Source organism: Hypanus sabinus, chromosome X1 (assembly GCF_030144855.1).
Source record: "Hypanus sabinus isolate sHypSab1 chromosome X1, sHypSab1.hap1, whole genome shotgun sequence".
In the NCBI taxonomy this organism is placed as follows: domain Eukaryota; kingdom Metazoa; phylum Chordata; class Chondrichthyes; order Myliobatiformes; family Dasyatidae; genus Hypanus; species Hypanus sabinus.
In genome coordinates, this window is record NC_082738.1 from 11218980 (window position 1) to 11351295 (window position 132316).

At 42.0% G+C, this 132316-nt stretch overlaps 2 protein-coding genes across 3 annotated transcripts; one reads left to right on the forward strand and one right to left on the reverse strand.

Annotated features, from left to right (window-relative positions):
* Positions 1 to 8547: 8547 nt before the first annotated feature.
* LOC132384578 (glycylpeptide N-tetradecanoyltransferase 1-like) lies at positions 8548 to 99488 on the reverse strand. The gene is made up of 12 exons (XM_059955779.1): positions 99344 to 99488; positions 62626 to 62725; positions 49436 to 49580; positions 37945 to 38063; positions 35742 to 35833; positions 32319 to 32435; positions 29278 to 29448; positions 25746 to 25854; positions 23656 to 23826; positions 15268 to 15435; positions 10700 to 10837; positions 8548 to 9719 (listed from the first exon to the last, which is right to left on the reverse strand). The coding sequence occupies exons 1-12, from the start codon at positions 99439 to 99441 to the stop codon at positions 9699 to 9701; spliced, it is 1449 nt and encodes a 482-aa protein (XP_059811762.1). The 5' UTR covers positions 99442 to 99488; the 3' UTR covers positions 8548 to 9698.
* A 90-nt stretch (positions 99489 to 99578) lies between these two features.
* dcakd (dephospho-CoA kinase domain containing) lies at positions 99579 to 121601 on the forward strand. 2 transcript variants are annotated; one of them, XM_059955782.1, is made up of 5 exons: positions 99579 to 99634; positions 108865 to 108980; positions 113955 to 114158; positions 115637 to 115724; positions 117890 to 121601. In XM_059955782.1, exons 2-5 carry the CDS (start codon positions 108869 to 108871, stop codon positions 118173 to 118175), a joined length of 690 nt encoding a protein of 229 aa, XP_059811765.1. In that variant the 5' UTR covers positions 99579 to 99634; positions 108865 to 108868; the 3' UTR covers positions 118176 to 121601. The 2 variants fall into 2 exon arrangements, with proteins under 2 accessions (XP_059811765.1, XP_059811764.1); XM_059955781.1 differs by lacking the exon at positions 99579 to 99634 and adding an exon at positions 99674 to 99906.
* Positions 121602 to 132316: the final 10715 nt, after the last annotated feature.

The window sequence follows — 132316 nt, forward strand, 5'->3', positions numbered from 1 at the left end:
ATCTCATCAGACTTAGGCCATGAGGTAGAGTAATCAGGATAACCCCTTCAGTGTTGGAGCTGGCCTTTGATCAGAGGGAGTGGGAAGTTAAAATGTCAAGAAGTTATTGTGTCAATGCAGTGGGGAACCAAGAAGCTGTGCAAGAGTGAAAACAAAGATTTTTTTTTTCATCTGGAATTTATCAAAAGCTTTGAGATCATTTCAGCAAAAAACACCGATGCCAGGGCTAAATAGAGATTGATATTGGTTTCTCAGGGCAGCTCCCTCTAACTCTTCCCTTCTGTATCTGGGGAGCTCCCCTCTAACTATCTCTTTCATTTCTGGGAAACTCCCTCTAATGCTCTCTCTCTCTCTCGTTTCTCCCTCCAAACTCTTACCCCTGAATCTAGGAAGCTCCCTCTATGCGGGGAGTTCCCACTAACCCCTCCATCATGTACCATAAAACATCAGATTAAATATCACTGTTTAGTATCAGTTTTAATATCATTGACATGTGTTATGAAATTTGTTGTTTTGTGGCAGCAGAACAGTGAAAGGCATGACAAAATTACTATAAGTCACAATAAGTAACTAAATAGTGCACACAGGAGCAGAATTAGGCCATTCAGTCTATCAAGTCTGCTATTCCATTCAATCATGGCTGATTTATTATTCCTTTTCAACCTTAGTCTGCCTTTTGCTCCATAACCTTTGATACCCTTCCTAATCAATAACCTCTCAATCTGCACTTTAAATATCCCAGTGCATTGGCCTCCAAAGCCACTTGCAGCATTGAATCCCACAGATTCTCCACCCTCTGGCTGAAGAAATTCCCCCTCATTTCTGTATCTAGGGAGCTCCCTTGAACACTTCAGGAAATACGGATAAAAGTGAGCTCATCAATGATTTAACTGCATAAATCCCTGGAACTGTCCTGCTCGCAAGATTATAGAATTTGTTAGTTAAGTAAAATATATATTTAAGTCCAGTCATATCAGAAACCCTCAAAGGATGGAACACAGTGATAATTATTGAGATTAACCTGACAATTACTCAAACTAAGATTAAACTGGATAATGCCTTATTCCCTTCAATAGAGAAGTAGAGAGATACACAACAAATAATTTCACCCATCCCTCCAGATATTGTACCATTATCTGCATCAAACAAGACAAGCTCCCAAAGGTATTTCTTTCTTCACCATGAATCCTACTTTACTACAGTTCCAATTTAGATTACCAGAAGGCATTTCATAAAGTTCTGCATCAAAGGTTATTATGGAAAATAAAAGCCTCTGGTTAGGTGGGACAATGTTGACCTGGATGGAAGAGTGCCTGGTTCAAAGAAATAGAGGATAAGCACAACAAGGTCATATATTGGTTGGCAGTGTTTGGTGGGAAGTTAACACTCTGACTGAAAAAAAATTGTAAATTGAAGCACTTAAAGTCTGAACTTCCAGATTTCTATTATTCCGATTGCTTGACACATCTCTCAACACCTCCCACCTTTACCACAGCCCTCTCTGCATCCCCCAACCCACTTTACACCACATCCTTTACCCCTAACATTCCACCACACACTACAACTGCTCAACCCTTCTCCATGGTCCTAAATACTCAACAGGTCAGGCAGCATCTTGGGTTAGAGAGAAACAAAGTTAATGTTTCAGACTAAGACCCTTCCTCAGAACAGAGAAAAAAAATAAGACAATAAAGTGTTATCCGTTGAAGCCTAAGGGGTGAAATCTATATACTTCCTTCTTAAATATATTCAGTGATTTAGCCTTCAGTCCTCCATAGTAGAGAGTTCACCACCCTCTGATCCAAGTCCCATCTCAGTCCTAAATATCAAACCCTATGCTGGAGATTGTAATCCTCAGTGGTCCTAGATCTATGGACCCACTTTCAAAAACCTTACAACTCATGCTCGCAACATTATTCATTATTCTGTATTTGCATGATTTGTTGTCTATTGGTTGTTAGTGTGTAGTTTTTCATTGATTCTGTTGTATTCCTTTGGACATACTGTGAATGCTCGCACGAAAATTAATCTCAGGATAGTATATGGTGACATATACATACTTTAATAAAGATTTCCTTTGACATTTAAATTTACTCTGAAGTCTCTCTTCCACACCAGCTAAAACCTCCCTCTGCATACCGTCTGCTAAAAAATGTGTACATTTCAATGAAATCCCCTCTCATTCTTCTACACTCTATTGAATACAGGCCAACTCAATTGCTCATCATACTCCTTCTGCTCTTCCCAGGAATTAGTCTGGTAATTAGTGGTGACTAGTGGGGTGCCACAGGGCTCGGTATTGGGACCACAGCTGTTTACAATTTATATCAACAATTTGGATGAAGGCATTGAAAATAACATCAGCAAATTTGCTGATGATACTAAGCTGGGTGGCAGTATGACATGTGATGAGGATGTTAGAAGAATTCAGGGTGACTTGGATAGGCTGGGTGAGTGGGCAGATACTTGGCAGATGACGTTTAATTTGAATAAGTGTGAGGTTATCCACTTTGGGAGTAAGAACAGGAAGGCAGATTATTATCTGAACGGTGTAGCGTTAGGTAAGGGAGAAATACAAAGAGATCTAGGAGTCCTTGTTCATCAGTCACTGAAGGTGAATGAGCAAGTGCAGCAGGCAGTGAAGAAGGCTAATGGAATGTTGGCCTTTATTACAAAGGGAATTGAGTACAAGAGCAAGGAAATCCTCTTGCATTTGTACAGGGCCCTGGTGAGACCACACCTGGAGTATTGTGTACAGTTTTGGTCTCCAGGGTTAAGGAAGGACATCCTGGCTGTAGAGGAAGTGCAGCGTAGATCCACGAGGTTAATTCCTGGGATGTCTGGACTGTCTTACGCAGAGAAGTTAGAGAGACTGGGCTTGTACACTCTGGAATTAAGGAGATTGAGAGGGGATCTGATTGAAACATATAAGATTATTAAGGGATTGGACAAGATAGAGGCAGGAAATATGTTCCAGATGCTGGGAGAGTCCAGTACCAGAGGGCATGGTTTGAGAATAAGGGGTAGGTCATTTAGGACAGAGTTAAGGAAAAACTTCTCCCAGAGAGTTGTGGGGGTCTGGAATGCACTGCCTCGGAAGGTAGTGGAGGCCAATTCTCTGGATGCTTTCAAGAAGGAGCTAGATAGGTATCTTATGGATGGGGGAATCAAGGGATATGGGGACAAGGCAGGAACTGGGTATTGATAGTAGATGATCAGCCATGATCTCAAAGTGGTGGTGCAGGCTCAAAGGGCCGAATATTCTACTTCTGCACCTATTGTCTAAATCCTTATTGCACTCCATCGATGCCAAATATATCTATTTTTAAGTAGGAGAGAAAAGGTGCACACTGTACTCCAGGCACAGCCTCACCAAAGCCCTGTATAATTGTAGCAAAACATCCTTGCTTATTTACTCAATATGTCTTGTGATGAAAGCCAACATACAACCTGCCTTCTAAGTTGCTTGCCTGCCTGCATTTTTGCTTTGGGAGGTTATTTGTGTTGTCTTTCATCTCACCAGTGAAAGTGCGAAAGTTTAAGGAAAATGAGGGGCAAGTTTTCTTTTTACAGAGTGGTCGGTGCCAGAGGTAGTGGCGGAAGCATATACAATCTGTCAGATAGCCACATGAATACACAGGCAATGGAGGGATATGGATCATGTACAGGCAGAAGAGATTTAGTTTAATTCAGCATCATGTTTGGAGTTCCTCTTCTCTACAGACATAGTCGAAAACCATGTTTCATTGAACTGCAATTTACTTGTACACCCATCATGAATTTTCCTGTCTCTCACTGACTTTGTATTCCTGAATCTTTTTCATTTTGCATACTTGTAGAAGCTTCCTATTTTAAATTCCTTGCAGCTTTACTCTCACACCTTATTTTTGCTTTCTTCACTAGAATTTTGTTCTTTTGTAGCTGTGTATGATGGAAGGTCAATTTGTTATCTGCAGGAAAGTCACAACAGCTGGCATAGACTCCTGTTTTTTCTAATGCTTACAGTTGCCCACGGGTCTTTGTGAATTTTTCACTCTGGACCTGGCGGACATCAGAGTCAAAAGAGTGCAGTGCACTCAGCACAGGATACAAGACCTAATTGAGCAGATGTATTCATCAAACTGAAGGACAATACTGAGGCATGCAGAGAGAAATCTTATCACTTCAAGTGGATGGATTTGGGTTGGGTGGAATGTTAAAATATAAAACTAGTCTCAAACTGGTCTACTAGATTCTTGATGTTTTAAAAATGCCTACTCTGGAAGAATGAGATACCATACTTCTGTTTATGAAAGCTCATTTTGACCTCCCAAGAGATTGTTGGATGGTGGTCATGTGACATAGGATGTTCTTTATCCACAACCTTCCTGTTACACTAATCCCCATTTTGACGAAGGCTTATTGTACCTTAGAAAATTAATTCACGAATGGGTAAATATGGCATTTCTGGCTTTTTAGTAGATGCTAGGCACTGGACATCTTTTAAGGGGGTAAACAATAGGGGTAGCAGCCATTTAATATAAAACAGGGACCAAACTTCAATAATAAATACAAGTCTTGTTTATAACGTAATATCTATGGATACTTTAAAGTCACAGAAACTAGCCACTGGGTGTGGGATATTCTCATTCTGCACCTTTGTGCCTACACAGGGAGAGACAATAAACTTCATTGGACTGTCCAGGATTAGATCAGGGGTGGTTTTAAGTGACAATCTAGTGTATTAGTGCATAGCTTAAGACAAATCCAAGCCACTTGAACACAAAAATTTGTTTTGTCAGTTAATATCCTTGGTGTTTGCCATCCCTCACTGTAATAAAAACTATATGTGGGTGTCTGGGATTTTGTGCTCTCACCACTTAGGTAAAATTGCTTATTGTTTTAATGTTTCTTGCCAAAATGGGCAATTTCATATTCTCCCACATATTATACTGGCAAGATATTTGCACACCTGTCCTGCATATTAGCAATTATGCCCTTTGTCTCTTCTACATAATTTGTAAAATGACCTCCCAAAACCGATCGTCTTACATCAGTTGTTACATATTGCAAACAGAACGAGAGATTTATTTATATTCTGTCAGCCCTCAGTGGTATCATTTAGTTTTTGCCCCAACCTGTGATGGAGAATCTCATCAAATACTTTCTGGCAATCTAATCTCTTCCCGTTTACAGCCCACCCCCAGCTCATACAATTTCTTCAAATAACCTCATTGGTCAACATGAAATCCCTTTCATAAAGTTATGTTGATTTTGATTGGCTCTAAATGCTGTTTAAACATCTTTAATAATAACTTCTAACATTTCCCCTGTAAAAGGCAAGCTGACTAGGCAGAAATTTCCAGGCATTGATCTTGTGGATAGTCAGAGGCTTTTTCCTGGGCTGAAATGGCTGCCACAAGAGGGCACAGTTTTAAGGTTCTTGGGAGTAGGTACAGAGGAGATGTCAGGAGTAACAGGTTTTTTTTAAAAACGCAGTGGCGAGTGCGTGGAATGGGCTGCCGGCAACAGTGGTGGAGGCCGATACGATAGGGTCTTTCCAGAGACTCCTGGACAGGTACATGGAGCTTAGAAAAACGGGGGGCTGTGTGGGCCAAAGGGCCTGTACTATGCTGTAGGTTTTCTGTATTTTCTCTTTCCCTCTTTTTTTGGCACTAACATTTACTAATTTTCTAGCCACTAGAACTTCCCACAAATGTAGAGAATCTGGGAAATGGAGAACATTGAGTCAAATATTTCACAGGGTGCAAGTCTGAAGATTATTTTTTCCCACCTCTCAGAAGATGGCTGCAATGTGGAATGCACTGCCTCAGTGAGTGAGGCAGGCAGGTAATTTTATCTAGATGAGCACTTGAATGGCTAAGGTATCAAGTTCAGTAGATGGATAATTAATGGTCAGCATGTGCATAGTGGGTCAAGGGGACAGTTTTTGTGCTGTATAACTCCATGACATGTCACTCCTTCCAAGATCCTAGAATGAAGTCTATAAGGACCCAGTGACTTTTACCCCATCACTTCATCCATTTGATGAAGGGTTGAGGCCTAAAATACCAACTGTTTATTCTCCTTCATCGACGATGCCTGATTTGAACTTCTCCAGCATTGTGTGTGCATGTGTGGCTCCATTCATGTGCTCAGTTCCACTTCCCAGTGACTAATTTTCCCAACTTCATCACTCCCTTCCTAGCTCTGATTACACATTCTGTTTTGTGGTGAGAAAATCATGCAGGGAAAAATGGTTAATTTTAGTGACCATCTGCCAAGCAGGTGTTGGACCATATACTGCAAATATATATTAATCATCATTGTTGCTCACATAATTTTTGTATCTACAAGTATTGTTTTATCATTCCAAATGGCACAAGGAATTCACTAGGAACAAGGTATGGCACAGCTATCAGCAGTGTAATGAATGGCTATCTCACTTGTCACATTTGTTATTGTGAGATATAAGACTTACTCCTTAGGCTTGAAGGTCAATGGGATATCCCAACCATTACATGATTCAGCGGTGAGCTGCTTCAGATAATGTTAAAGCTTATTCTTTCTATGGCACCAACCACTCAATTCTTAGCTTTTGTTACTCTGAATACTCATCAGTAGGTCCAATAATCTTAGCATTTAAATCCATTTATAGGGTTATGCCTGTGTTAGAACTTGAAAGCCACTGTCAATATAATTATTTGCAATAGACTTTGACAGAACATTACCGTGGCTGTGATTTTATACAGTTGACAGCAAAGGAAAGATTGACCATACATTTAAGGAACTTTTAAAAGGCTTGCATTTATGAAGCATCTTCCACATCCTTTCAGAACACCCCAATACTTTACAAACAATGATTAACTTAGATGTAGGAAGCACAGTAATCAAATTCCCCATAGCAGGTTCCAAAGATTTCCAGGTAACAATGAAAGTTAAATACTAGCCACAACACAGGTGATCCCCTTTCCAGACCCTTTAAAACAATGCAACGGAATAAAGTTTGCTTAAGGGAGCCCCTGATTTTTCACTTCTGCTGAAAAGACCTTCAAACAGTAGTGCTAGAATGTCAGCCTAGAGGTACAAGCCCTTGAGTGGCACTTGAACCACAAACCTTCTGGGCTTGGCATGAATAATGCCAACTGAATAATGGCTGACCCTCTCAGCTGCTGGCAAAAATAGCACTCCTTTGCTGTAGCATCAATGCAATCTTAACAGAACTGCAGCATATCTGAAGTGAACATATTAATCAGCCACCCCATGTAAAATCCTTCTCCTTATCTATCAACGTGAGCCAAACATTTCTGTGACCTTTGGTCCAGCATGAAGGTCATGACACCATGAGCACAGTGCTAGGTGGGGGTTACAGTTCTGGTTATTTCCAACATAGATCTGCACAAGAACACTGCATTAATGGAGTCCTAGACATATTTTGGAATAATTTCAATTTACCCAAATCTAGCTTTGGCAATATGGCACTGAGCACCATGTGTGCTTTCTTCTCCTTCTCAGATTAAAAAAAGTGATTATATTATCTTGGAATCAAGAAGGGAAGAACACAGAGAAATAAATTTAAATAGTACAGGACATTAAAAGTTTAGCCATCAGGGTTAAAAATGTATTCAACAACATTTGCTGTTCTATGGTTGGACCCTTTGGCAGGCTGCAACCCAAATTATATTTGAAAGCAATTTATTCATCCAGATTTAAAAGGCATGTGAACAACACATAACGTGAAAGTCACAAGTGACATGGTAAAGCAATGGGAACTTCAAGGACTGCAGTTTTATCAGGAAGACATCAAACAGAATGAACTAAGGGGCTTAGTAAACTGGAAAGAAAGATCACAAGAAGTCAATGACTGATAAAGGAATCTTTCAACTGCTAATTTTGCTTTCTTCAATTATTCATAAGATGGGTACCACTGGCATAGGCGACATGTATTGTGAATTTCTAATGTGGGATTGAACCAAACAGAACTGGTGAAGGGCAGTCTAGAGTCTGCCACATTGTAACAGATTCCCATAAATAATTGCATCCAATTATGAGACTTGAGCAGTACACAGCAACTGAACAATAACAATGGAAGGTTTCTCTTGCAACATACCTCAGTGAATCAATTGGGCTTGTACAACAATCTGATACTAGATTTCCAGATTTTAAAATGGAATTCAATTTTTCTAGTTTAGTAGCAACTTGAAATTCTGTAGCAATTTTTGGATATTTTCTTGGTCTCCTCTACATACTAGTACCATGGATACTTACAACTGCATGCAGTATATGCCAGTTACCTGTAACTTATCAGGGTACTTGAAAAGGTCCCATGTTCAGATAATTTGTGACTCAACCATGCTGATAATTCAGTTCAGAAGGCTGAAAAAGATGCTGGGATTTTGTGGACAGTGTTAAATCCTTTAAAAATAGGGATGCTCAGTGAGTTGCATAAAACTGATCTCCTTCTGGAAGAAGACAAAAGTTGACTACATGTCTTAAGTTAAATACAGCCGCCAAACCTTGTGGAACATTGTAGCCATTGAAAATAAGTTACAGCAAAGAACACAGAACATGATTTACAATCAAATTAAAATAGAAAATCATCCAAAAATTGAGTTACTTCAAGTAGTTGAAAGGGCCAAGATAATTTAGATCTTTGGAATACATTAAAAGAATGCACTTTAGAAACAAATGGTACCATTAAGATACCTGTACTTCTCATTCATTGGCCAAGCTCTAATGATCATTAAACTGTCAATTGTGAACCAGATTCATATTTCAAAAACAAGTTCTCTACAATACAGTGATAGTACAGATAGTCTTTTCAATTGTACAGGGTACTTTACACAGCTTATCAATTTAGATCTTTCACTTCAAAACTTTAAAGTCAGGAAAGCTGCATATACACTAAGTTAAGAGTGTGTAGAAAGAGAAAGACAGCAAAATGAGAAGGGAAAAATACAGTATTACACCTTGGAAGGAATACCCCATTCTTAACTACATTGCTGACTTCTAGATGTTGGAAACATTTTATTTCCTAAGCTAAACAATAGTTTTCACTGTTGTATGTTTGCATATTAGTCCAAAGCCTAATACAAGGTTCAACCCCCTTTCAACACTGCAAATTACTCTTCCCGTGTTTAACTTGGTAGCCTCTCTCAAACATACATTAAAGGTGTGTGAAGACGATACATTTTGGTAATATGCAGTTTCATAGAACCCCAAAGCTCTTAAAATCTGGAAAACCCCCCATCTGTATTCCAGCAGGACCTCTGCACTGGAACTGCTGCTCAAGATTGTTCAAAGCATGCTCCATAAATGAGATCATCCAAAGGCTCCGTGAAAAGACAATCATCCACTGATAATTACCCGGCTAACAATATTAAGAAATTAGACCTGCTTTTGTCAATGTGGCATTTTTGGGTGAGGGATATCTTGGTCAAAGCTCAGAGATATAAAACACTGCTTCAATCTTTGGACACGCTTGACATCGCCTTTTCCAATTTGACTGGTTCTAATCCATTTATTAAAATCATGTTTAATGCATAAATGATTTTGACAGAGTTGGGCAGAATAATGAGTATGTAGGACACTATAATCTGTAAGCCATGGGCTTCATTCCTTCCCATTCCTCATGAGCTTCCAGGTTCAGCAGTGTCAGGCCAGAATGCATTTCTGATATGGCTGATTGGTGGCTCATCCCAGCTCCATTTTTAGCAACTCTACTGCAGCACGAGCCCAACCTGTTGAAAAAATAAATTGAACATCAATAAAAGATTGCATGCTGCCGACAAAAATGTAACACCTTGGTGGGTGGGGCAGTGGCAGGCATGGTCATTAGCCTGGTTGGAGGAGGTGGCAGGGAAGGGCCAAATGAGGTTTACTGGACCAAGTTTGAGGTGAACCTCATCAGACCCAGGGAATTCATGCAGATATTAGGATGAGAGCTTCACAAGAGAATATGATGAACAGAAGTCAAAGGATGAGTTAACCTTCACATTATTACCTCAAATAATGGACTACTATCAACCTGGAGCATTTCTTGATCACTTGCTGCAGTTCTAATTTGCTGTAATTTGCTTTTTACAATTTCTCCAGGGTAATGATAACTGTCTCAGAGGGAGATAGGAAGAAACATGTGGGATCTGTACTTCTTGTGTACATACTGCTCTTTTTAACATTCACCCTTTACAAGCAGTCATAGAAACCCTTCGCTCAGTGAAGGTAGTTCCTTGCTCTTGACCTGCTGGATTATTCTTTCCATAATCATCTTGTTTTTCCTCAGCAGGCAGCTTAAAGCTCCACTGGTCTAATACTAAACCACTCCAAGCCAGTAGAAAAAGGTCAACTTGGTAAGACAATTAACATAATTTGCACTTTCATCACTTGGGTCTACTTTACACATGCAAAGTAACTATAAGTTTTGTGTTTAGACTCTCTTCTTTATCCTCAAGGATATAAAGTACTACACTTTCTCCTTTTTGGGGATGGAGCTCAGTAAAAGGTTGAGTCTATCAGCGAAGGACATGATCAATTCTACCTTCTTTAATCACATGAATAGAATACTGTTACATTCTTCCTGGTTCTGCTAAATATTAGCAACTTAGATCACGCTGCTAGGTTAAAACCAGAGCTTTAGTAAACCTGCTGTAAAAAGTTTGGCTTAATCTGTCAATCAATAAGCATATGATAGTGACAGGAAACACTCATTGCTCTTGAATACCTTTTCAGGAGCCATACTGGGGCACTTCCAATTGTACAGATAATACTGCAAGTTGCCGTCTCCAATTCCAAATTTCAGCTTTTCTAGGAAGGTCTTATTTTCCATTAGATCCAGTGCATTGAAAACATCAAAACCTTTCTGTTGAATGAGAGATAAAAAGACAAAATAAATAGAAACCTCAAACACAGAAAAGTTGGCCTGCAATTTTACAGTGACATACACTTCAATCTTTACAGATGATATTTGCATCTAGTTAACAGTTGGCCTTTTTAAACATTTCTACATTAAAGATGTTGGTGCTCATAAAGATGTTTGACATGACACCTAAAACTTTGACAAACTTCTATAGATGTGTGCTGGAGAGTATATTGACTGGCTGCATCACAGCCTGGTTTGGAAACACCAATGCCCTTGAATGGAAAATCCTACATAGAGTAGTGGATACAGCCCAGTCCATCTGGGGTAAAGCCCTCCCCACCACTGAGCTACATGAAACCCCATCACAAGAAAGCAGCATCCATCATCAGGGATCCCCACCACCCAGGAAATGCTCTCTTTTTGCTGCTGCCATCAGGAAGAAAGTAAAGGAGCCTCAAGACTCACACCACCAGGTTCAGGAACAGTTATTACCCATCAACCATCAGGCTCCTGAACCAGAGGGGATAACTTCACTTGCTCCATCACTGGAATGTTCCCACAACCTATGGACTCATTTTCCAGGACTCTTCATCTGATGTTTTCAATATTTATTGCTTAATTATTTACTTATTATTAATTTTTTTTTGTATTTGCAGCTTGTTGTATTTTGCACACTGGCTAAATGTCCAAGTTGGTGTGGTCTTACATTGATTGTGTTATGGTTATTATTCTATGGATTTATTGAGTATGCTCACAAGAAAATGAATCTCAGGGTTGTACATAGTGACACGTACATTGGTAATAAATTTACTTGGAACCTTTGAACTTTGGTGCTGAGCTAAAACACTTCAGGTACCTCAGAATCAAAAAGGACGAGATCAGAATGAAACTCTTTAGATAATGTCTCATCAAATTCCAAGTACAATGCTGACTGGCAACTCTTGTGACACCACTGGTGCCAAACTATATCAGTCTCTGCCGTTCCATTAATTTCATTAGCTATGTGGAGAGGGGGAGCCTGCTGCAAAGGCAATAGCTTGATCTCCATATTGTACTGCCCTGGCTTGCGTATCACTTAAATAGCTAGGATGCAAAATTCATGGTTGACCTCGACCAACAGAGGGCTTCAAATACCAAGGGAAGGGAGAGCATGGGTCACATATATAGTTTCGTTTTCAACATACTCCAGACAAACTCAAAATACAATCATTACAATCCAAATTTTATTCACTTCCTACACAAGCCAATATCAGCCCCTAGTTAGACAATTCATTCCTGCTGACCCATATTCACTGAGAACTGGCTTGTTGTAGATTTGTCTAGTGCAGATATAGAATCATTTAGAATAACCAAACTGAGGAACACAGCACAGGATCTGGTACTTCAGTATCCTATACCACAAAATATAGAGCTACATTCCATGCAAATCACAGAAACACCACAGGTAAATCTAGTTTCATTGCATCAGGATTATTGCTGACATTGCAACTAGGCATTACCTTTAGGATGGTTCTTTCCAGATCACAGAAACAGCAGGCCCAAACAGTTATAATCTGTTTGCACCACCAAACAGGAAGAACCAATCCTCCTCCCCTAATCTGTTCTTGAACCTCAAAAGGCAGGAAATGCATAATTCATTGACAATTTGAAACCAGACCTTTATCTCAGAGGATGAGAGCTGGGGATGCCTAGGATTCCTGTTGCAGAGCTCTCAGCTTCACCCTACTCAATGTGGCTTGTGAATCTGCAGTGTGATTGATGTGATGAGGAACAATCATCCTTTCCAAAGCAAAAAGTACGGATGGCAGTGGTGAGGAAGTGGAGACAAACCAATACACCAACTGTAGCTAGTGGAATCAAAGTGAAAATAACTGATGGGGGAGAATGGGAAAGGGGAAGGCATCAGTTTATGTAATGTTCTACTGCCTCGCCAAACTCTGGGCATCTGGTATTTACTGGCTGTCCTGAGCCTAGCACATCACTAGAAAAGCTCAAGCACCCTTACTGCTGATCAATAATTTCATTAGGTGGTTATAAGACCATAAGATATAGGAGCAGAAGTAGGCCATTTGGCCCATCAAGTCTGCTCTGCCATTCAATCATGGGTTGATCCAATTCTTCCAGTCATCCCCACTCCCCTGCCTTCTCCCCATACCCTTTGATACCCTAGCTAATCAAGAACCCATCTATCCCTACCTTAAATGCACCCAATGACTTGGCCTCCACAGCCGCTCGTGGCAACAAATTCCACAGGTTTATCACCCTCTGACTAAAGTAATTTCTCCGCATCTCTGTTCTAAATGGACACCCTTCAATCTTGAAGTCATGCCCTCTTGTCCTCGACTCTCCTACCTTATCTAATTTGTTCAGACCTTTTAACAATCAGAATATTTCTATGAAATTCCCTCTCATTCTGAACTTCAGGGAATACAGCCCAAGAGCTGCTAGACATTCCTTATATGGTAACCCCATCATTTCTGGAATCTTTCTCGTGAACCTTCTCCAATGTCAGTATATCCTTAAAATAAGGAGCCTAATTAACTGCACACAATTCTCTAAGTGTGGTCTCATGAGTGCCTTATAGAGCTTCAACATCATATCCCTGCTCTTGTATTCTATACCTCCAGAAATGATGCCAACATTGTATTTGCCTTCTTCACTACTGACTCAACCTGGAGGTTAACCTTTAGGATATCCTGCACAAGGACTCCCAAATCCCTTTGCATCTCTGCATTTTGAATTCTCTCCCCATCTAAATAATAGTCTGACTGTTTATTTCTTCCACCAAAGTGCATGACCATACACATTCCTACAGTGTATTTCATTTGCCACTTCTTTGCCCATTCCCCTAAACTATCTAAGTCTCTCTGCAGGCTCTGTTTCCTCAACACTACCCGCTCCACCACCTATCTTTGTATCATCGGCAAATTTAGCCACAAATCCATTAATCCCATAGTCCAAATCATTGACATTCATCATTAAAAGCAGCGATCTCTACACTGACCCCTGTGGAACTCCACTGGTAACCAGAAGCCAGCCAGAATAGGATCCCTTTATTCCCACTCTGTTTTCTGCCTATCTGCCAATGGTCCACTCATGCTAGTAACTCCCCTGTAATTCCATGGGCTCTTATCTTGCTAAGCAGCCTCATGTGTGGCACCTTGTCAAAGGCCTTCTGAAAATCTAAGTACACCACATCTACTGCATTTCCTTTGTCTACCCTGCTTGTAATTTCCTCAAAAAATTGCAGTAGATTAGTCAGGCAGCATTTTCCTTTCAGGAAACCATGCTGGCTTTGGCCTATCTTGTCATGTGCCTCCAGGTACTCCGTAATCTCATCCCTAACAATCGATACCAACAACTTCCCAACCACTGATGTCAGGCTAACAGGTCTATAGTTTCCTTTCTGCTGCCTCCCACCCTTCTTAAATAGCGGAGTAACATTTGCAATTTTCCAGTCATTCAGTACAATGCCAGAATCTATCAATTCTTGAAAGATCATTGTTAATGCCTCTGCAATCTCTCCAGCTACTTCCTTCAGAACCCAAGGGTGCATTCCATCAGGTCCAGGAGATTTATCCACCCTCAGACCATTAAGCTTCCTGAGCACCTTCTCAGTCGTAATTTTCACTGTACGTACTTCACTTCCCTGACACTCTTGAATGTCTGGCATACTGCAGTTTTCCACTGTGAAGACTGATGCAAAATATGCATTCAGTTCCTCTGCCATCTCTCCAGTGTCATTTTCTATTGGTCCTATATCTACCCTCAACTCTCTTTTACCCTTTATATACTTAAAAAAGCTTTTGATATTAGTCACCAGCCTCCTTTCATAATTCATCTTTTCCTTCCTAATGACCTTCTTAGTTTCATTCTGCAAGTTTTTGTTTATATAAACTTTCCAATCCTCTATCTTTCCACTAGCTTTGGCTTTCTTGTATGCCCTCTCTTTTGCTTTTACTTTGGCTCTGACTTCACTTGTCAGCTATGGCAGTGTCCTTTTTCCCTTTGAAAATTTCTTCTTATTTGGAATATATCTGTCTTGCACTTCCCTCATTTTTCACAGAAACTCCAGCCATTGCTGCTCTGCTGTCCTTCCTGCTAGTGTCTCTAATGTGAACCTGTTAATCGGGCACTGATGCAGAGGCTAAGAATCTAAATTACTGGAATGAAAAGGTGTTTTCCACATCACTGCAAATTCTGATAGGTCTCCATCAGGTAATTTTATTGCATTTTTGATAGTGGCATTGAAGAGGCAAAGATGCATTGTATGAAATAAGCCTGTTTCTGGCTTTTGGAATGACATTCAGAATGGCTTGCAGTTTCTGGTCTGAAGTTCTTTGCTTCATCTCTAGTGTAACAGTGGTATTATAAATTGAAGGGCAACTGGAGAGCTGGTGTAGTAGACATCTGAAGGAATTGACACATACCGACTTTGCAAGGATGAGGCCATCGTTCATGAGGTCAACAAGAGGAGTCTTGGTATGGACATTATAAAAAGAGTAAGCAGCTTTCAGGCTCTTGTGAACAGGATGGTGCATGATGGTGGAAGGAAGAGTGTAAAAACTGATGAAGTCTGTCAATTCTCCTTCAGGGCTCTGGAGGAACAAAATGGGAAACAGCAAGTTATTTGTAACATCAGCAAAAGAACTGCAATTTCCAAGCAGCATCGGGAATGAGCACTTTCAAGTGTTCACCATTAACTCTGTAGCTGATTGATCATTCACTGGTAGGAAGTTACAAGAGGTACAGAGGGGCAATGAAAAGCCAGGACATTAGAACTGGGGGAAGTTGGAGATAAGTTTGAAGAGTTAAAAAAATTTTAAGCTTCTTCCCCTCTACCATCAGATTTCTGAATGAACCACAAACACTACCTCACTATTTTGTTCTCTTTCTGCATGATTTATTCATTCTTTAAGTATATTTCTTACTGTAACTCAGTAATTTATGTATTGCTACCACAAGACAACAAATTCCATGACATATGTCAGTAATAATAAACCAGATTCAGATTCTGACATACAGAAAGGGTGAGTGGAGTGGAGGGGAGGAGGTTAAGGGGAATAAGTCTTGAATCTACTCTCTGGCCACATTTTGTCCAAATTGGAGAGCAAACTGTGCAGATTTTTCTTTGTAGCTCAGAGATGGTGCTTTGAGCAGGCTTTAAATGCTAGATCCTATTTTGTCATCCCAGAATGCCTTGACTGCATTAGATCTGATAGACATTTAAAAATAGATCAAAAGGCATAAATAATTAAAGCAAAAATATTAAGTTAAATTTTAAAACTTAAATGCAAATATATAAACACATACACATATTATGTTTCATAATAATGAAGTCCACAGGACAGAAGCAGCAGATTTAAATTGCCTAAATCATGACAAGCAATTGGTTGCTTTCGGGGCTATATGGTGGTTCTATTTTTGGACCACTGATGGCTTGGACATACAGTATATATTGACCTGAGCTTGCGATACAGAGACCAACTTAAAAATTTACAGATGACAGAACTTTGAGGTACACGAAAAAATGAAGATTAAGGGCTTAATTATAGCTAACAGACAGCTATAACAAGAGAAAAGCTGCAGATGTTGGAAATCAAAGTAAAACACACAAAATACTAGAGAAACTCGGCAGTCCAGTTGGCATCAATGGAAAAGAGCAAACAGTCAACATCTCCGGCCCAGGGCTCTATTGCTCATTGGCTGTCAATTAGTCATGGCTCATTTTGTTTTTGGAAATCTGTAGATCCATAGCTGAATAGAATTTCAGAAAGAGAAGCCAGACATCAGTGTACCTGACCTCCTGCTCTGCCAGTCGTCTCACCATCATATCTAGTGGTGGAATACTGATGTACACAAGACAGGAAAGTGGAAACGGTTAAGTGGATGAGTCGTGTGAAGTATTTTATTTTACTATTGAGTCAGTTTAGTATTTTACACTGAATTTACCTTTTCAATTTTTAAATAATTGTCTTAAACTATCTGAACTGTTTTTAAACTTAAGGAGTTCAAGCCATTGACAGTGCTGAGCTCACTCCAGCTCCTTGATGCACAGGTTAGATAAACATGTACGAACACGCTGGAGGAACTCAGCAGGTCGGGCAGCATCCGTTGAAAGGAGCAGTCAATGTTTTGGGCTGAGACCCTTCGTCAGGACTAAAGGAGGAGGAGGCAGGGGCCCTTATAAAGAAGGTGGGGGGGGGGGGGGAGGGTGGAATGTGCCAGGTGAAAAACCAATCAGAGGAAAGATCAAGGGGTGGGGGAGGGGGAGGGGAAGCAGGGAGGGGATAGGCAGGAAAGGTGAAGAAGGAATGTAAAGGGAAAGCAGTATGGGTAGTAGTAGAAGCCAGAATCATGAGAGAGGTGATAGGCAGCTAGAAGAGGAGGCAGAGTGAAAGTGGGATGGGGGAAGGGAGAGGGAGGTAATTACCGGAAGTTGGAGAATTCAATGTTCATACCAAGGGGCTGGAGACTACCCAGACGGTATATGAGGTGTTGCTCCTCCAACCGGAGTTTGGCCTCATTATGGCAGTAGAGGAATGTGAAGCAGAGTTGAAGTGAGTGGCAACCGGGAGATCCCGTCTGTTGTGGTGGACGGAGCGGAGGTGCTCGACGAAGCGATCCCCCAATCTGCGTCAGGTCTCGCTGATGTAGAGTAGACCGCACCGAGAGCACCGGATGCAATAGATTACCCCAACAGACTCACAAGTGAAGTGTTACCTCACCTGGAAGGACTGTTTGGGGCCCTGAATGGTGGTAAGAGAGGAGGTGTAGGGACACGTGTAGCACTTACGCTTGCAGGGGTAAGTACCAGGTGGGAGATCTGTGGGGAGGGACGTGTGGACCAGGCAGTCGCGGAGGGAACGATCCCTGCGAAAAGCAGAGAGGGAAAGATGTGCTTAGTGGTGGGGTCCTGTTGAAGGTGGTGGAAGTTGCGGAGGATAATATGCTGGATCCGGAGGCCGGTGGGGTGATAGGTGAGGACAAGGGGAACACGGTCCCCGTTGTGGTGACGGGAGGATGGGGTGAGGGTCGAAGTGTGGGAAATGGAGGAGATGCGGGTGAGGACATCATTGATGACGGCAGAAAGGAAACCATGATTCTTAAAGAAAGAGGACATTTGGGATGTCCTGGAATGGAAAGCCTCATCCTTGAAGCAGATGCGGCAGAGACAGAGGAACTGGGAATAGGGAATAGCATTTTTACATTTGGCAGGGTGGGAAGAGGTATAATCAATGTAGTTATGGGAGTCAGTGGGTTTATAGAAGATGTCAGTGGGCAGTCAATCTCCAGAGATGGAGACTGAGAGATCGAGAAAGGGGAGAGAAGTGTCCGAGATGGACCAAGTGAACTTGAGGGCTGGGTGAAAGTTAAGAGGCAAAGTCGATGAAATTGACAAGCTCAGCATGGGTGCAGGAAGCAGCACCAACGTAGTCGTCAATGTATCAAAAGAAAAGTTGGAGAGCAGTACCAGTATAGATTTGGAGCATAGACTATTCCACATAACCCACGAAGAGGCAGGCATAGCTGGGGCCCATGCGAGTGCCCATAGCTACACCCTTGGTCTGAAGAAATTGGAAAGAGCCGAAAGAGAAGTTATTAAGTGTGAATACCAGTTCCGCCAACCTGAGGAGTGTGGTAGTGTTGGGGAACTGGTGAGGTCTATTGTCCAGAAAGTAGTGGAGGGCTTTGAGGCCTTCTTGATGGGGAATGGAAGTGTATAAGGATTGGACATCCATGGTGAAAATGAAGCGGTCGGGACCGGGGAACTGGAAGTTATTGAAGAGGTGGAGGGCATGGGATGTATCCCGGTGTAGGTGGGGAGGGATTGAACTATGGGTGACAAAATGGAGTCCAGGTAGGCAGATACAAGTTCGGTGGGACAGGAGCAGGCCGAAACTATGGGCCTACCAGACAGTCAGGCTTATGGATCTTGGGGAGGAGGTAAAACCAAGCAGTGTGGGGCGTGGGAATTATGAGTTTTTTGGCTGAGGGTGGAAGGTCCCCGGAGTTGATAAGGGCAGTGATGGTACGGAAGACAATGGTTTGATGTTTTTTGGTGGGGTCCTGTTCAAGGGGTAAGTAAGAGGAGGTGTCAGAGAGCTGCCGTTTGACCTCAGTGAGGTAGAGGTCCGTCCGCCAGACTACTACAGCACTACCTTTGCCTGCGGGTTTGATGGTGAGGTTAGGATTAGTGTGGAGAGCAGTGCGTTCAGAGGGAGTGAGGTTGGAACAGGAGAAAGGAGTGGTGAACTTGAGACGGTTGATGTCTCAGCGACAGTTGGAAATGAAAAGATCGAGTGCAGGTAGAAGCTTCGGTGGGAGTGTCCAGGAGGAGGAGGGTTGAAGACAGGAGAAGGGGGTTATCAATAGGGGGAGGGGAATCCTTGTTAAAGTAGTAGGCTCGGAGATGTAGGCGACGGAAGAAGAGTTCAGCGTCATGCCGGGCACGGAACTCACTGACGTGTGGACAGAGGGGGACAAAAGTGAGGCCCTTGCTGAACACACAATGCTCTGTCTCAGAGAGGGGAAGGTCAGAGGGGATGGTGAAGACATGGCAAGGGCTGGGGTCAGAGGAGCGTAAAGAGTGGGAGGTCTCAGGAAGGAGAGGGGGGTGGGGGTGTGCACAGGTTAGAGTTGTGTAGCTTGTTCAAGGGAAATGTGGATGAGTCTCCTCTGTGGGAAGTAAATGTGGGCCAGATCCAGCAAGATCCAGGTTATTGCTCTGTAACTGGTGGATACACTGGCCAGTTTGTCAGCATTCACTGCACATTACTGCACACATCTGGCAGCAACTTCTGCATTGCTATCATGCAAAGACAGCACTGTGTAAGCTGCAGTCAGCAGTTTAACCAGTGGGCAGCCAAGAACCCTCCAAATCTGGGCTCATCAAGTTCCATATCAGAATGGCAATGAGGAAAAAAAAGTTCACTAAGAAATTCTACATCTGGCAAGAGAAGGCACAACTGGTCTCTTCCTCTTGGTCCGAATGGAACAGAACAATTGACAGCCTCAGCTGAAGACTATTTAAATGTAAAGATGAGTAGTTCATTAGGGACTTGTATTTATACTTATAAAATATACTTTAATATTAACTAATCTTACAAAAAATTAAGATCCCTAATGGACTATTACAATGTAAAAAGTTGTTTGTCACTTTAGTTCCTTGCATTTAAATGGCTTTACATGAATAAATAACACTTCCACTTACCCTAATGTTTTAGAAAGCTGCCTCTAATGGTTAAGCAGGGGACGTGGATTAGCAAACTGCTTATTTTCTCCTTTTTTGCATGGGAAACTTGTTTTCCTTATGCCACAGGATCCCACTTACACAGCAGGGGCCCTCTTGCTAACTGGATTTCCTTCAAGCAGTTTTCAATAGTTCCTGAGGAACTGGGACTAATTTCCCTAGAGTGAAGAAGCCTGAGGGGAAACTTCATGGAGGTTTATAAGATCATGAGGAGCCTTAATGAGGTGGATGGTCATAATCTTTATCCCAAGTTTGAGGAATCTAAAACTAGAGGGTACAGGTTCAATGTGAGAAGGGACAGATTTAAAAGGAACTGAGGCATTTTTTTTTACCCCCACACAGAGGGTAGTGCATATATGGAGAAAACCTGCCAAAGGAAGTGGTAAAGCTGGGTACAGTTAGATATTTAGACAGATTCATGGATAGGAAAGGTTAGAAGGATACAGGTCCTCTCTCAGGAAGGTGTCTCAGCTGGTAGGGGCAACTGGGCTAAGAGGCTTGTTTCCATGCTGTACAACTCTAACTCAGTGGTGAATGAATCTGGCTTGAAGTTGATCACAAATTCTGCTCCAGTAATACACTTGAAATGGACATGCATAGGCTTCCAATTTAAGATGGAGCTGGTGAAGCTGGCGGTATACAAAACAAAGAAAATTACTAACCACTTATATTAAATCACATTTTTTCTGGTAAACGATCACAGCAATCATTGTAACTTCCCTTTGAAGTTGAGATTTGGAAGTGCCTGTATGATCTGGCATTATTGCGGCATGGACTGGTGCAGGATTGCAGTGGGGCGTGTAAGGGCGTGTATGGGCTGAATTGAGGTGGCTTGGCCCAGGCATGAGAGTGGAGAATGAGACCATGTTTGGTGTTGCTGGAGAACTGAGGCAAGGCAAGGCAGTGTCTAGGTGGTGCCCAGGGCTAAGAATTAAGGAAAGAATCGAGGTTTGATCAATATAAGAAATAGGCCAAATTGGAATGGTCGGGTATGCGCTGAATCAAGGCGGTGTGGCCCAGGCTCAAGAGCCAATCTAAGCAAGGAATGACTGAAGGGTTGGATGATTTAAGCGCCAGGTCAGACTGAAAAGGTCAGGGTGTTGGGGCCAGAGGTGAAGGAGGGGCTGGTTCAGCTCACTGCTCCATGAGCTTTATCAGTCTCGGTGCTGAACTGAGGCTGAGGCCTGTAACTAACGGATTGCTGAATCAGCTGCTGGCTTTGTGTCCATGGGCTCACTTTCATGAACTCCAGTTCTGAATGCTATTTGCTTACTTTTATTGTTTGCATGATTTGTTTATTTTCCGCACATTGGGTGTTTGATGGTCTTTTTTTAAAAAAATGGGTTCTATTGGGTTTCTTTGTTTTGTGGCTGCCTGTAAGGAAATGAATCTCAAGGTTGTATATAGTATACACAGTTTGATAACAAATGTATTTTGAACTTTGATGGCACTGTAGCCTATTGAAACCTTCTGTATACTGAAAGGTATACAGAAGGTTAAAACTGGTGAATATGTGGAATTCATTGCCAGAGAGGGCTGTAGAGGCCACGTCACTGAGTGTATCTAAGGCAGAGATTGGTAAGGAAATTAATGTTTACATAAAGAAGGTGTGACAAAATGTTAAAAAAATGGCAGAGTAGACTTGATAGACTGAATGGTCTAATTCTGCTCCAATATCTTATACTTTTAGAGCACAGCTAACTCACAGCCCTGGGCATCTTGATTTGACCTGGACTTCTGTTGCTGTCTGCATGGAATTTGTACATGACTGAAGGTCTCAACATGGCTCTAATGATGCTAATTCCTGATGCATTTAATAAGGGTGGGGAGAGACAAAACATGGATTTTAGAAGGAGCATAACAGACAGAGTCACAGTTGAGTTAAAAAAGTAACAAAGTGTGGTGAGTTTAAATATATCCTTGGAGCTGGGAAGTATAGAATCTTTTCTGGGCAAGTAAAATGGTGGGTGACCCAAGACTGATATATATTTGAAGGAATCTAACTTGAATTAACCTAGTTGCATTATTCTAGGATTCAATGCTTAACAGAGGCACTGAATGCTTTCTGAACAGCTGAAATCACTTCATACATTGAAATGATTGTGATTAATTTCTACAGTGATTAAAGATAGTTATTTAAGATCACAACTTTTCATTTATGATAATAACCACAGTTATTATCAAGGTCCTCTGTAGCACCTCTGACAAATACAGCTGATACCACCGTACACAAGGATGTATATACAGATAACCGGAAAAATAATCTGGTTAAGATGGACACAGCTCGCCCCATCAGGTCAAAGACTGTAAGTTCATAAATAAACATACTGTTGCTCATTATTGTTATTGTTTTTGATTAGAGAGATTCAAATAAGGCGTGTTATGGTTTGGGGATTGCAAATCATGTGGAAAATCACCGCTGTAGGTGAGTGTCAGCAATGAGTCTCAGATTGCTATTCAAACTTATGAGGCATCACAACTGATACTGAGAGGTGTTTGCTCAATACCCAAATCCTTGAATATGCCAGCCAAAATCAATGGATTATGACCAGTGGCAGGAATCCTGTCTGATTTCTCCTCGCTGACAATCAACACTGCCACACCTCAGGGGTGCGTGCTTGGCACACTGCTCTGCTGTCTATATGCACATGGTTGTGTGGCTAGGCATAGCTCAAATCCCATCTATAAATTTGCTGACAATACAACCGTTGTTGGTAGAATCTCAGGTGGTGACGAGAGGACGTACAGGAGTGAGATATGCCATCTAGTGGAATGGTGTCGCAGCAACAACCTGGCACTCAACATCAGTAAGACAAAAGAGCTGACTGTGGACTTCAGGAAGGGTAAGACTAAGGAACGCATACCAATCCTCAGGGAGATCAGAAGTGGAGAGAGTGAGTAGTTTCAAGTTCCAGGGTATCAAGATCTCTAACCTGGTCCCAACATATCCATGTAGTTATAAAGAAGGCAAGACAGCAACTATACTTTATTAGGAGTGTGAAGAGATTTGGCATGTCAACTCAAAAACTTCTAAAGTTGTACCATGGAGAGTGTTCTGATAGGCTGCATCACTGTCTGGTATGGGGGGGGGGGGGGGGGGTGCTACTGCACAGGACCGAAAGAAGCTGCAGGGGGTTGTAAATCTAGTCTGCATCCATTATTAGGGACCTCCAGCACCCAGGACATGCCCTTTTCTCACTGTTACCTCGAGGTACAGAAGCCTGAAGGTACACACACAGTGATTTAGGAGCAGCTTCTTCCCCTCTGCCATCCGATTCCTAAATGGACATTGAACCCTTGGACACCACCTCACTTTTTAAAAAATATACAGTATTTGTTTTTTGCATGTTTTTAAAATCTGTTCAATATACATATACTGTAATTGATTTACTTATGTATATATTACTATATTTATTATTTTTTCTTCTATATTATGTATTGTATTGAACTGCTACTGCTAAGTTAACAAATTTCATGTCACATGCTGGTGATAATAAACCTGATTCTGATTTATCATCCCATGGTTCCATGTATTGTCCTCCATAATTAGTGACTCATTATTTACCTCAACCACATAAGTTTCTATAATATTTTCCTGAGGCAAGAACCAGTGAGCGACCTCCTCTTCATTCATTATTGGAGTCAGATAGAATTGCTTCAAATATTCTCTCAACAGTCTGCACACACTCTTCACATCCTTGCGTACCATCGGCCTCAGACCAGGTGTTTTTGGTGTCTAAAATATCAGAAAAAAAACAAGTATTCCATCAGGGTCTCTTGAGGTCATACAAATCTCACATTGACTTCTCACATTGTCAAAAAAAAACACTAAATTTTGTGATGGAGTCCTAGTGAGTGGAAGAAAGCAGCAGCAATAATCCCAAAGTGGCTCTTTTCTTCCTCTCTACGTCAGCGGCTTACCAACATCTCAGTAATACTGCAGCACAAGGATTGGTGACCATCTCCTTAGCAGTTACTATTTTATTTCTGTGCACCTAAATCACCCACAATCCAAGAAAATAGAATGGGAAACAACCCTAATCCTACCAGAACATGCTATCACATTAGAAATTTCAATAATTTTTTAAAATCCATCCTCTGCTCAAAGCAGGATGTGTGCTTCATAAATGCAGTGTCATTAATTTCTTGGTAGTGCCAGCCATAGCAAAAAACTTCTCAACAACAGCACAAGTAGGCAGGTAGTTGAACTCACCCCCATTTGCACATTGTCATCATACCTAACTAGAAGAAATGGTTAGCACTTATGAAGATCATTATCCTTAGATCACTTAAGGATTTAATTGATGTAAATTGTTGATCCAGAGTAGGAAAAATGGCAGCAACACTACAACTAGATCTCCCAAACCAATGAAAAAATTGACCAAATAATTTGCTTCAGGGATGTTGGCTTAGGGAAAAGTATTGGTCCGGATACGAGCAGAACCCGACTATAGACCTTGTGTAATACTTCAAAATTGCACTGATCAGTGGGACATGAGCCAATGCCCTTCTGATTCAAGTGCTTTAACTGAAAAGAAATCCCATAATTGGATCCACGCACATAAAATCAGCAGGCAACAATTAGTTCACTTCAGGGACTAAACCCATGCGCCACCAGCCAAGCTCATTATTCATTCAGAAAACAATTGATGGCACTTTGAACGTTGGTTTAGTTCGACTTGTAATGAGAACATAGGTCCCAGTTCTCCATGGAGTTCTTACAACCAAAAATACATTCAATCATATTGCTTGCAGAAAAAATACATATAGCATATGTGTAAAATACTTCTAGTATATGTGTAAAAGCTGAAGATAACAAGCTAACTAGCACTAGATCTCTATTTAACCTCCTCAGTTGATTCTCGATTCCAGAGTTTTAAATGTCTAATTCCATTCTAGCTATGACCACGTCCAAAATGCTTACTGCTACCATTATCGAACTCGTAGCTTTTGAGTTTGTGCACTTGTCCAACAGTTGTGGTTAGACCCAAAATCTTGCTCAGGATGGAACAACAGGAATGGTATACATGGGAAAAATGGTCACCATGGACATAGTGGTCTATAGAGCCTGTTTCTGTATTGTGTGATTGTAAGGATTAACCTTTTTCTATTTCTCTTAGAATCTCATTTTCCTCTGCAAGGACATCATCATTCAGACTGGTTAATGTAAGAAGATTGGGCACCTGGAGTAGAGTGAAGGGCAGAATAGAGGTTCATGGGCAAGTCTGCAATTACTTTGTTAATGTTTTGTTACACAAAGGTGGCACAGCAACACAGCCAGTAGAGCCGTCATTTCTCAATGACAGATATGGGTTCAATCTATGTGGAGCCTGAATGCTTTCCCATAATTGCTTGGGGTTCTTCAGGTGTTCTGGTTTCCTCCCACACCCCAAAGATATGCAGGCTGGTAGGTTAACTGGTCACTGCAAATTGCCTCTGCTGTCCTTCCAAGGGTTTCTGTAAGTGGCAAGATAACTGGAACAAACTTGACTTGTATTTTCCACTTAACTGAAATTGCTTATATTAATTGGAGAGAAACGTGCACAAAAGGAATACGGAAACTCAAAAATGTTCCTATTATAAGGAAGGTAACAAATACAACACACAAGATATAAATACCCATGAACAAGATTTACTGAAACTGTTAAGGCTCACCTCTGGTAGTCTATATAGTTTCATTGTTCGTTGCATAGTCATGTTTCTGCTCAGATGAGAGAATTTCACCTCAACTAGTTTGCGTGGGTTCAGTGATCTATGCCAGTATCTGCCCAACAAATCATAGAATATTCTAGTCAGTCACCAATAATGCCTTACAGGGTGGAATTAGAGGCTTCCGGCAAAATAAGCGCATCACTCAACAGAAAGATATTGCTTGAAACATTCCCAGGAATAATTCATATTATAAACATGTTACAAGGCTTACAATGGACAGGCTGGATTAAGAATCAAATGTACCATCATGTATAAGCCATCACGTGCAAAAGCCATGGTACAGGAACCCTGCCTGCTAAACAAACCCAGGCGGATTACACTATAGCTAGGTGATAATGGCACAACAGATGTACATGTGTTCAATGGAGAGGTTTTTGTCACTTACTGCCAGTCAGAAGGTGAAGGCCACTTTACAAAGACCATGCCGCATTAATGGGTTTGTAAATTTAGAATGGTGCTGAGTTTCACCATCCTTTCACAGACATTATTCTTTTAAAGCTATCCATACCACCATGAATGGAGGAAGTAAATCTAGCTTCAGCTAATAGGGTTAGCCTGCTCGATTGCAACCCCATCATATGCCGATGCAGAAACAATTGAATGGATCCCTAGCTTGGTCAACACCACTATCTTGCACAAATCACTAGATTCTGGAATGGTTCTGGAGGACTGGAAAATTGCAAATGTTACTCCACTCTTCAAGAAGGGTGGGAGGCAGAAGAAAGGGATTATAGGCCAGTTAGCCTGACCTCAGTGGTTGGGACGATATTGGAGTCTATTGTTTAGGATGAGGTTTTGGGGTACTTGGAGGCACATGATAAAATAGGCAAAAGTCAGTGATGTTCCTTAAGGGTTAATCTTGCCTGACAAAAATGTTGGAATTCTGAGGAAATAACAGGAGGATAGACAAGGAAGATCCAGTGGATGTTGTATACTTGGGTTTTCAGGTCTTTGACAACGTGCCACAGGAGGCTGCTTAACAAGAGCTCATGGTATTACAGGAAAGTTACTAGCATGGATAGAGGACTGGCTGATTAGCAGGGGGCAAAGAATGGGAATAAAGGTAGCATTTGTCGTGACTAGTGGTGTTCTGCGGGGGTTGGTGGGGTCTGTTTCTTTTTACGTTATATCTCAATGACTTGGATAATGGAATTGTGGCCAAGCTTGTGAACAATACAAAGATAGGTGGAGGGGCAGGTGGTGCTGAGGAAGCAGGGAGGCTGCATTAGGACTGAGAGGTATGAGGAGAATGGGCAAAGAAGTGGTCGATGGAATACAGTGTCAGGAAGTGTACGATCATGAACTTTGGTAGAAGGATCAAAAGTGTAGACTACCTTCTAAACGGGCAGAAAATTCAAAAGTCCGAGGTGCAAAGGGACTTGGGAGTCCTTGTATAGGATTCACTAAAGGTTAACTTGCAGGCTGAGTCAGTGGAGAGGAAGGCAAACACAATCCTCACCCTTAACTCAAACTAGAATATGGAGGCAAGGATATAATGTTGAGACTTTACAAGACACTGGTGAGGATCATTTGGAGTATTGTGAGCAGTTTCAGGCCTCTTATCTAAGAAAGGATGTGCTGACATTGGAGGGGGTTCAGAAGAGGTTCCCAAGAATGATTCTGGGAATGGAAGGATTATCGTATGAGGAGCATTTGATGGCTCTGGATCTATACTCGCTGGAATTTAGAATGAGGAGGGATCTCATTGAAATCCTATTGAATGTTGAAAGGCCTAGATACAGCGGATGTGGAGAGGGTGTTTCCTCCAGTGGGGAGTCTAGGACTAGAGCAGGAATCGGCAACGTTTACCACTGAAAGAGCCAATATGGACCCATTTCCCACAGAAAAGAAAACACTGGGAGCCACAAAACCCGTTTGACATTTAAAATGAAATAACACTGCATACAACTTTTTTTTTTTTGCCTTTATGCTATGTATAAACAAACTATAATGTGTTGCATTTATGAAATTGATGAACTCCTGCAGAGAAAACAAAATTACATTTCTGCATGCAACAAAAACATTTTGAACTCCGAAAAAAAGACGTTGGGTTGAAGGTTACTCCATAGGTAGCCTACCTTGGATCGAAGAATTAAAAGAAAGCGCGCACTGGCGGGTGTCAGGCATTGGCAGTGGTGATGTATATTAATAGCGATAAAAAACACGTTGTAGCGGTGTACACGCAGCGCTAAAATAAAGACACTGCAGTCAAAGGTAACTTTATTCGAACTAAACAGCCTTGATTTAAAGCCTCCCTCAACCCGTCTCCGTGGGTGCGGATGCTCCAAAAGACACGTACTCACAAACCCCCATAGGCTATCTCCCTTAGCCGGAACGGTGGCTAATTGTGAGTCGGTTTGGATGTGCCAGGAAATGGGGTCTCCACAACGTTTTTAGATTGTACAAGATCACCATAATCTTCAAATTTCGAATTACATTTCAAAAACTAACAAACTACGGGGAGCCGCAGCACAGAGATGAAAGAGCCGCATGCGGCTCCGGAGCCGCGGGTTGCCGACCCTTGGACTAGAGGGTACAGCCTCAGAATAGATGGGTGTCCATTTAGAATGGAGAGGAGGAGGAATTTCTTTAGCTAGAGGGTGGTGAATCTGTGGAATTTGTTGCCATCGGTGACTGTAGAGGCCTGGTCATTAGGTGTATTTAAGGCAGAAGTTGATAGGTTCTTGATTACTCAGGGCATGAAAGGTTATGGGGAAGGAGAATGGGGTTGAAGGGGGAAATGGATCAGCTATGATTAAATGGCAGATTGGCCAAATGGTCTAATTTTGCTCCTATATTTCATGGTCTCTACTCAGGCAGCCAGAAGGGGACCCAGGGACACACAAAATCAAATCTGCCGAGGCGATTGCAAGGAAATCCTAGGAAACAAACAAAGCATATTACTATACTTCTGCAGCTGGTGGCTAGAAGTCTTTACCTTGGTTATTTTTGACAGATTAAGTAGGCAGCTCTTCATGACTACAGTCAAGAGGCCTACTGGTACTTAGAAATCCATCACCACTAACTGCCCCTCCCTCCATGATCAGCCATGCTTTTGTATTTAATGGAAGTTCAAAGGTTGAATACTATTTTCCCCTTTCTTGGTTTCTGCTATTACATGCATAAAACTCTATGAGAAAATAGTTCTAATAATGTTAGTGATTTTTGTCATTGTAAACCCCAAACTACTCTTTCATGAGTTATATTCGGTACAAATTCGGCTGGGGCTGAGAAACTCCAGGAGGATCACTTCATATGCATAGGTATGAGAAAGTAAAGATGAAAATACATTTCATCCTGAGTTCATTAAGTAAATGAGAGAACCAGCCTTAGGAACACTTGCTGAGTTACTGTCGAATGAGCTCTTCTGTCCTCTGCTATACCTATCCAGGGTAAATTATTTCTACTTTGGTGCAGGTTTATTCTAAGGGTTGTACATTGTGATAAGGAGAACCTGCAAAAACTCGGACCATACCTGCAAGTGCCTACGGGTTTAGGTAACACCACGCCTGCAGTGTACACAGCCTGATAGCTGCCCTCAAGGTTGACTCTCCTGGTGATCTCCCGGATCAAGACTGGAGCCACCCGTTTAGCTCGTAGCTTTTTATGCACACACAGGAAGTTAATTTCCACCATCTTCTTTTGGCTGGAGGTAAAAAAAAAGAAACGTTTACAGATACAAGCAAAAATAAACTTTAGAAAACCCAGATTTATAAGCTGCATCAAAAAAGAAAAACAAGCAGCAACTGTGGAGGCAGAATTTTCAAGTACACATAGTCCCATGTACTCCAAACATCTTTACCAGTGTCTCACACATGGTCTCCTGCCATATAATCTTTAACAAAGTTTTGGCTGGAGGCAAAATTGTTAATATAGGGTGTCACTGTAAAAGGAGGGCTTTCTGGAAAATAAAACACTGAAATGGTCCATGACTTTATGATCATAACAAGACAGAGAGGAGGCAAATGCTGAAGTGTGAAACTACAAGGGTGCCACATCAAATATAATAAAGCGTGCCTCACCAAATAAAAATGCGTGGAAGAAAAACAAGTAAGGAGGCATGTTGAGAACAGCTGAGAAAATAACAAACATCATGAAAAAGTGTGAGTATAATGGGGAATGTGACAGAGTGAAGATGGGACCAGAAAGGGGAATCTTGGAGTTAGCAAGTAGAAGGTAATAACAAAATATTACAGTGTGGATGAGGTGGATATATACAGCACCAGAGGGAGTAAGATTGTGGGGTCTGCAGCAATGTTCAGAATGATACAGCCTGCTCATGCTGAGCACAGACAAACTCAGGGAGTTGCTAAGAAAGGGGAGGGAAAGTAGGAAATTTTAGGCCAATGCCAAAACAATAATAGCGTCTTATGATATTTCAAACAAAAGCAATTTTATATTATTCAGAATTTTATATTAGCTCAGGTTTCAGACACCACTGTGACAGCTGAGGTGAGCAGAGCGTCCTAGTTTCTTTAAGAGAGTAGTAATAGCAAATTGGAAAAGTAAAGGACTTAGCTAATATGTGTTGATTGGAAACTGGGAATAGAATTGAGAGGCTAAGATAGGTACTATGGACATAGTGAAATGTATGAGATGAGATGGGAGCAAAACAAAAAATGAAACAACATCTTGGGCATGTCCACAAGTTTTTTAGTTGTATTATCATCAGCTGAGCTGATGTCACAAAGTTGTACACAAAGGAACTCGTGGACATCAGCTCAGCTGATGATAATACAACAAAGGAACTTGTGGATGTGCCCAAGATGTTATTTCAGTTTTGTTTTGCTCCCATCTCATGCCTTCTTTCACTATGTCCACAGTACCTATGTTAGCCTCTCAATTCTATTCCCATTTTCCAATCAACACATATTAGCCAAGTCCTTTCTTTTCCAATTTGCTACTACCACTCTCTTAACCAAGCTAGGACTCCTGCTCACCCCATCCCCTTCAAACTAATTGAACCTGCTATTGACTCTCAACTCCCCAAGCAGCTTTTCTGCTATGGTAGACTAGAGTAAGTTGCTAGGTTCCTGCACCTTGACTTGAACTGAAATGGTATTAATTAAAGTCACCAAAGTAACAGAGTCCATGGTAATCTTTCTCTTCTCATTCTTCTCAATTTGGATAAGCCAATGACAATGAACCATGCCTTTTCCCTCAAGTGGCTTTCCATCAGGTGAACACAGCGCTTTATCAGTTGGCTTCACTTGTTGCTACACGAACTTATCCAGTTCATGTTAGAACACAGAACAGTACAGCACAGGAACAGACCCATCAGCCCAGGATATTGTACTGCATTAAAATAGTAAGTAAAGGCTTAACCAAACTAATACCTTCTGCCTAACAAGTCCACATTCCCCCATTTTCTGCACATGCACATGCCTATTTAAGCCTCTTAAAAGTCTCTGTTGCATTTGCCTCTATTACAACCACTGTGGCACCCATCACTGTGTATAAAACCTGCCCTTCACATCTCCTTTGAACTTACCCCCCCCCCCCCACCTTAAATGCATGCCTTCTACTGCTAGACATTTCAACCCTAGGAAGATGATACCAGCTACCAGCCACCTACTAGCTATCTATTCTATCCCCTCTCATAAATTTCTATCAAATCTCCCTTCAGCCTCTGCCACCCCAGAGAAAACAACCCAAGTTTGCTCAACCACTCCTCAAATACTTTCTAAACCAGCAGCATCTCAGTAAAACTCTCTGCACCCTCTCCAAAGCCTCCACATCCTTTCTATAATGTGGTGATCAGACCTGTATGCAATACTCAGATGCGGCCTCATCAGTTTTATAAAGCTTAAGCACGAATTCTTGAGTCTTGAACTCACTGCCTTGACTAATACCTTCTTTACTACCCTGTCAAAGTGCAGCAAATCCCAGGAAGCTATGGACTTGGACCCCACAATCTCCTTGTATGTCACTGCTATTAAGGGTTCTGCCAGTAACTGTGTACGCATGAACCCCCAAAGTGTAGCACCTCACACTTGGCCAGGTTAAACTCTATCTGTCATTTCCCCACTCATATCTACAGCTGATATATATATGTCACAGTGTCTTTTGGAAATTTTTGTTGTGGATACACGATGTGTGATCTGTGAATTTACTAATAAATCTTTTTCTCCTTTCCTCACCTAGTTATGTGGTGTGAAGTGCTTCACCAACATTGGCCCTTGGTCCATTCCCATTTTCCTCAACCACTTTTTTCTGTTGAGCAGCATTATTTGAAGAAATTATGTTTGCTTCCATATACTCACTCATGACTCTTGGTTTGATACCCTTCAGCTACCTTACTGTTGTTAGCCTGCATAACTGCAGTTTCTTCCTGTTGAAGATTAAGCCATTGTTGTTAACCCCAATCACAAATGCTACTCCTTTACCACCTATCTCAAGCAAAAATAATTGTTCATAAATTTCTATGAGTACTTGGAAAGTCAGAGGACAAAACTGATGCATCAGCCAATTATTGACTATAGACTTGTACCAAAAATAAGAAGCAAGCTTACGTACTGATCGTAAATCTGAATATTAGCTGGAATGGCACTGATAAAGCCCACTAATTTTTTGTTGGAGACAACACGTACTCCACAGTGCCACTGGAGTAACCAACCAGGAGGACGCAGAGCCCTAAAGAGAAGACCAAACAACAGGAGTTATTCCAATTCATCACTAAAGAACATCTAGCATCTGAAGAATACATGCAGGATTTAATCTGCAGCCACAGTATACATGTAGACAGGTGTCAACAGGTCATGCTAAAATAGTTACCAACATATTCCAGGTTTTAATTCACCTCTGTGCTGCTCATTACTGGATCAACTTGTGGGCAGACAGATAGTGACTGAGGATTCCCAAACATCTAGAGCATTGTGCACAATTTAAGTTCCCTTACTTAAAACAGGGGATACTGGCATTAGAGGCTGCCCAGAAAAGATTAACTAGGCTAGTTCCTGGGATGAGAGGACTGTCCTACCAAGAGGGTAAGCACATTGGGGTCTATATATTTAACAAGTATAGGTAACCCTGGACTTTGAGGGACGTTGACGTTTGGATAAAGTGAAAAATAGGAAGCATATGGCAGATATAAAGACCTTAAGAGGAGAGATCTGTCAAGATTATCAAAAGTGTAGGGAGACACTTAATTAGGAAAGCTGTGAAAGGTCACAATATCACTGGGAGAAGGATTAAACCCAACGGTGATTTACAAGTATACTGAGGGCAAAAGAATAACAAGGGAAAGAGCAAGCACATCAGGGATAATCAATAAATGGAGTCAGAAAATATAGATGAGGTTCTAAATGAATATTTTTCCATCAGTCGTCAGAAAAGAAACAGACTTCTCTCTCCTAACAGTGGGAGAGTTCAGTGAAGGGGAAGATGAAATTCTAGTGCAAGCTCTATAAATAAAGATGAGGTATTTGACGCCCTAGTGGTCTTAAAGATGGGTTAATTTCCAGCGCCAGATGAGATTTGTCCCAGGCTACTAGGAGAGGCAGGGGAAGAGATTGCAGGGGCTCTGGTTGAGATTTTTACATCTTTGCTGGTCACAAGGTACCAGAAGACTGGAGAACAGCAAATATGGTCCCTCTTTTTACCCCAAGCAGGGCAGCAGGGAAAAGTCCAGAAACCTGCAGCCAGAAATCATTAGCAGGAAAATTACAGGGGGGGAAAAAAAACTGAGGGGTATTTGGAAAGGACCAATTAGAGAAAGCTAGCATGATTTTGTTAAGGGCAAATCCTGTCTGACCAAGCTAACCAAATTATTTTGAAGAGATAGAAAAATGTATTGATGATGGAATGCAGTAGATGGACTTCACAGAGGGCACCGACAAGGTGCCACATGGGAGACTGATCCAAAAGATAAGGTCCAAGGCAAGTTGGTAAACTGGATCCAAAATTTGTTGGTGATAGAAGACAGAGGGTTATGGCAGAGGGCTGGTTTAGTGATTGGATGCTTGTGACTATTGATGACACACAAGGATCAGTGTTGGGATCCTTGCTGTAAAAAAAAAAGTGGATGAGTTGTATATGGATACAAGAGGCATGGTCAGCAAGATTGTACATGACAGAAAGATTAGGTGGAATTACTGACAGTGTTAGTCTACAGATTAATGACTGATTTGTCAGTGTGGACACGAAGGGCCAAATAGCTTGTTCCTGTGCTATATGACAATGTATTCATTGGAGTCTAGAAGAATGAGTGCCCTTATGGAGGGACATGACTGGGTAGGTGTCATGATATTTTCACTCTGGAGAGTCTTGAATGACGGATTATTACAAAGTAAAGGAAAAGACATTTTAAAATTGAGATGTGTGGAAACTTATTTTCACAGAATGTGATGAATCTCTGGGATTCTCTACCCCAGAGGTGGTCAAGGCAGGATCACTAAGTGGATCAACTTTTGAAAAATTGTTAAATTGAGTATCATAGAGAACTGGCTTAACTCCACCACGGACAGTCCCAAGCCTGACTGCAAAAGGAGGAGTGTCGGGCATGGGGCTAACAACCACATCTTATAAAAACCCAGCACTACAGAAACACCAACAGGAGCTCCAAGGACATTATCCCTGGGAGAGGAATGATCTTCACTTAGAAGACATATTGCTGGGCCACACCTGGACTTGAAGACTGGCCCAAGACAGGACTCTGGTGAGTTGCTGTCAGGGGTTAATGCCTCAGCAGGGTTGACGGGGTGAAGAACACTAAAGGCTCAAGAGGCCAGGTGGCCTATGCCTGGTTCCTATTTCATTGTGATCTTGTGATACTTTTCTAAGCTCTTTTGTGGAAGGATACCAGGCAGACAGGGGAATAAAGAGAGAGTGTTGTGGAAGATGTTTAGAAGTAACATATTTGTACTGACTTCTTGGAAACTCTTGGAAACAAATGCTCAAAGTGGAGAAAGAATGTTCAAGGTATTGAGGACATCAGTGCATGCTCCTTGAACATAGAGAAGTCCAATATAAGTGGAAGGAGTGAGCTAGCTTGCAAACTATCTACTTGCACCTCCACACCACCAACCCTAACTTCAGTCAGCCACCTCCTTCCTATTCTTGGGAAGGTCAGCAGTTCCTACGTTGGCATTGGCTTCTTAATCCAGGTGGCAGAGAAGGAATGAGGAGATGACAATGGTGTTATGTCCCTTGCACACAATTATTTACATTTGATTTTAACACTATGATATTAACTAGGCATATAATGTATTTTAAAAAATAGCAGGCAACATATCATGCATTCCAAATTAAAGACATTTAAAATGTTTTTCTATTTGTTTAGGATAAATAGATATGAAAAACAGAAATGGTACATTACATCAGCTAACATTTGTTTGAATGTTCTTTCTGTGCCAACTTATCCAAATTACAAGTAACTACTTTTGTTTCCTTATAATCTTTCTTATATTAGGTTATGTGTTTCTAAATTTTCTTTAAACAAAGTTTGGGCAGGGTACAGAAGTCCTTAACTTTTTCCACTTACAAAGGGCAAGAGAACAAAAGATTTAAACAAAAATAATGTGACTGTAAACTCAATCTATGCAATCTATGTTATTAGCCCATCTCCTCACATAATAGCTTGGTATGTATGCTATTAGTAATCACAGAGTGTATAAATCTCCTTCCTCTCACTTTGGTTCACAGCTTAGTCATTGTCACAATTTGTAACATCCCACCTCCTCAAAGTACAACTCTATCATTTACACTGTATACCACCTCACAGCTCGCACTGTATCGGAGTCAAGAGCACCACTTTATATTCACAGCTCTGCTCTGCACTTAATTAGAGTTATCTAAATTGACACTGGGAACAACAATGCTACTCAACTCAACTATGCTACCCAGATTAGTTATAGCATTGGTTAGAGCTAAAACGGAGATACCTTCCCATAGCTGAAAGCAGAGTTATAAATTTAACTTATAACCGGTTATTCTACTTACCACAATAAGAATTCAGGCGAGTAATCAAACCTAAACATGTTGTCATCATCCTCCACATAGTTCTCATTCAGCAATGTGTACAGCTCTTTCAGCTGAAGATTCAAACACACAAATAACTAGATTCACCTCACTGTTGTAACAAAAGAATTCACATACACCAAGGCAGAGACCAAATCCCAGACTGGAATCAAATTCAGCAGATTTAAATTAGTGGTACCTCTTCAAATGCATATTGGGTCATAAGGATCAGGAACAGGTCGTTTAGTCCACTAATTCCACACCAACATCTACAATGACCTTGTTGATTTGTAAGTTCTCTGCACATTCCCATCAACTCCCCTAGATTCTACCACCCACCTACACATTAAAGGCAATATACAGTGCGCAATTAATGTACCAGCTCTCATGTCATTCCAACGTGGAAGGAAACTGGAATGCCCAGAGGAAACCACAAAAATCACAGGAGCATGTGCAAACTACATACAGACAGCAGTGGAGATCAGGATTCAACCCAGCTGGAGCTGAGAGGCAACATCTCTACTAGACATGCCATTCATTTATAGTAGCAAGAAAAAGTTTGTGAACCCTTTGCAATTACCTGGTTTTCTGCATTAATCACTCATAAAATGTGGTCTGATCTTCATTTAAGTCACAATAATACACAAACCCAATCTGCCTAAACTAATAACCCATAAACAATTGTAATTTTCACATCTTTGTTGAACACATTGTTTAATCATTCACAGTCCAGGCTGGTAAAAGTATGTGAACCCTTGTATTAAAAACTAGTGTAGAATCTCCTTTGGCAACAATAACCTCTACCAAATGTTTCCTGTAGCTGCTGATCAGACTTGTGCAATGGTGAAGAGGAATTTTATACCATTCCTTCAAACAAAACTGTTTCAATTAATTAACATCTTTGGATACCTTGTATGAACAGCCCTCTTCAGGTCATGCCACAGCATCTCAATTGGGTTAAGGTCAGGACTTTGACTTGGCCATTCCAAACACAGATTTTCTTCTTTCTAAACCATTCTGTTATTGATTTACTCATGTTTTGGATTATTTGTTTTGTTGCATCATCTAACTTCTACTAAGCTTCAGGTGACAGATCACTACCATGACATTGTCCTGTAAAATGTCTTGATACAATTTTGTATTAATTGTTCCCTCAACGACTTCAAGCTGTCCAGGCCCTGAGGCAGCAAACCAGTCCCAAACCATGACGCTCCTTCCACCATGCTTCACAGTTGGGATGAGGTTTTCATGTTGGTATGCAATGCCCCTTTTCCTCCAAACATAGCAGTGTATTTCTGCCAAAAAGTTCAACTTCTGTCTCATCTATCCACAGAACATTGTAGAACATCTAAACTTGAGACATGCAGCAATGGTTTTTTTGGTGAGCAGTGGTTTCCTCCATGGTGTCCTTCCATGAACACCATTCTTGTTCAGTGTTTTTCTTATAGTGAGCATGAACAGAGACTCTATAAGTCTTTTGCTGTTACCCTTGGGTCTTTTCCCATCTCCTTCAGCATTCATTGATTGAAACACCTGACTCCAAATAACTTTTGTAGAAGGCATTACCCCAGAGGTTCACATACTTTTTTGAACCTAGACTGCGATTGTTTAAATAGTGTACTCAGCATTGACAAGAAATACCATTGTGTGTGTGTTATTAGTTTAGACAGATTGTGTTTGTCTATTATTGTGACTTAGATGAAGATCAGACCACATTTTGTGAGTAATTAATGAAACAAAACAAGTAATTACAAAGTGTTCATAAACTTTCTTGCAATTGCACAGTACATTGCACATAATCATTCCAAGTGGAATTAGGATATCATTTGTGAGTAGCAAAACAAAATATGTTCCTAATTCTGAATTATGTTTATATTAAACATGGCCACTGAACATCTTTGCACCAAGCAAAATCATATACCAAACCAAATTCACCGTAAATCCACCATTCTCAAAGGACACTCAAGCAGTTTAATTCAAGTAAATGGAATTTATAATAAGCATCTGAATTGTTTGGGTATTTTTTGGATTTTAGAAGTGAAAGATTGAAGATTTTCCAACATGCTCATTTAAAACATCACACACTACGACACCAAATTAGACATTTAAGGGCATCAAACAGCAATATACAAAAAAAAATGTTATTACAAACTCTCCAATACACATCAAGAAGTAACTGACTCACCACTTCAGCATTCCCAAGATCTAGGGCATCCCACAGAAACCCTTGTGGTAGACTGTAGGGCTCTTGTCGAATATTAGCCTTGTCTGGCTCAATAGGGCCATGCACAGTCACTACTTCACCTGCAACAAGATGGGAGTTTAAACCAATGAATTTTTTTTCAGCTGCAGTGCAATTGCTAAACTATCTAGCTCTGAGACAGTACAAGCACATAAGTAATATGTTAGAAAAGGACTGGCACTGAGAAGCATTCTCCTGCACAAGTTACAGAATGACCACAAAAGACACCAGCTCCAATGTCAAGAATCAGAGAGATGTTGAGGGGTTCTAGGCCCGATTTGGAACAGAAATATCACTATAATACAGTGTGGTTAAGTAGGAAGAAATCATAATTACATGAATAGGATCATAATTCTACTTGCCAATTGAGTAAAGGCAGCGACTCACAGCAGTTTTGAACTTAGAGCAGCTGCAAATCGGAGATTGGAAGCCCGAGAAGACGCCATTCACTCAGGTTCGCTGATCGAGTAGAAAAAGACACCGACTTGCGGTAGTTCGGAGCTTTGAGCAGCGGCAAATTGGAGATCAAAACCCTGAGAAAATGTAACTCACCTAAGTTCACTGATTGAGTAGAAAGGGCAGCGACTTGTGGCAGTTTGGTGCTTTGAGCAGCGGCCAATCAGCGTTCAGGATTGATTGGCAAAAACAAATTAAATTGAAGTAAGACAGGGGTATGCAGAACGGGCATCGTTAGAGCGGAGATGTTTAGGATTTAATCGTTTGAGGCTTCAGTGAGAGAAGGGAAAAAAGCTGAAGGTAGAATTCCTTCTCCCCACCTCCACAGTTTATTGTTATACTCTCTTTATATTTGCAATAGAGATGCCAGGTAGGATAGTGGAGCTACTCTTGCGAGATGTGGGAAGGCAGAAAGACCTCCGGTGTCACTGACGACTTCACCTGCAAGTGCATCCAGTCGCTGCTTCTAACACTCCATGTGAAGGAGTTGGAAGGGGAACTGGATAAAATTCAGCATCATTTGGGAGGTTGAGGGAGTGATAGAGAGAGGAAGTGTGCAGGACACAGGATACTGTGTGATAGTCAAGAAGGAGGTTTAAAAAGGCAGTGCAGAGTACCCTTGTGGCTATCCCCTCGACAACAGGTAAACCATCTTGGATACTGTTGTGGGGGGATGACCTAGCAAAGAAAAGTCAGACAGCTCAGGTTTCCGTCACTGAGTCTGACTCTGTGACTCAGAAAAGAAGTGGTTTGGGGGAAGAGGAGAGCCGAGCTGTGGCGACAGGGAATTCATTAGTTAGGGAAACAGAAAGGAGGTTCTGTGGACAAGAACGAGATTTCCACAGGGTATGCTGCTTCCCAGGAGCCAGGGTTTGGGACATCTCAGATCGAGTCCTCAGCATTCTTAAGAGGGAGGACGAACAGCCATAAGTTGTGGTCATTTAAGTAACAACAACAAAAACAATATGGCTAGGACGAGTGATGAGGTTCTCCTTAGGGAGTTTGGTGCCAAGTTAAAGGGCAGGACTTCCAGGGTTGTGATCTCAGGATTGCTATCCATGCCAGGTGCTAGTGAGGTCAGAACTAGGAAGATTATACAGTGTAACATGTGGTCAAGGAGCTGATGTAGGAGGGAGGATATTAGATTTTTGGATCATTGGGCTCTCTTCCAGGGAAGGTGAGACCTGTACAGAAGAATCTGAACTGGAGGGGACTACTCTCCTAGTGGGAATGTTTGTTAATGCTGCATGGTGGGGTTTAAACTAGAGTTGGAAAGGGATTGGAACCAGAACAGTTAGTGGAGAGGTAGTGGAGAGGTTGTGGAGACAGATGTTGGTAAGACCTCAGACAAAGTCAGGAATCAAACAGTTGAGCTTGTTAAGACTAGTGCCCTCAGCTGCGTATATTTCAATATCACAAGAAATATCACAGGAAAGGCAGGTGAGCTTAGGGCGGGGGTCGGCAACCCGCGGCTCCGGAGCCACATGTGGCTCTTTTACGTCTATGCTGCGGCTCCCTGTTGCTTTGGGAAATAATTGGTTGTGGCGACCCTTTTCCTGGCACATCCAAACCGGCTCACAATTAGATAGCCTACGGGGGTTTGCGAGCACAGAGCTTTGGAGCCTCTGCGCCATGGGGTGGGCAGGTTGAGGGAGGCTTAAAAGTGAGGCTGAAGATTTCGAATAAAGTTTTTTCCTTCGACTGCAGTTACCGACTCCGTGTCGTAATTTTAGCGCTGCGTGTAGCACACCGCTACATGGTCAGTATTTAATTAAAATGTATTTTATGTTAGTTTGTTAGTTTTTGAAATGTAAATCTAAATTTGAAGATTATGGTGATCTTGTACAATCTAAATAAGACGTTGTGGCGACCCATTTCCTGACACATCCGAACCGGCTCACAATTAGCCAGCGTTCAGGCTAAGGGAGATAGCCTACGGGGGTTTGTGAGTACGTGTCTTTTGCAGCATCCGCGCCCATGGGGGGCGGGTTGAGGGAGGCTTAAAAGCAAGGCTGTTTAGTTCGAATAAAGCTATCTTTGACTGCAGTTTACTGACTGCGTGTAGCACACCGCTACAACGTGTTTTTATCGCTGGCTGTCCAGAGGGGAGGTGCTGAAACGCTTTGTCGCGTGTCTGGAAGAAGTGAAAACTTTCCTGGGCAGCAAAGGGCTCAACTTTCCTGAGCTGGAACAGCCAGAGTGGCTGGAAAAGCTACACTTCATGGTAGACATGACAGCGCACCTGAACACGCTGAACACAGCTCTTCAACGGGGTAAGGACGTACAGCTCTGCACATGTTGGAGGATGTTTTGGCATTCGAGCGCAAGTTGACAGTGCTTGCCAGAGATTTACAGAAAGGCACATTGTCTCACTTCCCCAATTTGAGAGAGTTCAAACAAGGTCACGACATGATAAATTCGGAGTATTTACATTCTGCAATCATCGCAATGCAAACATCGTTTGGGAAACGCTTCTGTGAGTTCAGAGAGGAAAAAAACACATTATCCTTCCCGGTCACTCCCCTAAGCATCGATCCATCCCTACTGAATTCGACTGCATTGTCAGGTGTGAGTCAACCTGAACAAGTATGATAAATATTTTAATTGCCTATTATTTTACGTATATTCATGTTTTCATTGTTCAGTGAAATAGTCCTTTTATTTTTCAGGTTGACAGCTGGCTGATGTTATTTTTGGTTTGCTGCTGGCGGCAAATTTAAGTTTGGCGTTTTTCATAAATACAAGAAGAACTCAAATAGACATTGAGTATTTTACTTAAAAGTAACCTTCAACCCAACCTCTTTTTTTCGGAGTTCAAAATGTTTTTGTTGCATGCAGAAATGTAATTTCGTTTTCTCTGCAGGAGTTCATCAATTTCATAAATGCAACACATTGTAGTTTGTTTATACATAGCATAAAGGCAAAACAAAACGTTGTATGCAGTGTTATTTCATTTTAAATGTCAAACGGGTTTTGCGGCTCCCAGTGTTTTCTTTTCTGTGGGAAACGGGTCCAAGTGGCTCTTTCAGTGGTAAAGGTTGCTGACCCCTGGCTTAGGGTATGGATCAACACCTGGAATTACAGCATTGTAGCCATTAGTAAGACTTGGTTGTAGGAGGGGCAGGACTGGCAGCCCAATATTCTGGGGTTACATTGTTTTACACACAATAGAGCAGGAGGGATTAAAGGAGGAGGTGTAGCATTACTAGTCAGGACAGAACAGAGAACTTGTTTAGTGAGGCATTAAGGGTGGAACTGAAAATAAGAAAGGTATGACGTCAACGGGGCTATATTACAGATCACTCAACATTCTGAGGGATTTAGAGGAACAAGTTTGTAGAGGGATCACAAACTGTTGCAAGAAACATAAATTTGTTGTAGTAGGTGATTTTAACTTTCCACATAATGACTAGGAATCCCATACGGTAAAAGGACTAGATGGGACAGAGTATGTCAAATGTGTTCAGGAAATTTCTCTTCATCAGTACGTAGAAGTCCCAATGACAGTGTGTGCGATACTGGATCTTCTATTCGGGAATGAGACAGAGCAGATGATAGGAGTTTGTGTAGGGGAACACTTTGCATCTAGTGATGAAAACACCATTAGTTTCAAATATGCAAAAAGATATGTCTGATCTGCGGGTTGAGATTCTAAATTGGAAAAGGGCCGATTTTGATGGTATCAGAAAGAATCTGACAAGTATGAACTGGGACAGGTGTACTTTGTAAGCTTGATGCCTTCAAAAGCTTTTATGTAGCTGTCAGAATAAATGGTACAGGTAACAGGTGTAGGGAAACTTGGTTTTCAAGAGATATTGAGGCCCTGGTTAAGGAAAAAAATAAGGAGGTACATAGCAGGTAGGAACAGATGAGGTGCTTATGGAGTATAAGCACTGCAAGAGAACACTTGAGAAAGAAACCAGGAAGGCTATAAGAAGGCATGAGGATGCCCTAGCAGACAAGGTGAAGAAGAATTCCAAGGGTTTCTACAGATATACTAAGAGCGAAAAGATTTCAAGGGACAAAATTGGACCTCTGGAAGATCCAAATGGCAATCCAAGTGTGGAGCCAAAGGAGATGAGGGAGATCTTAAAATTAAAATTTTGCATCTGAATTTAAATCAGGAGATCGACACAGAGTCTATAGAAGTGAGGTAATGCAGCATCAACTTCATGGACCTTATACAGATCACAGAAGAGGAGGTGTTTGCTGTCCTGAGGCCAATTAGGGTGGCTAAATCCCCAGGGATCCTGCAGAAGGAAAGTGCAGAAATTGCCAGGGTCCTAGCAGAAATATTTATATCATCCTTAGTGACCAGTGAGATACCAGAGGATTGGAGAATAGCCAATGTTGTTCTGTTGTTTAAGAAAGGCCCTAAACAAAATCCAGGAAATTATAGGCCGGCAAGTCTGACAGCTGTGAGAAAGTTATTGGAAGGTAGTCTAAGGGACTGGATGTACAACTATTTGGGTAGACAGGGACTGATTAAGGATAGTCAGCATGGCTTCGTGCGTGGTAGGTTATGTCTAACCAATCTTCTAGAGTTTTTCAAGGAAATTACCAGGAAAATGGATGAAGGCAAGGCAGTGGATATTGTCTACATGGACTTTAACAAGACATTTGACAAGGTCCTGCATGGGAGGCTGGCCAACCAGGTTCAGTTGCTCAGCATTCAAGATGAGACAATAGACAATAGGTGCAAAAGTAGACCATTCGGCCCTTCGAGCCTGCACCACCATTTTGAGATCATGGCTGATCATCTACTATCAATACCCGGTTCCTGCCTTGTCCCCATATCCCTTGATTCCCCTATCCATAAGATACCTATCTAGCTCCTTCTTGAAAGCATCCAGAGAATTGGCCTCCACTACCTTCCGAGGCAGTGCATTCCACACCCCCACAACTCTCTGGGAGAAGAAGTTTTTCCTTAACTCTGTCCTAAATGACCTACCCCTTATTCTCAAACCATGCCCTCTGGTACTGGACTCTCCCAGCATCTGGAACATATTTCCTGCCTCTATCTTGTCCAATCCCTTAATAATCTTATATGTTTCAATCAGATCCCCTCTCAATCTCCTTAATTCCAGAGTGTACAAGCCCAGTCTCTCTAACTTCTCTGCGTAAGACAGTCCAGACATCCCAGGAATTAACCTCGTGGATCTACGCTGCACTTCCTCTACAGCCAGGATGTCCTTCCTTAACCCTGGAGACCAAAACTGTACACAATACTCCAGGTGTGGTCTCACCAGGGCCCTGTACAAATGCAAGAGGATTTCCTTGCTCTTGTACTCAATTCCCTTTGTAATAAAGGCCAACATTCCATTAGCCTTCTTCACTGCCTGCTGCACTTGCTCATTCACCTTCAGTGACTGATGAACAAGGACTCCTAGATCTCTTTGTATTTCTCCCTTACCTAACGCTACACCGTTCAGATAATAATCTGCCTTCCTGTTCTTACTCCCAAAGTGGATAACCTCACACTTATTCACATTAAACGTCATCTGCCAAGTATCTGCCCACTCACCCAGCCTATCCAAGTCACCCTGAATTCTTCTAACATCCTCATCACATGTCATACTGCCACCCAGCTTAGTATCATCAGCAAATTTGCTGATGTTATTCTCAATGCCTTCATCTAAATCGTTGACATAAATTGTAAACAGCTGTGGCCCCAATACTGAGCCCTGTGGCACCCCACTAGTCACCACCTGCCTTTCCGAGAAACACCCATTCACCACTACCCTTTGCTTTCTATCTGCCAACCAGTTTTCTATCCATGTCAATGCCTTCCCCCCGATGCCATCAGCTCTGATTTTACCCACCAATCTCCTATGTGGGACCTTATCAAATGCCTTCTGAAAATCGAGGTACACTACATCCACTGGACCTCCCCCATCTAACTTTCTGGTTACATCCTCGAAAAACTCCAACGGATTAGTCAAGCATGATTTACCCTTGGTAAATCCGTGCTGGCTCAGCCCAATCCTATCACTGCTATCTAGATATGCCACTATTTCATCCTTAACAATGGACTCTAGCATCTTCCCCACCACTGATGTCAGGCTGACAGGTCGATAGTTCTCTGTTTTCTCCCTCCCTCCTTTCTTAAAAAGTGGGATAACATTAGCCATTCTCCAATCCTCAGGAATTGATCCTGAATCTAAGGAACATTGGAAAATGATTACCAATACATCCGCAATTTCCAGGGCCACCTCCTTTAGTACCCTAGGATGCAGACCATCTGGACCTGGGGATTTGTCAGCCTTCAGTCCCATCAGTCTACTCATCACCGTTTCCTTCCTAATGTCAATCTGTTTCATTTCCTCTGTTACCCTATGTCCTTGGCCCATCCATACATCTGGGAGATTGCTTGTGTCTTCCTCAGTGAAGACAGATCTAAAGTACTCATTGAATTCTTCTGCCATTTCTCTGTTTCCCATAACAATTTCACCCAATTCATTCTTCAAGGGCCCAACATTGTTCTTAACTATCTTCTTTCTCTTCACATACCTAAAAAAGCTTTTGCTATCCTCCTTTGTATTCCTGGCTAGCTTGCGTTCGTACTTCATTTTTTTCCCCCGTATTGCCTTCCCAATCATCTGTCCTCCCACTCACCTTAACTCTGTCATACTTCCTTTTTTTTTAATGCTATGCCATTTCTGACTTCCTTCGTCAACCACTGTCGCCCCTTTCCCCCCTTTGAATCCTTCCCTCTCCGGGGGATGAATTGATTTTGCACCTTGTGCATTATTCCCAAGAATACCTGCCATTGCTGTTCCACTGTCTTTTCTGCTAGGATATCCGTCCAGTCAACTTTGGCCAGCTCCTCCCTCATGGCTCCATGAGGTAGTAAAATGGATTAGATATTGGCTTTGTGGGAAAAGCCAGAGAGCGGTAGTAGATGGTTCCCTCTCAGAGTGGAGGCCTGTGACTAGTGAAGTGCCAGAGGGTTCCGTGCCGGGTCTTTTGTTGTTTGTTATCTATATCAACAGTCTGGATGACAATGTGGTTAACTGGATTAGCAAATTTGCAGATGACACCAAGATTGGGGGTGTAGTGGACAGTGAGGATGGCTACCATGGCTTGCAGTGGGATCTGGACCAGCTGGAAAAATAGGCTGAAAAATGGCCGATAGAACTTAATGCAGACAAGTGCAAGGGGTTGCACTTTGATAGGACCTACCAGGGTAGGTCTTACACAGTGAATGTTAAGGCATTGAGGAGTGAGGCAGAACAAAGGGATCTGGGAATATAGGTCCACAATTCAATGAATGTGTCACTGGTAGATAGGGCCGTAAAGAAAGCTTTTAGCATATTGGCCTTCATGAATCAAAATATTGAGTACAGGAGATAGGATGTTATGTTGAAGTTGCATAAGACATTAGTGAGGCCTAACTTGGAGTATTGTGTGCCACTTTGGTCACCTACGTACAGAAAAGATGTAAATAAGTTTGAAAGAATGCAGAGAAAATTCAGAAGCATGTTGCTGGTTCTGAAGGACCTAAGTTATTAGGAAAGATTAAATAAGTTAGGACTTGAATGTATTAGCCTTTTCTACCGAGGCTGGGTGGGACTACAACCAGAGGTCATGGCTTAAGAGTGAAAGGTAAAAAGTTTAAGGGGAACATGAGGGGAAACTTCTTCACTCAGAGGGTGCAAGAGCATGGAATAAGCTGCCAGCATAAGTGGTGCATGCGAGTTTGATTTCAATGTTTAAAAGCAATTTAAATAGGCACATGGATGGTAGAGGTATGGAGGACTATGCTCCCAGTGCAGGGAGATGGGAGTAGCATTTGAAATTGTTTCAGTGGGACTAGATGAGAAGGGCCTGTTTCTGTGATGTACTTCTCCACAACTGTATGATATGAAAACCAATAAATGGCTGCAGTCCAGTTCAATTTGAAGAAAGTGTTTACTGACACAGTAGCTCAGTGATCCAAGACATGGTGGTTCATTAGCTATGAGGAACTTTGGAGTCAGTCTAACTATCCCAACAGGACTGTCACCGGAAGGAAATAAATGCCTAATTAACAAAAATACTTATGAGGAGAAGGCCAATAAACAGATCTGCAGACTAACATATGGTCTGAGTACGGGAACATCCACGAGAAATTCTGGTTCAACATTTATATAACAAACTGTATGATACTGAACACAACAGTGGAAGATGATGGGTAACTATGTCAGGATGAAGAGATTTTGCTTTTTTTAAAAAAATTGGATATACACCTCAAGAGATCATAGTGGAACACTGCAGACAGACTATCAACAGCCTCAGATGTGGCTCATACATATGCTTAGATTAAGATTATAACATGCTCAGCATAGAGCTACCTGACTACAACTTGTGGGAACTCAAAGGAAGATGACCGAAAAAAAAACTTCAGCAGTACACAATTGTAGGGCTAGAATTTAGTGGAGATGACAATAAATGAGAGGCCTTTGAAAACAACGCAGGGTTTAAACTTGAAACTCTGCCAGACACAATGAAAGTCACTGAGTTTAGGTGAATTGTGGACAAATCTTGGAGCAAGTGAGTATATAGCTAGTAGTGTTTTGGATTTTATAGAGAGGTGTCTACATTGTATTGATGATGCTCTCCCTTTCACATCACCAGCCTCCAAACTTTGAGCAACTAGAAAGAGAATAATCAGCATAGTACAGAAACAGGCTCTTCAGCCCATCGAGACACACTGATCACCTAGTACAATTTTTCAAACTAAACTCACACTGGTTCTGTTTTATTCTCCCAATATTCCCATCAAAACCCTTGATCCTAAGGCTCACACACAAACCTTGGGTAATTTACAGTGGCCAATTCACTTTTCAATGCAAATCCACCCAGAAGAAACCCCGTAGTAGTCAGGGACAGAAAATGCAAACTCCAACCGACAGCACTGGAGTTCAGTCACTAGAGCTATGAGGCAGCAGTTTTACGAACTGTGCTACTGTGCCCACCAAAATACACAGCTTCCACGAGATGTTGCCAGACATCCTTATTTTAAGAATGCTATTGTGCCGAGTGCCATCTAATGCAGTGTTTGACATCCACATCAATATTTATCTGATTCCAATGTTGGCTCTAGTCATGTAGATAATGTGCAGGGTTCCAGTGTGCTGGTGTTAAAGGGAAACACAGATTGGATGAATTCTTATAAAAACGACTTTTATCAATACCAAAATATTTCAACGTTTCACCACCCTCCATCTGTACAAATTACACTGGACAACAAAGATTTTGCTTCCTGAATACTTTTGGGTGTACCTTATGGATTTTGGGCTGCTGATCATGAAAATCACCATGAAATTTCCCTATCAGGGACTTTTTTTGCAATTGCCTGTATTTGTTATTTCAATTCATAATTCAAATCAATTAAAATGCTGCCCACAATGTAAGCTGAAAGTTTTCTATCTTGTCCAGGCTTGCCTGGGTATGCTTTGCTTGGCAGGATAGGTTTTAAAAAGACTATAAAAGCATCACGCACACATTGTTCCATGCATTGCGCTTACCTGAATATTGGTTTGCGATTATGTTGATGCGCATGCTCTACGTGCATAGCATACTGTCTGTACTCTTTATAATAAATTGTATTTTCAGAGGTATTTGTGACAGCAAAATGTCTGGCCAATGTTGCAAAAGCCGCAATCCTTTGATATATTAGTGCCGCGTATACGCTTAAATCTCAAAGATGGAGCATGACTCCTCTTAAGTCTGTGAGCTCTACTTTTGGTGTAAAATTGGCAACTAAGACAAAGCCTGGGTTCCTCACATTTGCTGCGTTGTGCATTGCGTCTGGTGTCGACGTTAGAGCTTGGCTCAGGGGTACTCGGAAGTCAATGCTATTCACTGTCCCGGTGATATGGTGAGAGCAGAAGGGTCATGTGACAGACTGCTACTTCCATCTGACCTGTGTGTCTGGTTTCTCTGCTAAAAGCAAGAAATCTATTGAATAACCCAATCTCCCTTCAGCCATGAGACCTGTGCCGCATGACGATAGTCTTCCAGTACTGAAGCCACCAGAGACATGGAGTCTACAGGAGGCAGACAAAGGTGCCATGATGCACAAGCCAGGAATGGAAAACGATAAAGATTTTGTCAAGTGAGCCTCACCTGATAACTCAATCTGAGTTAAATGACCTGGTGAAAGACTTGGGGTTGTCAAAGGCAAAAGCAGAATTACTGGGTTCAAGACCGCAAAGATGGATTCTGCTGTCCCCAGGCACAAAAATTTTCCATGAAGGATTTTGATATTTGAGACAGATGTTTGCCAGAAGAACTGATTAAGTCAGTCATTTTTGTTGGTCCACAAATCAAACAGGTCACCAATGGCAAGCAATTCGAAGAACTTCTAGGGGGACTGGAGAAAATCACATGGAAGGCATTCAAGGATGTTGAATTTCTTTGGGTAACTACAGAACACCAAACTACATGCAGCTGGTTGACAACATGCTTCAAGCATACAAAACCATCAAGTGCAACATGTCACTAAAGATTCATTTTCAGCATTCCTACTTAGACTTCTTCCCTGTATGTCTTGTCACTGTCAGTGATGAGCATGGTGAAAGGATTCACCAGGACATTGCGGTCATGGAGAACCGGTATCAGGGCAACTGCAATCCATCAATGCTGGCTGATTATTGTTGGGAGACTTAAACGAGAAGCCTCAGACACTGAGTACAAATGAAAATCATCAACAAAGCATTTTAGCTTAGTTGAACTATTACAAAGTATCAGCACTGTTATGCAATTAAATGCAATATATTCGATAAAAGTTAATTTCTTGTTTCTCCAAATCCCTATGCAATACTAGTCTGAAATTATATTTGCGTTCAGCTTCAAGCGGTCTACCATAACCACAAAAAAATTCAGAGGAAGCAACACTTTCAAAAAAATTTGCTGTCCAGTGTTATTTTATGGATTTGCTGACCTTATCCATTACAACCTGGACAATGCCCACTATAAAATCTTTCCACATTACCAAGTTTTGGCACTGGCTGGGTATCCCAGAACTGGTAACTGCGTTTGGTTGCCTCCTCCATACTCTTTGCTGGACCTTGACCAACAGAAAACAGTTCAATGGCCTTCTGGATCTCTTGGAGCTTCTCGGCTGGCAACGAGTTAGCCTGAAAGACATTTAGTGAAAAACTGACTCTCTCTCTCTCAAATACTTTAGTAAAATACAAAAAAAGTAGCTCAGGAAGAGTGCTCCTAGACCGCACAACCAGTCAGCCTTTATGTGAATTTAACAGTAGGCAACAGAATTGAAACATATAGTATATTGAATGAACAATTACAGATGATGGGCTCTGTTAAGAGAGTTACAATTCAAATGCCCATTTTCAAATATTAGGTGTTTGCCAAGAACACATCTCAGTAAAGTTTCTGTTGAAACTTTACTGCCATCATCTAAATGTAAATCTTCCAGATTGTTTCCTTAGTTCACTGTTTAAATAAAACAATTTTAAATAGATAATTGATCAAACCTACTGCAAATACCTAGCTCATTACAACACTGTGGACACTACTTTTAATTTCTGATTTCCAACATCTGAAATTTCTTTGAATCACAAGCTGAATGATGCACTATAATGCTGCCATATCTAAGACTCCTACAAACATTAGAACAAAGCAACGTAGACCTAAAATATCTAACTAGGGTGATGTGGGTGGGAAAAGAAGGTAACAAATATGTATTAACTACTAAACCCAGCGTGTGGCTGACAATTCTCTGCTCACATTATGGCATGTTCTGCAACAAGCTGATCAAGTCAATGTTGTCAATAGGCTTATTATTAATTAGCCCTGTATTAATGGACTGAATTACAATGCATCAATAAAACATGAGACTGTACTTCATTTATTTATCTTACTGGTGTCAATTTCACTGGCTAGGCAATGATGAACACACACTACCAACAGCTGTTGTAAAGGTGGCAGTGTGCTGCTCATGAACACAGGTTAACTTTGATCCCTTGGTTTTAATAGTCACAAGTTTTAAGGTGCTGTCTAATTAATATATGTGGTGCATTTTGGAGATGATGCATACTGCAGCTATGATACATGGTGCTGCTTGGCACGTCAATCAAGCAGATTGATTTGTCTTGGATAGTGTCCAGTTCCTTGAAGGTTGTCAAAAAGTGAGGTGATGCTTGTACCTGGCTTGGGGCCATAAGATGCAGGTGGAGATATCAGGAATTGAGCCAGTTGCTTAAAAAACCCAGACACCATCCTGCTTTGGCATCCACAGTACTTATGCAACTGGCCCAATTGAAGCTTTGGTCGATGGTGATCCCTAGAACGCTGTCTGTCTCCAGTTAGATATTATTTGCTACATATCAGCTGGTGTCTGAATGTTGCCTGCATTTTGGTGTCAACAGGCTTCATGTTCTGGTGATCTGCGAACAAGATTGTGGCAGCTGCAGCAAAGATAGTCATTACTGACCTTGTGATGAAGCAAAAATCACTGATGAAACAGCTCAAGATAGCTGGGCCTGGAACTCTGGTGAACCCCTCTAATGTCCTGGTGTTCACAGACTGATCTCTAAAAAAAAATAGCAATCACCATGCTTCGAATGAGGTATGACTCACACCACTGGGATGCCCTCTACCAGTTTTACACAGGCTCTTTGAAGTCAAGAGCTACCGAAGATTTTCATTCTCACTTCATTTCTGAAAAGTAGCTCTTAGTACATGCTTGGACTATAGCTGTAATGATGTCTGAAGCAAGTGGTCCCATTAAAACCCAGATGGACATCAGTGATTAGTTGGCAATGAAATGGGTTTATTTTTCTGTGGACAATATAAAGTTAGGCAAATTTTTACACTGTCAGGGAGATGCTAGTGTTAAAACTATAGTACATTCGTTAGTTCTGCAATACAGCTTTCAACACTACAGCTAATATACCATCAGATCCCATAATCTGTGTTGCCTTTTAGGTTTTCAACAATTCTTGATATCACTTGAGGTGGCAACAAGTTGAAGACCGGCTTGGCACAATAGAGATCTGAAGAAGAGGCAAAGATGCATCATTAAGGATTTGAAAAATAAAACTCAGCAGATGCTGGGAATTTGAAATATATATTTAAAAAAAGGAAGTGCTTCAAACACTCAACAGATCAGATTACATTGGTGGAAAGAGAGTCAGTTCATGTTTCAGAAGATCCTTCAGAAATAGGAAAGAGGGAATAATGTAGGAATCTGAGATGGAGGCAGCAAATAGGATGACACTGGATGACCTGATGTCCCAGTTAAGATTAGATTAAGCTTCTTTTCTGTGTAATGTGTTGCTAATGTCAAGGCTGTGGTAAGTGCCAAGCAGATCAGAATATGCAAAAAAAAAGATAATCTGAATCAGTATGATGGCAGGCAAACATGGCTACCTTTCATACAAGCAGAAAGAAAGCGCGAGTGAGCTGGAGAATTCTATATTGAGGCCTGAAGGCTTCAATGTGTCCGGATTGAAAACGAGTTGTTATTCCTCAAGTAGGCATGTTTCAGAGCCCAAATATCCTCACAAAACATGCCTGCCCACTTATTTTCATGTCAATGATGTACTTTACTACCTTAAACTCTGCTCCCTCCTCCAGGTCACTTCATATAAATCATAAATCATTGAGGGCCAAGAACTGATGTTTAGAGCATTCCACTAGTTACTGCCTATTAACTACAATGAGGCCTGTTTATTCAAACTCAATTTTCTATGCAATAACTAATCTTTAATCCAGACTCACAAACTCCCCCTAACCTCATGGGTTACAGGGAAACGAGGGAGAGAAAGGAAATGCTTTGAGAGCCAGCATGGATTTCGAAGGGTCAAATAACATTGCCATGAGAAAATACACTTGCCTTATCTTTGGTATTCACATGCTGCACCCCATCATCATTGAAGATAAGGATGCACTTGGTATCTCTTCCTTTTGTCAGTTTAGTTCTCCACCACAATTTACAACTAAATATTAGAGAACTGCAGGGTTTTTGAGCACGGTGTTGGTTGTTTAGCGCATGTGTCCAAATGCTTAAGTGCCAGTTTGGCAAAACTGCATTTTGCGGTATGCCTGGCGCAGCTCACGAGTACACACTTCCGTACATACAGGACAGTATATTGACTCATTGCATCACAGCCTGGTATGGAAATGCCAATGCTCTTGAATGGAAAATCCTACTAAAAGTAGTGGACGTGGCTCAGTCCATTACAGGTAAAGACCTCCCCACCACTGAGCACATCTACACAGTGCTGTTGCAGGAAAGCAGCATCCATCATCAAGGATCACCACCACCCAGGTCATTTTCTCTTCTTACTACCACCATCAGGAAGGAGGTAAAGGAGGTACAGGAGCCTCAGGACGCACACCATCAGGTTCAGGAACAGTTATTACCCCTCAACCATTAGGCCTTTGAACCAGAGGGGATAATTTCACTTAACCCATTCCTGAAATGCTGCCACTTTCAAGGACTCCTCATCTCAGGTTTTCGATATTTATTGCTTATTCATTTATTTATTATTTATTTATTTTATTTTCTATTTGTAGAATTTGTTGTCTTTTACACATTGGTCGCTGGTCTTTCCTGTGGGTGTGATCTTTCATTGATTTTATTATGTTTCTTGGATTTACTGAGAAAATGCCCGCAAGGAAATGAATCTCAGGGTTGATATGATGACATATATGTACTTTGATAGAAAATTTACTTTGATCTTTCAGTTGGAGATGGATAGGAAAAAAATGGCACAAAGACAAATCTCTGTGCAAATGCATTTAGCCTCCATAGAAGGACAGGTGAATTAATGGCACAAACAGAAATAAACTGATAGGATTAAACAGGTATTACTGAAGTATGGATATGGGTGGAGCTAAGGAGATAATGGAGCCTAACAGCAACTCCTTTGCTTGCATCTTTGGAAACAGCTCTATTTCCATCTTTAATGTCTCTATTTTTCCCTCTCAGGGTTCTTTTGAAGACCCTGACCTGGAGTTACACACTGACTTCAGTTTTTTGCAGGAATGGGACTCGCTCTCAGGGTCTCATGACTGGCCGCTATTTGATATGCCGAGGACACGGCCTAGGAGATTAGCTCGCCTTTGGAGTTCTGGGATTTTGTGGCTCTGGAGGCGGGCGGACTTGTGGTCAGTTCCTCTGCAGGGAATTGGTGTGTTGAGGGAAATGGAAGATCGAAAGCAGCAAGCTGGCTGCTGGCTGTGCGCCCAGAGACCTGAGTTCTTTGGGCACAGAGCTCGTAAGAAGCAATGCAACAGACTTTTAAGATCATAAATTAGCAAGTTGTTTGTTATGTCTCCCCCTCACTGTGAAATGGAGACAGCTCCTACTCCCTTATTAGGGACAGAGAGAGCCTGTGGTATGTCGAATTACCGGGTGAACAAGTAGTCTTTGGTGTACTGCAAGTCCGTGTCTTTATTGATGCCTTGCTGCATGCTTGAGTGCTCAATGGGGGTGGGAGGTAGAGTGCAAGGGGGAGATTTATTTATTTAAAGGGATGTCTAGAATCAAGTGAATCAGTTTTAAATTAAGACAAAAAAAGCTATTTCCTCACTTAGGGAAAGTCACACTTTGGGGTTACGGAGGCACATTCCTTTACATATCCATTAACAAGAAGAATTAGCCCATAGACAATATCCACAAGTTAGAAGCCACATTCTTAAAGAAAAAACACATGGCTGTCAGTAGTAGAGCTATTTTGTCAATGGCATTATTGGTGTGAATTTTAACAGGTCTTAAGGATTTTACTAAATAACCATTTTTGGCTTTAACCATTAATCAACTACTAAACCGGCAAGACCATATAATAAATCTAAAGGTCATTCATGTGAGCAATGCAACTATTATGTTTTTCCCCAGAAATAGTTATGGGAGAATGATTCTTACTTTGTATAGGTAGTATATACAATTACTTAAGAGTCACTTATCTAGGTCATATCCTGTAGATGGTATTCTGAAAAGAAATCTACGTATATTGTAATGACCGTTAAGTCACCGCTTTATGCAATGTAGATTTTCTGAAATCTGTTTATAGTAATAAATTAAATGCAAAAATTTCGAACTGTCTCTGCCTGCTGATCTTCTTGCATCAAACCCGCACTGAATATGGCGACACTGTCATGAAAACATCAGACTGAGCCCAGTCTGACCCAAATATATATAAAATGATGGGTGCCAGAAGGTAATGAAGAATTGCTTAGGTCAGTTTCTCAGGAGTGAAGCCCTTTGCATAGAAGCAGATTGTGGAAGATGGCCACAGAATGCCACAGGCCACTGCTTGATGACATGCTGCAGTTTAGTGTTGCTAAAGAGAAAGGAAGTGTACACAATATTTAACAAGAGGCTGTAAGAGACAACCAATAACCTTATCAAAATGCCAGTCTGGCATTCTACTATTAGCAACTCCTGCCGAATGATGACAGGTCCAAGTTAAAAACTGACAAAAATAAGGAAACATTACAACTTTTCGAAGGTCAAGAGGGAAAAAAAACAATTGCAAACATTTATCAGTGACATTTCAAATTGTCTACTAAGACAAATGGTAATAATAAAATAAAATCCCTGACACCAGAAATCTGTATGAAATAACAAGAATCTCTTAAGAAAATTAAAGATGAAATAATCAAACAAGCACATTTCATAGACACCAAATGAAGGGTTTAAATAGTAAAGATTTTTCAGAGACAAGAACATCTTTATCAAAAACATGCCTAAAATATAACAGAATTTGAGGAATAGAATTCTCCTCCTCCCTTATTGAGGGCTATCTCAAGATGTGTGTTCTTCCATGAAACTTCACCATTTCACAGCACAGAAAAATGAGGTGGGATTGACTTTGATATTATAGTCACATACCTAGTGTAGCATCAAGAAGCTCTGGTCAAACTGAAGTTAATGAGCAAAGGAAAAAGTCTAATGGCTAGAGTCATACCTCACACAAAAGAAGATGACTGTTCATCAGAGGTCAATTATCCCAGACACAAAACACTGCCGCAGTGGTTCCACACTGCAGAGTTGTAGGCCTCATCAGTAACCTTTCTTTTGTCAAAGTGTCAGAAGTGTTTTCAAATAGTCAAACAGACAGAGTGCAGATATAATTCACAAGTATGTTGCCTGATTGGAGGGCTGGAGTTATCAAATGAGATTAAACAGACTAAGTGAAATGGGGTTGAGGTGACATAACAGACAAAAGTATGAGAGGTCTAGAAAGGAACAAGAACTATGTTTTTTACTAAAGCAAGTGCATACAGGGGGAGGGGGGAGAGAGAAGTGGGGGGGAGAGAGAGAGAGAGAGAGAGGGGGTCGGGGAGAGAGAGAGAGAGGGGGGTCGGGGAGAGAGAGAGAGGGGGGGGCGGGGAGAGAGAGAGGGGGGGGGGCGGGGAGAGAGAGAGGGGGGGGCGGGGAGAGAGAGAGGGGGGGCGGGGAGAGAGAGAGGGGGGCGGGGAGAGAGAGAGGGGGGGCGGGGAGAGAGAGAGGGGGGGCGGGGAGAGAGAGGGGGGGGGCGGGGAGAGAGAGAGGGGGGCGGGGAGAGAGAGAGGGGGGGCGGGGAGAGAGAGAGGGGGGGCGGGGAGAGAGAGAGGGGGGGCGGGGAGAGAGAGCGAGGGGCGGGGAGAGAGAGCGAGGGGCGGGGAGAGAGAGCGAGGGGCGGGGAGAGAGAGCGAGGGGCGGGGAGAGAGAGCGAGGGGCGGGGAGAGAGAGCGAGGGGCGGGGAGAGAGAGCGAGGGGCGGGGAGAGAGAGCGAGGGGCGGGGAGAGAGAGCGAGGGGCGGGGAGAGAGAGCGAGGGGCGGGGAGAGAGAGCGAGGGGCGGGGAGAGAGAGCGAGGGGCGGGGAGAGAGAGCGAGGGGCGGGGAGAGAGAGCGAGGGGCGGGGAGAGAGAGCGAGGGGCGGGGAGAGAGAGCGAGGGGCGGGGAGAGAGAGCGAGGGGCGGGGAGAGAGAGCGAGGGGCGGGGAGAGAGAGCGAGGGGCGGGGAGAGAGAGCGAGGGGCGGGGAGAGAGAGCGAGGGGCGGGGAGAGAGAGCGAGGGGCGGGGAGAGAGAGCGAGGGGCGGGGAGAGAGAGCGAGGGGCGGGGAGAGAGAGCGAGGGGCGGGGAGAGAGAGCGAGGGGCGGGGAGAGAGAGCGAGGGGCGGGGAGAGAGAGCGAGGGGCGGGGAGAGAGAGCGAGGGGCGGGGAGAGAGAGCGAGGGGCGGGGAGAGAGAGCGAGGGGCGGGGAGAGAGAGCGAGGGGCGGGGAGAGAGAGCGAGGGGCGGGGAGAGAGAGCGAGGGGCGGGGAGAGAGAGCGAGGGGCGGGGAGAGAGAGCGAGGGGCGGGGAGAGAGAGCGAGGGGCGGGGAGAGAGAGCGAGGGGCGGGGAGAGAGAGCGAGGGGCGGGGAGAGAGAGCGAGGGGCGGGGAGAGAGAGCGAGGGGCGGGGAGAGAGAGCGAGGGGCGGGGAGAGAGAGCGAGGGGCGGGGAGAGAGAGCGAGGGGCGGGGAGAGAGAGCGAGGGGCGGGGAGAGAGAGCGAGGGGCGGGGAGAGAGAGCGAGGGGCGGGGAGAGAGAGCGAGGGGCGGGGAGAGAGAGCGAGGGGCGGGGAGAGAGAGCGAGGGGCGGGGAGAGAGAGCGAGGGGCGGGGAGAGAGAGCGAGGGGCGGGGAGAGAGAGCGAGGGGCGGGGAGAGAGAGCGAGGGGCGGGGAGAGAGAGCGAGGGGCGGGGAGAGAGAGCGAGGGGCGGGGAGAGAGAGCGAGGGGCGGGGAGAGAGAGCGAGGGGCGGGGAGAGAGAGCGAGGGGCGGGGAGAGAGAGCGAGGGGCGGGGAGAGCGAGCGAGGGGCGGGGAGAGCGAGCGAGGGGCGGGGAGAGCGAGCGAGGGGCGGGGAGAGCGAGCGAGGGGCGGGGAGAGCGAGCGAGGGGCGGGGAGAGCGAGCGAGGGGCGGGGAGAGCGAGCGAGGGGCGGGGAGAGCGAGCGAGGGGCGGGGAGAGCGAGCGAGGGGCGGGGAGAGCGAGCGAGGGGCGGGGAGAGCGAGAGAAGCGGGGGAGAGCGAGAAGCGGGGGAGAGAGAGAAGCGGGGGGAGAGAGAGAAGCGGGGGAGAGAGAGAGAAGCGGGGGAGAGAGAGAGAGAAGCGGGGGAGAGAGAGAGAGAAGCGGGGGAGAGAGAGAGAAGCGGGGGAGAGAGAGAGAAGCGGGGGAGAGAGAGAGAAGCGGGGGAGAGAGAGAGAAGCGGGGGGGAGAGAGAGAAGCGGGGGGGAGAGAGAGAAGCGGGGGGGAGAGAGAGAAGCGGGGGGGAGAGAGAGAAGCGGGGGGGAGAGAGAGAAGCGGGGGGGAGAGAGAGAAGCGGGGGGGAGAGAGAGAAGCGGGGGGGAGAGAGAGAAGCGGGGGGGAGAGAGAGAAGCGGGGGGGAGAGAGAGAAGCGGGGGGGAGAGAGAGAAGCGGGGGGGAGAGAGAGAAGCGGGGGGGAGAGAGAAGCGGGGGGGAGAGAGAAGCGGGGGGGAGAGAGAAGCGGGGGGGAGAGAGAAGCGGGGGGGAGAGAGAAGCGGGGGAGAGAGAGAAGCGGGGGAGAGAGATAAGCGGGGAGAGAGATAAGCGGGGAGAGAGATAAGCGGGGAGAGAGAGAAGCGGGGGAGAGAGAGAAGCGGGGGAGAGAGAGAAGCGGGGGAGAGAGAGAAGCGGGGGAGAGAGAGAAGCGGGGGAGAGAGAGAAGCGGGGGAGAGAGAGAAGCGGGGGAGAGAGAGAAGCGGGGGAGAGAGAGAAGCGGGGGAGAGAGAGAAGCGGGGGAGAGAGAGAAGCGGGGGAGAGAGAGAAGCGGGGGAGAGAGAGAAGCGGGGGAGAGAGAGAAGCGGGGAGAGAGAGAGAAGCTGGGAGAGAGTAGTGGAGAGATAGAGAAGTGGGGAGAGAGAGATAAAGGGCGCGGAGAAATACAGAAAACCTGCAGAATAATACAGGTCCTTTGGCCCACAATGCTGTGCTGAACATGTGCTTACTTAAAAATTACCTAGGGTGACCTATAGCCCTGTATTTTTCTAAGCTCCATGTACCTATCCAGAAGTCTCTTAAAAGACCCTATCGTATCTGCCTCCACCACCGTCACCAGCAGCCCATTCCACACACTCACCACTCTCTGTGTAAAAAAAACTTTCCCCTGACATCTCCTCTGTACCTTCTCCCCAGCATCTTAAACCTGTGCCCTTTCATGTTACCTATTTCAGCCCTGGGAAAAAGCCTCTGACAATCCACATGTTCAATGCCTCTCATCATTCTATACATCTCTATCAGGTCACCTTTCATCCTCCGCTGCTCCAAGGAGAAAAGGCTGAGTTCACTCAACCTGTCCTCAATCCAGTCAGCATCATTATAAGTCTCCTCTGCATCCTTTCTATGGCTTCTACATCCTTCCTGTGACCAGAACTGAGCACAGTACTCCAAGTGGGGCCTGACCAGGGTCCTATACAGCTGTAACATTACCTCTCAGCTCTTAAACTCAATCCTACGGTTAATGAAGGCCAATGCACCGTATGCTTTATTAACCACAGAGTCAATCTGCACAACAGTCTTATCATTAATACTGTATTCTGCCATCATATTTGACCTACCAAAATGAACCACCTCACACTTATCTGGGTTGAACTCCATCTGCCACTTCTCAGCCCAGTTTTGCATCCCATCACTGTCCCGCTGTAACCTCTGTCAGCCCTTCACATTATCCACAACACCCCCAACCTTTGTGTCATTAGCAAATTTACTAATCCATCTCTCCACTTCCTCATCCAGGTCATTTATAAAAATCATGAAGAGTAGGGGTCCCAGAACAAATCCCTGAGGCACACCACTGGTCACCGACCACCATGCAGAACATGACCCGTCTACAACCACTCTTTGCCTTCTGGGCAAGCCAGTTCTGGATCCACAAAGCAATGTCCCCTTGGATCCCATGCCCCTTACTTTCTCAATAAGCCTTGCATGGGGTACCTTACCAAATGCCTTGCTGAAATCCATTTACACTACATCTATCGCTCTTCCTTCATCAACACGTTTAGTCACATCCTCAAAAAATTTCAATCAGGCTCATAAGGTACGACCTGCCTTTGACAAAGCCATGCTGACTATTCCTGATGATAAATTATGCCTCTCCAAAAGTTCATAAATCCTGCCTCTCAGGACCTTTTCCATCAACTTACCAACCACTGAAGTAAGAATCACTAGTCTATAATTTCCTGGGCTCTCTTTCTGGAATAAGGGAACACCATCTGCAATCCTCCGGAACCTCTCCTGTCCCCATTGATGATGCAAAGATCATTGCCAGAGGCTCAGCGATCCCCTTCTTCACCTCCCACAGTAGCCTGGGGTACATGTCATCTGGTCCCGGAGACTTAGCTAATTTGATACTTTCCAAAAGCTTCAGCACATCCTGTTTCTTAATGTTTTTCAATCCACTGTAAGTCATCCCTCCAATCGCCAAGATCCTTTTCCGTAGTGAATACTGAAGCAAAATATTCATTAAGTACCTCTGCTACCTCCTCCGGTTCCATACACACTTTTCCACTGTCACACTTGATTGGTCCTATTCTCTCACATCTTATCCTCTTGCTCTTCATATACTTGTAGAATGCCTTGGGGGTTTTCCTTAATCCTGCCCACCAAAGCCTTCTCATGACCCCTTCTGGTTCTCCTAATTTCATTCTTAAACCCCTTCCTGTTAGCCTTATAATCTTCTAGATCTCTATCATTACCTAGTTTTTTCGTGAGTTTTTCTTTTCTTCTTGACTAGATTTTCAACAGCCTTTGTACACCATGGTTTCTGTACACTACCATCCTTGCTCTGTCTCATTGGAACTCACCTATGCAGAATGCCACACAAATATCCCCTGAACATTTGCCACATTTCCCCGAGAACACTTGTCCCCAATTTATGCTTCCAAGTTCCTGCCTGATACCTTCATATTTCCCCTTATTCCAATTAAATGCTTTCCTAACTTGTCTGTTCCTATCCCTCTCCAAAGCTATGGTAAAGGAGATAGAATTGTGATCATTATCTTCAAAATGCTCTCCCACTGAGAGACCCGACACCTGACCAGGTTCATTTCCCAGTACCAGATCAAGGACAGCCTCTCCTCTTGTAGGCTTATCTACATATTGTGTCAAGAAACCTTCCTGAACACACCTAACAAACTCCAGCCCATCTAAACCCCTTGCTCTAGGGAGATACCACTCAATATTTGGGAAATTAAAATCTCCCACCACAACAACCCTGTTATTATTACGCCTTTCCAGAATCTGTCTCCCTATCTGCTCCTCGATGTCCCTGTTACTATTTGATGGTCTATAAAAAACACCCAGTAGAGTTATTGACTCCTTCCTGTTTCTAACTTCCACCCACAGAGACTCAGTAGACAATCCCTACATGGCTTCCACCTCTTCTGCAGCCGTGACACTATCTCTGATCAACAGTGCCAAGCCCCCACCTCTTTTGCCCCCCTCCCTGTCCTTTCTGAAACAGTTATAGCCTGGCACTCTAGGTAACCATTCCTGCCCCTGAGCCGTCCAAGTCTCTGTAATGGCCACCACATCATATTTCCAAGTAGTGATCCACGCTCTAGCTCATCCACTTTGCTCATGATGCTTCTTGTATTAAAATAGACACATCTAAAACTATTGGTCTGAGTGCATCCCTTCTCTACCCTACCTCTCACACTGTCTCCAAGCTTTCTCTATTTGTGAGCCAACTGCCTCTTCTGTTCCCACCACCCCCCCAGCAATTCAAGTTTAAACTCTTCCCAATAGCCTTAGCAAACCTCCCCACCAGGATATTGGTCCCCCTCGGATTCATGTGCAACCCATCCTTTTTGTCCAGGTCACGCCTGCCCCAAAAGAAGTCCCAAAGATCCAGAAATCTGAATCCCTGCCCCCTGCTCCAATCCCTCAGCCACGCAGTTATCCTCCACCTCACTCTATTCCTATACTCACTGTCGCGTGGCACAGGCAACAATCCCAAGATTACTACCTTTGTGGTCCTGCTTCTCAACTTCCTTCCAAACTCCCTGTAGTCTGTTTTCAGGACCTCCTCCCTTCTTTCTACCTATGTCATTGGTACCAATATGTACCATAACCTTTGGCTGTTCTCCTTCCCACTTCAGGATATCATGGACGCGATCAGAAACATCCTGGCCCCTGAGAGGCAAATTACCATCCGTGTTTCTTTCCTGCGTCCACGGAATCATTTGTCTGACCCCCTAACCATAGAGTCCCCTATTTCTGCTGCCTTCTTCCTTTCCCTACGCTTCTTAGCTAGACTGTGCTAGAGGTGCTGCCACTGTTGCTTCCCACAGGTAGGCTGTCTCCCCCAACAGTACTTTACTGTTAAAGGGGATGGCCACAGGGGTACTCTCTTGTATCTGCCTCTTGCCCTTCCCTGTCCTGTTACCCACTTAACTGTCTCCCAAGGCCCTGATGTGACTACTTGCCTTTCATACCTATCACCTCCTCACTCTCCCTGACTAGACAAAGGTCATTGAGATGTAGCTCCAGTTCCCTAAGGAGCTGGAACTCAACGCAGCTGATACAGGTGTGGAGTCTCCCAGACTTCCCACATCTGACACCCGGGAGAAGGGAGAGAGTAGGGGGAGAAAGATAGATAGATAGTGGAGGCAGAGACAATAAGAGACTTACAGACAGTTTACAGTGGGGTTCCCAACCTTTTATATGTCATGGACCCCTAACATTAACTGAGGGGTCTGCAGACCCCAGGTTGGGAACCCCTTTTTAGAGACATTTTGAATGAAGAGGGCATAGAGGAATTTGGAATTACTGGTCTCTTTTGATTTACTTTACCCTTCTAAAGTTTGTTCAGGATAACCCAGATTATTCCACCTCTGTACAAAATAAAATAATAATTCTGTAAGTATGAAACAAAAAGCAGGGGATGCTAGAAAAAAGTAGAGATAAGTTACAATGCTCCTTGTCTGTCTGTACTTCAATAATAGCAAAATATTTGAACAACAATTAGATTCAAAATTTTAACAAGTGTACTTGATTTAACCTAGTGGGATGGACTTAGCCCACCACCCGCTTTTTAAAATTATTCAGGAAGGGAATCAAATAAAAGAAACCACGCAAAACAGTTTTAAATTGCTGGTGTTTCTCTAGATTTCTTCCGAGAATATATTTGCATAGGTTCACAGACAGTGTAGTAAACTGTTTAAACCATACCTTTGAATGATCGTCCGAGTCTAGCTTCCCACCTTTTTCCTTCTTCCGCTTTGGTTTCCTTTTCTTCTTCTTTGCTCCCATCTCATCCCCTGGGATCTTTCTGTTTGAAAAGAAACAGAACAGTTTGGAAAAAACAACCAGAACTGAGAGAAGTCATACAGTTGGGCAGATGAGGTTTTAAGATAAAGAACCCTGCCAGTGCATAGCATGATCATACCATTAGAGGGCATTCAAACACAACTAGTATTATTTGAAGTTTCCTAATTTAGCTCTTGTGGACAATAGAGTAAAACTAAAAGGTCTAAGCAATATGATTCTATTTTACTAATACACGCATTGCATTCAAAAGCACCATGCCAGGATCCAATAACTGAGAGCAGGTACTTGCTCAATACGGTTCAATGACATTTCAGTCATTTACTGCTCCTATAGGACTTTCTTAAATTGACATGTCATATACCATTTGGTTAATGTGGGTGCAAATCATTGCTTAAACATAACTGTGTTGATCCTGTAAAACACTGGAACTGCAATTAGCCCAGTTCTATATTACTGCAGAGTGCTGCCACATGTTTTGTAAATGCTGGAACAAGACTACAACAGAAACTACACATTTACTCCCTCTAGTAAAAGCTGGTAAGGCAGCATGGAAGTACCATACACTGGCATCAAGCTGATAATCAACTGAGTATAGCAGGCACAATCAAATATCCTGGAAAGTGCAGAGTTGTGGACAGTTACAGGCTCTAACATGATACCTCATCAGATTTTATGAAGGACACTGGATCTATCCTGATCGTTTTAGTATTTTCAGCATTTTCTGTTTTTATTACTAGTTTATAGGGCCTCATTGAGTCCAACGCCAAACAATCAGGATTTCTGAATAACTGGACAGCAGATTAAATTCATCTATAGTGTATTGCAAATCCTGTAGTGCACCAAACCCAGACCACAAACAATCAAAGCATTACAGACAGAGTAGTAGACTTGAGTGCTTTACTCCAGTATTTGGCTGCTCAAGACTCCCGACTCCAATTACTAATTATATTTGAAGAATATCTAGAGCTAAGCAGCTTAAATGCACTTTGAAACCTTTATGAAATTTCTACCAAAAGATAAAAATCCAGTTACATACCAACAATCTCAAAATATGAAATGTTTAGACGCCAAACACTAGGAACAACTCAAACAATCATATATGTTTATTTTCAGACTTTGGGCATATTTAGGCATGGATAGAGTTGAGTTTTGGAGATAAACCTATAACTTACATGTTTATCACGTTTTTCCAGCAGCACCCTGAGCATTAACTGTAGACCAGCCCTTGCACCTTGATACGTAACACTATATATTAGTTTGTATGTATGGGTTGTTCGTATGATTTGTATGAGAGAACCTCAACATGCACACAAAACCTCAGGATGAAAATCTCCAATATCACTCAGCAAGCATGGAACTGCTTTAACGCATTCCAATTTCAAATTCTCTGCAAACAAACTTTCTGATCCATCACCGCAATAATGCTCTGTAATTACAACAGACCTCTGGTTGAAATGATCATATATGGAATGAGGACTCTATAGTCATAAACAGCACAATAGTTCAAATAATTCTTTAGTACCAATAAATAATTTTGAATCAAATCCAAGTTTGCAAACAGAACTGAAATTTTGTTTCTTGTTAACAAGAGGCAGAACAAGAATGACGATGTTATTGGTTCTGCCTGCAGGTATGTCAGAAAGTAAGTTTTAAAAATAATGTTACATAATAACAAGCTAAGCTAACGAGACTCCACACTTATGGTCAACTTTTATTGCTATAACACTGTCTTTAAAACAAAAGAGCAGAATAAGGCTTTGGCTTGTAAAAATGCATTAACAGTTCTCTACTGTAGGCCAGTGAATATTTTGCTTGAGGTCCCACTGCAATAATTTCACACACCACTGAATTATCAAGGTCTCACACACTTCTGAACTGGCTTTACACCGGGAGAGGAGATTCAGCAGGCTGGAAATCTCACTGGAGAAACTCAACAGGTCAGGCAGCAGCTGTGGAGGTGAATGAACAATCGACCTTACAGGCCAAGACTTGAAAGTCAGGGGGCAGAAGCAAAAGTAAAAAGGGGGAAGAGCACAAACAAGATGCTGCCTGACCTGCCGAACACTTCCAGCATTTTGTGAGTGTGGCCTTACACAAAGTAAGATTTTGTTAGTGCAGTACACACAAAGGAAGTCAGGTGAGACCAGGTTGGTCCTGCTTGAAGGCGAGAGTGGGGAGAAGTCAAGGATCAAGTGTTAGTCAGTTGTTAGGGATGAGTACAAAGCAGTCAGCCGTGGATGACAGTAGCCGCGTTTGAGGAGTTGGGTAAAAATCAGGTCCCAGTGGATCTAATGGGTGGGTACAGGTGCAGGTGGCAGGAAAAGGTTGCTAACTGAGGACTTGGTGGTGATGGTGATGTGGCGGTTGTTATCCTGCAATATGTGCCAAAGAAGAGTTGCAACCAAAATAACAACCGCCCCAGCTAAGTTCCACCAAGAGCCTAAGATCTGTTGAATAACCTCTAAGTCTCACAAAAAGTGACTTAGAGGCCTTTTCCCGTTCAAATGCCTCGAGGGTTGCAAGGGCCACACATGCCTATGAAGACCCATAGGTTCCTTGTTAAATCCAGGATCTTGGTACTTTGGAGCATCAAACACAAGGGTCTTGGAATGAAAATCATGGACTTTGATCCACAGGTTTTACTGCAACAACTCTGATTAGAAATCATTTGATAAATAAAAGATAAATGAAGTGAAATACAGGCAGATTGGGTAATTCCCCATCAAGTCTGTCAGCTGTATCACTGAATGACCAGGATCAACTATGCACATAATCTATAATTTCTATACTCTATATTTACTGCAGAAATTTCCCTGCTTTTATTTGAAGATGCAGTAGTTTCTGTTACACATTATTTTCCTCCACTCATTCAATAAACTATGGGTCTGAGTAAATTGACCATGTTACATATACCAAGATGAACTCATTGGCTGGAGATGATGGTATTCATCTGTCTTGAAGGACAATGGAACTATAGTGTATGCTTTGGGTCAATCCATTCTGTTGTTGCAAACAGAATCACTGGAGTGACCTCTCTGGGGCACAAGCATGGGCAGAAGGTATGGAAATCGAGGGATGCCCAGCTGTCAAGATCCCCCTCTCGGCCTCACTGGTGTAGTCCAAAGGAAAGCTTATGAAGCAGTATGTTTGGCACCAGCTTGGCTGCAGGAGCTCCCGGAAGGATGTACAGTGATACCAGCTGTCTCAGGAGCTCCACTTTGGATCTTCTGTCTAGGTTTACTCCCGTGGCCTTCGTCTCTTCCGAGGCTGATGGGTTATTTACCCTTAGCTGGGGTCATTGGCTGATACAAGAAATAAATACCATTTTCATTACAACAAACTGCTTAATACTATGTACCTATTGTTGTCCATAACACAGCTAGAAAAAAATTGACATGCTGTGCTTTACATTATGAGCAAGCCAACTGACATTAATTGATGATAAAGCAAGGCCAGGTCCATGATCTAAATTCCATCCAAGCCACCATATTCAGAGGGCATACGTAAGCAGTTATTATTACATGACCCAGTAGAAAAACAATTCTGAGGATAGAAGCTCCAAGGAATCAGTTAAATCAATTAAAGATATGCAAGTTCTTCATTTTCTCAAAGTTTGTTCACAGAAGATACACTTTCAATTCCTGGGGATTCCAGACTAGAGTTGCTTTTCTTTCCAAATAGCAGAATGCTCTTCGTCAACATTAAAATAGACCATGTAAATGTTATATGACAATATTGAATAAAATTATTCTCCAACATATGATTTTTACAACTTCAACTATTTACTCTTATCTCATCCTTTCAAAATATTTTACACAAAGCATTAATCAATGAAATCTCTAGGCACCGTGATGAGATACTAATTAGCCCCAAAACTTACATGTTATCTCACAGAAGTTATAAATGGCCCATGGGGAAAGAGATCACTATTTCACACATATTTGTACAGAAAAGTAACACAGTGGATCATATGAGAGAAGAGAGTAGCAAGGAAGGGATTCTGGGTGCTGATTAGGAAGTTTCCATACAGTTCCAATGAAGAGCAGTGTCAAATACAAAGACAATTCTAGAATAGAATGAAACCTTCTAGTTTAATTTTACTAAGAAGTCTATTGAATAAAAGACTGCATGCAGCATTTCAATGTACATCATTCTGAAATAGTGAAAAGTGCCATATGTACATGCATGCTTTTACTTTGTTTCTAGATTTCGCCACCTGTTATGCAAGGGTGCATTTTGAGTTAGATAAAGAGAACAAAAAGCCAGAGTGCAAACATGCTGATTTCTTTCAATACTGATAGTAGCTCAGCCTGAACATTTTAAATAACTGAACCATTCACAGCTCTCTGCAAACTAACAGGCTGCATGATAAAAGGACCAGCAAAGGTCAAACGAAAAAGAAAGATACAGTAGAAGCGTGTTACTGGGCTTTCAGGGCCAGAGTATGAAGGTATTACTCTATCATAACTGAAGCAGTACAGAGGAAAATTTAAAACAGCATTGCACAGTGCAAATATGAGATCACTTTCTGAGTCATAGATTCAGGGAAAGCAGACATAGTCTGGTTACTCCTCTGAGTATTACCACTGTAAAAGATAAAAGCCTTCATTGCAGCGTGCCTTGAACTTGCCACAACCTGATGGCCAAATGAATTCTCTGCACTGCACCTTAGTGTATACAGTGACAGGCTTACATCAGCCAATGTGAAATCCTAGAGTTACACAGCAATGGAATAGTGAATTCCATCTGTTACCTTGTCCCTGCAATTATCTTATCAATGCATTCCTGCAGTATCTACTGACATCAAATGAATGCAAATAACTCTAATAACAGATTACCATGACTAAAAACAGATCATCTGGTCAGTAGTCATTGTGGCATCTAGCTCAGCATACATCTATCCTGCTTTCTAAAAACAGTATATGAAAAGTATTTAGAATCAGAATCAGGTTTAATATCACCGGCATATGTCATGAAATTTGTTAACTCAGCAGCAGTAGTACATTGCAATACATGATAAATATAGAAAATAAATGAATTACAGCAAGTATACGTATATTAAATAATTAAATTAAAACAGCAGCGCAAAAACAGAAATAAGAGAGGCAGTGTTCATGGGTTCAATGTCCATTTAGGAATCATATGGAAGAAGGGAAAAAAGCTGTTTCTGAATCATTGAGTGTGTGCCTTCAAGATTCTGTGCCCCTTTCCTAACAGTTAACAATGAGAAGAGGGTATGTCCTGGGTGATGGGGATCCTTAATAACGGAAGCCACCTTTCTAAGGCACCGCTCCTTGAAGATGATACTACAGAGGTTAGATCTAAGTGTAACCATTAGGGAACACTGTTAAGCTGTGAAAGGCACTAAAGACTGATTTATACTTCTGTGTAGTAGCCTACACCATAGCCTTCGTAAGTGGCTTGCACCATTGTGAGCATTTATACTTGTGCATTGGTGTGTCTGCGTTGCTAGTTGGCGGGGGGGGGGGGGTTTCTATGCCATTGTGTAGAGCTTCTTCGTGTACTTCAAAGAATGGCGACTAAGTGCTTCATGTTGAAGCTAATAAATGTTGAACAAGGGTTACTTTTATTGAAATTACTGCAACGCAGAACAGAGAGAAGACGTCGGAGGAGATGGTATGTACAACAATTGAACAGATTGAGGTAGAAGGAGGGTGAATTTTCTGTGCTTGTCTAGAGACGTGGACGAGGAAATGCATTTCAAATATTTTCGGATGTTGGCAGATAGATTTGACGATTTGGTTCATCGTCTCCAACCATTTATTTCACATCAGTGTACACACAGTATGCCTATAGACAGGAGGAAATGCGATACTACCAAGCAGACCAATCACAGTTGTTGCGGTCTGTGTCACTGTGACACGTAGTTACATTTTTGGAGAGGTGCGTGTCAGGCTATGGTGTAGGGTACAGCGTAGGTTACGTAGCTATGCTGTACTTATGGCGTTAATTTGACGCAGAAGTATAAATCAGCCTTAAATAAGAATGCAAGTCTCCTTTGGTTCTACTTGACTATCATCTATAAACATGGGCATTATTTCCTCTGGCTTTATATCCAAATCATTAATACACGCTTTCAATAAAGCTTGTACACAACTAAAACATCTGAGAAACTGACCATATTAAAACCCTGTATTTTACAGGTTCACTTCTTTCTAACCAAGTTTTTAATCCGATTTTCTATCACTTTCAGAATCTATACTCTTAGACTTCAAAACAGTTTCTGGGTGCAATTTTAACAAAAGTCCAAATCTACATCATTTTCCCCATTCACCAAAACGGTCACTTCCTCAAAAGAACAAAGCAAGCATGACCTTCAACTCTCTAATGCTACTGCATTTCCCCATCCCCTAGGTCACTGTTACGTAAAGCTCGACTGAAACCCTAATAATATTGCAGCTGCAAATCAGAATAGATTAAATGGTATACAGAAACAGAGCTGTTTAAGGACACAAGCAGGAAGTTGATGATTACTGGCACAAAAGATACAATGGGTTACCAGGGTAAGAAAATTGGCACCTATGGCTAAAAAGAGAACAAATTTGATCCAGGCAACAAACAATCTTTTAGTCTGACATCACAAGTAAAAGATTGGAAACTATTTTAAAAGAGTGTATACCCTTATCAATATTTGACAAGAACTTGCTATTAGGATCCAGTAAGGCTGAGTGAAAGCAGAGAAATTTATTTCAAAGCCTCCCAGGCTGGAAGAACTTATTTAAATTAATGTATAATGAAAGGGCAAGTTAAACATTTTTGAAGCAGGATAATAGCATTCACATTATTGTTTCTGAGTTGAGAAATATCCTAGTGGTACTGCACATTCTTTCCAAAAAAACAGGCTTTCCATTACTCTGAAGCTGAGGTCTTGTCTATGTGGAACACTGTTATATTGGGAGGAAATAGAGGGATAGAGTAAGAGCATGCAGACGTATTCTTAGGCCCACTGTACATTTTCCCATAGATGCTGCCTAGTCTGCTGAGTTCTTCCAGCATTTACTATGTGTTGTTTGGAAATCCAGCATCTGCAGATTTCCTCATGTTTGGCCCACATTCCTCTAAAGCTGTCCAAAGGTGTTTTAAATGTTGATAATGTACCTATCTCAACCACTTTCACCTGCAGCTCCTTCCATATACACATGAAGACTTTGCCCCTCAAGTCCACTTTAAACCTATGCCCTCCAGTTTGTAGTTCCTGTTCCCTGGGGAAAAGACTATGTGCGTGCACCCTATCTTTATCCCTCACAATTTTATACACTTGTACATTGCAAGGAATAAAGTCTTAGCCCACCTAACCTCTTCCTATAACTCAGGCCCTCAAGTTCTGGAAACATCCTTGTAAATTTTCTCCGTACCTTTCCCAATTTAATGATGCCTATCCTGCAATAGGGCAATCAAAACTGCACATGATACTCCAAGTGCGATCTCATCAATGGCTTGCACAACAGTAACATAAAGTCCCACCTGCCGCACTCAATATCTTAACTGATGACCAGTGTACCACAAGCCTTCTTTACCACCTGTGATGTCATTTTCAGTGAACTATGTACTTGAAATCCTTGGTCCCTTTGCTCCACAACACTGCAGGGCCAAAACCATTCACTGTACAAGTGCTACCTTGGTTTAACTCTTCAAACTGCAGCACTTCATACTTAGCCAAATTGAAAGCCATTGGCCCAATTGCCTCAGTTATCAAGGCCCCCCTTGTAATTTCACTGTTAATTCCTTCACCATCCTACACTCATTTTTGTATCATTCACTACCTACTAACCATTCCTCGTACATTTATAAGGTATTGATCAGACCACACTTGAAGTATTATGAGCAGTTTTAGGCACCTTATCGGAGAAAAAATACTCTGGCATTGGAGAGGCTCCAAAGAAGGTTCAGGAGAATGATTCTGGGTACGAAAAGGTTAATGTACAAGGAGTGTTTGATGGCTCTGGGTCTGTACTTGCAGAAGTTCAGAAGAACAAGACCTACCAAATATTGAAAGGCCTATATACAGTGGAAGTGGAGAGGATGTTTCCTATAGTGGGGAAGTCTAGGACCAGAGGGCACAGTGTCAGAATAGAGGGACGTCCATTTAGAATGTAGATGAGGGATTTCTTTAGTCAGAGGGTGGTGAATCCATGGACAGCTGTGGGGACCAAGTCATTCGGCATATTTAAAGTTGAGTTTAATAGGTTCTTGAATAGTTAGGGTGTCAAAGGTTACAGGGAGAAGGCAGGAAAGGTAGAGTTGAGAGGGATAATAAATCAGCCATGATGGAATGGCACAGCAGACTTGACATGCCAGATGGTCTAATTCTGCTCCTATATCTTATGGTTTTATTCACATCCAAATCATTATACAAGTTACAAAGGTCCCCAGCACCTCTAATTGCTTTCCAGCACTTGGGGAATGAATGAGGTACCAAATGACTAGAGGACAGCCATGCAGCACCTTTACTGAAGAAAGGCAGCAGGAATAAGCCTGGTAATTATAGACTAGAGCATTTAATATTAGTCATAAGGAGGTTATTGGAAAAATTCTGAGCGACAGGATTAATTTACACTTGGAAAGGCAGGGATTAATGGAGAATAGTCAGCATGCTGCAAGAGTAGAACTCAAAAATAATAAAACTGCAATCACTCTGATGGGGATTATACGGCAGACCCCTCTCAATAGCCACTGGGACACTGAGGAACAGAAAAGCAAGCAGATTAGGAAAAGGACCAAAAACAACAGGACTGTCGATATGTACAATGATCTCCTTAGTGATAAAGAGTTGGACAGAGTTTGTTAGGTGCATCCGGAGCCTCTTAAAACAGTGTGTGAATAGTCCAACTAGAGGAGGGGTTATACTGGACCTCGAATTGGGAAATGAGGCTGGTCAGGCATTATCCTTTCAATTGAGCAACACTTGCAACTGCTTAGGCCTTAAGATAGCTGAATAAAGATGAGAACAGACCTTGTGGGAAAGCAGTAACTGGGGGTTGGGGGGGGGGGAGAGAGACAAAGTGCAAATTATGAGAGTATTATGCAGGAATCAGGGAGAGTTAATTGGGAGCAGCTGTTTTGGACAAGTCCACATCTGACATGTGGAGGGTGTTTAAAGACCAGTAAAGAGTACAGGGTCAGTATGTTCCAGTAAAATGTAAGGGCCCTTACTTGGTGATGACAGAGGTTGTGAATTTAGTCAAGAGGGAAAAGGAAGCATAAGGAATGTTTAACATGCTAAAATTAAACAGCATAATTAGTTCAGCACAACATTGTGGTCTGAAGGGCGTGTTCCTGTGATGGACTGTTTTGTTCTATGTTCATGATAGTCTTAGGCCATAAGTTACATGGAGCTATGGCAAATGGAATTTAATTTAAACATGGAGTCCACATCTAATAGGAGGTACATAAAATTATTAAGGGTAATAGACAGGGCTAATAATGAGAAACCTTTTCAAATTACAGAGATATCTAAAACCAGAGGACGTAGGTTTAAGGTGAGGAGTAAAAAGGGTTAGAGGAGATAGAAGGAACTTTTCTTTACAACCAGAGGGCTCGTTGAAATCTAGAATGCACTTCCCGAGAAGGCAAAGACTCATATTTACTGAACATATGGATGAACACTTGAATCAGCAGGGCATAGTAGACTATGGGACCAAGTGCTGTTAAATTTGATATGAGAGATTAAATCAAGACCACAATCATTTAATTTAAAAAGATGATAAGAAGTTCAGAGAGATAAGACTCATGTTTCTGATAATAAACATCAATGTTCCCTCTAATTTGTTAATAACCAGTATGTGCAAAATCTTGTGCTGTGCAATTTATTGCCCTGTGGCAACATGTGCACATGGATTAATTCCTTCAACAGAAACAGTATAAACAAGCCGGTTCTAAAATCTGCAGACAAATCATCACAAACTCCACATTGTCAACATAGTCCACATCAGAAACTGGAAAAGGAAATTGATTGTATACGATCGTGAGATATACTTAATATGCTGATGAGGTAGAGGGTGACAACCTTTTGTGCGCAGTTTAAATTCCTTTGTGTGTTATTAGCAAAAGATGTGTGCACGCACACACCTTAGAGGGAACATTGGTGCACATAATGGACAATCTCACCTAGTCCCACACCACCACCTCCTTAGTCAAGAAAGCACAGCAGGTCTCCACTCCCTGAGGTGACTAAGGCTCTTTCCTCAATCCCCCACATTTTAGCCAATTTATACAGGAGCACTAATTACTGAGAGCATCCTGCCCAGCTGCATCACCGTCTGATATGGGAAACGCAAGGCACCTGATTGCAAGACCCTACAAATTCTACCCCATCTAAGACTATGACAGTTCAGTCTATATTAGGAAAGTTAAAATTCCCACCATGACAACCCTATTATTCTTGCAACTACACGAATGCGTTGCTTAACGTCCATGATACGTTCTGTGAAATTGGACATTATGTGATTTGGACGTTGTGCGAACACCATATATGTACAATGTACTGTGTAGGTTAATCAAAATGGCTTCTTTGGTTTGCTAGAGTAGGAATGCTTTTATGTTTGATAAGTGTTTTCTCTCGTAGTTGTTTAAGCTTTGGACTTGCTGATATGGGGATTGTATTTATTTTTTAACAAATGGGGAATGTTATTTTGTCTTTGAGAGGCTGGGAGCTTGGGGGTTTTTGGGGGAGGCGGGAAGGAGACGCCAAGGAAGGTGGACGTGCACTGCACTGCTCGGTCAACCACTGGGGGTGGTCCCAGGTGCGAGGACGTGGAGATCTGAGGAAAGTGACGAGGGGTCGAATGGTTCGATGGTTGAGCTCCAACTATGTCCACTAAACTGACTGAACTTTGATAAGTTGGCACTTTTTGCTTTATTTTCTTTTCCTTCATATATACTGTATTGCATAGTACTCTTTTAGTTTTAATAAAATCTTTAAGGTGTATTCCATAACAGTATTTGGTGTGAGTTTGATATTGTGTGTGTACGCGCAGTATAAACTTGATTCTCACAGCACCTGTGTGTACGGGAGGTGGGGTTGGTGTGTGGCTGGAACTCCTTTTCCCCTAGACATATACCAGCCTGTTGGGTAAGTGTTACATATATTTAGCAATTTCTCCACATCTGATATAGGTCCCTCTCACATTTCCGTGAGCCTTGTAGTTTTCAGTGAAGATGATCTTTTAATAGCTTTGAGAATTTTTTCTTTGTGTTTCAGGATTGTCGTGATTGTCGAGTGCGACATGCCTAAATCCCGAGCAATAACATTCACTGGTTTTCCACCTTCATATTGTTTAATAACCTTTTGTTTCACTTCCAAATCAATACTTTTCCTTTGCCTCTTGCTGTTGCTATCACTAGGAATGGTTTTGCTGCGTTTGGAACCCATGATGCATTTTACAGTAATATTTTCGAAAGAAAATTAAACAGAGATAACGCTACTACACTCAAGAGATGTGCGATACACGAGATTGGTTACGTCCGCTATGTCATGTTCTCCGATTGGGACTACAGACATATATGCGATTGGACTGTCCGAATCGACGTTAAGATGCGCACACCTGTATCTAGTCTCCTTGCATATTTCCTCCCCTGATTTCTGTTGACTAGTAGGGGGTCTTCAGTACAATCTCAACAAGGTGACCATCACTTTCTTATTCTCAGTTCCACCCATAAAGCCTCAGATTTCATTTCGGACTGCTGCTGTGATGTTTTTCTCAATCAGAAATGCTTCCACTGATAGCACCTGCACCCCTCTCTTGCCTCCGCCGATAAGACCTGCACCATGGAACATTTAGCTGCTGGCCCTCTTCCCCCCTTATCCAAGTTTTTTTAATGGCTATAATATCCCAGCCTGAAGACAGCTATCCATGCTCAAGTTCATCCTCCTCACCTTTACCTGTAAGGCCTCTAGCACTGAAATAAATGCAATTTAATCCTACAGCCTTTCTTCACTCCCAACATTGCTGCTACCCATCTTGTCTACTGACTGGTATTTCACAAATGCCAATACCATAACCTGACATATCTGACAAGCAACTAACTGGTTAGCCAACTTATTTCATGTTAAATTGCTTCCACAGTTGTCACCAGTACTTCATCTTACAACTCAAAAACTTCGCTGTAGACAATGGTATATAATGGTAGACAATGATATATTTGCTTAATATATCAGGAAAATAAATCAATCAGGTAATTGAGAACCTGAACAAATCATTTTAATCAAAAGTCCCTACAGTTTTATCACAGGCAAGCCCTATGCAATCAATCCAGCTGAATATCCTAGCACTTATTAACAGGATAGTCTGGGGTTAAAATCCCAGAAATCAATCAATAGTAGTTCCAAATAACAGATTGACAGTACAGCTCACAAATAAATAATGGTAGCCTTTTGATTCGGGTTGGAAAGCTAGAAACAGCTGGGGTTGGGTGGGGTAAAAACAAACAGCATCAATGTTATGGTCATGACAATGTGTGTTATCCAGAGATTGCTTCTGCAGCACAAACCTTCACCAAATTAAATTGTTTATCCAAATTTGCAGATGACACCAAGTTACAAATATTAGTAAGCAGAACAGAAGGCAAAATTACATCAAATGCAGTTCAGATTGGGAGGAGGGGGAAGAAAGAGAGATTTACCCTCTTCTTTTCCAGTCCAGATGAAGGGCCTCGGCCCAAAACGTTGACCATTTATTCCCTTCATAGATGCTGCCTCATTTGCTGAGTTTCTCCAGCATTTTGTGTGTTGCTCATCCTGCAGAATCTCTTGTCTTTACATAGTGCATTGTATGTCTCTAAAGATCCATCCTTTTAAACAGTTTGCCTGTAAAGCCTCTTCAAATCCATTCTTCCTGCAAATCTACATCTCAATCATTCTGCTGTCTCTGTCAAAGCACAAACAACCACAGCAGCTTGTAGTACATTTAATCAGCAAAACATTTCATTGTATTTTCTAGGATCATTTCAAATGACATATCATAAAAAGTGCTTTTTATTATAAAAACTGTTGTCTTTAAAATTGACCTCTGACCAAGCAGTTGAAAACTATGGCCATCAAATTAAAATTTGGAATGTTAACAAGGACGTGGTTGAGTTCTAGGTCTGAAAACTTGAGACAATGGAAGGATTTGGAATCTAACTAGAGCTTTACTAGGAGCCAATACAACTGGAAGCACAAAGCTGGTAGTTTAAACAGGATTTGATGTTAATAGCTGGTTTATGGGGTGGATTGGAATGAATGAAAGAAAGAAAGAAAGAAGCAAGAAAGAGCAACTGGAATTGTATTCAAATGATCAGATCCAGATATGATAAATATCTGGATGAGAGGTTCAGCATAAAAAAAGCCAGGGCAAGCATATTATTCAGAACGATAAAGGGAGAATTAGTGACAGTATAATATGCATCCCAAGGCACTTTTTGGAGGTCAAATATAGTTTTAAACAGTCTAGTTTGGCTCAGCTTCAGAGAGATGCCATGGAGTAAGGATGGAGCAGGTGAGGAAATAGAGTCTGATAGGGTTCAAAGCAATGACTTTAACATTCCCAATATTCATTTGGGTAAAATTTCTATTCACATTGTATTGAATGTGAATGATGCAACTGAATCTCAAGGTAGTATATGGTGACATTATTTATTTTTACTTATTGAGATACAGAGTGTAATTTGACAATGAATTTATTTTGAACTTTCAATGTCGTGCACTTCAACAAATTAAGGAGTGGTGAAAAGATATAAACAGAGTTGGACCTCATAGGGCTACATGTGGAATTCAATGTTAAAAAGACTGGTGTGAATATGACAAGAAATATGAATATCACATGCAAACCTTGTGTTACGGTCATTTGGGTTATGGAAGTTTGCCATATAGAAGTCACACATTACTACCGAAATATTTGACACACAGAATAAATTTCACTCACAGAATTTATCTTGGGGGAGTGGGAAGAGGAATGGTAAATAAAAGATGTACTTTTCAGCTCACATTTCTTGACGGACTTGCAGATGACACAGATCTGCATTACCAAAACAAAAATCACAATGAAGACTGCTTTCTAGAAATGCATCTACCCCCTTCCCCATCCCACACTGAACTCAACAAGTTCACTAGAAAAATTATACTACCACGTAGCACACAAAGTGAAGTGGGAATAAAAGTATGGTAAAAGCAACACCCAACAGTCCAGAAAATACTCTAGTCTGGCACCAAAAGTCCCAAGGGTGCAGATTATCAGCATTTTACTGTGGTCGTAGAGTTATAAGCATAGAAACAAGACTTTGCTGACTGAAATGCTCATCTGAGCTAGTCCTGTTTGCCTTCATTTGACCCACATCCCTTTAAATCATTTCTATGTACCCATCTAAATGTCTTTTAAATTGTACCCACCTGTACAGCTTCCTCAGGCTGCTCATTCCATAAACCCACCCCAGATCCCTTTTGACCAAATCACAGAAAATGCTGGTGGAACTCAGCACACCAGGCAGCATCTGTGGGAAAAAGTACAGTCAACATTTCGGATCGAGACCCTTCTGTTCTGCCAAAGGGTTTTGCATCTTGTGTGTGTTGCTTAGATTTCCAGCATCTGCAGATTTTCTCGTTTGTGACCAGATCCCTTTTAAATCCTTTCCCTCTCACCCTCTGGTTTTATACACATTATTCTGGGAAAAAGACTGTGACAATCCACCTTATCTATACCCCTCATGATTTTATACATCTCTCAGGTCACCTTCTGTGGGCAACAACTTATCATGGCACCTCCAAAGGAGCAGAATTCTCTCTGCACTGCATTGGGTGGCAGGGTGGAGATGTGTCTCTCCCAAAGGAGGTGTAAGGTGCTCCTTCCCTCTACTACCCTGCAGGTCAACCTTGGGCAAGTTGCAGCACCTGCTTAGCAACCCCCCCCCCCCCCCCCAAACTGATCAGGGTCATTTGAAGCCATGGGAGCAGGTGGTGGGTGGTCATATGAGCAGCTGGTGCATATCACGAGTCCTGGTTATGTGACCACTGACACTAGGGCAGACAATCTCTGAAGAGTTTTGATAATGGCTGGGATCTACATCTTATGACATGACACATAATGATGATGATGACTGCACTAAAGCGTTAAGGCTGATTTGTGTGCTCATCACATTGTGAATGCGTGGGCTGCCTATTGCTCGTTCACATTTTAGTCTGTCTACTCTGCCACTGGCTCACTACTGACGTCAAGCGGGGTGATGCAAAGGAATGGACCGTCAATCCTGTGGAAAATTAATGTTGGACAGTGTTTCATTTAGTTTACATTATTTTAACATTTTAATTTTTTTGTAACTTTTATTTTTAACTTAAAATTTATTTGAACATTTAAGTTATCCCTGACCATTAATCACATTTAAAACACGTCAAAAGTCAGCCAGCCAGGGTGTTTTAGGGCAGAGCTTAACAATGCCGCATACTTGTCAGCTGTGAAGGGTGAGCTTGCTTGTCCTCTGTACAAGGAAAAAAAGTGCAGTTGGGTGTGAGCTGCAGGCATAAAGTCCAAGCAGTGGGCTGGATCTAGCCCAAGTGGATAATCAACAACTCCGGAACCAAAAAGTTAAATTGGAGCTTTTTTCAAGTCATGTGAAGCTAGGTATTGTCCTTGTGTTCATATACAATTAGTCAAAACAAGTAATGAACCATACAAAACACAAAAGAGAAATGAAACTTTGGACCTTGAGGGGACTTAACTATAAAAGAGACAGTTTAAGCTTCGGTTCAGAACTTTCATGCACTTCATCCTCAGTTACATCAGATTACTAAATGTAAACCAGAATAAAACTGGATGAATCATTTATTACTAACCTAGGCACTGGACTGAGTCACTCAGTTTGTCCTTTCTTAGAATTTGGTAACACTATTCTCACCAAGAACTACTGTCCAAACTGGGAACATTCTCCCCCCTAACTAGTTAAGCAAAGTTTTGGCAGCCGTAGTAAATACATATCTTCAGCCATGTTCAATACAATTCCTGGGTGTAGATGAACATACAAATGAAGAGAAGGCGGCTACTCAAACCTTCAAGTATGCCCTCATTTACTGAAATCACAGCCAATGAGAACATAGAACAGTCCAACACAGGAACAGGCATTTTGACCTACAATGTCAGTGTTGACCATGATGCGAATTTAAACTAATTCTATCTGCCTGCAAATGGTTTATATCCTTGCATTCACTGTCTGTACACTTATCTATCTAAATGCCTCTTAAATGTTCTCATTATATCTGTTTCTACTGCCTCCTCTGGCAGGGCCATCCAGGCAGCTGCCACTCTGTACAAGAAACTTGCTTCAAATATTTCCTTTAAACGTTCTCCTTCTCATCTTAAAGCTCTGTCTTCTAGTATTTGACACTTTACCCTGGGAAAAAGACCATCTACATTATCTATGCCTTTCATAAATTTTATATACTTTATCAGGTCACTCCTCAGCGTCCAATACACTACAGAAAACAATCCAATTTTGCTCAACCTCTCTTAATACTTTCATTTCTAGGCACCATCCTGATGAACCTCCTCTGCAGCTTTGTCAAAGCATCTAAATTCTTCCTTAAATGTAGCAACCAGCAATTCATATTCAGGGTCTTTTCCAACTCTATTGATCACAAAAGTGGTGACAAAACAAGGTACAGTTATAAAAGAGTTGTCACCCCCTCCCCCAATGCAAGAGATCCTATGTCCTAATTATCATAAGTCAGACTTTGGTCAATTCTGTTCACTCTATGCAGAATCAGCAAATGGCTAGGGACATGAATAAGCAAACATCCTGGGTGCACTACTGAAAGTCTGTACTCCAGAACTCACTGTATCTCTAGCTAAACTAATATTAATTTAGGATTTTACTAGAACACCATAGCTTTAGAGATGACTTCAGCCTTTGCACAAAACAAAACAGCTGAATTCCAGAGGAGATACAAGACTGCTTGCCCGTGACATCAAGGCAAAATTTAACTCAGATATAGGATCAAGCAGTCATGGTAAAATGATCAAAGGAGATAATCTAGAGAAATTTTTCCAATGTTTGGGATCACACTTTGCAAAGATAACTTGTTAACAAAGTTGATCAGTTTCAGGAATTCCTCAAGATAGTGTCATAAGTAAAAAAAAATTCAAATCTTGCTGCCATTATAAGCTCAGAGACATGGATAGTTGCTGTGAGGACATTAAAGCGTAGGCCAATAAGTGGGAATTTATAGTGATGTTACCAATTTGAAGATGCTAACATCATTATCCATCATCAATAAGCAGGGATTACCATTGATTAGAAACTTGACTAAGCAAGTACTGTGGCTACAAACCAAAGGCTGGGCTCACACTGTATGACTCACATTTTAACTCTCCCAAGCCTTTCCTCCATCTACACAAATCTGTTGCAAGACTGTTTGCTAGCCCAGAGGAGTGCAGGTCTGATGGCATTCAATACCACCCAAGACAAGCCTTATATCCACCTCTAAATATTTCCTTCTCCCACCACTGACTGGGTCTGCACTATGCCCTATCTACTACAATTATAGAAACAAAGAAATCCTACAGCACAATACAGGCCTTTCGACCCATAAAGCTATGCCGAATGTGTCCTTACCTTTGAACTACCCAGGCTTACCCACAGTCCTCTATATTTTTCTAAGCTCCATGTACCTATCCAGGAGTCTCTTACAAGATCCTATTGTTTCCGCCTCCACCACCGCTGCCGGCAGCCCATTCCACACACTCACCACTCTCTGCGTAAAAAACTTACCCCTGACATCTCCTCCTCAACTCCCTCCAAGCACCTTAAAACTATGTCCTCTCGTGCTAGCCATTTCAGCTCTGGGAAAAAGCTTCTGACTATCCACACGATCAGTACCTCTCATTATCTCGTATACCTCTATCAGGTCACCTCTCATCCTCCATCGCTCCAAGGAGAAAAGGCCGAGTTCACTCAACCTATTCTCATAAGGCATGCTCCCCAATCTGGGCAACATCCTTGTAAATCTCCTCTGCACCCATTCTATGGATTCCACGTCCTTCCTGTAGTGAGGCAACCAGAATTGAGCACAGTACTCCAAGTGGGGTCTGACCAGGGTCCAATATAGCTGCAACAATACCTCTTGGCTCTTAAACTCAATCCCATGGTTGATGAAGGCCAATGCACTGATTGCCTTCTTAACCAGAGTCAATCTGCGCAGCTGCTTTGAGTGTCCTATGGACTCAGACCCCAAGATCCCTCTGATCCTCCACATGAGTCTTACCATTAATGCTATATTCTACCATCATATTTGACCTACCCAATAATACATCTACCACTTATCTCAAACCCTGACTTCTACTTAACAGAAATATAAGGGAAACAAAAAAAATAGAACGACATATCTGTAGAATCTCCTACAAATCAAATGTCACCCTGACTTGAAAATGTATTGATGTTCTTGGACACGGTTATGGAGTTCAGAGTTCTGTACACAGACCCAGCGCCATGGGACTATTTCATCAGGATGATATCTGGCTCAATAACTTCTTCAACTCCGGGTAACTTGCTCTTTCTTCCTGTCCCTACTAAAACTGACCATTTCTGCCAGTTATTCATCCATAATTTTGGCTGTTTTTCTCTTTCCTTGTCTGCTGGGCATGCTTCACTGCCCAGCACAAGAAACAGAATATGCTTTAAGTGCCATATTAACCCATTTAGTATCACATACGGCTGAGCTATTAAGCCCAGCTGAACCATTTCTATTGACAGGAGAAGGGACAAAGGTGGTTACTGGCATCTTAAAGCCAGTCGCTTTGGGCAGATGGGGTTCATTAGCAATGGTTGGCAGCTCATCTAGGAGAAGGAAAACTCTGATCTCAAACCTCCCCTACCATGCAGCTATACCCACTCATGGGGAAGGCTTCAGGAGTAAACCCCAAGTGAAAATTCCAGAGCTGGCATCCCTCAGGCAGTCCTACATTGAGTTCAAAGCTGACTGGCAACTCCAGTGATGCTGTATCGGCCTCTGCCGTTCCTTTGGGCTCATCAGATGCATTGGGGGTGGGGGGGTTGCTACATGGGCAACAGTTTGCTCTCCATATAGGACTGCCTAGGTTTGTGTATCACAGACTGTTAGGACACAATATCCATGGTCAACTCTGACCGATGGAGGCCCTCACTCACATCTCTGACATTTTTCTTATTTCACCCATTCTTCACTATCTCTTCTGCTACTGAAAACTAACTTGTTTTTCCTTTTCCCAGTTCCGATAAAACGACCTCAGATCCAAAAATATCAGAAGTAAAGCGTTTATTTATTTTCTCTTTCTGCAGGTGCTGGCAGGCATTCTTAGTTCTTCTAGCAATTTATTTCACATTTCCAGCACTCGAATTAAAAAAAAAATAAAAGATAAATTCAGTTCTGGACTCTGTAACCCAAGCATGATATCTTTGCCTTGGTGGAGGAGCAGTCTAGAGCACTAGGGTTTGCACGATTAAACCAGAAGGACACAATGCACTGAGTTAGCTTGTATACCATTGAGCAAGAAAGGCTGAGGTCCAGAACATTAAAAATGTCAGAGTGTTTGAAAAGGGTGGAAAGATAAACTTTCAAGTTATTGTCATGGGTATACATACCCAAGGTACCAGGGTAGAAGTGCCATGAAAATCTGTGTTTTGGGCTGGTGGGGGCTTTGAGAATAAGGAAACCATCTTGAAGTTGGAGCTAGGCCAAGGAGAGAAATCGCGAAGCAATGCCACATATGGAAGAGGCAGATATCTGGAATTCTCTTCTCTTCACGAAGTAGTGGACACTTAAGGCACAAATTTTCTTTCTCTTCTCTTTCTCAGCCTCTTTCAGGACTGATATATTTTATTTTGGAGTGGTCAATCAGTTAATCTGCAGTTCTTGTGTTAATGTGATTGTTTTTCTTCAACTCACATTTCTCTCAGAATCCAAAGGACATGCATCCACTAGTAGTGGTGTTCTGTAGAATTTACTAGAAACCTACCCCAGAGTTAGAGTGAGAAACTGGGCTCCGAAATACTTCACACCAGAATTGTTCAGTGAAAGCCCTGCTTTCAAGAGTGCAGGCTCACTGCTGTACATCAAATTGCTCACACCCGTGGATCCAGGGTTAATTACAGACCCAGACCTCTGGCACTGCATAACAGAATTACATGATGCAGATCTCAACCTACCACAGTACTTTTACAGTGACAGATCATTTCTATACTGGTTATACAGCAACAGCCTTACCATCAGAGCCTTACAACTGGAAATGTTTTCACTGGTAAAAACAGGTTTCTAAGCCAAAGACTTAAATGGCATAGATATTTTCCCACAACTGAAGAGAACACTATCAGTATTAAACTTCTGGAATTAAGGTAAGAAATTAAATTATAAGCAGCACATGATCTAACTTGAAGCATCAGTGTTGTGACAGTCATTTGCTGCATTCTGCAGGAACTGACAATTAAAAAAGGTGCAAACATAGGTAATCTGAAACAGAACATTCTGAAAATACTCAAATCAACAAGCATTTATGGAAAGAGAAACAGACTTAACTTTTCAGGTCAAAACCTCTTCATCAGATCAGACTTTAATTCAAAAATGTGACCTAGTTTAAAAGTACTTAGATCCAATCTATTTTTGTTCTTAAACAGGATTTAGACCAAGTTAGAGAAGCCTTAATTGATTTAGCAGCAGAAAAGCATGAATAGCTGTACCTTCAGCCTTCAGCTCTTTCCAATAAATGACTTACCGAAAAGTGCTGTATTGTAGGAGTTCGCAAAACAGCCAACACATCTCTAGCAAATCCTCCAGATAATGGTAACTTTGGGATACCAAGATGGAAATACACAGATGCGTGGTTTTGACCAAGCTGCCTAACAATAATACAGCTTTAAACTCAGCCTGATACTAATGGTGACTGGATAGTCAGACAGGCAAAGTAAATTATCTGGTTGTTATAACATCACCATTTTGGAAAGTTTGATATATAAAATGGCTTACACATTTCCCCACAGCTGTGAAATTTCAAAACTACTTAATTGGTTTTGACACACTAGTGTCCCAAGGTCACAAAAGGATGTCAGTTGGTGAAATCCTTACTTGTATCTCTAGATTTGAATACAGTGGATTCCAGCTAATTTGGGCCATTGGTTAATCGGGGCAGCTGTTAATTTGGGACAACTCGAACAAAACTAAATTGCAAACATACCCGGGATTCCCTTTGTTTATTTGGAACACTATGCCACATAATTGGTATAGGAGAATGTGACCAAATTGTTTCCAGCTGTGTCAGTCGCATGCACTTGTGTGGCCGTTAGACACAATACCTCGTTTAGAGTGAACGTATTTTAAATACTGAATTTGTGTACAAAAAGTAGTGACTTTTGTCACTCCTGAATTGTCTTAATGCTTATCTCTCGCTAATTATCAGTGACAGAAACCACTGCTTTTTGTATACAAACACACACAACTGATGCTATTCAGCATCGGAGATGTCAGAAATGGCCTGAAGTGAAAATGAAACAATTTCACTACAGGCAGTCCCCGGGTTACGAATGAGTTCCATTCCTGAGTCCATCTTTAAGTCAGATTTGTATGTAAGTCGGAACAAGTACACCCGGTATTATTTAGTATCAGTTAGTCAAATGTTTGTCTTAGTACATATTTTACCTTTCTATGCATATGAAACACAATTATGTATTCCAATAATTAAACCACCGCGTTGTTTAGTAATAATTGTAGCTTTCATCGGGGCAGGGCCTTTCACATGCTCCATTATTCTCACTTCATTCTTTAAAATTGTTCTGATTGTTGACCGACTGTAGTCTAACGCTTTTCCAATGACCGATGACGTTTCACCTCTTTCCATACGCTTTATTATTTCCACTTTATTTTCCAATCGCGATCGCTTCCCGTCAATGGAACAGAAACACTGCAGGCGGCGGATCCCAAGCTCCGCCGGGTCCTAAGGACCATCGCACTAAATTCCCCTGGTCCTAAAGTCCACCGCAGAGACAGGTTAAATGGGACAAGCGGGGGCTCTGCTGGGTTTGGGTATTTGATCCTCCACAATATTCCGCGTGGGAATTTAAACTGGAGGTGGCAGGTTTTTTTTTACGAGGTTGTGTTGTGAGCTTGACATCAACCCGGCACGGATGGAGAGTGCGCTCAGGAGCGGTCTGTCACTGGATCGAACTCGGGAACCTCCGTTCTCACGACCGGCGCTAATCTCACTGCGCCACCATCCAACCGGAAAAGGTGGGGGGGGGGGGTGGTGGTTCAGGGTGAATCTTGCTAAGAAAAATTTAAGCCAAATACAAAGTTACACACTCAACACAGTGTCAGGTTGACTCTGTGGTTAAGAAGGCATATGGTACATTGACCTTCATCAATCGCGGAATTGAATTTAGGAGCTGAGAGGTAATGTTGCAGCTGTATAGGACCCTGGTCAGACCCCACTTGGAGTACTGTGTTCAGTTCTGGTCACCTTAGTACAGGAAGGATGTGGAAGTCATAGAAAGGGTGCAGAGGAGATTTATAAGGATGTTGCCTGGATTGGGGAGCATGCCTTATGAGAATAGGTTGAGTGAACTTGGCCTTTTCTCCTTGGAGTGACGGAGGATGAGAGGTGACCTGATAGAAGATGATGAGAGGCGTTGATCGTGTGGATAGTCAGAGGCATTTTCCCAGGGCTGAAATGGTTGCCACAAGAGGACGCAGGTTTAAGGTGCTGAGGATTAGGTACAGAGGAGATGTCAGGGGTAAGTTTTTTAACTCAGAGAGTGGTGAGTGTGTGGAATGGGCTGCCAGCAATGGTGGTGGAGGCGGATACAATAAGGCCTTTTAAGAGACTTTTAGATAGGTACATGGAGCTTAGTAAAACAGAGGGCTATAGGTAAGCCTAGTAATTTCTAAGGTAGGGGCATGTTTGGCACAACTGTGTAGGCTGAAGGGCCTGTGTTGTGCTGTAAGTTTTCTATGTTTCTAACATTTGCCACATTTCAGCTGTACGTTTCCCTAAGAACATCTGTTCCCAATTTATGCTTCCAAGTCCTTGCCTGATGGCTTCATATTTCCCCTTACTCCAATTAAACACCTTCCTAACTTGTCTGTTCCTATCCCTCTCCAATGCATAGCTAAAGGAGATAGAATTACTATCATTATCGCCAAAATGCTCTCCCACTGAGAGACCTGACACCTGACCAGGTTCATTTCCCAATACCAAATCAAGTACAGCCTCTCCTCTTGTAGGCTTATCTACATATTGTGTCAGGAAACCTTCCTGAACACACCTAACAAACTCCACCCCATCTAAACCCCTCACTCTAGGGAGATGACAATCAATATTTGGGAAACTAAAATCTCCCACCACAACAACCCTGTTATTATTACACCTTTCCAGAATCTGTCTCCCTATCTGTTCCTTGATGTCCCTGTTACTACTGGGCAGTCTATAAGAAACACCCAGTAGAGTTATTGACCCATTCCTGTTTCTAACTTCCACCCACAGAGACTCCGTAGACAATCCCTCCATGACTTCCTCCTTTTCTGCAGCCGTGACACTATCTCTGATCAACAGTGCCAAGCCCCCACTTCTTTTGCCCCCTCCCTGTCCTTTCTGAAACATCTAAAACCTGACACTGTTAAGTAACCAACCCTGTCTCTGAGCCATCCAAGTCTCTGTAATGGCTACCATATCATAGCTCCAAGTACTGATCCATGGTCTAAGCTCACCTCCTTTGTTCATGATGCTTCTTGCATTAAAATAGACACATCTCAAACCTTCGGTCTGAGCACATCCCTTCTCCATCACCTGCCTGTCCTCCCTCTCGCACTGTCTACAAGCTTTCTCTATTTGTGAGCCAACCGCTCCTTCCTCCGTCTCTTCAGTTTGGTTCCCACCCCCCAGCAATTCTAGTTTAAACTCTCTCTGATAGCCTTAGCAAACCTCCTTGCCATGATATTGGTCCCCCTTGGATTCAAGTGGAACCCATCCTTTTTGTACAGATCACGCCTGCCCTAAAAGAGGTCTCAATGATCCAGAAATCTGAATCCCTGCCCCCCACTTCAATCCCTCAGCCACGCATTTATCTCCACCTCACTCTATTCCTGTATTCACTGTCACATGGCACAGGCAGTAATCCCAAGATTACTACCTTTGAGGTCCTGCTTCTCAACTCCCTTCCCAACTCATTGTAGTCTGCTTTCAAGACCTCCTCCCTTTTCTTACCTATGTCGTTGGTACCAATGTGTACCACAACCTCCTTCCCACTTCAGGATATCATGGACACGATCAGAAACATTCCAGACCCTGGCACCTGGGAGGCAAACTACCATCTGAGTTTCTTTCCTGTGTCCACAGAATTGTCTGTCTGACCCCCTATCTATAGAGTCCCCTATCATTGCTGCCATCCTCTTCCTTTCTATATGCTTCTGAGCCACAGGGGCAGACTCCCTGCCTGAGGCGCTGCCAATGGTGCTTACCCCCTCCCTCCCCCCCCCCCCCCCCAACAGTACTCAAACAAGAGTACATTATTAAGGGGGACAGCCACAGGGGTACTCTCTAGTATATGACCCTTGCCTTTTCCTCTCCTGACTATTACCCACTTATCTGTCCCTTGAGACCCCAGAGTGACAACTTGCCTATAGCTCCTCTCTACCACCTCCTCACTCTCCCTGACCAGATGAAGGTCACTGAGTTGCAGCTCCAGTTCCCTAACGCAGTCCCTAAGGAGCTGCAGCTCGATGTACCTGGTGCAGATGTGGCCATCCGGAAGGCCATCCCAGACTTCCGACTTCTTCCACCCAGTACAGAACATCGGCCTCACAGACATATTTCCTGTTTCTGTTCCTAACATGTAAAGAATAGAAACCTGGCCTCGACCTGTTGAGCCAAAGCCCTTCTTCTCTGTCTACCTCTACTCCATCGCCCACTCTGTAAAGTTTTTAAACTCTTCCCACCGGTCCAACTTGCTGACATCCGCACACTTGTGCAGTTGTCCCTCAATCCTCAGAGAATTGATGCAGTTTTAAAGGCAAAGGGTGGTCACACCAAAGATTTTTTAAAAAAAACTGCTTATTGCTCTGTAGTAATTTTTTTGATATTTAGAAACTTCAGAATTCATTTTTTAAAGCATCTTCACTTTACAGAATCTTTTTATATGTGCCGGAGACTTTTGCACAGTACTGTATTTCCATGAAACTTTGGCCAACTGGGGCAGCTGCTTTAATTGGGCCAAAATGTGCTGGTTCTGATATGCCCCAATTAACCAGAAGCCACTGCATTTCCAACCACTTCAGGTTGGCCTGTCTCATTTTATATTGCATAAACTTAAGATCATTCATAACACCGTTACCGAAGTCACAACTTGAACTAAGCCTCATTCACTCTTCAACCTGCTCGCTTATCCAAATTAGCTGCTTTTAAGTAATGCTTTAATATTAAGTGTCTCCATTTTATTTTCAAATCACGACCTATTGACTACTACATCAACTCACTAGATGCCCTAATCCTCCAATTTTAATCTTTTGATAAAAACCCAAATTTAATAGGTCCAGCATTGACATCAGCGTGATTAGGTGTGAAAATTCTGAGGTAAGGAATTCCCCTTGCTTCCCTTTCTTCTAAGGCACTACTTAGCTTTATCAAAGAAGTGGGATCCATCTGAGAGCAGCCATCAGACGCAAAATATTAGATAGCTTCATCAGGAATTCTGCTAGAAAAGGCATTTCACTAAAATGTTATCAATGTTGTAATCAGTCAATATACTGAGTCCTTGCACGGCAGTTTCTTCATTAGTTCCTGTTCATAAACCTCCACTGACTAATTTGGCAATCAAAGCCACTTTACCAATGAGTAAAAGTAGCAGATTTTCGACTCACTTGTCTTCAGCATTTTTTCCTTAATGTGCAGGTGGTGCCCACCTTCCTTGTGCATTCATAAAAGATCAGGCACAAGTGCTGACAGGCTAATTAATTATACAAGAATTAGCTTGGTTCCCTCTGTCTCCAGACAGTACATAACTACACTGAACAGTATTTTTGCTTTTATAACAAGTGCCACTCCAGTCAACATTCTGCTCAGGATCAGTTATATCACATAGACAAAAGGCAGATCAAGCAACATTCATTTGAGCAGCCTGGGGCATTGCAAGAGGTAGAAGAAATGTTTCTTTGAGCTGCCAAAAGCTGAAAAATTTCAAACGACGAAATACTGGTAATTTTGGAAAAGATGGAAAATGAAACTCACTCACAGGAAGATATACGTTAAATAAATCAGCTGGTTGTGTATCCACCAGTAGAAAGGAATACAAATTAGCACAGTTTGTGACAGCCAAAACCTGTAAGAATTTTAATTCTTTTGGAGAATGCATAATTACATCATCGAGCCAACAAATTCCCACTATTGGCTTTCTAAAATCAATCAGCTGAATTCCCCAACGTTCTTTAAAGGCTCATTATTATTCACTTGTTACAACATCCAATTTACTTCATGCTCTGTTCCAAGATCTCAAACTGTGGATTAGAACAAAGTTATAAGGCCTTGCACTATTCATGACGAGTGCCCTTAGATCAAGGAAGTTGTACTCACAATCATTTTTCTGTAGGTAGTCCATGAAGTACCTTGGCTAATGTTCAACACAAGTCACAAACTCCTAGTCAAAATATTTAACATACACTGCAACAACAGCTACTTACATAAAATAGAGCCTTTAATATGGCAAAACATTTTGATGCATTTTTTCGGAGCATTAGCTGTCAAACCTTTAAAGAGAATTACATAATAGATGCTGGGACAGGTGGTCAAAAGCCAAGCTAAGAAAGTTTTAATGAGTATGACTCAAGTGGCCAGGACCCAAACAGCTCACTAATGTGAGGGATACTGGAGAACATTTCATTACTCTCCTGCATTATGTGAATTGTAAGTTGCAAGTCACTTTGGGGAGTCAGGCAGCCAAATGTCTGCTGGATAATCAAGCCTCTCAACTGCTTAAAGCCACATTTATTTGCCTGGTTCAGCTACTCTCAAAATTTGAAAGCATACATATCCATACGTTTTTTGACAGAATTGAAGCAACACAATCGATTTTTCTGGCTGGGAATTACATTCACAAAAATAAGGAGTAATTTATTTAGGTATGAGTTGAAAACACATTTCTTCATCTGGGGAATACTGAATCTTTGGAATTCTCCACCCAAGAGATCTGTAGAGATTCATTTACTGGAGTAGAGAGATCCAATGTAGAGATTATGATACTTGGATGCCAATAGAATCAAGAAGGTGGTGCTGAGCTAAATCATCAGCTATGATCTTAGTGAATAGCAGAGCAGTGATGAATGACAAATGGCCGACTTGTCCCCTAACTTCTTATGCTCCTTGTCATTTGTGGTCCCAAGGATGCTGATGATAATGTCACTAAATGCTAAAGGTAAGTGGCAAGAATCTCTCGGAGGAAAGCCACCAGGTCTCTGGCACTGACTCTGGCTCTGTGGCTCAGAAGGGAAACGGAGGTGGGGAGAAGAAGAGAGCAGTGGTGACAGGTGATTCAATAGTTGAAACAGACAGGAGATTTTGTGGATGTGATAGAGACTCTTGGATGGCATGTTGCCTCCAAGTTGCCGGGGTCTGGGACATCTCAGATCAGGCCCACAGCGTATTTAAGAGGGAGGGTGAACAACCAGAAGGCCAACTACATACTATAGGTAGGAAGAGGGATGAGGTCCTGAAGAGAGAATATAAGGAGCTAGGAAGGAAATTGAAAAGCAGGACTTCAAAGATAGCAATTTCTGGATTGCTACTTGTGCTATGCATCAGTGAGGGCAAGAATAGGTTGATATAGCAGTTGAATGTGTGGCTGAAGAGTTTCAGACGTGGATCATTGGGATCTCTTCAGGGGAAGGTATGACCTGTAGAAATGGTTCAAGTTACACCTGGACATGAAGGAGCTGTTGGGGAGGGTTTAAACTAGATTGGCAGTGGGATGGGAACCAGTGACTGGACACAGGATAGAGCAATTGCTGTAAAGCTAGATAGCATTTAGAGTGTGAGGAAGCAGTGGATAGGGCAATACTGCAGTCAGTTGGATGGGTTGACATGTCAATTTTAATGCAAAATATATGAGGAACAAGAGTGATGGACTGAGAAAATGGAACTACAACATTGTGGCCACTACAGAGACTTGGCTGTCAAAGGCAGGAATGGCTGTTGGATGTTCAAGGGTTTAGCTGTTTCAAAGGGGACAGGGAAGGATGTAAAAGAGGTGGGGGAGTAGCATTGCTCGCCATGGATAGTATCATAGTTGCAGAAAGGAAGACTGTCATGGAGGGATTGTCTACTGAGTCAGTGATGGGGAAGTCAGAAACAGCAAGACAGCAATCACTGTATCAGGAGAATTCTATAGACCTTCTCCCCCCAATTCACCCCCATAACAGGGGCACCGAGGAACAGATCGGAAGGCTGATTTTGAAAAAGGTGCACAATAAACAGTGCTGGTGTCATGGATGACTTCAACTTCCCTAATATCGTTTGGCACCTCCTTAGTTGAAAAGGTTTAGATGGGGTGGAATTTGTTAGCTGTGTCCAGGAAGGATTCCTGGCCCAATATGTACAAAGGCTGACTAGAGCAGAGGTCATACTGGATTTGGTACTAGGCAACGAACCTGGTCGTGACAGAACTCGGAAACAGTGACCACAAATCTCTGACCTTTATCATAGTCTTGGGCAGAGATGTGAGCAAATACTATGCCAAAATATTTGTTGGGGGAGGGCTAATTATGATGTTATCAGGCAGGAACTTGAGTATGTAACTTGGGAATGGATGTACTCAGGGAAATGCACAATGGAAATATGGAGGTTGTTTAGGGAGCACTTCCATAGGGTTCTGTGTTTGTTCTATTGAGACAGGGAAAGGAATCATGGTTGACAAGAGAAGTGGAATATTTAGTCAGGAGGAAGAAGGAAGCAAAGATCAGACAGGGCTCTTGATAGATACAAGGTAGTCCAGAAAAAGTTGAAGAATGGATTTAGGAAGGGTAGAAGGACATGGTGAGTCAGATTAAGGAAAACCCCAAGGCATCCTACACATATGTGAAGAACAGGAGGACGACTAGAGTAGGACCAATCAGGGATAAAAGAGAAAAACTGCCTAGACTTGGAGGAGATATGCAAGGTCTTTAATGAATACTTTGCTTCAGTATTCACCAGTGAGAGGGATTTGATGAATGTGAGGACCGCTGATATGCTGGAACATGATATATTCCAGGTTACTACAAAAAAAATGAGGGAACAGACTACTGCGCCTTCGGCGATGATCTTTGTATCCTCACTGACCATAGTAGTACTAAAAAAAATTGGAGAGTGGTAAATGTTATTCCTTTGTTCAAGAAAGGTAATGGGGATAAATATCCTGGGAATTAAAGACCATTGAGTCATACACCAGTGGTGAGCAAACTATTGGAGAGAATTCTTAAGAGACAGAATTTATGAACATTGGGTGAAGCATGGTCTGATTAGAAATAGCCAACATGGCTTTGTAAGGGGTAAGCCATGCCTCACGAGTCTGATAAACTTCTTTGAAGTGACAAGACTAATTTATTAATGTAAAGCAGAGGATGTGATATATATTAATTTTAGCAAGGTGTTTTGACTAGGTTCCCCATGAGAGGCTCATTCATAATGTCAGAACACATGGGGGCTAAGAACTTGGCTGTGTGGATTCAGAAATGGCTGGCCCACAGAAGGCAGATGGTGGTAATAATTGGACCATTTTCTGCCCAAAGGTCAGTGACTAGTGCTGTTCTGTTGGATCTGTTCTGGGACCTGTTTTTTGTGAATTTTATAAATGTTGGATGAGCAAGTGGAAGGATGGGTTAGTAAGTTTGCATATGACACAAAGGTAGCTTATCATAGGTTACACCAGGGCATTGATAGGATGCAGAGCTGGTCCGAGAAGGCAGAAAACAGGGTGAATGGCAGGATTCTTAGCAGAATGGGGGAACAGAGGGACCTTGGGGTCCACATCCATTCATCCTTGAAACTTGTTGCTCAAGTTGATAGACTGGTTAAGGCAGCGGATGGTGTGCAGGCATTCAGTAGTTGGGGGATAGCGTTCAAGAGCTGTAAAGTAATGTTGCAACTCTATAAAACCCTGGCTACACCACATGTGGAGTATTATGTTCAGTTCTGGTTGCCTCATTATAGGAAGGACGTGGAAGCTTTAGAGAGAGCGCAAAGGAGATTTACCATGACGTTGCCTGGATTAGAGAACATGTCCTATGAAGATAGGTTAAGCAAGCTCAGACTTTCCTCTTTGGAGTAAAGGAGGATGAGAGGTGATTTAATAGCAGTGTATAAGAGGCATTGATAAAGTGAAGAGAGAGAGATGATTTCCAAGATGGAAACTGCTAATATCAGGGGGCATAACTTTAAGCTAATTGCAGGAAACTACAAGGGGGACATCAGAGGTAGGTTTTTTGTGTCTCCCCCCCCCCCCCACAGAGAGTGGTGGGTGTGTAGAACATACTACCAGGGATGGTGGAAGAGGCAGATACATTAGGGACAGCTAAGACACTCAGATAGGCACATGGTTGATAGAAAAATGGACTATGTGGGAGGGAAGAGTAAGATTGATCTTAAGAGTAGGAAAAAAGGTCAGCATATCATCATGGACCAAAGGGCCTGAACTGTGCTATACTATGTTCATAGACTGGGACTTGCGATGGTAATTGGTTTATTGTTGTCACATGTACTGAGATACAGTGAAAAGCTTCTTGTTTTCATACCACCCAAACAACACAATGCAGAATAGTTTACAGTTACAGAGAAAGTCCAGTGCAAGTAGACAAAGTGCAAGGGTTATGGCAATATAGACTGAGAGATCAAGAGTTCATCTTTATTATTTAAGAGGTCCATTCAAGAGTCTTATAACAGCAGGAAATAAGTTGTCCTTGAGCCTAGTGGTATGACTTCAAGCTTTTGTATTTTCTGCCCAACAGAAACGGGAGGAGAGAGAATGATCAAGGTGGGATGCATCCTTGATTATGTTGCTTACTTTCCTAAGCAGCAGGAAGTGTAGACAGTGTCAATGGAGGGGAGGTCGATTTTGGTGATTGACTTGTGAAAATTATTTGTGAATATCAGGTCAGCCTGTGTTTCAAAATCCTCTAGGTCTTGCTTCACTTGGGCGTGAATAATTCAGATTTTCTGCAATTCGAATTGAATATTGTGCAATCATAGGCAAACAAGTTGATGAAAAGTTCATCAAAGAGCTGTAAATAGTCTAGGACTCTATTCTGGGGAACTCCAGTGGTGGTGCTTTGGGGTGAGTCAACTAATCATCAATATGCACAACTATCCTCCTTTTTGAAAGGTATGAGTCATCTTAATTCACACCATTTTCACAATGGTACATTCAGTCAAACACTGACTTAGTGTCAAGGGCAGTTAACTCTCACTTTGCTTCCAATCTTCAGCTCATTTGTCCATGTTTAGAATAAGGCTGCAATGAGGTCACAAAAATATAAAATTGGAGTAGGCTATATGATTCTTCAAGCTTGCATCATCATTCAATACAATAATGCTTGTGCTCCATCTCTGTATCCCTTGATGTCTCGCTTCTAAAATTCTACCTACCTAGTCCTTAAATATATCGAATAACTGGGTTCCCACCTGCACCTGTGGTAGAGAACTTCACAGATACACAAGACTGAAGAAATTTTTCCTCATCATAGTCCTGAATGTCTTACCTCATATTCTGAGTTTATGACCTAAGACACCCCTTTCAGCTGGAGGAACGTGTCCTTTGCATCCAGTCTCTAGCCCTGTCAAAACTCTGTACATTTCTACAAAATCCTTCTTGTTCTTAATATAGGCCTGGTTGACCCAATCCATCATTGTCCTGCCATCCCAGGAATCAGATAGTGAAGTTTTGCTGCATTGCCCCTTTGGCAAAGAGACTAAAATTTACACTATATTGCAGGTGTAGTCTCAGCAGGACCCTGTATAATTGCAGCAAGGCATTTTTCCTCCAGTACTCAACATCTTGCAATGAAGGCCCAAGGACCATTTTGCTTCCCAACCACTTGATGCACCTGCATGTCTGCTTTCAGTGAATGATGTACAAGGACACCCAAGTTTCTTTGTATATAAACATTTCCCAATAAAATCAAAATGTAAATAATGTTTTGCCTTTCTGTTTACCATAACAAAGTAGATAAATTCACTTCTTTCCCTGTTATACTGCATCTGCCATGCACTTGCCTAGTCATCTGATCTAAATTGCTTTGAAGCTCCTTTGCAGCTTCCTCAATACTACCCTGTTCTGTGCCAGTAGTCAACAATTTAAAAAACACACATTTGGTTCCTTCAATCAAATCAGATGCTCCCTCCTACTGCACTAGTCACCTGTCACTCTTTAAAGCACCAATTTATTTATGCTGTTTCCACTTTTTAATGAATTTTCAATGCATACCTTTAATCCCCATGTAGGGCTTTACTAAATTCAAATCTACCTCTTCTCCCTTATAAATTCCACATTACACCCTCAAAGAGCGCCAGAAGTTTTTAAAAAAAAATTTGATTTCCATTTCCCTTTCATTAATCTATGTTGAATTTGTACAAGTGATCCTGGTGAAACCTAGCAAAGTATCAGTGAGCAAGTGCCATGTGGTGGCATTGGCAATGACATCATTTCCATGCCAAGGATGACTGAAATAAGGCATGAAAGAACTGGGTAAATTGGATGTGGCTTGTTTTTTGTCACCAGTAATTTTCCACACTGTCATATGGTTGCAGAAGCTGTTGCTTTACTGTATCAGTTTGTGAAGATTCATACCTTCAACACCGTAACTTTGAAGTATGATCCTTCAGTCTTTGTTATATGCAATGTTTGAGTGAATTGAATTGGCTGGTTTTAGTGACAATGGGGATTTCAGGATGCACCTTCACTCTGGATAAACATGGCTGAAAATGCTTCAGCATTGACACTGTTTTGGATGGAACATTCTCCAAGCTTTTTCCACCAGTTAACTATTTACTTCTCCTGCACCTTTAATGGCCTTTTGTTCTCTCCTCTTTCTTGGCTTTCAAAACTTGTTTTGTCTCTCATATTTCGCAGTTCTATTGAAAGATATTTGTCTAAAATTGTGCTCCCTCTCCAGACAACACCTGATCTGCTGAGCATGCCCAGCAACTTCTCAACTTCTCTTAATTTTGTTTTAGATTTCCATTATTTGCATATGGCTTGCAAAAATATGCTTGTCTACATAACAATCACTTAAGTGCAATTTAAGATTATTAAGTGCAACTTGATCTTCCTAAGTTAATTATATGCATGACAGTATATTACCACTGATTTTTACCATTAAGGTTTTAAACAAATACATTCCACACACCAGTATTCCAAAACTGCAAACCACCCTGTCCTCATGAGGAACTTCTGCCCTATATTAAGCAGATCACATGCTCTATTCCAAATTTGGGCTTTACATGGAACATGTTTAAATCGCACTGCTGGTTTATTCTGTTCAAATAGATGATAATTTTTTTTGTAGTGTATACAAATACACACACAGCTGCTCTCTACTGAAGTCTTGGGGCAAGCACTGGGCAAGTCTTTAAGGAAAAAATAACCAACACCTGTCACCCTCCATTACTTACCCACTTTCAGAATGTTGTTTGTTAAAAATTTCTTCGGTAGATTACACAGAAAACCCAACAACACCCAATATCAGCAGCTAATAGGGCAAGTTCAATAAAGAGGGCAGCACAATGATGCAACTAGCTAAGCTGCTGTTTCAGTACTCTCATAACCTGCATTCATTCCTCACTGCTGATGCTGTCTGTGAAATCTGCATGTTATCTATCACCATCTGGGTTTCCCCCAAGTGCTCACATTTTAGAAATTAGTCACATAGCTCTCCTTTCCTAGCCAAGTACCTGTCTAACTGCCATTTAAAGACTGTAATTATACCTACCTCAATACCTTTACTTCTGGATTCATTTCCATTCATTCCCTGGTATCTACCAATTTCCCAGACCCACCACTTCTTCCATCAAGAGTTCAGCACTACTACTACTACTACATGAAGGTGCACTTCCAGATCACATTCTATCAATCTTGGACTTGTATTTTCTGCATGGACAAAAAACTCCAAAGATTCACTACCTTTTGAGTGAAGTTTCTTCTCAGTCCTGAATGTCCAACTCTTTATCTTGATATGCGACTGATGGTTCTAGACACCTAGTAGGCAAAACCTCAGCTCCAAATCTATTATTTCAAGCTCCTTAAAGAATTTTGTACAAATTACTTACAACACTATTAACAGCTCAGCCTGCTTAATTTCCCTCATCCAACACTCTTACCATTACAGCAGCCAATCTGAAGAACTTTTTAAGTCACTCTCCCTTTTGCAAATATATCCTTCCTCAGGTAGGGGGACTAGTCCTGTGTGCTATATTCCAGATGCAGTCTACTAGGCCCCTTAGTAATTTCTGAAAGAGATCTTAACTTTTGTACTCAAGCCTTATTGCAATTAAGTTCAATTTCCTAACTTGCATGCTGTTCTTACAAGTTAATTTTCAACTACTGTCCAAAGATCCTGCAGACAACAACTTTCAATCGTACATCATTTAAAAAAAATAATCCACCTTTGTTTTTTTTTTGTCTCTATAAAGTTAATGACGTTGCATTTTTCTACATATATTCTATCTGCCATATCCTTGCTGATTCACTTCAGTTTCATCTCTCTATAAAGCCACTTTGCATCCTCCTCATAGGCCACATAGTGCTTTTTTAATAATCAGGATACAAGATCACCTTAACCAAATTATTGATATAGAATAGGAACAACTTGGATCTGAGCACCATCACTGTGTCACAACTCAAAACTTACCCTAATCTCACTTTTTTTTAAATTAGCCATTCCTCAATTACACCAATGCACAACCTCCATTCCCATGTTATTGTTTTTCCTTTGTACAACCTTGACACTGTATTACAGTACATCTGACAAAAATAAACATAATAGTATGTGGTTAAATTTAATGACTTAATAAAGGCCTTATGAAAATCCATATATACCACATTGCTAGTTCCAACAGACCAGTTCAACATTATCGTTCTTCAAAAATACACTAACTCTAACCAATCCTAATGTTACTACTTTTTTCCAACAATGGATTCTATAATTTCTCCTATTGATCTAGAATGCATTAATTTATCTTTTCTTAGATAGTGGGCTGCATGTAGCATTGACAACATTGACAAATCTATACAATGCATGGAAACTTGGGAGATTATAACCATCTCCCACTGCAACCTCTCTCTCTACCCCCCCCCCAAAAAAAAAGGTCTAGGATGCAGGTCATTTAGGCCTTGGGGATTTTCTTTTAAGTTTTCTGGTTCAATTTAATTTCTTCACTACTTTTTTGTTATTGTTAATTTCTCTGAGCTCCTTGTTCACTTCAGACTGTATTTCTTCACTATTTCATGCAACTCATTGAGCGAAGGCAGACAAAATAGTTGTACGCCACACCACCAGGTACAGGAAGTTATTACCCCTCAGCCATCAGGCTCCTTCACTCACTTCAACCTATGGACTCACTTTCAAGCACTTTATGTCTCATTTATTTATTATCATTGTTCTTTCTGTATTTGTACAATTCATTGTCTTGTGCAAATTGGCTGGCTGTCCATCTTTCGGTGTCTGCAGTCTTTCATTGATTCTATTGTTTCTTTGTATTTACAATGAATGCCCACAAGGTGACATAATATGTACTTTGACAATAAATTTACTTTGAACTTTTAACTTTCCTGCCAATTTCTCAATTTTCAATATTTTTTTCTTTCGTGTCAGTCTAAACTCTGAAGGAACCACATTAAGTTTTGTTAATCTTCGTCACATTGTTTTAGACGTTTTAATTTTTACATGCTTCTTGCTAAAATACTCCTTTGATTTTCCTTATCCATGCCTTGGTTCTCTTTTGCAATAAGCAGCCCTCTAACGATCTACATATAGAAAGACACCTCTACCTAAAAGACATGACAAATTTCCTCAGCATCTGAGTCACTTAATTTCTCAAACAAAATCATTAAAAGATATTAAAAGGATGACATCCGCAATTCAAAACTCGATAACCGTTACACTCAGGCCCACAGTTTGGAAGTACTTAATTAACTCTGAAGGACTTTGTGGTACATTCTGGGGCTGCGGAAAACGCACGTTTTTCTTCCCTTCTAAATGATTGATCAGAACACAAATATGTAATTTTACTTTTAAATGAAACTCTGTTGAAGTCAATTTCAATTAAAATGTCTAAATTAGTGAAACCCTACCACTGACTTATTCTCGTTAGGTTAGATATTAAAGAACTACACCCTAAAACCCACGCCTTTCCTTGGAACCCTCAATAGCGGAAGCTTAACGCCATGATAGACGTGACAACCAGCCAACAGGCACTGAACGTACTACGAGTTTCCGCCCACAAGAGGTGCCAATCGGACGAATTATCCAATTGCCGGTGTCCGGAGGTGGGACCCGCGCTGCCGTGTTAAAATGTGAGGCGTGCGAACGCCGTTTCGCCGGTTGCGATTAAACTGGCGTCTACCTCAGTTCCAAGCAGTTAGTGGGGATGTAACATACTCTTTGCTATGTGCATCGTCCTCTTCATTCTCACAATCGCTGCCGCATACATCGTGCTCTTCAGCTTCTTTTGTTGCTGTCTCATCATCGTCTGCCATGATTCAGGAGGAAAGCGAATCACGCAACAAAGTCGGTCTCTATTGGTTGAAACCACTTTCTCCTTACTGCAGAGTAATCAGTACGCGGATTGGTTAGAAGTTACGCAGCCGTGCAAAATGTGATTGGTAATCGGTAGAGGGTGTGCTGGGATTGTAGTTCGGTTTGTCCTCCAAGAACAACATACACTAAAATGTAGGCTGGATGCGGTCATTTGCGGGATAAATTAATTATGACCTCTTTTAAATATGTGGTGTAATACATTGTCATTAACGTGTTGTTAGGCTTAGCAGACGCGGAACATTTATATTCATGTGATCGTTGCGGGCCTCGAATCCTACTTGGTAACCGGCTGCCAGGAACTGAATAACACCCGCAGTGATTGGCTGCCCGTTTGCAGTGCGCGATGGTGCAACTTACGGTGAATAGAGTTTTGTCTGGGGAAGGTGGGCCGGAACCCAATGAAAGTGAGTAGTGACGATCGGGCTTACTGAGTGTGTAGAGTTCACCCAGAATGGGCAAGTGCGTGTATTATCAGACCACACCGAGGGTGGCTGCCCCGGGACTCTTCCGTCTTCGCATTTTCTCCAATGGCAAATTGATTGCGCTCCTGTAGTTCTCGTCTCTTGCTCATCGGCGAATTTAATCACTGCATTATTGGTGGCCATGCTTTCAGCTGCTTGGGCAATAAATTCTTCAATTGTCCTCTCTAAACTTCGATTCTCTTGATAAAACCTTTGCTTATGTACATTGATATTACCTTGCTTGGATTGGCGTCAGTTTTTTTTAACACTCTTCTGAAGTACAGTGGGACATATATAAAAAGTGTTGCATAAATGGAAACTGCCACTCAGTGCAATGACTGGCTAAGGCCATGCCATGGAGGCATTATCGTTGAGCTTAATTTTTTACTCGACAGCATTCAGTGATAGGAACCATAGGCCGTTTGACGTAGGCACAAGACTAAGTACAAAGGTTTCCACCCTGACATAGCAAAAAATCGGGGATCAAACATTCTAGGCACTTGCAGTTAGCTTTATCGATTTTAGCAATAGGTTTTCATTTGTCATTTACGTCTGCAGTGATAATCCATTATCTGGATTTTTGGACTATACCACGATTAATGGAAAATCTCAAAAAATGTAGATGCAGGCAACTTGAAATAAAAAAAACAAGCACAGTATATTGGGGAAAACTCAGCTCAGGTACTGTCAGGGTAACATCAATTTTTTTGCAGGTTCTCTTTTAGACATCAGCAGTTTCAGCCTTTATACTTTTGCATATATTGTAGTTCTCTTTACCCTGTAAATGTCTGTAAGAAAATGAATCTCAAGATTGTATGTGGTGATATATACGTACTTTGATAATAAATTTACTTTCTACTTTGAAGAGAAGTAGCTAATATTTCAGGTCTGAGACCCTCAAAGAGAGAACCAAGTTAGTCTGGATAGCCAGAAGGTGTGGGAGGGCAACAGTGGAACAAAGGGAAATTCTCCAAAGTAAGATGATGTGGAAGTCTGTATGTTGCTGATTTTGTGAAGTCTGTAAGGTTGTATAGTCTGGCCTATTGGCAAAATGTACAAATCAACGTGGAAAAATAGGATGGCGGACAAAGATTGCCACTGACACAAGAGATTCTGCAAATGATGGAAGTCTGGAGCAACACGCAAAATGCTGGAGGAACTCAGCAGGTCAGGCAGTGACTTCGGAGGGAATGGACACTTGATGGTTGAGTCAAGACCCTTTATTAGGACCAAAATTGCCAGCCTTGATGTATACAAAGAGTTTATGAAAGTTTGTGAATTCAATTTTGAGTCCTGCACCTATAACATACCTAGATGGAAAAAGCAGGTGATTGTTTCTCAACTTTGCATTGGGCCTTGTAGCACTACAGGAGACCACAGAGTGAGACTGTGTTGGTAGCAGAGTCACTCCTTTGGATTGAGTGTAGGTTGATCACACAATTGTGAGTACCAAATGATTCAAAGTGCAAATGAACTGCAAAGTCAATTTGGATCCCTGGATAGTGGGAAGAGATGGAATGATGGGGGCTTGCACCCCCTGCAGTTGCAGGGGAAAGTACCATATGACAGTTTTTAGTAGGTGGGAGTGACAGACTGGTCTAGGGAGTAGCAAAAGAAGTGATCCCTTTGAAATACTGAAAGGGGAGTAGATGGGAATATGTGTCTACTGGTGGAAATTATGGGATATAGGGTGCCACAGCAGTGTAGAGGTGAATTTGACGCTATTACGGCTTGGTGTCGGAGTTCAATGCCGATGTCATCTATAAGGATACTGTACATCCTCTCTGTGGAATTCATGGGTTTCCTCCGGGTGCTCCAGTTTCCTCCCACAGTTCAAAGACATACTGTGTGTTAGTAGGTTAATTGGCCATTGTAAATTGTCCTATGATTAGGCTAGGGTTAAATTGGAGGATTGCTGTGTGGCTTGACTTGAAAGTCCTATCATCTGTTGAAGTCAGAGACTAATGGTGAAAGGTAAGGATTGTGGAACTCTTCTTGCTGCCCAGTAGAAGGGGGAGGGCAGAGGTGTGGGAAGTGCAGTTAAATGTTCTATTCACTATGATAGACAGGCATCCAAAGGTACAGAAAACATTTCAAAAGTGTCTGTGCAGAATATTTCATCTAAGGATCTGAGAGAATGGAATGAAATCCTTCCATGAGGTTGGGTGGGAGGAATGGTAATCAGAGTGTGGCAGTCCATGGACTTTAGTGGCTGTTGGTGGCTGGTTAACTCGAGATGGAGAGATGCAGAAAAGGGAAGAGTCAGAGACCACCTATATGAAGGTAAATGCACAAAAATGGTAAAATACCATAAATACTAACATTTTATTGACACATTATAAACTAAGGCAATTTTTTATATAGAAAAAAAGAACATTTGCAGATGTGTATTTGGGCAGGGAGAATCATGGGAAAGCTGACTTCTATGTTAGCTGTCAGCAGTTGTTTAATATTATAATCCTGGCCTTTTGTTTTAGCATCACTTGGATCTGATAAATCTAATTGTTCATGTAATTTCCAGGTTATGGCTCATTTTGGGCAGCTGAAAATTGCTAGATGTTAGGAGTCTAGCAGTTTTCTTAGAGTATTGTGCAAAACAGGAGCTTTACTTTGATCTAAATGACTCTATCACTTGGGGAAACTGAAGGTTGCTCTCCTCTACCCTGATGAACACTGAGAAGGTTTTAAAAAAAACTGAAAGAAACCTGAGGTTTTGATGCAGTAGGCTGTAAGCTATGGTGCAATATTGTCCTGAACTCATGGGAGATTAGCAGATGTAAAGAATATTTGTGTGAAAGACATATGCAAATACACTATAAAAATTGACAAGTATATTGGTCAGTGTAGGCACAGCTCTTGTCAGTATCATTGAGATATAATCACAGGGGTGTCAAATGTTATTTATATACGTAATATTCTATCACCTTAACTTTTACTTAGAAGCTTACTTTGAAGGCAGTGAAACCATTTCACCCATACTTGGAGGGCTGAGATTAATTGGTGTACATTCATGTATTAGTGTCAACTCTCAACAACTTGGTGTAGGGCCTGAATTAGGCCAGGGGTTCTCAACCTGGGATCCACAGACCCTTTGGTTAATGGTAGGGGTCCCCTGGATTAGGCTTTTGGTTAATATGGTGTACTGAGCTGGTCGGGATTTGCAAAATGTGTCAAGAAACACTACCATAGTAGTTCACATCCATGTCCCATGCCATCCTGGCTTGCTGTTCCATCATGATCACTGGATCTAAATTCTGGAATACTACTCAACAGGCTATTAAGTATGGAGAATTACTATTGGCCCTTTCTACAAAAACTGGGGGAAAATGATTGAATAAAAGATCTACCATACAATTACTAGAGCAAATTGAGAGCTGCAAAGGAAGTGTGAGGAAAGGCACACAGACTTGCTTACGTGAAGGCTTGCAGCATTCATGATAGCAATTACAAAGGACAGAGTTGAACACTACACAACACTGCTGTGTTGTATAAGTGTCATCAAAGAAAAGGTAAATACAACTGAATCAGAATCAGGTGTGCATTACGTGACTTCAGCTCAGCTTTGTGACTGGAAGAGCTCTGACTGTTAAGAATTTGGTTTGTCTTGCCAAACCTGCTTTGCTGCTCCTGATGACAGTGATACGGTCATCAAGATAATGCCATTTTTATTTAAAATAACTTTATAAACTCGAGACATTATGTAGATCTGGAAACCCAGAGCAAAACCCAAATTGCTGGAGGAATTCAGCAGGTCAGCAGATCTATGGAAGTGAATGAACAGTTGAAGATTTGGGCGAGACCCTACTTAAAGATAAAGTTATAAGGTAACTTTGATTAAAAGATGGTATTGTCCCATACTCTGGGGTAATAGACCATCTTGTTAAGTTACACAGATGCATTTTGTGAAAGGACTCTACTGCTCACAAAGCACACTGTGTTTCTGGATGTTCCCTACGTACTTCCCAGCTCCAGCATTTCCTAAGATCAGACACCACAGCTCAGATATGAATTTATTATCTTCTTGTGACATTCTCCCAGCAAACTTGTTAGCGTATTAACTGAACATCTCTATGGATTTTGCAGCTGATTTATTCATCAATTTTTAAATTATTTTCTGCATATAGCCTGATCTGTTAATCATGTTTGCAGCCTTTCCTGATGATCCTAATGAGTCGTGCGTTGTATTTGGTGTAATTCTTGAGGAGACTAATCAAGACTGTTATGGTAATGGACCATGAGGGGATTGTCTAATGATAATGAAAGCATAATTCTGGTAGCATCTGTTTCATCAATCTTGATCAATCCAGGCAAAGCATTTAGTGTCTTTTTTTTCTCTACTTGCTGTTCTTTATTGCCCCAATAAATACATGCTGCTGGACTATGAGAGCAAAAGGAAAAACTTGCATTTATGGAAATCTTTCACATTTTATTGATGTTTTAGTGTGTTTTACAATAAAAAAAAGTTTTTTTTTAAATGTATTTAGCTGTTGTATTATTAGAAAAGCAATAGCCTACTTGTGCATACTGTGGTGCTGCAGCCAGTAATGATGATAACAAAGTAATCTGATTTAGTGATGTTGGTTAAGAGATTTGTGGAGAGGTTTTTTTCTGTTTTTAAGTACATCTGAGTGTGGGCCATGTATTGCTGAATGCATTATTTGAAAGTCTTCACCTCTAACAGAGCAGAACTCTTAAGGACTGCCTTGCGAGCTGTCACCAACAGCTGAGACCCGGACTGATGTAATTTCTTATTTTCCCTCCCTCCAACTCACACAATCTAGCAATTGGTTGATCTTGGTTGTAACAGCACAACCAACATCAAACTCAGATGATCTCACTTGGTAATCTTATAGTTCAGTGAACCGTTCTAACTACAGTACTCCAAGGACATGTACCTTTTGCAGAAACAAAACTTGCTTTTTGTTTCCTGTAATGATTATTATAATTTGATAGGAATTTCATTGAATTGCTGCTTTGTAACACAACACCTCCACAGTGGATCTTGTATTTAAGAATATTTCTTCCTCCTACAAATGTTTTTCCCTTGCTCTCCTAAGGTTTTGGTTCTGAACCTTGAGCATACACAGTTTTGTAGAGCTATTTAACCAGGAGGTACACCCCTCCCCATCCTTATCCTGTCCCCCCTCAAATGTAATTTTCTAACAACTATTCCTACATAGTAATTGGACATGACAACCCCAGTTTGGGTTGCCAAATTCCTAGTGTGCTGGAGGATTACTGGCATTGAATTAGAATTGACTTTATTTCTTACATCCTTCACATACATGAGGAGTAAAAATCTTTATGTTATGTCTCAGTCTAAATGTGCAATCATAGTAATTTATAATAAATAAAACAGTCACTGTAACATAGAAATACACTCAAATCGGCATGAGTTAATCAGTCTGATGGCCTGGTGGAAGAAGCTGTCCCGCAGCCTGTTGGTCCTGGCTTTTATGCTGTGGTACCGCTTCCCGGATGGTAGCAGCTGGAATAGATTGTAGTTGGGGTGACTCGGGTCCCCAATGATCCTACAGGTCCTTTTTACACACCTGTCCTTGTAGATGTCCTGAATAGTGGGGAAGCTCACAACTACAGATGTGCTGGGCTGTCTGCACCACTCTCTGCAGAGTCCTGCGATTAAGGGAGGTACAGTTCCCATACCTTATGAAAAATGGCTGGGCTATTGAGGGAATCTGGCCAATGTATACTGCTGCCCACTTAGGGTGAAGGCAAGGTGCTAAAGAGAGACCCCAAAATCCATTGGCGATATCCAGGACTGAAAAAAACTTTGTTCTAAAGACAGGCCATTCAGGATTGTTGCAGGGCTCACCATAATGAGATGCAGTCTCGGTGTGTTATTAAGGGTGGCATAGTCTGTTGTTAATCGATATGATCCGTCGGGCTTCTTTACAGGCCATATAGGCAGGTGAGTTGGTAGTTGACGCAGTTTCTCTGAGGATCCCCTGAACAGCTGTCAGTGTGGCTACACTGGCCATGTCACATTCTCTGTTCATTGTACTTGTCAGGGGCAGAAAACTTGTCCATATTATTTCTCCCTTTCCTGAATCTATAATGACCCCTGCTTCCCTTAGGATGTCTAGTCCAAGGATTGTACCTTTTTTTTTTGGACAGACCCAGAAATACACTGGAAGCTGCACTCTGCCGATTTTGTGTCTTTTTGATTCGCTTCTTTCTGCTTTCACTGTTCTTTCTCTTACACCTGTAATATAAATATCCTGTCCGGTTGTTGGCAAGAGTGGGTCAGTTAATGATACCAATGCCCCTGTCAGCTAATGTATTGCATTACTGCCCCCATAACAATACTGTTGTGTACAGCTGTAGATCACCAGCACTGGCAGTGGGGGCCGCTGCCACATCTTTTCTGTCCTAAAAGCTGTCTTCACCAGCTCTATGATCCGATTGACAGTCAGATTGGTCAGACTGGGTGCTGATGGGGTGAGAGAGTGCATGTCTGCTGTGACTTTCACCTGTTTTTCTTTCCACTTTTTTGGACACTGCCTCCAACCGTGTCCTGATAGACCACAGCTGTAGCATATCAATTCCTTTACCCTCCCACATCAATTTCAGCAGTTCCTTACTTCGTGCCCTGGCTGCCAGCACACAACAAACATCACAGCAGCTGCACCCACTATAGCCACTTTACGATTTCTCTTGCAGTTTCTTTGGTCTATCTCACTGGCCCACAAAACTATCGCAGAGTAGATTGACCCCACCGCTCTCCCTAAATCTAAAATTCCTGGTGGGCTGAGCTCGGGCTTTCCTTCAGCATTTTCAGAAAGACTGGGTCGTCCCTCCCTGAATTGTCTACTCTTCAAATGCTCAATATTTACGTTCTGCATAATCAATGCTTGTCTCTACAGCCCTGTCTCATCTTTGAATCACTGCCATTGTTGTTCCCAGCTACTCTCGCCTCCCCCAAATCGCTTCCTCACTTCCCCTTTAAAAGAGCAATATCTTTCTTCATTACTAGCACTCCCGGTAGTTGCCCATGTACCATCCCGCACCCCCTGGGCTATACTATCCCACATATTTCTCTGGCATTTCGCTTTTACCAACAGATGTACATTTTTAGGGTGCATCTGGTGAATTTCGACCATTTTCTCGAGCTTGCACCAGAATTCCAAATTCCCACATATGACTTTAAGTGAGGGCAACTCTGTTTAAAATACCCTGTTTCTCCCTTGGGGTGAAGGGCTTATGAATGGTCATAATCAGAGTTAAGGGCTGCCTTGGATCATCAGGGTTCTCAACCTGATATTGTCTGACCTCAATAGGTGCCATTCCAACAGATATATATGTGTAAAACTCAGAATCTGAAATATCTCTACATAAATTCCTACACCATGCAACATATAAATGACGGGTACCAGTTAAACAGCATATACTTAAAACTGCAGAGTATGTACTGACAATGGGTTGCACGAAGGTATCCCACTTCTGACCCCAGATGTTCTTGCATGAATGAAATCACCAGAGAAAAGTGCTGGTAGATATGAAGCAGCTTCTTTATTCAATAAAACGAGGTGCAGCAGGCATCATATAGAGATGATTTTGGTCGAAAGGTCTGCCTGGCCCAGTGTGGGATTCGATATGTGCCAAACATCAAAGGACAACTGTATATTTACGATGTATCTACAATGCTTTCTTTGAAACTACGCACAAACTTCACACTTCCCAATTCGCACCCACACCAGAGACATCCACATGAATTTTAAACACCATTGTCTGTTCTGGGGTTCATGGCTTTTAAGAACCCATTGTTCAGAGCTACACTCGAAAGTAAATCTGCAATTTATACTTCGACCCGAAGACTGATGGCCAAAGTAATTTACTAAATGTAAATGTGGTAAACCCACAGATAACTCTAACACTGTTATTAACATTGCATCAGTAGTAAATCAACAGCAATTTTCCAGGTGCAAGTTATAGAGGTAGCATATTGGCATAGGTCTGTGACCTAGGTTCAGTCCTGACCTTGGGTGGTGTCTATGTGGAGTTGTCACATAAAGTAAGTATGGACTGTGTGAGTTTCTATTGGGTGCTCTGGTTTCCTCTCACATCCCAAAGTCATGATGGTTCATTAATTGACATCTATGAATTAACTAGCTGGGATGGTTAATAGGAGAATCAAAGGGAAATTGATGGACATAGAAGAGAAAATAAGTTTTTGTGGCAAAAGGTAGGGGCATTGGACTAATGGGAATGCTCTGAGACAATGGTTCCCAATCTTGGGTCCATGGACCCCCTTGCTTAGTGGTATTGGTTCTTGGCATAAAAAAGGTTGGAAACACTTATTCTAAGAGCTTGCATAGAGTTGATAGGTTGAATCTGTGCTCCAAGGAAATATGGGTCTTCTACAGGATATTGGAATACTGAACACTGCCTAGATGAGAACAACTCCAACAGTAATTGAGAATCACATCTATTTAGTTGTTAACCGTGGAAGTAGTAATGGCTCCAGTATTACAATTTACAAAAGGTATTTGCCAAGGCTTTCGCAGATGCTCCTAAACCTTCAACCTCGTGAGAGGACAATCAATACATGAGAATGTAACAGAAGTACCTGCACAAATCCTTGCAAGGCACACAGAATCCCAACTTGGAGAAGAGTTTTTTTAAAAATCATTGCCAAGTCTAAATCCTGGAACTCTTTCCCCAGTAGGACCATAGAAGTACTTTCACCACAAGTACTGTGCCCAAAGCGTTATCTTCTCAATGGCAATAAATGTTGCCCTTGCCAGCATCAGCCATGGTCCATAATTTTATTCTTAATGCACAGTTTATGGAAGTTTTCAACCCTGTAGAGTATGTAGCTAACCCATCCTTGTACTCTTTTTTTTAGAATAGTACCTCATCCTTCCCATGCTTTTATTTCAGAAGAATGTTCCTGGTTGGCCTGACTGGAGGGATTGCCTCCGGGAAAAGCACGGTTGCTACTTTGTTTCGTGAACTTGGATGCCCTGTTATAGATTCCGATCAGATAGCAAGACAGGGTAAGTTTTGGACATCTCGAGATCCTACTTCGTGATGGTATATTTAAAAATCGCAGTTTCTACAATATTGGTACAAAATGTACACATTATGGTTTCTCTTTTATAGTTATTTTATAACTGTTCTATTTTCTGGTTTAGTGCAGTATTGAATTGGTTGAAGGAATTTAATGCTTTGAATTTGCTATTAACTAGTACAGCAATGAAAATTGAAGTAGTCCCTGTAACGACAGCATGTTTTGACTTAATTGGGAATTCACAGCCGCATTTCATTGCAAATAATGAACTGCCAACAGTGGAGTCATAGTTGTAAAATACTACAGCACAGAAACAGGCCCTTCGACCCATTTAGTTCATGCCAAACTATTATTTTGCCTAGTCTCATTAGCGTACACCTGGACCATCTCCCTCCATACCCCTCCCATCCATGTACTTATACAAATTTCTCTTAAATGTTGAAATCGAAACAGCATCCACCAGTTCCACTGGCAGCTCATGTCACACTTACATCACCTTCTGAAGATGTCCCCCCTTAGGTTCCCCTTAAATATTTACCTTTTACCCTTTCTTACTGTATGATATCCAGTTAAATTCTCTTCCAACCTCATTGAGGGGCGGGGGGACTGCTTGTACTTGCCCTATGTACACCCCTCATAATTTTGTGTACCTTTTTCAAATCTCTCCTCAATTTCCTATGATTCAGAGAATAATGTCGTAACCTAATTAACCTTCTCCTATATCACAGGACCTCAAGTCCTGACAACATCCTTGTAAATTTTATCTGTACTCTTTCAATCTTATTTCCATCATTCCTATAGGTAGGTGACCAGAACTGCATGCAATACTCATGTCTTATATAATTTTAACATAACACCCCAACTCTTCTACTCAATACTCTAATTTATGAATGAAATTCATGAGTATAATTGGGTGGTGGGGGCTCATTGGGCTGGAAGAGCCTGTTACTGTGCTGTAGCTTTAAATAAAGAAACACCTAGGTTCTGGAATGGTTCCAGACATCTGGACAGTCACAAATGTCACTCCATTCCTTAAGAAGAGAGAGAGGCAAAAGACAGGAAATCATAGGCCATTTAGCCTGACTTCAGTGGTTGGAGTCCATTATTAAGGATGAGGTTTTGGAGTACTTGGAGGTACATGATAGACAGCCAAAGTCAGCACGGTTTCATTAGGGAAAATCTTGTCTGACAAATCTGTTGGAATTCTTTGAGGAAATAACAGGCATGATAGACAAAGGAGAGCCAGTAGATGTTGTCTATTTGGATTTTTCAGAAGGCTTTTGAAAAGGTTCCACATGTGTCTGCTAAAGTAGATGTGAGCTCATGCTATTAAAGGAAATACATTATGACAGAAGATTGGCTCTCTGGCAGAAGGCAAAGAGTGGGAATAAAGAGGGCCTTTTTGGGTTGGCTGCTGGTGACTAGTGGTGTGTTGCAGGGTTCCCCAACTTTTCATGTTATATGTTAATAATCTGGACAATGAGATTGATGGCTTTGCGGCCAGGTTTATGATACAAAGGTAGGTGGAGGGGCAGGTAGTATTGAGGAAGCTGAGAGTCTGTAGAGGACTTAGACAAATTAGGAGAGTGAGCAAAGAAGTGGCAGATGGAATATAGTGTCAGGAAGTATATGATCATACACTTTGATGGAAGGAATAAAGACATAGTCTATTTTCTAAACAGGGATTGAACTGAGAATTCTGAGGTGCAAAGGGACTCAAGAGTCCTTGTGCAGAATTCCCTAAAGGTTAATTTGCAGATTGAGTGTGTGGTGAGGAAGGGAAATACAATGTTTGCATTCATTTCGAGAGGATTAGAATATAAAAGCAAGGATGTAATGCTGAGACTTTATAAGGCATTGGTCAGACCACACTTGTATTGTGAACAGTTTTGGACCTGGGGGTATCTAAGAAAGGATGTGCTGGCAGAGGGGATTTATGAGAGTGACCCTGAGAATGAAAGGATTAACGGAGCATTTGATGGCTCTGGGCCTGTACTCACTGGATCTTAAAGAATGATCTTAATCTCAGTGAAACCTATCAAAGATTGAATCGCCTAGATCGGGGGTCGGCAACCCGCGGCTCCGGAGCCGCATGTGGCTCTTTCATCTCTGTGCTGTGGCTCCCTGTGGCTTTACTGCAGAAGTCGCTGGACAGAAAGCTGCTGACTTTTCACTGCATCTTGCACCAAGAGGCACTGTGCGCTCAAACATTTCCTCCGGAATGCACAGAAGTAATGGATGTTGTCATTCAGATTGTCAATAAAATAATGGCAAAAAGTTTAAATCACCGTCAATTCCGTTTTTACTGGACGAGCTGGAAAGCGCATATTCTGATCTCCTGCTGCACTACAAAGTCCGGAGGCTGTCCAGAGGGGAGGTACTGAAACGCTTTGTCGCGTGTCTGGAAGAAATGAAAACTTTCCTGGGCAGCAAAGGGCTCACCTTTCCTGAGCTGGAACAGCCAGAGTGGCTGGAAAAGCTACACTTCATGGTAGACATGACAGCGCACCTGAACACGCTGAACACAGCTCTTCAGGGGAAAGGACGTACAACCCTACACATGTTGGAGGATGTTTTGGAATTCGAGCGCAAGTTGACAGTGCTTGCCAGAGATTTACAGAAAGGCACATTGTCTCACTTCCCCAATTTGAGAGAGTTCAAACAAGGTCACGACATGATAAATTCGGAGTATTTACATTCTGCAATCATCGCAATGCAAACATCGTTTGGGAGACGCTTCTGTGAGTTCAGAGAGGAAAAACACACATTATCCTTCCTGGTCACTCCCCTAAGCATCGATCCATCCCTACTGAATACAACTGCATTGGCAGGTGTGAGTCAACCTGATCTTGAGATGAAACTGGCCGACAAAGACATATGGGTGTCCAAGTTTAGACGCTTGACAGCAGACCTTGAAGATGTTGCCCGTCAGAAGACTGTTCTTGCTCAGAGTCACAAATGGAGTTATATTGTAAACCTCCCAAAACCAGACAAACTTGTGTTCGAAACATGGAATGCTATCCCCGACATTTATGTAAACATTAAAAAGTATGCGCTTGGAGTCCTGTCGATCTTTGGATCCACATATGTATGTGAGCAGGTGTTCTCCAACATGAACTTTATTAAAAACAAACATCGCGCACGCCTCACAGATGACGGCTTGTGATCCTGTGTAAAGATGAAGGTGACGTCATACAGCCCTGATGTGCAGACGCTGTGCGCTGAGGTCCAGGAGCAGAAATCCCATTAACCAAGTATGATAAATATTTTAATAGCCTATTATTTTACGTATATTCATATTTTTTCATTGTTCAGTGAAATAGTCCTTTTATTTTTCAGGTTGACAGCTGGCTGACGTTATTTTTGGTTTGCTGCTGGCGGAAAATTTAAGTTCGGCGTTTTTCATAAATACAAGAAAGACTCAAATAGACACTGAGTATTTTACTTAAAAGTAACCTTCAACCCAACGTCTTTTTTTCGGAGTTCAAAATGTTTTTGTTGCATGCAGAAATGTAATTTCGTTTTCTCTGCAGGAGTTCATCGATTTCATAAATGCAACACATTATAGTTTGTTTATACATAGCATAAAGGCAAAAAAAAAACATTGTATGCAGTGTTATTTCATTTTAAATGTCAAACGGGTTTTGTGGCTCCCAGTGTTTTCTTTTCTGTGGGAAACGGGTCCAAATGGCTCTTTCAGTGGTAAACGTTGCCGACCCCTGGCCTAGATAAAGTGGATGTGGAGAGGATGCTTCCATTAGTAGAAGAGTCTAGGACCAGAGAGCACAACCTCACAATAGAGAGGCATCCCCTTTCAAATTGACGAGGTGGAATTTCTTTAGCTAGAAGGTGGTGAATCTGGCTAAATCATTCGGTATACTTAAAGCGGAAGTTAATAGGTTTTAATAAGGATGTCAAAGATCATGAAGAGAAAGCGGGAATATGGGGCTGAGAGAGAGGAAATATATAAGCCGTGATTGAATGGTGGAGCAGTCTCGATGGGCCAAAAGGCCTAATTCTGCTGCTACGTGTTATGGTGATATTCCACATTTGAGGGAGGATCAGGGAAGACAAATAGAGTTAAATGCACCTATTTTTACTACTGATGTATGTAAGGCCTGTAAATCTAAATTGGCACACTGATTTCTGGGCTATATTTAAGTTTGCATAGGTAATTTTGAAGAGTGAGTGATTGAGAAATATAATGTTTTAAATCAGTTTTAGTTGGAAGAAGGAGGCCCCCCTGAGAAACAAGGGTAGACCAGAAATTTATGAATGCATTGCTGTCCAAGCCACTATATATAGCAAAGCAGATTGACAAGAAGTATACAAGCAGAACACTTTAGCTTATTTGCCAAGTGAGAACTGTGAAGCTGAGATTTTGTTTTAAATGTTTAGAAACATTGTTTAGATTAAATGGACTACTGTATATATTTCTAATTCCCATATTACTATGCAGAGAATAGAGTGGCAAGGGTAGATGCAAAATTAGGTTTTATGGAACCAATAAGTTTAACGTCTTAGGAAAGGTTAACAAGCTGAGCTGCTATTCTCAAAGGGATAGCTGAAAGAGGCCTGTATGTTATGGAAGGATTTGTATGGTAAACATAGAAACTTGAGAGTGAGACCAGTATGAGGGGTACAGAAGTACAAAACTGTCACTAGAAAATCTGATAGGCAATTTAGGAGAAATGCTTTTCTGCATAGACTGGTTAGAATGCAAGAGTCTGAAGGAGTAAAAAAAAATCCAAGGTGAAAAAATGTGTTAAAGTTGAAATTGGATAAACACTTCAAGAGCGAAAGAAATAAAAAAAAATGTATTCTTGGAATCTGATTAAGATGAATTATAGGAGCCTAGTGCAGATTTCAAACACTGGCAATAGCTGTTGATTTATTTGTATGTATAAATGCATGTCCCTCTGAGGTGATGGATTTGTTCTCTGTGTTTATTTTCTGTAAGTTGTTGAGTTGGACTCCCCTGTGTACTGGGCAATAGTGCGTTCCTTTGGTGAGGAGATCCTGCTGGAGGACAGAACCATCAACAGGGAGAAACTGGGCAGCATCATTTTCTCCAGCAGGGAGAAACGGCTGCTCCTGAATTCCATCACTCATCCGGCAATCCACAGAGCCTTGTTCAAACAAGTTTTTATATATTTTATTCAAGGTAAGTGGTGAGCTGTTAACAACATTTTAACTTTGTATTAAGTTTGTACTGTAAAATACATAAGAATAAGTATCTATATTTTGTTTCTTCCTTTGAGAGCTAGAAAATGCCAGTCAGTAAAATAGACAATATCTGGCATCTCTGCTTCAGCCACAATTCTTTTTCATCATTATGTTATTCTCTAACCCTCTTCTTCCCCACCCCCTCCCCCACACCTGTAACCATGTGATCTCAAAGAAGTGATGACAAAAGCCAGGGGCAATTAAGGAGAATGTGTTGTTTGGAAAATTATTGTATACCTTTTGGACATCATAACAACTGCAGGAGATCACAATCACAATGTGATCACAACATATGCTGCAAGTTTAAAACTTGTATGTATTAAACACCACTAGAAATCAGTTTGGTCTTTCACTATGATAAGTGGAGGTGTGACTGGCATGAGTTTATCTACTGTGGCAGTGGTGGGGAAACCTGCTATAATTCAAACTACTAGATCTGCCCTAGCATAACTTGTCAGTTTGACTTCTGGATCTCACCAATGTATTCAGTTACACAACTTGCTCCTAAGTGTTGTATAATGCTACAAACTAGATTATATAGACTTGGACAGTGTCAGCAAATGTCCACATTATCAGCTGTAGCTAAGTTCATAGCACTGTCATCTTCAACTCAAAAGGTTGTGGCTTCAAGTCTTACTCCAGAGATCTGAGAATAGCTTGATGCTCTGAGTGAAAAAGTGCTGCATTGTCAGAAGCAATTGCAAGTCATCACATTTACTCAACGTGTACTCACTACCATTCAGCAATCCGGTTCCAAAGGACATGCATTCTGTTATCCACTTCAATAGATATTACCTTATTTCTGGGGTACTCTCTAACTTCTCCAAACGGGGTGATTCAGTGGCAGGAGAATTCCAAAGAATTAAATGTTATTGGAGATTATGGGCAATAAGAATTGGTAGCAGAGAGAGAGCTAGTAGATACTTGTAACCTATGAATTACAGTCAGTTTTGAACCTATAGTTCTAATGTGGAAAAGGCCATATTTTAACCAGTTTCCATTCACCAGCCAATTTTGATTTTAGATTTGGATTAGTTTATTGTAATATACTTCAGAGTGCAAATGAAATTCCATGAAGCCATGGGAGTAGGTGGTGGATGGTCATATGAGCAACTGGTGCAGATCACAAGTGCTGGTTATATAACCACTGACACCAGGCAGACAATCTCTGAAGAGTATTGATAATGGCTGGGTTCCCTGTCTTGCAAAGACACTGCCTTGAAGAAGGCAATGGCAAACCACTTCTGCAGGAAAAATTTGTCAAGAACAATCATGGTCATGAGAATATGATTACCCACGTCATAGAAATGTAATCTGCAGAGTAAGCGATACTTATCTGATGACATTCAATTGACAAATTGGTTCATTTTAATTAGTGCAATACATGAGTATAACTTTTTTTTTAAATCTCTGCAGGGTATCGATATGTTATTCTTGATGTCCCACTCTTGTTTGAAACAAATAAGGTGGCTAAATTTATGAAGCATACTATAGTTGTTTACTGGTAAGTTTATGTAAAGCTACAAAGCCAAGTGTCTTGATATTGACAGCTATCTGCATTGTTTGTACTTTGTGAAGTTCTCTGATTCATTTGGTATAGAGGCAAGGGGTCCAGAAGGAATTGGGGACCAAACAAAATTGCAGTTGCTGGATACCTGCAATAAAAGTAGAGTGCTGGAAAAGTTCTGCAGGCTGGATAATATGTACAGAAAAAGAAGCTGTTGAGTTTCAGGTCAAAGACCCCTAATCAGGACTGAGGACACTCTGACCTAAAACGTTAATACTGTTTGTTTTCTGACCTCCTGAATTTTTCCAGCATTTTCTGCCTTTAGTATAATAGAAACACCTGGTAAAATGCAACTTTGTTCATTGATCATAGATTTGAAGAATGTTGAATTCCTTATGATCCCCAACTTCATTTAACTACTTGGATAAATTACCTTGCTGTTCCTCAGTCTTGGTCTGGTAGTTCCTGTAACTGAGAACAAGAGTTTTATTCTGGGTGGAAGCTGAGTGAAAGGGAGCTGATGGGATTGGCATGTTATCCTGATGTTGGAGAGATTTTAGCTGTTTCAAACAAAGTTTCCTCAGGTATAGTACTACATAGGCAACTGACAACCACTCTCTTGCATCTCCTTTGCACTTTGGGAGAAAAAGAAATTGAGGGCAATTGTTGGTTCAGAAACAAATCTTGTCTGAAAGGGGTGGGGGGGGGGGGATTGCTTTTTCTGTTTTGCTCCTGACTTATTACATTGTTTGTGGACTGACTCTTGTAATACTGTGAGAATTATCAGTATTCCAGTATTGTGTCAGATGCACCATTTTCCGTGCAAATTTTCTGGGTATTCTCCTCATGGAAGAGATCAAATGAATCAGCTAAGAGTGAGACCTAGGAACCTGCAGCAGAGGAAGTTGCTTTGCTTGGTATATGTTTCCCTCTATAACTAATTTGTGAAATGTATCCCAAGGAAGTTTGCTTTATCAATATATAGAGGGACTTGTGAGACAGGGTACCACAATTCTGTTTTAAATTAGTGACCATAATTCTTCATAAAATAGTTATGGAGAAGGGTGTATCCTGTTCACAAGCTAAGGTTCTGACCTGGAGCAGAGCAAATTTTGGAGCCATTAGGTGCAAGCTTTCAGTAGTTGATTAGGCAGGATTGCTTGCAAGGAAAGCATAGTGTCAAGAGTTTAGGGCCTGCATGTTCCTGTTAGGGTGAAGGGAAAGGCTGCCACGTTTGCCAGAGGGAAGCTTGGTGGAGAGGAGGAGGACATGAGAAAGATGTGGCAGGGAAGGTGAGGGAAAACTCCCAAAAGATTCTCTAGGTAGATCAAGAGTAAAAGGGCAGCTAGAAAGAGAATAGGTTCCCTCAAAGATAAGCATGGCCATGTATGTGTGAAACCAAAAGAAATGGGTGTGATTTTTTAAAAAAAAAATTAATATTTCTCTGGCAACACAGTGTTGGACGGACTAAGCAAATCAGGTAGTGTCTGTGGAAATTAATAAACGTTTCGGGACTGGAAAGGAACGGAGAGGGGAAGGAGGATGGCTAGAAGGTGATAGGTGAAGCCAGGTGGGTAGGAAAGAAAAGGCTGGAGAAGAAGGAATTTGATAGAGGAGAGTGGTCCATAGGCGAAAGGGAAGGAGGGGACCCAGGGGAGGTGTTAGGCAGGTGAGAATAGGTAAGAGGCCAGAGTGTTGAATAGAAGAAGAGAGAAGGGGGGGTGAAATTTTAGCAGAAGGAAAAATTGATGTCATGGTATCAGGTTGGAATAGGTGTTTCACACCCACCCTCTCAACTCACTAACCTTAACCCCTACATCTCTGGAATGCGGGAGGAAACTGGAGCACCCGGAGTAAACCCACACGGTCGCAGGGAGAATGTACAAACTCCTTACAGACAGTTGCAGGAATTGAACACTGATCACTGACGTTATAAAATGTTATGCTAACTGTTACACTAATGTGCAGCCCCTGAATTCTTTTCTGAATTCTGAAAATAATTTCAGGATTATTTTCTGAAAATTACTTTTCAACAAATCTTCATCCTCCAGGTTGTTGCATAAAAAATTTTAGTCTTCTCATTTAACTTTTCATTAGAGGAGTCTCATAAGAGTGTATAGTTGGCTGTATATACAGAAATGATTGTTTTTTTTCTCCCATAGTGACCCTCAGGCCCAGTTGACCAGATTGATGAAGAGAAATAACCTGATCCAGGCTGAAGCAGAGCAACGCATTAGTGTTCAGATGCCATTGGAACAGAAGTGCAAGCTGGCAAACCATGTGATCGATAACTCTGGGGATCCTGCCAGTACATACCGGCAGGTTTGCAAACTGCACTCTCAGCTTGAAGACTCCATGGATTTTTTAGCAGTAAGATTGTTTGCTGTGGTCACCCTTACTGCTTTTGGCGGCCTTTTGTACATGTTCATTAAAAAATTTATTTTTTAAGGTCTGCTGTGAACGATCAAATCAGGACAGACATTTTGTCTTACCACAAAATGGGCCCAATGTAAGTGGGAATATTAAACAGGGTATGGATGTACTGCTAGTGAGCAATCTTTGTTTAAACATTTCTCTTCATTATCTTCCTTCCTCTTTCATTGATATGAGATTGAAGAGATCTCGTGCAAATTATCAATAGTCAGTCTTCTGCTTTGTCAACTTCTCAGAACTAAATTGTAGCATTCGTGATGACATTTCCAGAGCATTGAGATGGCCACAGCATTAAACCAAGTATATAGCCTTTATTTGAATATCAGGGACTCATTCATGGATACACTTTACTTCAATGTTTAATCAGAGTGAGCACATGAGAAATGTTTGTGAAAGTTGTCCTCTGTGCCCTGCAGATACCCAAAACTGTTGATATTTCTGTAAAGAGTCACAGGTAAATCCAAACTAGGCCAATGCCATTATACAAAGCTGATGTCCTATTACCTGTTTCTTCCTCAGTAATATGTGGTGCAGTTAAGGTGATATGGTGTGTGGGTTGTGACATCAGCATACACCCTATCCTCGTTATTTGTGGGGGATACGTTCCTCGTAGTCGACATGTAATGTGAATAATTATTTAAATGGAGAAAATAGGGATGCATTCCAGAGGGCTTCCTAAATATGTTTTATCTAATTTATTCCCATTTTCATTCCAATACGACACAAAAGCAGTACCACAATGCAAAATTCATATTATATTTAATCAACTTAAGGTAATATTCAACATAATAAATCATAGAAAGTTAACATACTAGGGTGTACAGTACTCATCAACAGTGACAGGTGTGTTCGTTCCGGGAGATGAGTGGTTGTTGCGGTGTCGGGCAGCTTTCCATGGATGAGGTGGATGGTTGTGAGTCGTCAGGATCATCAAGCACAGCAAGGGGTGAAGGAAGACTCACAGAACTTAGAACTGCCGGCAGCAGGAGATGACACCGGTTTGAAGAAAGTGGTGACGGTTGTTTGCTTGGCAGCGTTTTGTCTTTCAGCATAAATTTGCTTGTAGGGAAGAAGGGTTGATGGCAGGGAACGACTGAAATGCTGACTCCATTCTAAACTTGGGTCCACGTCCATCACCATTTGTGCCAAGTGTTTCGACTTCCACCATTCCCTCACTGTTAGTAACCTCCTGGGATTTTCAAAATCATCTGTTGCTTGCAGCATCTGAGAGATGCTGCAAACTACGCCTTGAATGTGGATCACACCTTGGTGGAGTGGTCGAATCAGCGATGTTGTCTTAGGTGGCAGGAAACGCACTGTTATGTTAGGATGAATGCTGTCCAAATGTTCAGGATGGGCTGGCACATTGTCAAGCAACAAAAGAACTTTAAAGGCAAGATTCTGTTCCTGGCAGTAGCATCCCAGAGCTGTGTTACCTTTACCTGATGCCGCATTGTTCATTCATAATTTCCAACTTTTTTTCAAGTATTAAAGTGGTCCTCTGCCGCTCGACTGATGGCCCTTGGCATGACATCATAAGCTTAGGAGGCATAGTTAAATATTTCAAGCACAAAAATCACTGCACCATAGGTAAAACCAACAAAAGTTTAAAAGCGCAAGATCGCACATCCACACCTTGCCAAAACCAATGCGAGACTGGTGGGAGTGAGATTGTGAGGCGTGCACACCTGACTTGTATTGGTGGGAAAGCAGTGCTTCTCATCCCAACAGTGAGAATGTGAGGCGTGCGCAAGTGACTTGTGTTGGCGGGAAGGCAGTGCTCCTCGCATAACTCTGAGTTTTGGATGCATATAAGGAAACATTGGTAGAAATAGGTTCCTTGCATAACTGTGAATCCACATAGTCTGAAGATGCATATAATGAGGATAGGGTGTATCTATTGCTCAGTGCTGTGACTTGGGACAGTTGGAACCCCACCGTTGTTCTTTTAATAATGTCCTGCATGTTGGAATCACTTTATTTGAGCAGGTGAGGTGGGTCAGTGTGCATGGTGGTAGTTAATATATTCTTCGTGGCTTAGGCACTGGGACAGATTTGGCATCCTGATCAAGGAGAGTAATGTGACTTAAACATATGGGACCAGTAGTTTGTTCAATTCCATTGGTTTCATTGCATAATGTAGCAGCATCCACTTGCAGTCTAATTACCATGTGAGATCATCTTGAAGACTTTTTTTTGATTTCTTATTCAATTCAATGATATGGATTTTGCCACCTAACTTTCTTGCATCAAAGAAAACACATATGATGCAAAATTGAACAATGGTGATAATGGAGCAAGTGCAAAACAGGCTGCCAAACTGCTGTTTTTTTTGCCATCAAGATTGGATGAAGTGTTAAGTGGTTTGCAAGTATGCTATTGTCTACACTCATCAAAGACCAGATACTTCTATGGACATTTGCAAAAGGAGCAGACATCATTTAAACAGTACTGAGTTTCTATTGTCATGGCTTTCCAGTCATGCACCTAACCAAGTAACCATTCTCATGCTGAGCCTTAACAGTGATAGAGTGCAGACTAGATTCTATTGGGTGGGGGTGATGAGAAGGCTGCTATACACTTTAGGCACTCATTGTATTTTCCTGCCAGCAATGGAAATTACTCAATACAGAATTGTTTCCTCCTCCGCATCCCACTATCAATCTAAGGGGTTTGGCACAGTTGTTACTATTTTACTGGCAAGTGAAATTGCCTAAATTGCTGCATACTTGCATGCTCAACTTTTTCTGAGAATATTTTGTAGCTCCAGAATAATAAGATTGTACTAATTTGTTTCAATGTTCATGAGAAGATGAGATAAGAATTCATTTGGGGGCCAAAGTGAGTGTCCTGTGTTGCAATACAGTCAAATGAAATCTCTCTGCCAGGGAAGGTAAATGCCCTTGCCACCTCAGTTTTGGCTGCATTCTCAGTTCAGGGTAAATGACAGAAATTAAAATCAAACATTGGTGCCATGAAGGTTCACTTTGTGTCCATCTAATTTAAGCCTCAAGATGCCCCGAGCATATTGAGATGCGGATAAGACTCCCACATGTGCATTCTGTGTAATTGTTCAAATAGGAAGCTTGTAATTGAGTTGCTTTCCTTGAACTTTGTAAATGTGTCTAACAGGTATAAATAAAACAACATTGGCTTTGAATTAGTTTGAAAACAATGTTAGTTAAGGTTGATTGTTCTGTTGAAATTATTTTCTACTTTGCTGAACTGATAGTTCTGCCAGCACTAATCTTTAAGAACCTGTCTTCCACATTTTGTGTCAGTATGAGGATAATCTTCAAAAAGTGTGAGACTAATAACATATGACATTTTCTGTCATTTGGTGTGTCAGTAAGGCATTGCCTGATTCTTCAGAATCTTATTACTGTATGTAGAGCAGTTATATTTTCCAAGCAAAAATGAAATAAAAAATGTCAATAAGTATGGTCTGGCTTCATTCTTAGCTTATTTGTTTACCATATTTTGGCAAATCTAAAGTATAGCTATTATCTTTCATGGACAGACCTCACAATCTATCTCATTGTGATCTTGCACGCGGATGCGAGATTCTGCAGATGCTGGAAATCTTAAGACCATAAGATATAGGAGCAGAAGCAGGCCATTTGGTCCATCGAGTCTGCTCTGCCATTCAATCATGGGCTGATGCAATTCTTCCAGTCATCCCCACTCCCCTGCTTTCACCCCAACCCTTTGATGCCCTGGCTAATCAAGAACCCATCTATCTCTGCTTTAAATACACCCAATGACTTGGTCTCCACAGCCTCTTGTGGCAACAAATTCTACAAATTTTCCACCCTCTGACTAAAGAAATTTCTCCGCATCTCAGTTCTAAATGGATGTCCTTCAATCCTGAAGTTGTGCCCTCTTGTCCTGGACCCCCCTACCATGGGAAATAACTTTGCCATATTTAATCTGTTCAGGCCTTTTAACATTTGTAATGTTTCTATGAGATCCCCCCTCATTCCCCTGAATTCCAGGGAATACAGCCCAAGAGCTGCCAGATGTTCCTCATATGGTAACCCTATCATTCCTGGAATTATTTTCATGAATCTTCTCTGAACTCTCTCCAATGTCAGTATATCCTTTCTAAAGTAAGGAGCTCAAAACTGCCCACAATACTCTACAAGTGTGGTCTCATGAATGCCTTATAGAGCCTCAGCATCACATCCCTGCTCTTGTATTCTATACCTCTAGAAATGAATGCCAACATTGCATTCACAACCGACTCAACCTGGAGGTTAACCGTTAGGGTATCCTGCACAAGGACTCCCAAGTCCCTTTGCATCTCTGCATTTTGAATTCTCTCCCCATCTAAATAATAGCCTGCCCATTTATTTCTTCCACCAAAGTGAGTGATCATACACTTTCCAACATTGTATTTCATTTGCCACTTCTTTGCCCATTCCTCTAAACTAAGCCTCTCTGTTTCCTAAAACACGACTCACTCCTCCACCCAGCTTTGTATCATCGGCAAGTTTAGCCACCAATCCATTAATACCATAATCCAAACCATTGACATACATCGTAAAAAGCAGCGGTCCCAACACTGACCCCCGTGGAACTCCACTGGTAACTGGAAGCCAGACAGAATAGGATCCCTTTATAACCATATAACAATCACAGCACGGAAACAGGCCCTCCTAGTCCGTGCCGAACTCTTAATCTCACCTAGTCCCACCTACCCGCACTCAGCCCATAACCCTCCACTCCTTTCCTGTCCATATACCTATCCAATTTTACCTTAAATGACACAACTGAACTGGCCTCTACTACTTCTACAGGAAGCTCATTCCACACGGAAATTATGAATTATTCTCACTGTTTTCTGCTGTAATTTCATGGGCTCCTATCTTGCTAAGCAGCCTCATATGTGGCACCTTGTCAAAGACCTTCTGAAAATCCAAGTACACCACGACTACTTCTTTGTCTACCCTGCTTGTAATTTCCTCAAAAAATTCCAGTAGGTTAGTCAGGCAGGATTTTCCTTTCAGGAAACCATGTTGGCTTTGGAATACCTTGTCATGTGCCTCCAGGTACTCCGTAATCTCATCCGTAACAATCGATTCCAACAACTTTCCAACCACTGATGTCAGGCTAACAGGTCTATAGTTTCCTTTCTACTACCTCCCATCCTTCTTAAATAACGGAGTAACATTTGCAATTTTCCAGTCATTCAGTACAATGCCAGAATCTATCGATTCTTGAAAGATCATCGTTAGTGCCTCCGCAAGCTCTCCAGCTACTTCCTTCAGAACTCGAGGTTGCATTCCATCAGGTCCAGGAGATTTATCCACCCTCAGACCATTAAGCTTCCTGAGCACCTTCTCAGTTGTAATTTTCACTGCACAAACTTCACTTCCCTGACACTCTTGAATGTCTGGTATACTGCAGATGTCTTCCACTGTGAATACTGATGCAAAATATGCATTCATTTCCTCTGCCATCTCTACATCTCTCATTACAATATCACCAGCATCATTTTGTATTAGTCCTATATCCACCCTTGACTCTTCTTTGCCCTTTATATACTTAAAGCTTTTAGTATCTTCTTTGATATTAGTTGCCAGTTGCTTGTCATAATTCATCTTTTCCTTCTTGGCTTCCTTCTGCAAATTTTTAAAAGCTTCCCAATCCCCTGTCTTCCCATTAGCATTGGCTTCTCTTTTGTCCTCTCTTTTGCTTTTACTTTGGCTCTGACTTCACTTGTCAACCATGGTAGTGTCCTTTTTCCATTCAAAAATTTCTTCATATTTGGAATATATCTGTCTTGCACTTCCCTCATTTTTCGCAGAAACTCCAGCCATTGCTACTCTGCTGTTCTTCCTGCAAATGTCCCTTTCCAGTCAAATTCAGCCAGTTTCCCTCTCATGCCATTGTAATTTCCTTTATTCCACTGAAATACCGACACATTGGATTTTATTTTTTCCCTCTCAAATTTCAATGTGATCTCGATTATATTGTGATCACTGTTCCCTAAAGGTTCCTTAACTTTAAGCGCTCTTATCACCTCCAGATCATTGCACAACACCCAATCCAGCACAGCCGATCCCCTAGTGGGCTCAACAACAAGCTGTTGTAAAAAGCCATTTGTTAGACATTCTACAAATTCTTTCTCTTGAGGTCCAGTACTGATCTGGTTTTTTCAAACCACTTTCATGTTAAAATCCCCAACAATTATCAAGACATTGTTTTTCTACCTTTTGCTGTAATTTGTAATCCACATCCCGGCTGCTGTTTGGAGGCCTGTATACAACTGCCATTAGGGTCCTTTTACCCTTGCCATTTCTTAACTCAACCCATAGAGACTCTACACCTTCCGATCCTGTGTCATCTCTTTCCAGTGATTTAATATTATTTCTTATACACAGAACCACATCACCCCCTCTGCCTATTAACCTATCTTTCCGATACACTGTATTTACTTGGAAATTTGGCTCCAAATGGCAGCCATCCTTTTGCCAAGTTTCAGAGATGGCCACAACGTCATATTCGCAAAACCTGTAGCTGAATTTTTAGATTGTCCGTTTTATTTCTTATGCTGTGTGCATTCAAATTCAACACTTTCAGTCCAGTATTTGTTGCTTTCTGTTTTAACTGCACCATGCCTCTATTGCCCTGTAACTCATCCCACTGGCTGTGATTAAGCCTCATCTCCTGCCTGTTCTTTCTATAGTCTCTGTTGCACACTATCTTTGACTTATTTCTGTTTTCCCTTCCTCAGCCCTATCACTCCAGTTCCCATCCCCACTGCCAAGTTAGTTTAAGCCCTTCTGAACAGCTCTATTAAATGTGCCCGCTAGGATATTGAGCAGCACACGCAAAATGCTGGGGGAATTCAGCAGATTAGGCAGCATCTATCGAAGGAAATGAATATTTCAGCCAGAGACCTCATTGGGACTGGGAGGGAAGGAGAGGAGAAAGAAGGCTGGGGGTGGGTTCAGTCAGAGTTTACCACACAGGTTAAATATTGGTAAGCCCACACTATAGAAACCCATAACACCAGACACAATTGCACAACTGAAATATATTTCCTGATCTTCAGAGAGGTTATTTCTCTGAAACTCCACAGATAAGAGAATGATTTGTCCACAACGTTGAGTGTGTCTCAGGAAGATAAGTCAGTCTAGCAGAGTTAAATTCAAAATTATTGAAAGACCAACGTCCCATTTTTTTTTTCATAGCACTGCCACACTGCTTTGCTTTGGTATGTACACAGTAAATACCCAATGTGTGATACACCTTCATCATTGTCACATCCTGTGTGGTTTCTGTATGACAGTTGAGACAGCATGGTAGTATTTTCGTGGTCCTAGGAATGTGTAAACCCTATTGTGATCGAGAGATTTTTGTAATCTGTCAGCAAGCTGAATTTTCAACCACATAAATGATTGTGGAATTTCTTCATGCTCAGTGCTTCTGTTTCAATTTAAGTATAATTTTACATTCTTGGTGTCAGTGTTTTGGAAGCAAAAGTGATTAGGTGTTCATGACCTGAAGGTAATATATGTAAGGTGACGGACTTCATGTGGGGTGCATAAAAATGAGGATTCAGAGGTTTCTCTGAATCATGGTGCCATTCAAAAGTCAGTGCATTTTGGAGACCAGTTTCAGCTAGTCTTTGCTTGTAATAACTCATGGTAGTTACAGCACATTGGTAGATTGATATGGAATCACCCTTAATAAGTCAAGAGAACTGAGCTCTGCCAAGTTGATTGTTTCTGGTTAGTTCTGCTCTTGAGTCAATGCAAGCCATGGGCATCTATTCAATTGTCCAGCCTTTTACTGATCTCGGCAGGAGCTGGCATTTTCTCCGCTTCACTGCAGTTCTGTATCACTGTAATCTGGGCATGACCTTGTCCTGATATTCTGTTACTGTAGGTGCTGTAACCAGAACATCATCCATGGAGGAGAAGGCATGGGCTACAACATAGGAAAATGTAAAAAAAATCCTACAGACTTCTAAGAACAGAAAGCAGAAGTATTGTACTGCTGCGCCTTGTTTCTATTAAGGTCCAAATGCCCGCATTAACCTTTTGCTCTTTACAGCAAGTTACCTCCATTCTACACTGGCAAGAAACTCAAATGAAATTGTGGATACTAGGGGAAAATATTGGAGGCTCAACATAGCCAACATAATTTCCAGGCTTTCTCTTAAAACCCAGTGGTGGTAATAACGATTCCTTTATATTTATAAGTCAGGATTTTTCCAGGGTGTAGCAGGCTCATGTGTCAAACTAACCAACCAGTGATATGTGGAGCAAGAGGCAGCTCCCATTGCTAAGATATTTCTCTCTAAAATGATGGATATAACACAACATGAAGGCATAATGAGATGTTATTATGTAGTATTATATAATACTGTATGCTATAGTTCATGAGCATGATATTATACAATGTCTTGCTATAATATGCATGCCACATGGCATGATGCACTGTCCCCGTGGCTGTGATGGTGCTGAATGACAGCATGATCATATCATTGTTCATATGGTGGTACTTTACATGTCTTCAACACGAGAAAAATCTGAAGATGCTGGAAATCCAAAGCAACACACACAAAATGCTGGAGGAACTCAGCAGGCCAGGCAGCATCTATGGAAAAGAGTCAACAGTCGATGTTTCAGGCGAAAGGAAGGGGAGAAGTCAGAGTAAGAAGATGGGGGGAGGAGACGAACAAGTGCAAGGTGGCAGGTGATAGGTGAAATGGGGGGAGGGGTGAAGTAAAGAGCTGAGAAGTTGATTGGTAAAGATAAAGGGCTGGAGAAGGGGGATCCGAAAGGAGAGGACAGAAGACCATGGAAGGAAGGGAGAGGGGGAGGTGATGAATTGTACATTGGGTTGGTAGATAAGACCTCCACAAAGCTATCAGAGATGCTAAGACACAGTCCCAGTCCACACTTGAGTCTCAGTGCAGCCGTCAGCTGTGACAGGGGTTGCATATTCTAGTGGGTTACAAAACAAAGTTTGGCAGCACATCCCTTCCCACTGAACTTAACATATTTCATGCACATTTTGAACAGAAGGGAATGGATATGGTACCACCCACCCTGAAAGTCTCTAGTGTATCTGAAGCTACAATAACCATTGTGGATGTAGGATCAGTATTCTGGAGGGTGAGGATCAGGCCCAGATCTTCTTACATCCTGTGTGGATCAGCTAACAGAGGTATTTGCAGACATTCTTAACCTCTCTCTGCTTCTGGCTGTAGTTTCCTCCTGCTTTAAGAAGACCACAATCATCCCAGAGCACAAGAAAATCACCTACACCTCATACACCTGTCCCTACACCTCCTCTCTTACCACCATTCAGGGCCCCAAACAGTCCTTCCAGGTGAGGTAACACTTCACTTGTGAGTCTGTTGGGGTAATCTATTGCATCCGGTGCTCTCGGTGCGGTCTACTCTACATCAGCGAGACCTGACGCAGATTGGGGGATCGCTTCGTCGAGCACCTCCTCTCCGTCCACCACAACAGACGGGATCTCCCGGTTGCCACTCACTTCAACTCTGCTTCACATTCCTCTACTGCCATAATGAGGCCAAACTCCGGTTGGAGGAGCAACACCTCATATACTGTCTGGGTAGTCTCCAGCCCCTTGGTATGAACACTGAATTCTCCAACTTTCGGTAATTTCCTCCCTCTCCCTTCCTCCATCCCACTTTCACTCTGCCTCCTCTTCTAGCTGCCTATCACCTCTCTCATGATTCTGTCCTCTTCTACTACCCATAGTGCTTTCCCCTAACACTCCTTCTTCACCTTTCCTGCCTATCCCTGCTTCCCCTCCCCCACCCCTTGATCTTTCCTCTGATTGGTTTTCCACCCTCCCCCCACCTTCCTTATGGGGCCCCTGCCCCCTCCTTCTTCAGTCCTGACGAAGGGTCTCGGCTCGAAACGTTGACTGCTCCTTTCAACGGATGCTGCCCGACCTGCTGAGTTCCTCCAGCTTGTTTGTACGTGTTCTCTTGTATGATAAGATGGACTCTTGACATCATAATCTACCTCGTTATGATCATGCAGTTTATTATTTACCTGACTGCACTTTTTGGTAGCTTTTACACTTTATTCTGCATTGTTATTGTTTTACCTTATTCTACCTCAATAATCTGATCTGTGTGAACAGTATGTAAGACAAGCTTTTCACTGTATCTTGTTACATGTCACAATAATAAATCAATATCAATAGTGAATTGGCCGCTGTAAATTATCCCTAGTGTGTAAGTAAATATTAAAATTTGTTTACTGAGATACAGTGCAGTGTAGGTCCTTCTGGCCACTCGAGCCACGCTGCCCAGCAGTCTCCAGCCTAACCATGAGAAAATTGACAATGATCATTCAAACTGCCAGCTGGTACATCTTTGGCCTGTGGGAGGAAACTGAAGCTCCCGGAGAAAACCGCGTGGTCATGGGGAGAACGTACAAACTCTTTACAGAGGCGGGAATTGAACCTGGGTCGCTGAGACTGTAAAGCGTTGTGCTAACCACTACGCCACTGTGAAATTTAGGGGAGTTGACGAGAATGTGGGGAAAATAAAAAGTGGGATTGATGTAGGATTAGTGTAAATGGGTAGGTGGTAGCCTGGACTGAGGGACCAAAGGGAATGTTTTTGTAGTCTATATCTCTGTGTTTATGACAGAGTGTGATGGCATTATGTGGAAAAATAGGTTAGCACAGCAGATTGGTACTTCTAGCACACTGGTACATTATCTACTTCTTTGCCCGTTCCTTTTCCATGGGTGTTCATTTCATCCTGAACCCAACAGGCCTCCTGCGAGCTTCTAATGCCGTTACATTCTCGGCACAAAGTATATCATAATATATGTGTTATGAGTCACATGCGCCTGGAAAGACAATGACAGAATTGTGGATGGATCTGTGAGGCTCCTGCCTCAGCCAATAATTGAAATGGGCTGTTTGTTCATCTTTTGCTATTAATCTTTGTATTGGTTTTTGAGTTCCCTTGGTAAGAAACGCCCATTGAGTCAGTACAGATGTGATTAATGTTTGGACCAATATCTCATTTTTCAGCTTTCTGCCAGCAGATAGGAGTGTTTCCAGCTCTTGGAGAGCACAGAGCATTAAAGTCTGCCTCAGCGCTCAGACTTCCTGCCAAATCTTTATCAAACGAGTTTGATACCTGGCACTGCGGTTTAGATACATGTGCAAATAAAACTACTGTGTACAGAGGTCAAGCTAGATAGAAGCAGCAAAACTACCTCCCCATTTCTCAGATACTGATTTGACTTTGTGATGCAGCCTCTCCAAACAGGAATCGATCCAAGATGTCAGCTCACAGCTGCTAAATATTTATTGTCTGTGCTCAGAATCTGATACTGTGCACTCTGACAGGACAAATTAGCACACCAAATATAAAACAAGGTCATTTAACAAGACATGTTCTATTTCATTTAGAAGTCTGAGATGCTTTACCTCCTTGTACTTTACATGGCAATTACTGAAAGCTCAGCAGAAAGAAACAACAGTACAATGCTGCCCTATTTAATCAGTGCCTTAAACTGCTTCACATGTTACTCTTTGTAACGTGAATCCTCTCATTGCCATGAAGGAGTAAGCTGTATGGTGTGGTCCATGTGGCACAATGGACTCTGGCTTTGTTTAATTGAAGAATCAAGGTGATGACCCTGAGCCAGGGTGCAGGCCACTGCCAGCTCTGTGAAGTATTTAGCGAATACAGGTAAAGTGGAATGTAAACAGTAAAGTGACATGTTAGGAAGGTCAACCAGAAAGGGAAATGTGGAGTAACACAACTCAGGACTGAAAGCAGAAAGTGCTGAAAAAACTCAACTTGTTGAGCAGAGTCTGTGGAGAAAGTTATAATGTTAAAATCTTAGGGTCATTATCTCTGTTCTCAGAGTGGAGCCGAAATGTCAACCCTCCTTCCCTTTCTGCAGATACTGTCCAGCTGTCAGGGCACTGGAGCAGGGATCCATTCACAGACCCAGTACTGTGCACACAGTGATATTAATTGAGTAACAAATCCCCAAGGTGCAAACACAGTCGGCATCAAAGTTCAGGCAGAGATCAAAACATCCAGAAGAATGCAAAATCAGGCAGAGTCACTATGCAGACAGACAAATTACAGATACAAATGCTGCCCAGGCTCAGGAAAATTATCTGGCAACAAATAGGTGAAAACAAGGACTGAAATACACTGAGCAATAAACAGAGAGGCAGATGATAGGTGGAGCACAATGAGACAGAAGTGGCAGCAACACAGGTAATAATGAGAAACAGGTGAGAGACGGAGACTCAGTGATACAGGGGCCGGAGTAGAGCAGGAGTGGGGACAGGAGCACATGGCAACACAAAACCACAGACTGACAGCTGGGGGAAACACACAAAAAGACAGAGTTCAACTGGAGATACTGACAGTACCCACCCACCCCCCCACCCCCATGGACGCCTCCTGGCACCACGGCAGGTAGAGCTGGCTGCTGGTGATGAAAGTCCCTGATGAGAGAGGGATCCAGGATATTACGGGTGGGACCCAGCACCTCTCCTCAGGACCGTGGCCCTCCCGTTCACAAGGTACTGGCGGCCGCGGCCCTTGCGACGAATGTCCAGCAGTCGATACACTGAGAAGGCCCGTCGATGAGCCGTGGGGAAGGGGGGGGGGTTTGGGGACAGGACACGGGGCGGCTCATGAAAGGCTTGATGCAGGACACGTGGAAGGTGGGATGAATGCGACGGAGAGTGGAGGGGAGCTAGAGACGGACGGCAGCAGGGCTGATGACTTTAGCAATGGAAAGGGGCCAATGAAGCCGGTGGGGGGGGGGCAAGCTTGTGGGAATCCACCCTGAGGGGCAGGTCTCGGGTTGAAAGCCACACACGCTGTCCCTGGCGGTAATGCGGGGCCTTGGAGCAATGGCGATCAGCTTGATGCTTAATCCTAGCAGAGGCACGGAGCAGGGCAGAGCGAGTGCACCTCCACGTCCGCTGACAACAGTGATACAGGGGGCCGGAGTGGGGACAGGACTGGGGACAGCAATACAAAACCACAGACCGACAGCTAGGGGGAAAACACACAAAAAGACAGAGTTCAACTGGAGGTACTGACACTAGCCTGCTGAATATTTTCAGCATTTTCTGGTTTTATTGCTGATTTCCAATATAAGCAATGAGTTGATCTTCTAAGATTCAGGAGTGTTAGTAACAGCCAGGACTCAGGATTGATAGCCATCTGGAGGAGCCTGCCCATAGAGAGCATTAACTCAATGTGGGTGTTAGCAGAGTGTCTTAATTTGGGCTCATGTCTTTAGTGTATGTGTTATCAGGATTTACTGAGTTTAGTGGAGAGTTAGCTCTCATCTTTTGGATCAGTTTTTCATGTGGGACCTTGTCAAAGTCATCACTGAAGTGTGTGTTGATGACATTAACTACACTACCCTCATCAATATACATTTACTTTATTGGATACACCTGTACAGCTACTAGTTCATGCAAATATCTTACCAGTCAATCATGTGGCAATGCAAAAAGTATGCAAACATGGTCAAGACATTCAGTTGTTCAAACAAACATCAGAATGGGGAAGAAATGTGATCTAAGTGACATTGACCATGGAATGATTGTTGGTGCCTAATGGGGTGGTTTTAGTATCTCAAAAACTGCTGATCTTATGGGGTTTTCACTCACAACAGACTCGAGAGTTTGCAGAGAATGGTGCAAGGCACAAAAAACATCCAGAGAGCGGCAATTCTGTGGGTGAAAATGCCTTGTTAATGAGAGAGGTCAGAGGAGAATGGCCAGACTGGTTCAATCTGACAGGAACTCAAATAACCACGTGCTACAGCATCTCTGAACGCACAACATGGCGAACCTTGAGGTGGATGGGCTACAGCAGAAGACCACAAACATGCACTCAGTGCTCACTTCATTAGATACAGGAGGTGCCCATTAAAGTAGCCACTGAGTGCATTTGTTACTATTTCAAAGAAAATCAAATTCATCAGGCAGGGACACAAGAATACATACACAATGCTGGAAGAACTCAGCAGGTCAGGCAGCATCCGTGAGAAAAGAGTAGCCAACATTTCAGGCTGAGACCCTTCATCAGGAATGGGGGGGAGAGAGGGCCGAAGCCCAGTAGCCCAAGGACACAGGAGATTCTACAGATGCTG

Coding starts and splice junctions, on each gene's coding strand:
- LOC132384578 (XM_059955779.1), bottom strand. CDS start 99,441: ATGGCAGACGATGATGAGACAGCAACAAAAGAAGCTGAAGAGCACGAT. Junction 32,436..35,741: donor TCGCCTGAATTCTTATTGTG/GTAAGTAGAATA, acceptor TCTTCTCTTTAG/GGCTCTGCGTCCTCCTGGTT. Junction 15,436..23,655: donor TAGAAACTTATGTGGTTGAG/GTAAATAATGAG, acceptor TTGTTCCTCCAG/AGCCCTGAAGGAGAATTGAC.
- dcakd (XM_059955782.1), top strand. CDS start 108,869: ATGTTCCTGGTTGGCCTGACTGGAGGGATTGCCTCCGGGAAAAGCACG. Junction 108,981..113,954: donor CGATCAGATAGCAAGACAGG/GTAAGTTTTGGA, acceptor ATTTTCTGTAAG/TTGTTGAGTTGGACTCCCCT. Junction 114,159..115,636: donor TTTTATATATTTTATTCAAG/GTAAGTGGTGAG, acceptor AAATCTCTGCAG/GGTATCGATATGTTATTCTT.